The 144179-nt window shown below is 40.6% G+C and overlaps 4 protein-coding genes and 1 long non-coding RNA gene across 10 annotated transcripts in view; 3 read left to right on the top strand and 2 right to left on the bottom strand.

The window, feature by feature from the left end:
- Window positions 1-13364: 13364 nt before the first annotated feature.
- On the bottom strand, window positions 13365-42226 carry atp6v0a2b (ATPase H+ transporting V0 subunit a2b). The gene is made up of 20 exons (XM_062051336.1): window positions 41645-42226; window positions 39680-39758; window positions 39161-39258; window positions 38950-39087; window positions 38702-38799; window positions 33745-33871; window positions 30777-30859; window positions 30586-30679; window positions 28970-29182; window positions 28713-28863; window positions 25433-25572; window positions 25188-25345; window positions 24999-25089; window positions 23538-23656; window positions 23250-23460; window positions 18856-18975; window positions 18656-18775; window positions 18455-18572; window positions 14975-15146; window positions 13365-14892 (listed from the first exon to the last, which is right to left on the bottom strand). Exons 1-20 carry the CDS (start codon window positions 41759-41761, stop codon window positions 14790-14792), a joined length of 2550 nt encoding a protein of 849 aa, XP_061907320.1. The 5' UTR covers window positions 41762-42226; the 3' UTR covers window positions 13365-14789.
- A 319-nt stretch (window positions 42227-42545) lies between these two features.
- Window positions 42546-55739, top strand: tctn2 (tectonic family member 2). The gene is made up of 18 exons (XM_062051340.1): window positions 42546-42987; window positions 43074-43187; window positions 43282-43352; window positions 43467-43662; window positions 43735-43835; window positions 43923-44119; window positions 44192-44312; window positions 47496-47649; window positions 47726-47806; window positions 47884-48006; window positions 48079-48153; window positions 48541-48636; window positions 48737-48854; window positions 51381-51484; window positions 51586-51727; window positions 51816-51959; window positions 52902-52990; window positions 54633-55739. The coding sequence occupies exons 1-18, from the start codon at window positions 42924-42926 to the stop codon at window positions 54752-54754; spliced, it is 2112 nt and encodes a 703-aa protein (XP_061907324.1). The 5' UTR covers window positions 42546-42923; the 3' UTR covers window positions 54755-55739.
- A 273-nt stretch (window positions 55740-56012) lies between these two features.
- Window positions 56013-114755, top strand: LOC133652506 (dynein axonemal heavy chain 10-like). 4 transcript variants are annotated; one of them, XM_062051317.1, is made up of 76 exons: window positions 56013-56199; window positions 56287-56402; window positions 59266-59476; window positions 61262-61650; window positions 61739-61929; window positions 62034-62232; window positions 62324-62518; window positions 63577-63747; window positions 63918-64094; window positions 64177-64329; window positions 64412-64581; window positions 64661-64812; window positions 64893-65057; window positions 65136-65343; window positions 65472-65628; window positions 65728-66204; window positions 66299-66457; window positions 66540-66656; window positions 66741-66843; window positions 66926-67104; window positions 67198-67409; window positions 68501-68657; window positions 68723-68956; window positions 69048-69170; window positions 69244-69477; window positions 69578-69801; window positions 69869-70138; window positions 70224-70407; window positions 70479-70613; window positions 70735-70887; window positions 70987-71175; window positions 71247-71393; window positions 78360-78551; window positions 78665-78783; window positions 78867-79025; window positions 79130-79265; window positions 79364-79486; window positions 79566-79697; window positions 79801-80017; window positions 80261-80380; window positions 84931-85076; window positions 85146-85298; window positions 85369-85629; window positions 85706-85878; window positions 85978-86071; window positions 89856-90023; window positions 90403-90591; window positions 90738-90909; window positions 90984-91187; window positions 91266-91346; window positions 91696-91893; window positions 91971-92132; window positions 92227-92401; window positions 92523-92704; window positions 92785-92921; window positions 93005-93222; window positions 93349-93570; window positions 93672-93819; window positions 93921-94200; window positions 94274-94503; window positions 94577-94850; window positions 94938-95042; window positions 95125-95279; window positions 95357-95511; window positions 97577-97757; window positions 105437-105637; window positions 105731-105940; window positions 106012-106107; window positions 106857-107028; window positions 107111-107242; window positions 107314-107525; window positions 107757-107924; window positions 113268-113448; window positions 113521-113666; window positions 113749-113898; window positions 114000-114755. In XM_062051317.1, the coding sequence occupies exons 1-75, from the start codon at window positions 56103-56105 to the stop codon at window positions 113893-113895; spliced, it is 13374 nt and encodes a 4457-aa protein (XP_061907301.1). In that variant the 5' UTR covers window positions 56013-56102; the 3' UTR covers window positions 113896-113898; window positions 114000-114755. The 4 variants fall into 4 exon arrangements, 2 of the variants coding, with proteins under 2 accessions (XP_061907301.1, XP_061907302.1); XR_009826585.1 differs by lacking the exons at window positions 105731-105940; window positions 106012-106107; window positions 106857-107028; ... (5 more) ...; window positions 113749-113898; window positions 114000-114755 and having other exon boundaries at window positions 97675-97757; window positions 105437-105486; XM_062051318.1 differs by lacking the exons at window positions 97577-97757; window positions 105731-105940; window positions 106012-106107; ... (6 more) ...; window positions 113749-113898; window positions 114000-114755 and having other exon boundaries at window positions 105437-105631.
- Window positions 56769-62986, bottom strand: LOC133652507 (uncharacterized). Its single transcript, XR_009826587.1, has 3 exons — window positions 62845-62986; window positions 56984-57222; window positions 56769-56885 (listed from the first exon to the last, which is right to left on the bottom strand). It is a non-coding gene; the product is annotated as an uncharacterized LOC133652507 (long non-coding RNA).
- An 11209-nt stretch (window positions 114756-125964) lies between the features above and the next one.
- emid1 (EMI domain containing 1) overlaps window positions 125965-144179 on the top strand; it is a 208621-nt gene continuing 190406 nt past the window's right edge. For all 3 annotated transcript variants that reach the window (XM_062051352.1, XM_062051354.1, XM_062051353.1), the window contains exon 1: window positions 125965-126361. In XM_062051352.1, the coding sequence (XP_061907336.1) occupies window positions 126210-126361 (152 nt within the window). In that variant the 5' untranslated portion in view covers window positions 125965-126209. The remainder of the gene's footprint in view (window positions 126362-144179) is intronic.

A 144179-nucleotide genomic window follows, 5' to 3' on the forward strand; every position in this document is an offset into this window, starting at 1 on the left:
TGGGCGGATATCTGGTAGCAACACTGCTGCCGGTCTCCAACCAAGAATACTGCAACTGAACGTTGAAGGGCTCACAGATGCCAAAACATCCGTCATCGAGCACATGGCCCACACCACCCAAGCCATGGTCATCCTCCTTCAGGAAACCCACCGCCCAACAGCGGACAAGCTAGCGATCACCAACTTCACGCTAGCTGGGTCAATCCTGAGCAAGAAGCATGGCCTTGCCACGTTTGTCCACAACGATCTGAGCTGGACCCTCGCCGATCGATCACCGGACAACTCCGAGATCGAGTGGCTGCGAGTGGACGTTGGCGACATCAAAATTGTCAACGTCTACAAACCACCACCCTCACAACTCACGCCAGTGTCACTGCCAGTGCTTGAACCACCGTGTGTATATGCTGGTGATTTCAACTGCCGGCATACACGGTGGGGATACAGTACCACCTCACCGAGCGGGGAAACTCTTTCTGACTGGGCAGAGCGCAACTCGCTCAACCTTCTCTACAACCCGAAGGGCCCAGCCAGCTTTCACTCCGCTCGGCATAACACTGACACGAACCCTGACCTGGCTTTCGTGAGTGTCGGTGTGGACACCCAGCTCCCCGACAGACGTGTTCTAGGAATGTTCCCCAGGTCGCAACACCGACCGTCGCTGATATCGGTGCCCGACCTCGTGACAACAGTTCCGAGCGGACCGATGAAGCGATGGAACTTCCGGAAGGCCAATTGGAAACTCTATCGCCTCCATACCAACAAGTCCACACGGTGTCTCCCACCACCAGACACACCCAACGTGGACGAGGCATACCAGGACTTCTGTAGGGCACTAACATCTGCGGCCAAAAAAGCCATCCCACGCGGCCGGCGTAAGAACTACAAACCATGCTGGGATGGCGAGTGCGAGACCCTCTACAGCGCCTTCCTCCGGGCTCCCTATGGCCCGGAGGCTAACAATTCAGCCACTGCCCTTCTTTCCACTCTTGGAAGGAAGAGGCACCAGCGCTGGAAAGAGGCAGTCCACTCCATCGACTTCTCGCACACTAGCCGTATCGCGTGGAGCACTTTGAACAACTTGACTGGTAGGTCTGAGCGCGCACCCCGAACATGCCCCGTTACCGCAAATGCTATTGCAGCACAGGTTGTGAAAAACGGGGCATATACCGGGATGAATCGAGATTTTTCCCGGGCGGTGCGCCAGGAAACTGCAGACCTCTGGAGGACAACAACATCTAGCGAGTGTAACATCTCCGGTGAGTTTTCACCGGAGGAGTTCACAGCTGCCCTCCAGTATACCAAACCAGGCAAGTCTGCTGGGCCTGACAACATCTGCCCAGAACTCGTGCTCCACGCTGCCCCTGCAATGAAGTCCTGGCTGAGAGTTTTCCTGTCTTCTTGCCTGCGCCAACTCCGGATCCCCAGGATTTGGAGAAGGGCCACTGTTGTCGCTATCCCCAAGCTAACGAGCTACAGACCAATCTCGTTGCTCTGCGTCCCCTTTAAAGTCCTCGAGCGCCTGATTCACGCCCGTGTCGAGCCCATCATAGACCCCCACCTCCCCCGGGAGCAGGCGGGTTTTCGACGTGGGAAGTCCACGGTGGATCAGGTCGCCCTCCTTACCCAGGACATCGAGGACTGCTTTGAGGCGAAAAAGAAGGCCGGTGCCGTCGTCATAGACCTGACTGCTGCCTATGACACAGTCTGGCACCGCGGCCTCACCTGCAAACTTCTCCGCCTTCTTCCAGACAGGCACATGGTCAAAATGATCATGGAGCTTGTCTGGAACCGCAGCTTTACTCTCACCACCAGTAACGGAGATAAAAGCAGGTTGCGGCGCCTGAAAAATGGCGTCCCCCAGGGATCTGTCCTGGCTCCCCTCCTGTATAACATCTATACATACGACCTGCCTGCCACAGTCTCACGGAGGTTCGCATACGCAGACGATCTCGCGCTGCTGCACTCCGACAGGGACTGGCAGGCCTTGGAGGGAATTCTAAGCCAGGACATGGAGACTTTAGTGGCTTACCTCCATAACTGGAGATTGAAGCTCAGCGAATCCAAGACGGTGACACAAGCTTTCCACCTATATAATTGGGAAGCGGATCGTGAGATCAGGTTCGAGGTGCGGAAGCCGGATGGGGCTTCCCTTACCCTATGCCGGCCTCGTCCTACACCTGAAGACCCTCGTCCTGACCCTAAATACCTTGGGGTCACCCTGGACAGGTCGCTCACTTTCCGTAAACACCTCTTGGCAACACGCAAGAAACTCAACACCCGCGTCTCACTGCTGAGACGGTTGGTCGGGTCCGGTTGGGGTGCCGGGGCAAGAACTCTGCGAACAGCAGCACTTGCCCTGGTCTACTCAACTGCTGAGTACTGCGCACCTGTCTGGGCGCGCAGTGCTCACTCTAAACAACTTGATGTCCCGATCAACGAAGCCTTGCGTGTTATCACTGGATGCCTGCGCCCCACCCCTGTGGAGCTACTGCCCATCTTAGCAGGCATCCAACCCGCTGAGCTTCGTCGCCAAGGTGCTGTAGCAACTCTGGCGGGCCGGGCAAACATGGATGAGAACCACCTGCTCCATGAAAGGCTCACACTCTCCTCAGAGCCAACGCCCCGCCTCCCCTCCAGAGACCCACTGGTACCAGCCGCCCTGAAGCTCCTGCAGCAATGCAGTGACAACAACATCAGGGCGGCTCACTGGGCGAATCACAAATGGAGCACGGACCTGGAGCATACCATCTCTTCCAGACTCCGTGACTTCATACCTGACACCGGCTCAATACCAGGCCTCTCACTACCACGAGTGGCCTGGGTGAGGCTTAACCGCCTCCGAACTGGTGTCGGTCGCTTTCGCTCAAACATGTTCCAGTGGGGCTTAGCACCTAACGCGACGTGTGAGTGTGGCGCGGAGGAGCAGACTGCCGACCACGTGATCCTGCGTTGCCCGATTTATCGTGCTCCTAATGGTTTGCGTGGCCTGGCGGACCTGGATGACTGCTCGGTGACCTGGCTCACTTCTGTGTGTCCTGACATATGAACGGGAGGGCCCCCCGGGCCTGGGGTGGTAAAAGGCATAGACCCTCGGCCTCAGGTCCGGGTGCCGGAAAACAGCTGCCCATACGATGAAGAAGAAGCCTATTCAGGCGACCACCTACTCTGAGAAGTCCATCCTCCAGGACTGGATCCAATTTGTACAAATGACTGTTTCTTTTGACCTTTTTCTCAGTCTGTAGAACAGACATTTCCCCTTGAAATCTTTCACCTTGACTGAATGAGATGACTGCATTCTCTGCTTGGATTAGATCTTGGGGAGATAAGCACTGTCCATGAAGTGTGGCTTTAAATACTTGCATCTCCTCTTCAATCTTCTTCTTTAATTTGACAGGATCATTTTCAACACTACTCACAGCAGTTTGAACTTCTTTTCTTTTCCTAGTCAGTTGCAAGAGTGCGGTCTTTACTTTTAAAAGCCAGGCTATTGCAATCTTCAGTCTCATCCAGGATGAGAAGTAGTGGATGAAATAGTTAGTTGGGTTCAACTGACTTTTGACAATGGCATTTACTGTGATGCCAGGTTTGATCTCTGGATCATCAACAGAGAGTTTGGATTTAACTTGCAAGATTGGCCATTCTTGGCTTGCTTTCCAGAGAAAATCTTGTCCTCTTATCCAATTTTTGTAGCCTAGGAAGCGATCTGCTGTCAGCCCTCTTGATGCTGTATCTGCAGGGTTTTCCTTTGTGCTCACGTATCTCCATTGTGATATGTCGGTAGCATCCCTTACAAAAGAGACTCTGTTTGCTACAAATGTTTTAAAGCGTTTGGTTTCGTTGCTTATGTATTTAAGCACGGTTGTGCTATCCGTCCAGAAAAATGATTTCTCCAGTTTTAACTGCAGATCCTTTCGCAGCATTGTGTCAACTTTGACAGCGAGGACAGCTGCAGCCAGCTCCATTCTGGGAATTGTCATTTGTTTTAATGGTGCCACTCTTGATTTTCCTATGATGAATGCAACATGCACTTCTTTGTTTTTGTTTTCCAGTCTTAAATATGAGACGGTTCCGTAGCCACTCTCACTGGCATCCGAAAAGTGATGCAGCTGTGAGTGTGTGATTTGACCAAAGTGTGTAGGCTTCATGCACCGGTCAACTTTAAACTCCTTCATTTTGCTGAGATCTGCTAGCCATCCTGTCCACTGTTGAGAGAAAACGTGTGGTATGGTTTCATCCCATCCAAGCTTTTCCTTGCAGAGCTCCTGCATAATCATTTTGGCTGGCAGAGTAAATGGTCCTAGAAATCCTAAAGGGTCGTATACAGAGCTGACCACAGACAAAACGCCACGTCTAGTGTGTGGTCTTTCTGGTACAACAACTGTGAACTTGAACACATCAGTTTCCACACACCAGTGTAGTCCTAGGGCTCTTTCCATTGGTAGATTGTCCTTGTCCAAATCCAACTCCTTGATTTCTTTAGCCCTGTGCTCTTGTGGAATAGATGATAATACAGCATGGCTGTTGCTGATCCATTTGGACAGAGTAAACCCACCCATTTGGCAGAGAGGAGTCAGATCTTTTACTAATTGTACTGCTTCTTGTTCTGTGGGAATCGAACGTAAACAGTCATCTACATAAAAGTTATGGCGTACTGTGTCTGTCACCTCAGGTGGAAAATGAGCTTGCTTGTCTTCAGCAGTTTTCCTCAAAGCGAAATTTGCACAACTTGGTGATGACACAGCTCCAAATAGATGTACCTTCATCCTATATTCAGTCAGATCTTGCTGCATATCACCGTCAGGCCACCATAAGAATCTCAGGTAGTCGACATGCTTATCAGACACCTTAACCTGATGGAACATGGCTTTAATGTCTGCCATCAAGGCAACCGGTTCTTGTCTGAATCTGATGAGGACTCCGATAAGTGAGTTGGTAAGATCAGGACCCTGAAGTAGTTCACAGTTCAGTGATGTTCCTTTAAAGACTGCACCACAGTCAAAAACAACTCTTAATGTTCCTTTTTTTGAGTGGTGCACACCATGATGTGGAATATACCAGAGTCTTCCATCTTTTCTATTCAGCTGGTCTGCTGGTACCAATTCAGCATAGCCACTGTCAATCATATCTGTGAGGAAAGATGTATATTCTTTATGGAACTTTTCATTTTTGTTGAACTTGCGTTTCAGGCTCTGGATGTGTTGCTCTGCAATACAACGGTTGTTCGGCATGATGGGATCTTCTTCTTTAAAAGGTAAGTTTAAACAGTAATGTTCATCTTTAATCTTTGCAGAGTGACTCACAATATCAATAAACTTTTCCGCTTCTCTTGACATTTCCTCTGTTTCCTTACTGGATCTTTCACTGAAATCTTGGTTGTACTGTTTGACTAATAACTCCTCCAGGTTTAGAATAGATATTCTATTGACATCAGCAACAGGGCAGCCATTATGCCTGCTGGTGTCATCTCCTTTTAAAGGACCATAAATGACCCATCCCAATAGGGTCCTCACTGCGTATGGCCCATCCTCCTGGCTATTGACTACATCCCAGGGTTCCAGTACCTTAGAGGCATTCGTGCCAATGAGGAGGTCGATGTCAGAGTCAATTTCAGGTAATGTGATATGATTTAGATATGGCCAGTGTTTCAAATCCTGCTGTTTTGGAATATTGTGTGGTGAAACTGGCATGGTTTTGTGTGTAAATACATCAGGCAATTGAATAAAGTCATTCGTATTTATCCCGGCTATTTCCAGTCCAGTGATGTGGTAGCTGGTTTCGGGTTTCACTTGATTCATGGTTTTGAGAAGGATGTTTGTTCTTTGTCCTGTAATGTTCAGTCTTTGCATCAGTTTTTCTGTGCAGAATGTGGAGGTGCTTCCATGATCCAAAAATGCATATGTTTGTAACGCTGTGTCTCCCTTGTTGCTTTTAACTTGTACAGGTACAATGGAGTAGATGGAGGGGTGGTCCCCGGCCCCAATATGGCCACAAGTATGCTTGGGAGGTGGGACAACAGCATTGGTTCCAATTGATTTGGTTTGTGTTTGTTCTGTCTGTTCAATGTGGAGTATTTGTGGATGTTGTTGTTTACAGATTTCACATAATAGACGATTTCTGCAGTCTCGACTTAAATGTCCTATTTTCAGACAGCCAAAACAGACTCCTTTTTCCTTTAAGAAGTCTATTTTTTCTTTGTGCTTCTTCCTCTTGAATTGTGGACAGCACTCCAGTGTGGGACCACTCTTCTTACAGAACAGACAACTGTGAGATTTGACAATCACATTCCTTTTTCCTTCATTTGACTCCACAGTTTCTATGGGTATTAATGTTGTTGCAAAGTTGCTTCTTGGACTTGACTTTACTCTTGGCGTAGGGACGGTTGAGGGTTTGACAGTTGATTGCTTATGGTCCTGAATGTTCCCAAACAGTGGATCAGAGAGTATTTTGACTTGTTTTTCAATAAAGTTCACAAGGTCTGGGAAAATGGCACGATGGCCTTGCTTCTCCTGTAGGTCACAGGCCTTGTTCCTCCACTGCTCTCTGAGCTTGTATGGAAGCTTTAGGATGATGGTCCTCATATTAGAAACAACATTCATTTCTTCCATATAGGCCAGATTTTCCATTGCATTGGAACAACTTCTGAAGAATAGAGAGAATGCTCTCAATCCTTTTATACCCTCCAATTTAATTGTTCCCCTGGAAAAAGCCTTTTCCATGTATGCTGTTGCAATATGATATTCATTACCAAAATGTTCCTTGAGTAGCTGTCTTGCCTTCTGGTAGCCCTGGGACTGAGGCATATGTTGGCAACTTTGAACCAGCTCTTTTGGATGCCCTCCAGTATATTGTTCCAAATAATGCAAACAGTCATAGGTGTCACACTTTTTCTCCACTCCATATTCAAATGCCCTTATAAAGGTTTCATACTGAAACGGATCTCCATCAAACACAGGTACGTCTCTTGATGGTAAAGAGGAATGGACATTCTGCTTAACCAATAAGGCATTAAAATCATGTTGTGCTTTTAGTAAATCTAGAATGTGATCTTGTTTGATGGCATTTGTGACAGGGGATGTAGTGTGAACTGTATGACCTTTAACATCCTCTTTTTTCATTTGTACAGTTGATTTTGACAGATTGTCAGTTTGCATTAAAGAGAGAGCAGCCTGTCTTGGAGTCATGTAATGAGCTTCGGTATATTTTTTATATATGAATTGTTTTGGCTTCCCGACCTTTGTGTCAGAGAGGGGCATTGTTTTCTTTGGAGCAGCAGCTCCCTTGTGGGATTCAGAGCTCATTCTTGACACTCTTGATCCTTCCCTAGATCCCATGGTTGCAAAAACTTGCTCCCTTGCATTAGCTGCTGCCAGCTTGGTTTCCATTTCCAACTTTTCCTTTTCCATTCAGAGTTGTTCCTGTTGTTTTGCGAATTGTTCCTGTTGAATTCTTTGTTGTGATTCAATCTGATGTTTTTTCTCCAATGCAGCAGCCTCTGCCATGAGAGCAGCCTTTTCGGCCTGGGCTCGAATGCGAGCAGATGAGGTAGAAGAGGTTGTTGATGTTATGGAACTGTGTGTGATTGAGACATTCGATGCACTGTCCTGGGCTCCAATATCAGAAAGTGTAACACATAAATGTTCATCATGGGCAAGTGGGACATGTATTTCATCTTGGACTTGCATTTCAACTGAGCCATGTGTTTCAGAGACATGCAATTGGGACTCCTCTTCCACAGGGGCAGTGTCATGTGTGGTTAGCTTTTTCACTTCTGATAACCATTCATGCACAAGTTTTATGAAACCTTCGAGTATCTTAATCTTTTCTTGAAACCAGTCATTTTTTCTATCAAGTTTCTCTTCAGGCAATGGTAAGGCAATCAATGAGGAATGATTTCCCTTGCCTCTCCACACAAATGAATCAATTCATCCAAGTAACCCCTTACAGCATTTGCATTTTCATCATTTTCATTTGAATGCATGAGTTGTTTCATTGTGTCCCTTATTTTAGCAGCTTTTTTAACACATGCTCCTATTGCTTTATGATAATTGTCAACTTTCATTTCCAAGCTTTTGGCAGTATACATTATGGCTCTTTTTCCCTTTCCAAAATATTGTACATTTTCCTTTTCAGGATCCACATTTTTGCCACCTTGTGGCTGTACATCATCTTTGCCAGCAGACATAATTGGCCAAGTCCCTTGTGCTGCTTTCAGCTCCACACAACTCACCCTATAGAGCTGGCAGGTGTTTCCAATCACCCTGGCTGATGAGCAGCAGCATGGCCGTGGCACAGTTTGTCCTCTTGCGGCTTTTTGATGTCCTTCGGTGTTCTTCTTGATGTCCTTTTCACTCGAAGAGCATCGTTCTTACTTGATTGTAATGGCAATCTTCACCTTCAAATGTTCCAATTTATTGTCATTACTCAACAGGTTTGAGGGAGTGATCCTACGCAGTAGCAAACATTGTATATGAAGTGAGGTCCAGTCGGAAATCCAGTTAATGCATGTTTAATAATTGTTTATTAACGAATTTGCAGGGTGAATGAAACATACCAGGGATTATTGCAGTGATATTGTGTTATATGTTCTCCTGCCTGTTGCTGTTGTCTGCTGTGGTTTGCTGTTGTCTGCTGCTGGTAAGAACGGTTTGTGCTCCCACACCTGAGTCCTGCCTCGTTTGGTTCACCTGTGCTCTTACATATGCCTTCCCCCCTGCCCTGCTCAACCAAAATGCCCGCCACCTAGTGACAAAAGAAAGTAATGCCAACACAAAAATAAAGATGCCTTAAATGGCTCCTACAGGTGGCACATGTTGCCATATGATCAGTCAGCCAATTCATGTTTTTTTAAAAATTGTTTTGAATTATGCATGTAAGTAATAACCTGTGACTAATCACGATTAATCCAAATTCAATAATGTGATTAATCGGATTTAAAAAAAACAATCATTTGACAACACTCGTACATATATGAAAATACTTGAGAGGGTAGCATCTACTTGAAATGAGAATGCCTCAATTGTATTGATCGATTTAGAACAGAGGTCTGCAAACATTTTTCCTTCCGAGAAAAAACAGATGGAATATGCTTGCTTAACAGAACATGGTTTCCACAACTCAATATTTTGTATGAATAAAAATGTAACAACTTTTTTCATTTTGTCCATTTCTTTCTAATGAAGGTTTTTATTAAGCACTTAGAGCTACAGTACTTCGACAAAAATAAAGGATTCTGTATTTTATATAGGACTAGCAACATTTACTGTAAAATTGTACTTTACTTAGGCGGCAATCTACACTCAAACGGTGCAACCATTGTCTTTATGTTTTTTTGGTGGAAATGTGTCATTAAATAAATGCATAATGTCTGAATTGAACGGTTATACAAATACTGAAGTAAATATTTTACCCTTGGGTGAGCCTGATTTAGAAAAAAAAAGTCTCCAGCTATGTTAAAAGTTGTAGTCCTATAGTACACAATGAGACAAAAATGAGCATTTTCTCACCACAAGTTAATGCCACTCCTCCCTGAGCTGCTACCTTACCGTGGTGGACGATTTTGCGCGTCCCAATAATCCAAGGAGCTATGTTGCTCCTACGCCCTGGTAGGTTCTCCCATGACAAACAGGTCGCAGGTGAGGGACCAGACAAAGAGCAGCTCAAAGACCTCTATGAATACACAAAATCGAGGACCAAGGTTTCCCTCGCCTGGACGCGGGTCACCGCCTGGTGCCAGGCCTGAAGGCGGCACTCTATGGTGAGCGCCTGGTGGCAGGGCAAAGCCCAAAGAGGCAACGTAGGAGGGGCCATAGAAGGCAGGGCCCTTGGTGGTCCGACTCTTCGGCTACAGAAGCCAGCTCTGGGGACGTGGATCGTCACCTCGCTGGCGGGAAAGAAGCCTGAGCTGTTGCACGAGGTAAAGCAGTTCCGGATGGATCTAGTTGGTCTCACTTCCATACATAGCCAGGGCTCTGGAACCAGTCCTCACGAGAGGGGCTGGACTCTCTTCAATTCTGGCGTTCCCATCAGTGAGAGGCAACGGGCGGGGGTGTTAATACTTGGCTCAGAGCCTGTACATTGGATTTTAACCCGGTCGACGAAAGGGTAGCTTCCCTTTGCCTTTGGGTGAGGGGACGGGTCCTGACCGTTGTTCGTGTTTATGCACTTAACAGTTTAGAATATCTGCCCTTTTTGGACTCCCTCGAGGGAGTACTGGAGAGTGCTACCTCTGGTGATTTCCTTGTTCTACTGGGGGACTTAAACGCTCACATTGGCAACGACAGTGAGAGGCGTGATTGGAAGAAACGGTCGCCCTGATCTGAACCAGAGTGGTGTTTTGTTATTGGACTTTTGTGCTCGTCACAGATTGTCCATAACAAACACCATGTTCAAACATAAGGGTGTCCGTATGTGCACTTGGCACCAGCGCACCCCAGGCCGCAGTTCGATGATCGACTTTGTAGTTATATGATCGGATTTGCGGTCCCATGTTTTGGACAGTCGAGTGAAGAGAGGGGCGGAGCTATCAAACGATCACCACTTGGTGGTGAGTGGGCTCCGATGGTGGGGGAGGATGCCGGACAGACCCTGCAGGCCCAAAAGCATAGTGAGGGTCTGTTGGGAACGTCTGGCACAGACTCCCATTAGAGAGAGTTTCAATTCCCTCCATGGGAGAACTTCGAACGTGTTACGAGGGAGGTCCTGAATGTTGAGACTGAGTGGACCATGTTCCGTGCCTCTATTGTTGAGGCAGCCGATCGGAGCTGTGGCCGCAAGGTGGTTGGTGCCTGACGGTGGTTGGTCCCTGCCGTTGATGGACACCAACGGTGACGGATGCCATTAAGCTGAAGGAGGAGTTCTATCGGGTCCTTTTGGCTCATGGGACTCTGAAAGCGGCGGACAGGTACCGACAGGACAAGTAGTGTGAGGCTTTTGCGGTTACTTAGGCAAAAACTTGGATATGGGAGGAGTTCGGGAGAAGCAATAAAGAATGACTTCCGGACGGTTTTGAAGTGATTCTGGATCACCATCCGCCGCTGTGTATAGTGGAGACAGTGTGCTGCCTTATTTGACTGGGGATGTTGTGGATCAGTGGAAGGAATACTTCGAAGACCTCCTCAATCCCCCCTACATGTCTTCCAATGAGGACACAGTGCCTGTGAACTCTGCGGTGGGCTCTCCCATTTCTGGGGAAGGTATTTAGGACGCGTTCGACCAGTAGGAGACCATGAGGAAGACCCAGGACACGGTGGAGAGACTATGTCTCCTTGGCCTTGGAATTCCTCGGGATACCCCGGGAAGAGCTCGTCGAAGTAGCTGGGGAGAGGGCAGTCTGGGCTTCTTTGCTTAATCTGCTACTCCCATGACTCAACTTCGGGTAAGCGGAAGAAGATGGACAGATTAAGTTAATGCCTTAAGTTTAAGGGCATGATCAGACCTGCTATTAATGTACAAACCCCGTTTCCATATGAGTTGGGTAATTGTGTTAGATGTAAATATAAACTGAATACAATGATTTGCAAATCCTTTTCAACCCATATTCAGTTGAATGCACTACAGAGACAAGATATTTGATGTTCAAACTCATAAACTTTTTTTTTTTTCTGCAAATAATAATTAACTTAGAATTTCATGGCTTCAACACGTGCCAAAGTAGTTGGGAAAGGGCATGTTCACCACTGTGTTACATGGCCTTTCCTTTTAACAACACTAAGTAAACGTTTGGGAACTGAGGAGACACATTTTTGAAGCTTCTCAGGTGGAATTCTTTCCCATTCTTGCTTGATGTACAGCTTAAGTTGTTCAACAGTCCGGGGGTCTCCGTTGTGGTATTTTAGGCTTCATAATGCGCCACACATTTTCAATGGGAGACAGGTCTGGACTACAGGCAGGCCAGTCTAGTACCCACACTCTTTTACTAGGAAGCCACGTTGATGTAACACGTGGCTTGGCATTGTCTTGCTGAAATAAGCAGGGGCGTCCATGGTAACGTTGCTTGGATGGCAACATATGTTGCTCCAAAACCTGTATGTACCTTTCAGCATTAATGGCGCCTTCACAGATGTGTAAGTTACCCATGTCTTGGGCACTAATACACCCCCATACCATCACAGATGCTGGCTTTTCAAATTTGCGCCTATAACAATCCGGATGGTTCTTTTCCTCTTTGGTCCGGAGGACACGACGTCCACAGTTTCCAAAAACAATTTGAAATGTGGACTCTTCAGACCACAGAACACTTTTCCACTTTGTATCAGTCGATCTTAGATGAGGTCAGGCCCAGCGAAGCCGACGGAGTTTCTGGGTGTTGTTGATAAACGGTTTTCGCCTTGCATAGGAGAGTTTTAACTTGCACTTACTGATGTAGCGACCAACTGTAGTTACTGACAGTGGGTTTCTGAGGTGTTCCTGAGCCCATGTGGTGATTTCCTTTACACACTGATGTCGCTTGTTGATGCAGTACAGCCTGAGGGATCGAAGGTCACGGGCTTAGCTGCTTACGTGCAGTGATTTCTCCCCTGCACGTAATGTGCTTTATGGACCGTTGGTGGTGAAATCCCTAAATTCCTTGCAATAGCTGGTTGTGAAAGGTTTTTCTTAAACTGTTCAAGAATTTGCTCACGCATTTGTTGACAAAGTGGTGACACTCGCCCCATCCTTGTCTGTGAATGACTGAGCATTTCATGGAATCTACTTTTATACCCAATCATGGCACCCACCTGTTCCCAATTTGCCTGTTCACCTGTGGAATGTTCCAAATAAGTGTTTGATGAGCATTCCTCAACTTTATCAGTATTTATTGCCACCTTTCCCCAACTTCTTTGTCACGTGTTGCTGGCATCAAATTCCAAAGTTAATGATTTGCAAAAAAAAAAAGTTTATCAGTTTGAACATCAAATATGTTGTTTTTGTAGCACATTCAACTGAATATGGGTTGAAAAGGATTTGCAAATCATTGTATTCCGTTTATATTTACATCTAACACAATTTCCCAACTCATATGGAAACGGGGTTTGTATCTACAGTGACAGCATTTCCTTAAACAAGAAGCTATTATACTAGTCTAAAAAAAAAACTAAGTAATTGCTATATGTGGCATTATTTTTGAAAGGTCTATGTTTAATATTCAAAATCATAACCTGAAAAAGTGTGCAGCACTAACAATAACTCATCAGAGAACTTGTGAACCTTGACAACAACCCAACAAGCCGAGACAAGAATATCAACAAGGGTTGGTAAGATTTCAGACTTGGCTGCATAATGACATTTCATACTAGACAAATGCACAGAAAGCTAAATTGTGCTGTGGCACGCAAATGCAAAGGCACCAAAATGAATGTAATGAGGCAAAAATAAAAACATTAACTCTACAATCATTTTTATTCTGAAGATTTTTAAAAATAAATTAAAAAAATAATTCTGTCAAAGTATTTACATGTCATCTCAATCCTTTTTAAGCACTTTAAATTACAAAAAACCTATTACATTTTCTGTTTTGGTATTGGAAATGAAGAACACATTGCTAAATGAGTGTTATTATTCTGTAAGGCAAGCAGTGCAACAAACGACTTTTGTCAGAAACCTAATCTGCCGAAAGTGAAACATGGGAAAAGGCCAAAAGAAATACATGTTTATGGACAACGTAGAATTCAAATAAATACATACAGCTAAGGAGTGTTAGTTAAAAAAAAAAGAATATCTTTTTTTTTAAATATAAATATCAAATCATATGAGCAACCCATTACTTTATCCTTGTGCTCACCTATTCTGCATTCAGCAGATGTGCTTCATCATACACATGACATTAACCAATTAAGAATAATAAGAACATTGATTTTCTAAATTAAATTCTTAACTGAACAAAAAGTGAAGCATACGGATCAAGGTACAAAGAAGACTGTTATATACTGAATAGACTGGGGATATTCAATTAAATTGTTTTAGAGCCACATTTCCAGGAAGCTTAAGGCCAGACTTTTCCCTTCACTATTAGTCTTATTTTGTATATTCCTGAAAACCAGTGTCCTTTACAGTGGACCTTTTGATCCATTAACTTTGTCAATTACAGAAGCGCTCTGCGGTTTCTAACGACCTTTTTTGAAAAAAGAAAAAGCCTGTCAAAGTTCATCTCTATGACTATGTTAAGAATCGGCTGCAAAAATGAGAGTCTCTCACAAGTTTTTTTTAAATGAACTTGTGGGCCAACAGTTGAACAGCCCAAATGATAAAAATGAGAGGGCCTAAAATGGAACACCACTACGAGAGAAGTTGAACAAATGACTACTGACTGCATCTGAAATAAAACAAGCTGAAGTGACACCTTAGTTACATAAATCACATTACGGGGGACAAAAAGGAGCGCATTGAGGAACGCCTCAGTTATGTTAATCGCAAGTTTGGCAAAGTTAAAATGTAAATGCAAGGATCTGCCAATGAGTTTACAGTGCACAGGAGCATTTTCAGGAGCACCCTAGTGTTTTTAGAAATTTGTTGCAAAAATGTTTGTCTCCCAAGTTTTGAACTGAACTGGGAGCTGGAATGGTGTCATTCTCGCGTCGGATTTGGCCCCCAGTTGAATATCCCTGGTATAGACAGTATATCAATAGAATACCATTAAAGGAGCTTGTGCACATTTCATACTGACAATGTTCTTGCAAATACCTGATGGTGTGGTGATCCTTTTACAAGTAGACAACATTTGAAAAAGGGTTAAAACATTCCAAATAAGTTCATGAAATCACTGGACTAATCGATCACATTCAAGACTTGTTAACCAACCAAGAAAAAGTCCTTCACAGTATACCTTCCTGTTCAAAGCTGGAGGGTAGTAGAGAGAAAGAAAAAGGGCAAAACTTGACACCCGTCCCACTGTAGAATTTATTCTGAAACTCCACCCTGAGGGAGTAAAAATATGATTCGTAAATCATGTTGTGAAATAAAACAGAGTTGCTGACATGCATTGTGTGAGGTGTCTTACCAGTGCAGCCGAAGGGCATGGAGGAAAGCAGACAGACCCTCCATCACCAGCAGGATGGAAACAGTGAGAACAGCAAACAGGCCAAAAACTGGCACCAAGAATAAAACCCCCAGAGTTGTTTCCATTCTTAGTCCAACTCTCATCACCATGGCCCACAGCACCTCAGATAGCTCTATAAGCCAAAAAGAGATCCACTATTTTGACAAACTGAAAATATGATGCTGTGTATGCAACCTTTTAAAGTCTTAAAACACTGGAGTTCGATCAAATTTTTTGAGAACAAAAGTGAGTGAGCATCTAAAAAACAAAATGCTTTTTCTTTGGCTTTTTTGGTATGACATCACCACAGAGAGATACAGTACAAGCAATGGTAAAAAGGCGAAATATAATAATGACCATAGAGCCGGGAATGGAACTTGAGTGAAGTGTGATGTTAGAAAGTGGTACACATCTTTATCTTAGCTCCTCAGTACAATATGGCGACAACAACAGTAACATGATAAAATAACTGAAAACACAAGCAAGAATAAAATAAGTCGATCTACAGTGGTACCAGTGGCGTGCAGTTACTAGAGGCAGGGGAGGCACGGCCTCACCTGCCATCATGGAAAGAAAAAAAAAAGTAAAAATAAAAAATAAAGAATTAAATTGTTATATGTATCCAGTGATTATACTAAAGTTATTTTCCATTTAACTTCACCAGTTTTAGATTATTTTTATTTTCACATTTGCCGTTCAAATACTGAGAAGAGACGGTGCGGTGATCAGCAGCCAGTTGAGGCACGTCACTGATTTGTGCCTCAACATGAATTGTGCACAATGACTCGGCTAACTGCTGAGCTGCTGTGCAGTGAAACCGTATTGCTATATGAATTATATTATACATTTCCATAGTTTAGTTAGCTGAGGTATATAATGTACAGTGTATTTTGTCAACAACTGTATGTGTGTAAGTATTTCTTGTGCTGAGCGATCATACAACTCTGCTGCGAAGACACACTGTGTGAGGCTCGTCTCATAACCCCGCCTCCTGGTGCCAAGCACCTCCGCCGCAGAATGTACCGCCCGACGGGAGCGCCACACCAACCAAAGCCCACACCCAAACCCTCCACGTGCAAGACCGAATCCACCCAAAAAAAGTCACTTAACAAGAAGCCAAAAAGTGCAAAAACAACAATGCTCGCGCTGCAGGAGCCGCGAACGACCGCAGGGACACAACATTAGGTACACCTGCACTGCAGGTTCATATGTTTGTAAATCTGACTGTGATGATGCAGTCGTGCCTCACCAGACATTAACCTCACCGCACGCCACTGAGTGGTACTTCATCTTAAAAGTGCCCTTACTTAAAGGGGAACTGCACTTTTTTGGAAATATTGCCTATTGTTTACAATCATGATGAGAGACAAGAACGCACGTCTTTTTTTTTTTTTTTTTAAATTTCAAAGATGATAAAAAACACTTGAAAGATGGGGCTAATGGGAGTCACTGTTTTAGCCTTCAAAGCCCTCCAGCACCGTTTTATATACACACTACAGGTAAATATATAATGTAATAACAGACATGTTCATAACAATATGTAATATGCTCAATATTTACTGTATTTTGATCATTTTAATCATTTCCGGAATTTAATTTTTATGCGCATTGATTTCTGTTTCCATAGAAGCGCACGTCGGACTTCTGGCAAGTGTGATTGATTGTTTTTGGGTAAGCAATCCATTCTTGTCGAAATAGCTTGTTTCACAGTTCCATATTTATAGCGTCAAAATCACTTTCATCCCCTTTCTTGGCTTCCGTCTGCTTCAAGGTCTCACTCTTCCTTCGTGTTCGCTTCTATAAGCAGCATTATATGTACCTTCAAAAGTATAAGGTTGTAAATTCTTATCTGTCCAAAAATAGTTTACCATGATTAGAAAACACACTGGTGTTTGATTCCGAAAGTAAGAACACACATGTTGCCAGAAGTCAAACGTGCGCTGCTATGGAAACAAATCAATCTGCGGAAGAAATCCATCCCAGAAATGATTAAAATATGGTAAATATTGAACATATTGTTATGAACGTGTCTGTTACTACATTATATATAGACTTGCAGTGTGGGCACTGTACGAATCGATTGGTTTCTTGGGGGTAACAATTCAATTCAGAATTTATTCTCGATTTAAAACGATTCTTGAATCAAAATCCATATTACTTTTTAATGACATCTGGTGCCAGTTCTATGATTAACTACATTTCTCTATAAAATAGATACCAGCTGTGACACATTTCTATATTACTTATAAGAAAACTACTTTTGTTTTATAAAATTCTACCCGAACATTTATTAAAGTCAAATACAAATAAGGCAACAATAGAAGTATCCCACACCTCTCTTTTCTAAAGTAAATCTGTACAGCAGATATGGGCATCTACATTAACAATATGATTTGCCTGAGTGGCTGGAAAAAACAGATAAAAAAAAAATTAAAATAGATTTTAGATAATTCTTTTGGTTACAAATCATGATTCACTTGAAAAAAAATTTTTTTACACCCCTAATTAAAGTGCAGTTTGAATTTGAGGTTTTGTAAAATAATGTATAACAGCACATAAAACATGTTTAATGATTATTTCAAGCACAAAATGTTTTTTTTTCACAAACTCAAAAATGATTTTAACAAAAGGTTCCTGCAGAGTTTTTCAGTACATGTTATATTAAAGGAGTTAAATCAGATATAAAAAGTCTGATAAAAAATATTTGGATATAAAAATGTCCCTTTTTCCTAATTAAATTAGGGGGGTTTATTCTCCCAGTCGGTGACCAATGCAATAATTCAGTCAGAAAGACATTCTGTGTCTGCCTGCGAGTCCGCATTCAGGGCAGGATTACCGTGCAACACAGTGTGAACTTAAGCAGTCAGTGAGACTAAAGTCTGTCACTGAAGTTGTTGCTTCTTCTAAATGTTGGGTTTCAACTTATATGCTAGTGTTGGCTAAATTACTTTATTTTGTTCTTCTGGGCTGCACTTCCACATTCACAGACACCCACAGGATCACAGTCTATAAAGGCGGATTGTTCCGTGCAGGAATATACCAAGTACCATTGCTATTTTCATCCCTACTGTTTACTATTGCGATATCTTCTAACAGACATTTCCACCATGTTTGATTGAGGAAATATGCTAACAGCTGATCACATCGATCACGTTCATATAATCGCCCAGCCCTAGCGTAGAGTGGGAAATACTAAACCACATCATCTTTTCCCCGGCAAATGCACTGCTGCACTAACTTGCAACAATAGTGGTATAAACTAGTAAATGTCTCCACTCCAGCTAGAAGCACCTCCAAATCATTGTCAGTAAAATAATTATTTTTTTGCCGTTGCAATGTAACTACAAGCAAACTTTGATTTAATTTATATTATTTTCTACACAAAAATAATATTTAAATTCAAACAAATCAGAGGTTGACTATCGTCCACCATGTACTTACGAGCATGTGCCAGACTCAGAGCCCAGAGCCTGAGGTAAGAGGCTGTATTGGAAACGCACCCCAGGCAGTACTCTATAGTGTGGATGGCTTGATGCAGGAACTCGTCAGCAAAATCAAACTATGACAATGACAAAAGCAAGATTTACAAACACAAATTAACAGCATTTGTTACAGTTGCAGCATAAAAATCGCCATGCTAACCTCCTCTGTGTGCTGCTCTCCGCTAGAGGAGAGCTCGTCATGACTGCTGCCCTCCTCCATGTCATGAGCTCGCAACAAGAACAGTTCCTCTTCACTGCTATGACGCACACGCTCATAGCCCTGAGAACACAGAGAATGCCAAGTCAGATTTGCACGATCATATTGTAAGCCATCATGACTCGGACAAGCACTTTGCTCACCCTGTACATTCTTAATCGATGGCTTCCGTTGTGAAGCCAATAGAGGTAGAGTGGTTTCCCTAGGAGTAAGACAGGTACTGACAACACAGCGATGACCACAAGAAACATCTGAAGGCCGCTCTGGAAACAGAAAAAAAATCAACATTTCACCTTTAATGGACAACATTGCATTAAAATAATCCAACTTACACAATATCTTACACATTATTTTTCAGTTGAGAAAAAAATTGTGTATTCATTTTGCATTCACGGGGACCTTATTACTGTAAATGTACTGTACCTGAACTACTAAAATACCTTAATCAAAATTATCCTGGGTATTGTTAATATTGTGAACCTGTAGGTACTTTTTTGATTAGTTAAAACATTTTATTTGAATACCTCAATGTACTTGGGTTGGCAATAGGTGTGCATCAATGCAAATTAGGATCATCAAATCAAATCAGGATACATTGGAACCTCAATTTACGAACCCCTCATTGAACACACTTTTCATTTATGAACCATAGACTGAATAAAAGTATGCTTTGGTGTACGAATGTTTAATCCACTCATTGTGTGCCTCGCAGTGTAGCCATTTTGTGCCCAGCAGCACATTAAGTTAAAGTTAAAAGTTAAAGTTAAAGTACCAATGACAGTCGCACACACACTACGTGTGGTAAAATTTGTCCTCTGCATTTGACCCATCCCCTTGTTCACTCCCTGGGAGGTGAGGGGAGCAGTGAGCAGCAGCGGTGGCTGCGCCCCGGAATAATTTTTGGTGATTTAACCCCCAATTCCCACCCTTGATGCTGCGTGCCAAGCAGGGAGGCAATGGGTCCCGTTTTTATAGTCTTTGATATGACTCGGCCGGGGTTTGAACTCACAACCTACCGATCTCAGGGCGCACACTAACCACTAGGCCACTGAGTAGGGCGGGCTGATTGCTCTCCGTTGCTCATTTAGTCAGCACAGCAATGCTGTTGTTGTACTAGGTGTGTTTTAGCCCTTTTAACAGCATTTTTCTAGTTTAGGTCACTCAATATGAGTCCAAAGAATTTGCTGGACAAGCGATGTGTGGTTTGAAACATTTAGGAAGTATCCACAGTGTTGTCGACTTTGCACCCTCGCCCTCTCTTCAGCAGCATGCCAAAAAGAAAAAAATGAAGTGTATTTATTATTTTATTTAATCATTTTTAATTATTGTAGCAAATTGTCTTTTAAAGTTTAGGAGTTTTGTTATTCCAAACTGTGAGTGCACCACAGGGCTAGTTACAGTGTGTGCGTGTGTCGGCAGGGCAGCTGCATAGGAGGACAGTTAGCCAGTTAGTTGTTTTGTAATAAAATAGGTTGTATTCACCAGACGTCACGTCCGGCTCATTAACTATGTGAGGCTGGAAGTGGTTGGCCAGTGTAAGTCTGCAGTCATAGCATTCAGGGCGGCATTTTGCCTTTCTCGAAGAAAAATGACGTATGCTTGCGTTTTTTTTAGGCTGTTGGAACTGTTCAAATCGCAAAAATGTTAAATATTTATTCATATTTTCTCGAGAGGTGATGAAGAAGGGCGAAAGATGTCAACATTTTAAGAAAGACGCCGAGAAAAGTGGCACGCCCTCCAGACTAAGGGAGCAGAGGCGAAGAATGCACAAGTTTGCAGTGATCACTTGGTTAAAGGTTTGTTTGATATATTTTTAATGTTCAGTATTTCCAATTTAAGTATTATCTTAAAGGGGAACAGAAGTACTTTATTAATCCTCTGCACTTTTTGGGGGAATTTTGCCTATCATTCACAATCATTATCCATCCATCCATCCATTTTCTACCGCTTATTCCCTTTTGGGGTCGCGGGGGGCGCTGGAGCCTATCTCAGCTACAATCGGGCGGAAGGCGGGGTACACCCTGGACAAGTCGCCACCTCATCGCAGGGCCAACACAGATAGACAGACAACATTCACACTCACATTCACACACTAGGGCCAATTTAGTGTTGCCAATCAACCTATCCCCAGGTGCATGTCTTTGGAAGTGGGAGGAAGCCGGAGTACCCGGAGGAAACCCACGCAGTCACGGGGAGAACATGCAAACTCCACACAGAAAGATCCCGAGCCCGGGATTGAACCCAAGACTACTCAGGACCTTCGTATTGTGAGGCAGATGCACTAACCCCTCTGCCACCGTGCTGCCCCAATCATTATGAGAGACAAAAAGACAAACGTTTTAGTTTTTTGCAGTCTAACATGTAAAAATCGTCTCGTTCTAGGTGGTTAGCAATGAAGCTAATTGGAGCAATCAATTCGACCTCTAAATCAATTTAAAAATGCATTCAAAACCCGCCAACAATACATCATTTACGTTCCGTAACCTGTATAATAACGAAGCTGTAGAGACATTTTTATTGTAAGAGCGAACGCGTAGAAACTCTTTCTAGCGGAGTAACATATCGGCATGCTTTGGTATTAGCTGTAAAAGCTAGCTATGGCAAGCAATAAGCTAGCTTCTACATCAGCACCCGAATCACGTTTGAGTTTATAATGTACAACACAATGCAATAGAACACCAATCTGTACTGACTGAAAACATCATCATATTACAGTACCAGTTTCTGTAAATTATTAGCCCATATTTCATTTGTTTGTACACCGCAAGCTTGACACCGTATGGACTAATAACACGCATGACATGCTGCGCGTTTCATGATCAATATTAAAGTACCGTATTTTTCGGAGTATAAGTAGCACCTGTCAAAAATGCATAATAAAAAAGGAAAAAAACATAAGTCGCACTAACTATGAAAAAAACTGCGACTTATAGTCCGAAAAATACGGTAACTCACTCAATGGAAAGTTGTGCGTTTGGTCGAGCTGGACGGAGATGTTTTTCTAATTTATTTTGGGTAAGCATGCCATTTATGTTGGCATAGCTTGGCTTGAAGTTCCACATCTCCAGCGTCAAAGTCACACAGACATCACTCTCTCCGCTTTCTTCTGCTCCAACGTTTCACCCTCTCTTCGTGCTCGCCTCTATAAGCAGTAGTTCACTCTCTGTATATTCAGCTTCAAAAAGATAAGGTTGTGAATCCTGATTTGTCCAAAAATAATATCTTCGTCATGATTAGAACACACTCGTGTTTTTTTCCGGAAGTAGGAACACACATTTGTTGCCGGAAGTGCACTGCTATAGAAACGGAAATAAATGCGCTGACGAAATAAGTTCCCCCAATGATTAAAATGACCAAAATAGTGGTGTGCTCTTATGTTTCATAATGATTGTGATTCCAAAAAAAAGTGCAGTTCCCCTATAATATTTGAATTTTCTCTTCTTTCTTAAAACACATTTACTACGAGTGTTTCATGAAAGCACCAACTCGGCGAGTCCAAATGTGAGCAAAAACCTGAAAGAGTTAAGCTTTTACCAAAGGCAGCAATCATAAATGAAGCTTTCAGCACATACACAATGTTGACATGTATAGCTATATTTTGATAAAGACGGGGAAAAGCACACATACTCATAAACGGTGCGTGCAACAACAATAACAAACATGGCAGTAGACACAGTTAAATCTAGAAATGCAACCTTAACCGAGCAAAAACGATGCATATTTATACGGGAGAGTCTAGGTACCAATTTCCTTAACCCAGCCACACACAAAAAAAATTGTAGACCTCAATGCTTTCCCAAGTTTTCATCTGTTTTGTTGAGTAGAATGATGTCTAGAGAACCAGATAGTTCAACATATCTGGGAACGCGACCGACGGATAATCCTAGAGCTCACACGATAAATCTTTTTTTGACCACGTACAGTATATGGATCAATGCCATCACATAACTAATTATTTTGATTGTGTGGGCTTGGAAAAATCATTTACAGAATCTTATTGTGTATATAACTAATTTTGCAAAGTATATATCTGTGGCTTATAATCCGGTGCAGCTAATATATGAAAAATATTTTTTTCTTCTAATATTTAGTGGGTGCGGCTTACGGAGTGCTTTATAGTCCGGAAAATAAAGCACATTATTAAAAGTAAAGTGGTCAGATATTTGCTTGAAACAGTGGATGTTTATGCACAATTATTTGCACTTAAAAATACATGTTTGAAAAAATTAATTTGATTAGAACATTTGAACATTGTCTTCAATTATAGCAAGTGTGTTTTATCCTAAACATTCCTGTCACTTCATTTTACACTATGGCATTTTTAAGTTTTTTTTTTGTTTTTTTTTAACAGTTCCACCATAATATGATACCGTGGCCTTAATATAGTGACAATATTGTACTGTGAGATTTCGACGTCGTGACATCCCTATACAAAAAAATTTTGGGCGACGAGGCCTATTGTACTGAATTGTATAATTGTGACATTTACCAACTGTATCCTACTGTTTATTGAAAAATGCTGCTCTTAGTTTCTCACCTGTCCAGGGTAGAGGGGCTGCACGGCATCCCCTTGCATGAGGAACATGTTGATGAAGTGAATGAGGATGCTTGGAGCGTGTCTGGAGTTCTTGGCAGAGAAAAAGAGCCACTTGTAGAGTATCATTAACACCAGGTAGCCAAATAGACAGAGCAGGAAGAGGAGTTCGGGGAGGAAGACCAAGTAGAGGTTGTGCCTCCTTCTAAAGTGCCTGTTTTTGTAAATGAGAATAAAGTGGACAATTAGGTCCAACAGCTTGTGTTCAAGATGGAAGGAATAAATACTTACAAGTGATTAAAAGTGCTAAGGATCACCCCAAAGCTCATGTGAATGATGCCCAATATCACAGACATTTTCATCTTATAGGAGTTGAGAAACGTAAGCCGGTTGGATGCCAAATTCCAGATCTTATTAAAGACAAACAATGTATTATGCACAAGAGAGTAAAGCAGCACAAAACAGCTGCAGCTTCCAAATTAGAGAACATTTTGATTAAAGTATGAAAAGGATGTAAAATGTTTTTTTATTGATAGAGTGATAGACAGATTTTATACTACAATACTCGCATTATGTTCTGACTGTAAATATCTGGAGAGAAGATATGCATATAATTGTTATTAAATAAGTAAGGATAACCACATGATAACAATTTAGTATTATTTGCCCTGCACAATCGAATCCATTATAAAATCTGTATTAAACATTTACTGTGGTTAGTGGTTCTATATTTGCCCCCTTCTTGAAGCCAACTAAAAATACAAAACAAATATTTTTAAAAACGCCTCTCAGTATGATATAATAATATACATTCAGTAATCCTTCGTTTATCGCTGTTAATTGGTTCCGGGCCTCACCATGGTAAATTAATTTCCACAAAGTAGGATCAATTGTAAACCTAAAATTACAAAAGTAGAGCATAACAAACCCCTATCTGCAGTTTTCAACATTATGTAAATAGCAAATAACACCCGCATAGTCACCTTTACAATCTTTTTATTCATCAGGTTGCTGGTATACTCGCTGAGGCTGCCCCAATCAGTGACCAAGATACTGAACAGCATGCTCTGACTGGTTTGCTCCTCATCTTGTGGCCAATACTATTGTACTATTGATATTTTTTAAAATTTCATTTAGCCATTTTTTTTTACTTGAAAGTGCTTAAATTAGGCCACAAATGTGTCAAATACGTTTTAAAAAAAATGCGAAAGAGGGAAGCCGCCAACTTCGAAACACCATGTGGAGAGGGACGGCTGTATTGATCAATTAATAATTCTCTGACAGTGTCAATCAAAATTTACAATTGTAAGTTGGTAAAAACTGAATATACATATAGATCTTAAATAAATAATACTAATATTTACTACATGCTGCACTATATTTACTGTTGCTTTTGGATTTGTTCTTAATGGTAAACAAAAGAATAATTAGGTTGACATTGCAGTCTATATTTCCTAATCAACTGAGCTGAGATGATAGTGCTGTGTAAACAACATTTTCTGCTTATCTTCCTCATAAGGTTATATTGACGCTATTGTCACTTTGTCATTCTTTAGTTTGTGTTTAATTGCAAATTAGAAATGTGTAATACAGGTCTAAGAAAAGATGACAAAAAAAGGGTGAGGTTCTGTGTTTGAAACACGTATGGTGTAGTAACATGGAGTGTGACTTTATACAGTAAATTAAATGGTGTATTACAAGCTTGTGGCGCTAGAACGAAACAAAACACACAAAGATACTGTTAATACTCACAGGGTCGATTCCGAAAGGGTATGGCCCATTGAAAACTCCAGTAACATTTGGATCCAGAGTAAGAAAACTATTCCTGTTGAGATCCTCTGCCCTATTGGGTTAAGAATAAGGTAGACAGAAGGTTTGTCTCTTAAAAACACATCAGACGGTACGTATCTTCCATTTAAAATGCTCTTGTGAAATACTTACGTCCATTGTTTAGCTGTGAACATGGCTTTCACGCTCCATCCAGAACCAAAGATATTAATGGACTTGGAGAAACAGTCATTGTATATGAGGCCAGTGTAAACCGAGAAAAGGCCCATCATGAGGATGATGTAACGACCCTCAAAAAATGTGTTCCAGATCTGCATGTGCACAACAAATTACACGTCAAACCTATCGAGATACATGTCGGCACAATTGTAAATCGGGTGGAAAAAAAAAATCTTTACTTCATTTCTGGTATTCTTAAGCTTGCTATTGTTCTCATATAACACCATCCAGAAAGCAAAAGAAGCCATAAGAAGGCCGTGACCCAGGTCTCCAAACATCACAGCAAACAGGAATGGGAATGTAATTATTGTGAAAGGAGCTAGAATAAAATTGGAGGAAGTCGAGAGAAGTATTAGCAACAGGCAAATACTGTATGCTGTAGTGCATTAATGCCAAACAATACAGTGGTACCTCAAATTACCAGTAATTTGTAGGAATGTAATGGTATCAAAATCTCACGGTACAATATTATTGTGGTATATGTTAAAAATACCATAGTGTGTAAAATGAAGTGGCAGGAATGTTTAGGACAAACAGACTTACTGTAATTAACACAAACATAATGCTAAAATGTTCTAATCATATGTATTACTTCAAACAAAGATTTGTGCAGGGAGATGAAGCAAATGTATAAAAAAAACAACTTGCATGTGTAAAAACAATAATGTTCACATTTTCAACTTTTACTATGAGAAGCAGTGGACATGTTTGTATCAGTCTGGAATATGCTGTTTCTTAACAGTTAATTAACAATATAACTTGTAATAATGTAAATACATTACAAACTGATGTTTGACTTGGATGTCTTCAAATATCTTTTCTGGATGACAGTTTATGAGGTGGCAACTTGTCCAGAGTGTATGCTGCCTTCCGCCTGAGTGCATCTGGGCAGGCTCCAGCCCCCCCAGGACATCAAGAGAAACAAGTGGTTGATAATTTATAAAGTAGTTTTTCAGTTTCCTCACATTTTCCGCGTTGAACATTTTTTTTTGGTGATTACGTCCGTGCAATGCGACGTGACAGGCTGGCTCTGTGTTGCCATTGAAACGCTCAAGACGAAAGTATTGCTTTGCAGAGCGCATAACTTCTTACCTCTGCCAAACAGGTTATGTTTGTCAGTTTGTTAGCAACATAACTCATTTATGGATGGATTTAGATTTTTCAGGAAATGTCCAAAAAAACAATTCCTCTCATCGACTAACAACACACTTACAGCGTTCTGCACTGCACAGAGGATTCTGGGAAATGTGGTTTATTTTCAGACCTGGCCAACGCTAAAGCGCCGGAAAAAACTACACACCAAGTATTTTTTTTATACAGTCAGGCGTCACTGTATTATTGTGAAGACTTTGAAACCATAATACTGCGGTATCTACAATACTATTACTCCCCTAGTAATTTCAGATCTATCTATCACTCAGAGTCCTGCCACCTGCAGAAGTTTTCTGATGACTCTGCGATAGTGGGGTGTATTGAGGATGGTGATGATGAGGAATACAGGGCACTGGTGGAGGACTTTGTCACATGGTGTGGAAAGAACCACCTCCAGCTTAATGTGACGAAGACCAAGGAACTGGTTGTGGACCTGGGAAGGAGGAGGAGTACTCCGGCGACCCCTGTTTCCATACGGGGGGTTGATGTGGACATGGTTGAGGATTATAAATACCTCTGTGTACATATCGACAACAAGCTGAATGGGTCAAAACACGCTGAGGGACTCTACAAGAAGGGACAGAGCCGCCTCTACTTCCTCAGGAGGCTAGGATCCTTCAACGTCTGTACGAAGATGATGAAGATGTTCTACGAGTCGGTGGTGGCGGGCGCCTTCTTTTACACCGTGGCCTGCGGGGGCAGCGGGCTGAGCGAGAGGGACGCAAACAGACTGGACAAGTTGGTAGAGAAGGTCAGTAACGTGGTGGGACTGGAGCTAGACTCTCTGGCGGTGGTGTCAGAGAGGAGAAGTCTAGCAAAGCTCCTAGCCATTATGGACAACCCCTCCCACCCACTACACTCGGACCTTGCAGAGAGAATGAGCACTTTCAGTGGAAGGCTCAGACTCCCAAAATGCAACACGGAACGACACAGGAGGTCCTTCATACCGACAGCCATCAGACTGTATAATGCATATGTTCCTTGACTGCACTTAAATGTAGAGTATATGTAGAATATATTTATATTATTTATATATTATATTTACAATATATTATATATATTATATTATTTATTATTATTATTGTCTATTGTGAGCGAACTGTGGTGCTGAATTTCCCCCAGGTATCAATAAAGTACTTTCTATTCTATTCTATTCTATTCTATAAGAGCTTTCTCTCAGCTTTAAGTTGCGAGCATATTCATCGTCGGTTGAACAAATATATTTGTAACAAGGTTGTGCCGTATGAGCAATATAGAGTTAATATATTGTTACGTGTTGCTGTTCCTGCTTCGTTTACACAAGAAACAAACATAAGTTTTGATTGCACAGTTGATGTGCGCGTTTGAGCGCAGCTCAGAGATCAACACAATCGTGCCCTCCAACCAGCAAAATGGAGTCAACCCTGCCGTAGCATTAGTCAGCATCACACATGCAGCCATAAACATGTATCCATAACATTATTGAGAAGCTGCATATGCTGACTCAACAAACTGCACAGTCAAGCATTACCTTTGGCACGCATACATACTGTCACTTGTTGACTTGTTGTCAACTCTGACTTCTCCGGTCCACCATTCAAACACATTGTGTGGAACATAAACAGCGATTTCCTAGTTCCTATTGTTACACGACAGAGACAATGTTGCCAGATCACTAGAGAACAAGCAACCGGCTCTATTAAAGCAAGTCGCTTTTAATAAGCAGATAAGAAGTGAACTTTGCAACACTGGACGGAGAAGCAGCCCAATGGAGACAGTCGGGTCCCAAATAAATGCTGAACAATATTATTAATTTTTTTCTAGAAACTACTGTAGTTGTTTGTTGAATGTGCATTTTTCAAACAATATTTATTATCTAAAAGTTTGCATTTAATTTTTAAAGGCATTTTACATGTTAAAATTGTTGTGTTTTGGGAGGGATACAGACTGACGGTATAGCTCGGTTGGTAGAGCGGCCGTGCCAGCAACTTGAGGGTTGCAGGTTCGATCCCCGCTTCCGCCATCCTAGTCACTGCCGTTGTGTCCTTGGGCAAGACACTTTACCCACCTGCTCCCAGTGCCACCCACACTGGTTTAAATGTAACTTAGATATTGGGTTTCACAATGTAAAGCGCTTTGAGTCACTTGAGAAAAAGCGCTATATAAATGTAATTCACTTCACTTCACTGATTACATATATATTTCAATTAATTTAAATGGACACAACTGCAAGTTCATAAGTTGAGGTACCACTGTAATTATAATAATAATGAGAAAAAATATTAAGTTAGGAAAATTATTCAAGGTGCAGAAACAAACAAAATTTACCAGGGTTGACTTCTCGGTACGTGCCCACTCCATATGCATCAACAATGTTTTGGAAGCCAGCAGTAAATTTGTTGGACCTCATCAGTGTGGGTGGAGTGTCGCTAGTAGGGATACGATTAACAAAGGAAGGAACTGTGGATCCACTTTTCTTCTGTGACACAAACGACAGAAAATCAGTCAATCAATCAAACATAAAATGTGAACAGTAGAAATTGCTCCAAATTAAAATGGCCTATAACTATAGGAGTTTACTTTACCGAGCCATCTTCCAGTGCTCTTCTCAGGGTTGGAAGCTCGTTGACAGGACACCAGACCTCAGCGATTAGACACTTGTTGGTGACATCAAAACTACACTGGTTGAGTATGTAGTAGATAGCTTTCATCTTCTTGACCTGTATGACCCAGGTGTAGACTGATTCTGAGGCATTCATCAGGACCTGCTTCAGATATTCCTCAGTTCTACGAAGTACCTGCAAACAACAGATGGGTTACATGCAAGCATTATTATTATTAGGGATGTTCCGATACGATCATATATACTGACTGTAAATTTTTCAATTAAAAAAGATGAATGTCATAACTAAAAAAAAACTAAAAAAAGCTTTATTGAGACAATAAAATAGACAAATACTTTGTTGATGCACCACTGGCAGCAATTACAGCCTGAAGTATATTTGAATAGAATGCCACACGCTTGGCACACCTATCTCATTTATACACCCATAGCCTTTAAATAGGTCCATTTTTAGACCAGTTCATCTGCTGTCTCTCTTTTCTGCTCTGCTCCCCTCTCTTGGGAGCAGAGCAGAGGAGGCGCAAGCTGTTCCAAGCTGTGACCAGGGATGAACCACTGCTCTATGCATCAGTAGGTGTATATGTATATTTTTTTATTTTTTAGGTGTAAAAAATGTGTAAAACACAAAAAAAACCAAAATACTTTTCCCATTGTCATTAGGAGGTAATGTCTGTACAATTTTGAAGAAAATAATAAAATATATTCAATTTTGGAATAAGGCTGTAAAAAAGAATGTGGAAAAAGTGAAGAGCTGTGAATAGCTTCCGGAGGCAATGTAACATCTGGCAAAATGTATTATTGGCCTACATGTTCAATATTTACAGTCAGAAGCAAAAAAAAAGAGATAACTAAAATGAATTTTTTGAAGTCCAGAAGAGAGTGGGAGAGAGAGAGAGAGAGAGAGAGAGAGAGAGAGAGAGAGAGAGAGAGAGAGAGAGAGAGAGAGAGTTAAAGAAGGTATGATTGTTAAGAGGGAAAAAAAATATTCTTTGCCAAGGTCTCATGTTGATCATGTGCTACAGGGAATGAGAGCAATTACATTTTTCAGTCACAGAAGCTTAATGCTCGGAAACGCTTCACTGACTAACTACCCGTAAATTGGTTAATCCTTTAAAAAGACACTATTTGGCTGCTTTTCTATTGGTACCAGCGAATAGCAACAAGATTTACAAGCATGTATCGTCTTAAAACACACTTGCGACTATACATTAAATTCCATAACACACTATGTTAACTTGTGCTGGATGATATTCAAATGTATGGTTTGAACTACAGTAACTATACAAAAGTGAACTGTATGGTTTGAACTACAGTAACTATACAAAAGTCTATTTCTAGATTTTTACATGACATGTTCTCATACTAGTTTCAAGCCACTTTTGTATTTGTAACAATTGTTGCTGCCATTACTCATGCATTTTTTTAATCCCAGTGGCAAACACTAAGAGATCCTTTAATCTCTGAAGATTATATTTTAACAAGATGACAGTCAATGCATGTTCAAGTAAAACATTTAAAAACAGACCAAAAAAGGCATTCTGCCGTGCATAACAAAAAAAGAGAAAACTGAAGACATACAGTGTGCAGGTCCTGGATGCGAGTACTTAATCCTTGCACAACGTCAGTCCTCTCCTCGTTGCTACTCGGATATGGATACACGTGACAGTGGTAGCTAAGGACGGAGAGAAAACATATACAGTATTACCCATTTGTGACTCTGGCTTGCAGCTCATTCAGAAGCCTAAATCCATAGTAGGTTGGAATATTACCAGTCACAGATCTTCCTCACTTTCTGCCCAATCTGCTCTCCCCAGTAGGAGATCAAGAACACAACACTTTTAGTGAGTTCACCCTACACACAGAAAACGGAGAACACAGATGCTTCTTTAGAATCTTCCAATCACTGCCACACAAACATTGAGACATTTTAAAGCATGTTATTTTTACACAACTGGATATTTTTATTTATTTACTAAAATGCATATTTCCTTTGCAATAGTTATGCCAAATACTGTAATGTAATACACTGCCACTATGGCATCCTTTATACAATTGTTCCCCTACATGCAAATAATGGCTTTAAAAGGAAGGTGTTGGGGAGGAATCGGGAATAGATGCACGAACCACTGGCTTTACCGGACTGCTCTAAAAATGGAGACGCAACATTGTCACTCTAAGCCTCTTTCAGATGACCAAGCTTCTCATTCCATCTCTAAGATGAAGCTTATATCGGCAAACTTATCCTTTCTGCCATCCCCCACCTCTTATGGTCTGTTGCATTTTTTTATTTTTTTTATGGGATAAAAACCTGCTGTTTTGGCTCCTTATTAATACGACGAAAAACAGCATTTTTAACTGAGCAAGAAGACAAACTTTTAAAAATGGATCTTAAAGTTGTTGGCAAATAGACGTAATTATTACTGTATGAAGACTGAGGATGTGACCTTTCTAAAAAAGGACACGTATCAATGAATACATCATGAATGGTAGAAAGCCGGGCGTGTGTGCTGCGGAAGATAAAGAGCTTGGTAAGGCTGAAAACAGCATCCTCAGTAGTGGACATTTGTCTATTTTATGAGCGTTACTAAATTCGTAGGAAAAAAATATAGCCCTGTCCTGGTAAACTTTATGCAACCAAACAAAACACGCATTTGCAACCAAAAAATACAATTGCAAACAAAACAATATATTTGACATAAGAAAACAATTTTTTTTAAAGGAAATTATCCAGTTTCACTCAGTTGGTTCGCAATGGTTTATTTATTCACTACAAATGTACAAACCCCGTTTCCAAATGAGTTGGGAAATTGTGTTAGATGTAAATATAAACGGAATACAATGATTTGCAAATCATTTTCAACCCATATTCAGTTGAATATGCTTCAAAGACAACATATTTGAGGTTCAAACTGATACTTTTTTTTTTTTGCAAATAATCATTAACATTAGAATTTGATGCCAGCAACACATGACAAAGAAGTTGGGAAAGGTGGCAATTAATACTGATAAAGTTGAGGAATGCTCATCAAACACTTATTTGGAACATCCCACAGGTGAACAGGCAAATTGGGAACAGGTGGGTGCCATGATTGGGTATAAAAGTAGATTCCATGAAATGCTCAGTCATTCACAAACAAGGATGGGGCGAGGGTCACCACTTTGTCAACAAATGCGTGAGCAAATTGTTGAACAGTTTAAGAAAAACCTTTCACAACCAGCTATTGCAAGGAATTTAGGGATTTCACCATCTACGGTCCGTAATATCAAAGGGTTCAGAGAATCTGGAGGAATCACTGCACGTAAGCAGCTAAGCCCGTGACCTTCGATCCCTCAGGCTGTACTGCATCAACAAGTGACATAAGTGTGTAAAGGATATCACCACATGGGCTCAGGAATACTTCAGAAATCCACTGTCAGTAACTACAGTTGGTCGCTACATCTGTAAGTGCAAATTAAAACTCTCCTATGCAAGGCGAAAACCGTTTATCAACAACACCCAGAAACGCAGTCTGCTTCGCTGGGCCTGAGCTCATCAAAGATGGAGTGATACAAAGTGGAAAAGTGTTCTGTGGTCTGAAGAGTCCACATTTCAAATTGTTTTTGGAAACTGTGGACGTCGTGTCCTCCGGACAAAAAGGGAAAAGAACCATCCGGAGGGGAAAAGAACCATCCGGATTGTTATAGGCGCAAAGTTGAAAAGCCAGCATCTGAGATGGTATGGGGGTGTATTAGTGCCCAAGACATGGGTAACTTACAAGTCTGTGAAGGCGCCATTAATGCTGAAAGGTACATACAGGTTTTGGAGTAACATATGTTGCCATCCAAGCAACATTACCATGGACGCCCCTGCTTATTTCAGCAAGACAATGCCAAGCCACGTGTTACATCAACGTGGCTTCATAGTAAAAGAGTGCAGGTACTAGACTGGCCTGCCTGTAGTCCAGACCTGTCTCCCATTGAAAATGTGTGGCGCATTATGAAGCCTAAAATACCACAACGGAGACCCCCGGACTGTTGAACAACTTAAACTGTACATCAAGCAAGAATGGGAAAGAATCCCACCTGAGAAGCTTAAAAAATGTGTCTCCTCAGTCCCCAAACGTTTAGTGAGTGTTGTTAAAAGGAAAGGCCATGTAACAGTTGTGAACATGCCCTTTCCCAACTACTTTGGCACGTGTTTCAGCCATGAAATTCCAAGTTAATTATTATTTGCAAAAATACAAAAATAAAGTTTATGACTTTGAACATCAAATATCTTGTCTTTGTAGTGCATTCAATTGAATATGGGTTGAAAAGGATTTGCAAATCATTGTATTCCGTTTATATTTACATCTAACACAATTTCCCAACTCATATGGAAACGGGGTTTGTATTTTTGTTCATGTATATGCTAGCAACATGTTGTGACAGGCAGAACAATTGAATGCTCTTCAAATATATGGCACAACATACACCTATTTCTAAATTATTGTATGAAGGTGTGCCATGGGGTTTATCTCATGTGTTTCTAAAATGTGTGCCTTGGCTCAGTAAAGCTTGATAAACACTGCATTATGCATTTTACAGCATCTTCAGGCGTAGTTTCTAAAATGAGGACTGTTGCAAAAGTCATATGTAATTGGAACTTTTGTAAAACATGATAAAAAAAACAGCGTATTTGCTGGATGACTCTGGTGGAGACAGGCCCTAAAGCCTACACAGTAATGTAGCTAACAACAGACGTGTCATGTGGCCTACACTGTCAGGATCTTCAAGATACTCCTCCACTTCAGCATAGCTGAGAATCGTGTAGCCTTTGCACACCCGCCACAGCATCCGTTCAAAGGCCTCAATCTTCGCCCTCTGGATGAGTCCAGAAATAAAACTGCAAGAAATTTAAAAAGAACATTCTCAAGCAGTCATACTGTACATTCATATACAAGCATTGTCAATAATGGCTTAGCTCCTTCAGTTGTTAATGTTTGCTTGCAAGTATTAACAACTGTTGTTGAAACATGACAATATAATTTAAATGCAGAATGTATTAAAACACAAAATGTAAAGTGTAATGGTCCATTTTCTCAGTTGTCTGAGGCCTGGGTTTTGTCTAAAGATAACGGACATGTTTGTGACCTTGATGCATTCTCGGAGCGTAAACTCCCAACTTCTGTAAGTCCGAGACAAAGACTGTTGTGTTGTATTCTCTACTAGCTCAATGTTCCCTCCCTACCGGACTTCACTAAACCGCCCACCTCACCTCCGGCATAAGGACCTTACATGTTTTGTCCCTCTCTCTCTCTCTGTCTTGCCCTCCTCTCTCTTCTGTCCGCAGCACAACTGTATTGCTCTGTACTCTCTGTTTTGGGATCCTAAAGTAAATACTTATAAGACCCGTCACTTTCTATGGACATTTCTTTATGGAAAAGGAACATTTACCAAAACACCTAATATTAAACGCAGCATTATATTCAAAAAATCAACTAGATGTATTTTGTTTACGTGTTGTACTTCCTGTCCTCTACCCAATTTGTGTGGAATTGCTGCAGTTGCAAAGCAAACACACTGAGTAAAATATAGGGGGAACGTTCAATCAGCTGGGATGTGTGGTCACCGGTTTAAACCTTGTGTCTGAAGGGCTGCACTGCGCGCAATATACAGTGTTAGACATGTTATACATTACCGTATTTTGGGGACTATAAGGCGCACTTAAAATCCTTACATTTTCGCAAAAATCGACAGTGCGCCTTATAACCCAGTGCACCTAATGTATGTAATAATTCTGGTTGTGCTTACTGACCTTGAACCATGTTTTATTCGATACATGGTGTAATGACAAGTGTGACCGGTACATGGCAGTCACACATAAAAGATATGTATGGACTGCAGGTTGACGCCTGTTCAATGAATGACTCTAGCAAATACCGATAAGCAAGCCACACCAAAATTTTGATGTCTGTCAAAATGTTTTAGTACGACTTCGGTAAGCTACGAAGCCGCACCGCTTGATGGATTGTTGGAGCATTACGGCTACCGTAGCCAGAAGTACTGTGCTTCAGCATATGGGTGTTAATATGGTGTGTGTAGAAGGATCAATCAATCAATCAATCAATCAATCAATCAATCAATCGTTTACTTATATAGCCCTAAATCACGAGTGTCTCAAAGGGCTGCACAAGCCCCAACGACATCCTCGGCTCAGATCCCAACATCGCACCTATTCGGAGGCATTATGTGGTGTTGTGTTTCGCCCCATTATGCAAAACCAACTTTTCTTATCTATTGGTACATGCTGATGTGTATTTGGAATCTGCATAAGTCCCGAAAATGTCGGCGCAACAGTCATTGTATTCCGCGCCATTTTTCTCTATCCTCTCGTTGTGGGGCATTCATCCTCCGCTGTTGCCATTTCTAATAAAAAGTAGCTAATTGTAATTTAATCTATCTGTAGACTCGCTGTGGAAGCATTAAAAACTACACTGTTAAAACTGACCGTAAAAAGTACGGCAGGCAATTGTTAAATAGTAACAGTAAAACACCGTAAAACCTACTATCCCAGCAGTAAATGCAGTGGATTCCTGCAAACTAAGAAACAGAGGATAACTTAATTTGCTATGGTTATAATACGTAGAAAACATGACTTTACTGTGAAAATAATGAAAGATTGTACAATGCATTCGTAAATACTGTAATGTCACAAGCATTCAAATACTCTAAAATTCACGGTATTAATATTATGTCTAACTTTAAGAGGCACCGCACTTTTGGGGGGAATTTTGCCCATCGTTCACTATCATTATGAGAGACAACAACACACGTCTTTTTTTTAACAATTTTAAAGATGATAAAAAACGCTTGAAAGATGCGGCAAATGTAAGTCACCGTTGTAGCCTTCAAAGCCCTCTAAAACAACTTCAAAACCCTCCAGCAACATTTTATATACACACTGCAAGTCTATATATAATGTAGTAACAGACACGTTCATAACAATATGTAATATGTTCAATATTTAACGTATTTTTTATCATTTTTATCATTTCCGGGATGGATTTCTTCCACGGATTGATTTCTGTTACCATAGCAGCGCACATCTGACTTCTGGCAACATGTGTGTTCTTACTTCCGGAATCAAACACTAGTGTGTTTTCTAATCATGGCAGCCTTGGTGACAGAAAACAAAGACGACTATTTTTGGACAAATGAGGATTTACAACCTTATACTTTTGAAGCTAAATATGCTGCTGCTTTTAGAAGCCAGCACGAAGGAAGAGTGAGACGCTGTAGCAGACGAAAGCCGGGAGAGGGGAATGAAAGCGATTTTGACGCTATAAATGTGCAACTTGGAGGTAAGCTATTTCGATAAAAATTGATTGCTTACCCAAAATCAACAGGAAATGTCCCCGGCCAGCTAGACCAGACAAACAACTGTCCATCGAGTGAGTCACTTTAATATCAATCATGATACACGCAGCATGCCGTGCGTGTTAGTACAACTACAGTACATATGCTTTCTGGCTAGCTCATCTGTGTACAAACAAAAGATGAAATGTGGGCCAATACTTTATAGATACTGTAATATGATTGTTAATTTATTCATCATTTGTTTTAGGGGTTTGTGTTAAAGCATTAGCCTAGTTAAATTTTGGCTAACATGTTTTCTTGTATTTTTGTGGCATGTTGTTTCAGACATTGAGGGCTTATGTCTATGTTCTTCATTGCAAACTGCATCGAAATGAACCACGCTGTGTGTTTATGTGTGTTGGAACAGGTTGCAAGCAGCTGATAAGGAGCGTTTAAGGCTCATTTTGAATAGCTTACTTGAAGGAACATGTCGTGGAAAGCCATTTTGTGAGTTTTCTAGTGAAAGCTTGTACAAATACTTTCATTTACCGCGCACATGTCTCGGAAACACTGGTATTTTGCAGAAATACAAGTATTGGTGTAAGGGCAGCATGGTAATGCTGTGGTTAACGCTTGTGCCTCACAGTGACAAAGTCCTGGGTTCAATTCCCGAGCTAAGGATCTTTCTGTGTGGAGTTTGCATGTTCTCCCTGTGACTGGGTTCTCTCCGGATACTCCAGCTTCCTCCCACCTCCAAAGACATGCACCTGGAGATAGGCTGATTGGCAACACTAATATTGGCCCAAATGTGTTTTACGGGAATTCCTGGCAACGCTGCCAGTATTTTACTGTAAATTCTATAGATTTTTTTTGTAAACAGGTTAACAATATACCCATTTTTTTCATACTAATTTACCGTAAGCAAAAACAATTATCAACTGTAAAAGGTCCTAAACATCGTGACTGTATTTTTATACGTTGAATTCCTGGCAACCACAGCTGCCGGTATTTTACCGTAAATTCTGCAGATTTTTTTTTTACAGTGTACAACAAAAGATGATGGGGAGAAGGCGCGATCGAAATGGAGGCACGCAAATAAGACCGCCCACAAATCAGTGCATCCAAAAGAGACAGTCAGCAAGCGGCTTGAAAACGGTCTGTAAAACATAATCTATGCATTTTATGGTCCCAAAAATATGGTAATACATGAAAAGTCATAGTTTGTTTTAAAAACCTTGTTCAAAGTAAAATTTTTGGTTTGAACATAGCAAGCTGCCAAGCACACAGCTTAGTTTACTGCAGAGAAGACGACCATTCTTTCATGAAAGCCTGGGTCAAAAACCTGCTGTCCTCGCGCTCACCCAATCACCAGTCAGAATACAGTATGGATGCATGCACTATCTTATTGAAAGTGTGACAATATACTGTACATCTCTTTAGAAAATATGCACATTTCCTAAAAAAAAAATCTAAAAGGAGCTCAGAAAAGGGAGCCACAAAGGAAGCTGGAAGCTCCAGAGCCACTGGTTACAGACCCCTGACCTAATTAGTGATGCACAAGGATTATAGTCTGAGTGATAATCACGGTTATCATGCATTGATAAATTTCACAACAAAAATTTTATAAAATCACGCATTCCTTAGAGATTTTGATTACTGTTGTGAATAACAGTAATCAAATCATAACATAATAATACAGTACAAAAACAGTACTAACTCAATTCTTCATCAAATAACTTGCCACTATCATAATTTAACTTATTTTGTTTTACATTTACTTTGGCACATAAAGGTGCACCACATAGGCCGTATTAGACCCTTTAGCAACAACTTTCTTTAAGCAGGTTTTGCAAATGGGTGAACAGTCGTCTTCAATGACTCCGTGGTCATTTTTTAAGTAATTGAAATGTTACCACACTGGCTTTAGCTTTTTTTGGGGAGGGAAAAGTTTGCTGATTTGTTTTTGTTGCCATTTTAAGCTAATGTAGCATACTAGCGTTTCTCGCGATAGGTGCGTATACAGTAGTGTGTGCATCGCTGGTCTAACTTTGATTTTGTTTTGTAAAGGTTGTGCCGAAAATACTTTACTAGCATAATGTCCGTTTACAGCGAGTAAGGAGGACTGAAACACACGGTGTAGTGGAGCCTTTGCGATTAAATAATTGTGACTGTTTTTAAATCACGGTTAATAGTAAAACCAGTTAAATCGTTGCATCCCTAGACCTAACCCAAACCTCAAACTTACTTCTATTTCAATCAATCAAAGTTTATTTATATAGCTCTTAGTCACAACTGTCTCAAAGGGCTGCACATTTATTAGCTGTGATATCAAGTATAATTTTAAGTATCATTTCAAGTTTTCTTTTGTTTTATTTACCCCAGTTTAGCGCCAAGCCTCTGCATGCTGTTGTAGTCCATCGTTGTGTCTTTTGCTAGGAAAGGAAACTCTTCATATGTGACTTGCAGCGGCTCTATCTAGGATTCAGACAGTAAAGAAACAAGGGAGAGTACAACGTATTACCAAGCTGTGTATTAAAACAAAAGAAAAAACAGCTTCCAATGTTGTCTAGACAGGAAAAAAGGATGTGTGCACAAGCTTCGGTTGCTACAGTGTGACAAACTAACCTCAGCGGTTCTTTGCCCAAAATTGCGAGTGATGCGCAGCATGTGTGTGTACTCTATGAGCTCCAAAAGATTCTTCTGCAATCGCTCCTTATTCCTCATGACCTCACCTAACTCCACTTCTAGCCTCTGCAGTTGCTCCTGCAAAAGCATGGAGGACCAACGTGATGCTGACCGAGAGTAGACGAGTAAAACATAGAAGCAGCAAACATACCGTTATGCCCATCACATGTTTAGGTAAAGGAGCAACTGGGTTCACGTTTCCTTCTGGCAATGAAATGTCAGCTTTCTTGATTTCCCTCAATAGATAGCCTGTTGATAACACAAAGCCCCCTTTTAATTTGTCTATGGCATCATTGTGTATTATCCAGATGTTATTAACAGCCTTTAAAAAGCATTGTAACACAAACAGCTCCACAAGGGAGTCACTTTCTTCTCTTGATTGAACTAAAACAGAGCTTAGTTTAGCGAAAGGCTGAATGTAACACAAGCTGGCATTTCTCATGACGGCAGTCACTGACTTTCAATTGAGTCCAATGAGAAGAGCTCTGTGGTTTAATGTATTACTGATTTGCATGCGTGCAATTACGTCTTTGTCCAGCTTCTGTCTAGAACAAAATAATTGCATTGTCTTGGCTCAATACTTACAACTCAACTGGTGATTCATCACATGCAGCAAATTGACTATCAATTGAACCCTTTGGTCATTTGTTACAGATCAATAAATGCTCACCAAGGATTCTCTCCATCTCTTCACATCTTTTGATCTCATTGACATATTTTCGCTGAAATGCATTAACGCTGGGATTGAGCTGAAAGAAGAAGAGGACAGTAATTGACATTGATAAATAATAATAATTGAATGAATAATCATTTATTCTGCTTTGCAATATTTATATCAGGCTAGGGTCACGCAATAGAGACAATATAAATGGTATACATTTGAGTCGACCAACAATATAGCTTTTAATACTACGGTCATATGGTGATAATGCTTGTTGACAAGTTTCAGCTGTGTCCCACAAATTTGACAGCGACAAGCTGCAACGGATGAGTCCTCAACGGAATGTAGCTCCCTTGCTAGCGAGCGTGGCTAATGTCCCTCCACAGTGCAAAGCCGCTTCTAAATCATTAATCCTCGTCTCTATGGCGGAAAATAAAGCTAAATTCTTACAGGTACTGTATCATTATTACCGGAGGACAAGGACTAGCTAAACATGCTATAATAAACACCGTAGGAAAATACAAGCTAGAGCTTTTGAATGTAAACAGGGGTGGTTGGATTTATACAAATATAAACGGTAACAATATTAAGTATAATATCCGGATATGTTTGCTACTAGGGTGATTTATCAATATTTTTGTTGTTGTCATTTTCTTTATTCCTTACAATTCTGTGGACACAGGAGGCCATAAAGGGTGAAAACCATATAAACAAAAGCCAATAGTAGTGTTTGCTTACGTTTATTTACTTTGCACTATTGATTTTCTTGTGATATTTTACTATTTTATTAAATGATCCTGAAAATTTAACGTTTCAGTATCCGCGTTGTAGCTAATTGGTATTGGATTGATACCCAAATTTGTAGTATCGCCTAAAACTAATGTAAAGTATCCAAACAATAGAAGAATAAGTGCTTAGTATATTTTATTAGAATTGTAAATAGAACCATGTTATAACAGAATGTAACCAGCTATTAACAGTAAATTAAGTTCATTAATAGTAATTTTTTGAAAACAAACTTGCTCTCCCCGGTTTTAACTCTTTGCTTGCCTAACAGAATTGCTATTGCGACATCCAGTGGACACATTTAGAACAGCAGTTTAAAAATCATTGTATGTGATTGGATAAACCACTTGTCCGTTATCTTGAATGACTACGTGCTACTTCAACCACTCACATCGAAATCAACCCGTGATGCTGGGAAATCCAAAACAGAACAGCCGACATATTGGATAACGACAGAGCGAAAAGTTAGAGAACTTTTACTGAAACAACGCAGCAATGTCAGTAGACGATCAATGTCGCAAAACAGTTACAATAGCAGAACCAATGTCAGCACATGACTCCTCGCTGCGTGCCGCCATTGTTGTTTGAATCGAAGTCGCTTCGGCGCTACGTCACATCTATGAAATCCCGCCCGGCGATCCTGATTGGTTCATGATTTTTTTGCTATCTTGAAGGAGTTTACATTGCCTTTGAGCCCAGATCCTTGTGTGGAGCTCAGCGAACTTCAAGGATCTGGCGAGAGTCAGGTTAACTTTAATGCACTACAAGGGTCATCCTTCAATTTTTCTGTATGCGGTGCTTGCTGGAAAAAGTTTGGACACCCCAGATGAAGTTTAAAATTTGTCATTTTGCACATTATTTTACAAACTTTTTCAGTTTTGTATTATCTCCGCTACAGTAGATAAAATGTTCTAAACTAGGGGTACTTGAATGCACTACTGGTACTTGAGATTAGAAAACAAATACCCAGGCAGGGGAAAATAAGTATTTGATCCCCTGTTGATTCTGTAGTTTTAAAACTTTCCAAAGACATGAACTGTCCATGTTTTTAACACACAAAAAAACGTATCTCTGGTTACTTGGCTGAGTTAGCAGAACTTGATCTCGCCCTTCCATGCAAACTGAACGTTTATCTTCAGCAACTTTTTTTTCCAGAGCAGGCGAGTGTTTAACTGTTGCAGTACTTACGTCTCTGAACTCCACAATGCCCAGTTCTCCAAGTTCAGCGATGCAGTCGTATGCTGATCCGGACTGCAGAAAGAGTTGGGCCAGGCACATCTCCTCACCCCGCAGCATGGAGCCCATCTTGACAGTTGGCAATGCTGATATACCTGGCGTCTCTGAGCGGCTAATGATAACAAGCTAACAAACTAATCGGCGACGGTTTCTATGGATTAAGCATCGACCCCGCCGGTTTCGTTCCGTTCAACCAGTTTCGTACTCTGAATCCTGTGGTAAACAAACATTTGACTTGATCAACTTCCCTGCAGGAGCCATTTACAGGTTGCCCTCGGTACATCAGCTCGGGCTAATCGCAATGTGCCTTTGTATTAGTGGCTACAAAAAAAACGAGTCGACATTAAAAAAAACATTATGTTAGTCATCAGGTCCTCCGGCCACTATTAACCAGGAAGCATTCCAGCCATTAGGCGTGCGACGTCTTCATACTTTATAAAGTTTAGCAGACGTCGCTAGTCATTATCCACGTCACTATACCGTTGACCGTCGGCAGGCTGTTGTACAAGCAGTGTACAACGCCGACCAATCAACACCGTTTTATGGAGTCTGCGCGGTGCGCCCTGAGTTAATGTATTACAAAAACAAATCCGGCATAATATATATATTTGTAATTAAATGTGTATTATTGCATTTCTAAGTAGTTATCAATATTGTTTTGTGAATTTAATTAATCTAAAACAGTTGTATTTGTTTATTTATTCAATAATTTCAAACTGGCTATGAATAATCTCAAAACACAATGTATATATTCCTTTCAAAGTTAAATTATCATCGAAGTATACATTAACCTATAATAATGATTAAGATGATTTTAATTGAGCTCTTTATATAATCGCAAAACCGGAACAAGATTCGTCAAAACCGGATATACGTAATATTCTCAGCGCGGTGACATTTGTTGTAATTTTCCTGAAAAGGCCGTGAGCGAAGCTGATAATTCTCGAATAACGATTATAAAATGGTGTTTTATATACCAGCACAAATAAACGAATAGTCCAAGTAGCTTGCTAACGCAGAGAATGTCGCCTAGTAATGTACGTCATCATCGTACGTCGTCGCTTAGTAACAGCGCCTAGCGTCACTCGGAGCAAGTTACTATAGCCTATAATGTTACTGTTTTTTTAACAACACAGTCTAGTAAATATGCTTTCGATTATTTGGGTTTCGACTCATTTGGCAAAATCTGCTTAAATTCCTTCATAATTCTTCATTATCGACACTGAACAGAATGGCTATTGTGGGTCCACATTTCCTGTTTTTGCTGTTTTCTTTGACTGATGCACAAACTTTTGGTAAGTGATGTTACTGTTGAACTACAGGTTACAACATATATTAATGCACATACAGCATGTGTTAAGTCTGACATCACTATCATCAGTTTTCCAGCCATCCTTTATCGTGGCAACTGGACCAAGAATTACTGCACTTTTACTTGGAAACACAACAGGGATCTCTCTGAATGTGCACACTGTATTACCGTCTGACGTAAACGGTACTTGAAATCTTCCAGAAAACCATAGACGTTACCACAACACTAGAAATATTGTCAATTTGAAAATATTCTGTTTTTGTTGGTTTATTGACAGGAGGCATTGGCCCTCCATCGTGTGCAGCTAGTGAAACACAATGGATCCTCACAAAGGAACTTGTTGGAATGGTAGGAAATGTTCTGGACTTTAATAGTTATGAACAGGTTTTGTAATTTGTTGTGAACACGTTTATTAGAAGCGCAAAAGCCCTCCTAATTTTGTTTTTCTTTGTGATTCCCCAGAATGCACTTCGGGTTCATCTGGGACTAAACAGAAGTCTGCAATTGTGTGGCGAAAATGAAACAGATTGTTGTCCAAAGCCACTATGTGTTCTAGAGAGCCTGCAGGTATCTGCCTGTGTAGGGAACACATTTAAGGCATCGTTGCTGATCCAGGCCAAGCTTTATGCTCTTTTGCTTCCTGCTAATCCTGGATCTGGTACATCTACTCAAGCATATCCCATCGGTTTTGTCACATCACATTTAAATGTCAATCTCCTGTCCTTTGTAGACAATGAATCCGTCATTCCAAATCAAGTGTACCAGCCACTGGGCTCCTGTCCCTGTGACCTCACTGCTCAACAATGCAATATCCGCTGTTGCTGTGACAAGGTACCTGCAAAGAAACATGTTATGATACTGTATCTGCTTCTTTATTTTATTTATCATTGACCTCACATTTGCTGAAACTTTTAACAGGACTGTTCACCTGAAGAGCTGAAGCTCTTTGAGTCTCACTGCCTCCCAGGCCCTTTTGGCGGGCAGCTCTCTCAAGTACCAGATTATCAGTGCTCTGCACAGAAAGACGACTCCCCGGATTGGTTTCCATTTTTATGTGTCATCTCTCAACCAGAAAACAACCCTTATCTTGGGCTTTTCTACCATGGAGACAAAATGTAAGGCAAGATTACATTTATTTGATAAAAAAGAGTGTTATTTATGGTTTTTTAATGATTTTGTTTGTGCAGCGTAGCAAAGCCTCGCCCATCCTTCGAAATGCCTATTTTGTCTGCACCCATACCAGTTATTAGCTACAGCCAAGGAAGTCCCATTTTCACAATAGACAATCAGTTGTTCACTATTCCCCAGGTTAGTCATCTGTAAATAATTAGTTACAAAGATGTGCTCAATGGGCCCTATTCTCCCATGTGCTTAATCAAAAAAAAAAAAAAAACGGAGCAATTTTGCGGATTCCGGCTGTGCAGCATTCTGCCCCTCCACATAAGTCTGTCAAGGCGTACCGTTATTCAAATTGCGCACTTTGGATTGAGCAATCCTTAAATGTGGACGCTCGCATTCAAATCCGGTCTTCTTTGTATTCTCCCACCGACTTAAGTACTTTTATTCCTACACGCTTCTGAGGCCGGAATAAGTGTAGTGCCCCGGAAAGGTGAAACATTATATTACACTTGAAGTTTGGATGCAGTGTATACCACACATGATAAAATAATAAGAGACTCCTAAAACAATATAAAATCTGGAAACATCTATTGATATGGGACTACAAGGACTACAATGCCACCACTGTGAATTAAGCACCAAAGCCATTCACCTGGCTGTGGCTCTGCGTAAGTGGAAAGAAAAAGGCCATGTCAACGGCATAAAACGCAAGGCGACCACGCATATCGGCTGCATTTGGACATCTTGGGATGTTAAATGCATACAATTAGGGCTACAACGTAAGGTCATCATTTAACTTTGCGATTATTTAATTGAAATAGACTTTATCAGACGTGATGAAAAGGCAGAGGAGGTGATCATCAACAATTGCTTTATTGAACACATATGATCAACAAGGCTGTAGCAAGCATAACAACCGAAAAAGTTAATAAATTTTGCTTCGATCAAATTTTTTGACGATTAATGTTAAGCTGTTAGCTGTCACACTTCGACTTGCGCTCAAACACACAATACAGACACAGCTGTCAGTGCAAGTCCCTCTGACGCGTCACAGCTTCAAAAACATTTGTACTCAACAAAACTCTTAACATCACACATCACATCAGGGGCGTTATACTAAGTATGTGAAGACAGGAAGAAGACGCTGCTGTGCATTAACATGACAACACACGTACACATGACAAACACTGCTTGGATTGATGCAGCTTTTTCAAATTTAAAAAGTGTTATATTTTTCATGGATTTCAACGAGGCTGTCTTCGATTAAAGATTTTCATAGTCAAATCTGATTCGTTAGAATGTGCCCATCGTCGACAATCAGTGGAATCTATACAGTTTTTTAAAGAGAAATAAACATTGATTGATTGATTGAGACTTTTATTAGTAGATTGCACAGTACAGTACATATTCCGTACAATTGACCACTAAATAGTAACACCCGAATAAGTTTTTCAACTTGTTTAAGTCTGGGTCCACGTTAATCAATTCATGGTAACATGATATGCAGTAGTGTTTACTGTTTCGCAGTGATGGGCAAGCTACTTGGAAAATGTAGTAAGCTAAGCTGCAAGTTACTCTCGATTAAATGTAGCTAAACTACAGGGGAAGCTATTCCCGGAGAATTGTAGCACGCTACACTACCAGCTACAACGCAAAAGTAGCTTGCTACATTTAACAGCATTTCTATCTATGGGCCCACATGTATATAATCAATCTTAATGTAACTGAGAGTGTACAAATGGACCCAATAAGGTTTCATCACTATTAACTATCTGTCATTTAGCTGGGGACACCCTAGAACTACTGCTAGGGGTCCCCACAACCCACTGTATGTATTTATTTTAGTTTGCCTTTTCTTTGGCCCACCCTTATAATGTTATTAATTTTCTCTACCTTCAGTAAAAAGTGCATGACTCTTATGATTTTTCATACTAGTTTCGATGACCCGCTTCCACTTGCCCCTGATTGGCCTGCCCTAATGTTTCACCGTAACTTTAGCCAATTGTGATTCATCACAAGAACACCAACCTATCATCATGGATTTTCTCCCTATGTATGGATGCTCTCATTTATCCAGGTCATTGCATTTTCTCAAAAAAAATTTTTGGCTTGGATTTGCTGTCCATTTTTTTCTCTCTGTAGCTTGTAGCTTTGATGTAAGCTTCTAGCTACATAGCTCTAAAAGTAATTAAGCTACAGGAAAAGCTACTCGTGAAAAAAGTAGCTAAGCTACCGACAAACTACTGGAAAATGTAGTTAAGCTACGCAGCTTAGCTACATATAGCTTGCTACTGCCCATCACTGCTGACTAGTCACTAGGTTTCAGTAACGTCACATGGATGTGCTCTGGCACATATATGAGTATTCCAAAGTTAACTCAAGGTACTTATGAAAGGAATACAGTCTTTCATTAAAGTTAGTAAAACCAAAGATCTCATTTGCAACATTTTCCATGTCAAAAAGGCTTAAGCACAGTTTGTGAGGACCTTGGCCCTAAATATACATCAAACTTGACTAAATAGAGGAAATATAAGTTATAACAAAGTGTCTGTATGTAAACCAGTGAAAGGATCATTACCCTCTCTAAGAGAAGTGCTACACTTCTGAGGTGAGGCAGTGCGAGTTTCACCGGAGTCGACAGTGGGATTTCAGCCGGCTCGAGGCGCGTAATGGCTCGGTGAGCTCCATGTCTGACAGCAGCGTGTCCCGAGTCCCTCAGCCACCTCTCCCATATAGAAACATCTTCCTATTGCTATAAGTAAATAATTATTGCGTGCAGACAAATATAATTTCTGTAAGAAGTGAAGCGGGAGGTCAAAACACAGCCAGCTGAATTTAGGCCAAAGGCTAAAGTGACAGCCGAAACTAAAATGTATCTCGTAATCCCTAAAAACTTTGTCTGCATACAAGAATATTGTTTTAATATTTAAAGAAGACATGATGAACAAAATCAATGTATCTTTCCAACACACCTGCTGTACTCGTCTCCCTTTCACATGGAGGGATTAATATCAGACGATTCGACTGCGAGGTTGATAGTTGAATCAGACACCTCCGAATCGAATCTTTGACTATTTAAAGACAGCACTAGATTTCGATGACATTTACAAAACTCCATATTACATGGTTTTCATAGAACCATGAAAAAGGCGTGATGGCAAAGTCTGCCTCATTAGTAATGAGCCGGCCTTCACTCATGGCGCACTTATGCCTCACATCCGTGAAATGGGCATGTCCGCAGGCTGGATGGGAGAAGCTGAATAAGAGAAACATGCGTAAAGAAACACTTCAGTGCAAACGGGAGAATAGGGCCCAATGTGTTGTCTGTATGTTGCAAAAGCTTCCAATGATGCACTACATTTCTGCACACAGATGGTGCTTGGACATTGTGTTCACAGTGCGCCGGTTGCTTTTTTGGAGAATTTTAGTTTAAAATGTGTAACCCGGCTGCAGTCTTGTCCAACTGGTTACCCTTTACAAACGCTTCCATCTGATTTGATGACTCAAGTGAACAATGGACAAGGGGGTATGTATTTAATATTTGTTGGAACATTACTTCTATAAACATTTGAATTAAGCAGTTATTTTGTATTCTACTTTAGGTGAAGTCACAGTGGAAGTGATTGATGAATTAATCCAGAATTTGGCTGGATTCATGTCGGAATCAGTTACATTTGGTACACGTACGTACTACAGCATATCACATACCACAGTGATTTTAACTCTGTGAACTTCATACAATTATTGTATCTCCCTTTAGATACGGTCCAGGAGTGTGCAAATGTGAATTTAGCTTTGGATTACAAATTCTACTGGAAAGGAAATGGCATTACAAAAATTATACTGACACGCTCTGTAGGAAATGTCACTTTGAATGGCAAAGGTATGTGCCGATAACACAAGACCACCTTCATTCTTTTTTGGGCTTTGTTTTAGATTTTGTTTCTTTTTTTAGTGGCGTTAACTACGAGGTATTCTGCCGTCTTCCTGTCTGGAGACTTTATGGGCGTGTCAAACTCTGGAAACCCAGGTTAGAGCACTTTGCAGCTCAGAAAATCTGTGAGATTTTTTTTTTCTATGCATTGAAGTATACAGTATCTTGTTAACACACCACTACTGGCATCACAGGTTGTGTCCTTTGGCCAGACACTTTACCCACCTTGCTCCCAGTGCTGTTCACACTGGTGTATGAATGAATGTTTGGTCGGGGTCCGAGAGGCTGTAAGTGCAAATTGGCAGCCACTCTTCCATCAGTTTACCCCAGGGCAACTGTGGCTACACATGTAGCTTACAACCACCATGTGTGAATGTGGAGTGAATGAATAATGGATTCTTAGCTTACTGTGAAGCGCTTTGAGTGTTTAGGAAAGCGCAATATAAATCTAATCCATTATTATTCATACTAATGGGATGACAGGTTATCAGGTGGGAAGACCCATCATTGCAGGAATTGAGGACGCACAAAATGATACTTTCTCTGTGCAAAGGACATCCATCAATCTTTGGAAACCAGGTGATAGTTGTTTTGTTAATCATCAAAAAGTGCAAAATCTTTAATTAAATTCATTCAATAAAACACTAATTTATTAATAACTTATCTCTATATGTGAAAGTGAGTGAAGGACTGTGTTCCACTGCTGGGAAACAACCGATTCTGTTTGCTGAGAATTCAACGTCAGGATGTCAGTTGCCTATCAGCATGGACAACATGACCAAGTGCGATCTCCTGAGGTAAGAGGTTCAGTATGACTTTTAGTAGGGCTGCACAATTAATCAACATCAAAACGACATTGAAGTTTCATTTACTGCAATAATGTAACTGCGCAAGAGGCTGAGTATTTTTTTTTTTTCTCGTTTTCTCTCCTCCGTCTTTGGCATTTTCAGGAAACAGCAAGTGTGCGTGCACTGCAGCTGATGCAGTCAGTACGCTAATAACAAACACTACTGTACAGTAAAGTAAACATATTGCACTTCAAATATTGCTGTTTCACCATATCATTGATTTTTTAAATCATTTTATGCAACATTTTTGCCCTAAATTATGCATTTTAAAGTATAAAAAAGACTAAATTAACTAAAAATATCAACAGTAGTAGTGGCCACTATCTGACACTAAACCAATCAGATCATGCTGTTCAGGATTGTGGCCACTGATTGACTCAGCCTCAGGCAGCATTAATAATATATTGGAATAAAAGAGTGTAAAGGTGACTAAAGAGTGTTATTTCATGTCTAGAGGGCTCTCATAATGTTGAAAATTTTATTTAGAAGGTAGGACACTGCTTTTAATGCTCTTGCTATGAAAATATTCGATTTATAACTAATGATTCCTACTACAGAAATTAATTTATCGCGGTCATGTCTGTTACCAATTAACAGGGATGAAGGAAATATTACTGTGTCTGTAAAAAGTTTTTATGGTGACAGTGTAAAATGGCGAAAGGAACTACTCTGGTGACAGCGATACGAGCCCTGTCAAGTTAGTTCAAAACAGGTGGATGATGATGAGACTACCACAAGCGGCCAATGATAGTGTAAGGAAACATCCATTTCAGCAGCGTGGCCTCAGGTCACTGTATACTTTTTTAGTGGTTATTTATTTGGTCAGACAAAAGCTCTGAGTCTCCACAAAACAGATTTTCAGTAGTCCAGAAGAGGGCGCTGTCCACATAAACCCAAATATTTTCGAAAGTAGATAATGTGAGTGTGAATGTTGTCTGTCTATCTGTGTTGGCCCTGCAATGAGGTGGCGACTTGTCCTCCCGCGACCCCAAAAGGGACAAGCGGTAGAAAATAGATGGATGGATTATTGCATATTGTTGTAATGTGTGGTAGCTTGGGACAATTGTTGAATGACAGTCTAAAAGTAAGACGACTTTCTTAATATTAGCAGTTTTATGTATTTCAAAGTAAAAATGATACCGTTTTTTAATCAGATTACTCACACTTTTGAATTGGGATGAATCAGAATTAATTATAGTAAATTATTTGCTTGTTTAATTAACATTAACTTAAAAAATATATATTTATCTACTGTTTGTGTTACATATTGATTACAAAAAAACGTTTTAGAAATTGCTATGAAACGGAATGGTATAGAATTAAATAAAATATGCCTCTTCCTACTCCTGCTGGAAATATGTGATGTGCCATATTGTAATTGTATGTATGTTCAAAATAAATTAATACCATAACCATGACCATATTTTGACACGAAATGTCATACACATTTTTATACATGCATCCATTTTCTACCGCTTGTCCCTTTCGGGGTCATAGGGGGTGCTTGAGCCTATCTCAGCTGCATTCGGGTGGAAGGCGGGGTACACCCTGGACAAGTCGCTACCTCATCGCAGGGCCAACACACATAGACAGACAACATTCACACTCACATTAAGACACTAGTTCCAATTTAGTGTTGCCAATCAACCTATACATGTAATTTTTTTGCTCTTTGTTTATTCATTTACTACTAGTACTTGTTGAGACTATTATCTACAGTCCCATTGGGTGATTAATCTGCGTTAATACATGATTAATAAGATAATGTTGTGTGATTAATCATATATGTTAACTCGTTAAATTTGACAGCTTTATTATAATCGAATTGCAATTGCTCTTTTTGGTAGAAGAATCACTTTTTTTTTCTTCTCAAAATCGTGCAACCTTGTTTTTGATGTACACTACCGTTTAAAAGTTTGGGGTCACATTGAAATGTCCTTATTTTTGAAGGAAAAGCACTGTACTTTTCAATGAAGATAACTTTAAACTAGTCTTAACTTTAAAGAAATACACTTTATATACGTTGCTAATATGGTAAATGACTATTCTAGCTGCAAATGTCTGGTTTTTGGTGCAATATCTACATAGGTGTATAGAGGCCCATTTCCAGCAACTATCACTCCAGTGTTCTAATGGTACAATGTGTTTGCTCATTGGCTCAGAAGGCTAATTGATGATTAGAAAACCCTTGTGCAATCATGTTCACACATCTGAAAACAGTTTAGCTCGTTACAGAAGCTACAAAACTGACCTTCCTTTGAGCAGATTGAGTTTCTGGAGCATCACATTTGTGGGGTCAAATAAACGCTCAAAATGGCCAGAAAAAGAGAACTTTCATCTGAAACTCGACAGTCTATTCTTGTTCTTAGAAATGAAGGCTATTCCACAAAATTGTTTGGGTGACCCCAAACTTTTGAACGGTAGTGTATGTATTGTCTATAGTTCCCGTGTTAAGTAATCTCTTGTCTCCTCTAGGGAGACTGTTCGCTCCCTCCAAGCAAACTTGATCAGAGCCACATATGTCGCAAAGAGTGGGAACCCAAACTCTCAAACTAAAGCAGATTGGGTGGACATAAATTGTAAGTATGAACGGAGAACAACTAATGAACTTCTTATGAAATGCATTAGAGCACTGTATGAACTAAATTTCTGCGTTCTTGTCATTGGAACTGAATTTTAGTTATGAACTCAAGCAAAACGTCTGCAGATGGAGACGTCTCATGCAGCGAGATTCCGTCCCATATTCATATCCTCATTTGGAGTTTAGTCACTCGAATGATTGACGGAAACGCCCAAAGGAATATCCAAACAATACAAGTTCGGTGTGTATAATGCAATGCATGTTGCACACTAAATAACAGTGAATTATGGCTCTTTTATAATTTAATTTTTTACTTTTGACCATTTTAGCGCCACCTTGTCCACCTGGACATTTGAGTGCGGAGGAGGGGATTTCTCTCCATGTGCAGATCCCACAGAGACCCAGTTGTTTCCTGTCACTGCTTCGGTTACCTTTATAGACATTCCTGTCAATACTGAACCTCCAAAAACCAGGTAAGACACTTAAAACTACATATTATTGTAAAAAGTAATGATTTTTATTGATTATTATCAAGAACTATTCATTCATTATCATACGTCATGTTTAAAGTAGAGCTGTCTAAAATGATGACTTAACTCATGTGATTAATCATAAAAAATGATTGCATTAATCACATATACACAGAGTAATCAAGTAAAACATTCAAAAAATGTTCCTGTATGACATTTTGACAATAAAATTGCATGTTTGTATCCAAATACTGTTTTTTTTAATAGTTAATTTGAATGATTTGAAATGTGATTAATGATGCTTAATCCAAATTCAAACACGTGATTAATCAGTAATCCAAAGAGGTTCACTAAATTTTCTAAAAAATATGCAATTTGTTATTCTTAAAGCCAGACCTGTGTGTTTATTTCTGTACCTGGCGGTTTCGGCTACAACTATTGCCTTCCTCAAAGGTTGTCACGCGATGTCATCACGCGATGTCACCAGGCGATGTCATCCCGTGACAACCTCTGAGAAAGGCAAAAATTGTAGCCGAAACAGTCAGGTGTGGAAATAAACACACAAGTCTGGCTATAAGAATAATAAATTGTGTTACGTAATGAATCTGATTTAAAAAAATATAATTTTACATTACCAGTTTTTTAAAGTTAATTTAAATTATCCAAACATGAAATGTACTGTGATTTTTATGACTAAACACAATTTAAAAGTGTGACTAATCAGATTAATTTTTTTTTTTAAATTTGACTGTACTAGTTAATTTAAATTATGCATGCAAGTGATTTACGGTAATTAATCACGATTAATCACAATTCAAAAGTGTGATTTATCAGATTTTTAAAAAAATATAATTTGATGGCGCTAGTTTCTACTAAACACAGAGCAGATTGTAAATGTATCCTGGGTGCTTTTTTTCCCCCAACCCTGTGCACTTTGATTCTCAGATTCCAGATCAACTTTACAGAATACGATTGCAACAGAAATTATGTGTGTTGGCCTCAGCTTGCCTTTCCCGTCACCAAGTATTACACCGGTGAGAATTTAACCACTCAATGCTTTATTGCTTACTGGGCTGTTTGTGTAGATACTAAATATTAGGGGTGTGGGAAAAAATCGATTCGAATTCGAATCGCGATTCTCACGTTGTGCGATTCAGAATCGATTCTCATTTTTAAAAAATCGATTTTTATTTTTATTTTTTTATAATTATATATATATATATATATATATATATATATATATATATATATATATATATATATATATATATATATATATATATTTTTTTTTTTTAAATTAATCAATCCAACAAAACAATACACAGCAATACCATAACAATGCAATCCAATTCCAAAACCAAACCCGACCCAGCAACACTCAGAACTGCAATAAACAGAGCAATTGAGAGGAGACACAAAACAAAACAAAAGTAGTGAAACAAAAATGAATATTATCAACAACAGTATCAATATTAGTTACAATTTCAACATAGCAGTGATTAAAAATCCCTCATTGATATTATCATTAGACATTTATAAAAAATAAATAAAAAAGAACAATAGTGTCACAGTGGCTTACACTTGCATCACATCTCATAAGCTTGACAACACACTGTGTCCAATATTTTCACAAAGATAAAATAAGTCATATTTTTGGTTCATTTAGTAGTTAAAACAAATGTACATGATTGCAATCAGTTGATAAAACATTGTCCTTTACAATTATAAAAGCTTTTTACAAAAATCTACTACTCTGCTTGCATGTCAGCAGACTGGGGTAGATCCTGCTGAAATCTATGTATTGAATGAATAGAGAATTATTTTGAATCTTGGCAAAAATCTTAGCCACACAATTATCAAATGTAATAGGAAAATTAATTCATACTGACCAAACTGGCTTCATGGAAGGTCGACAATCTTCAGACAATACAAGGAAATTGTTTAATGTTATTTACTATGCTAGAAGTCTCCCTTATCCCACAGCAGTATGTACTGTTGATGCGGAGAAGGCATTCGACCGCATAAACTGCTCATTTATGTTTTGCACATTACGTAAATTTGGATTTGGAGATAATTTTATACAATGGATTAAGATGCTTCATACAAGGCCCATGGCATCAGTCAAAACCAATAATCATATTTCAGAACCTTTTTCGTTAAAAAGAGGAGTAAAACAAGCATGTCCTGCATCTGGATTATTATTTAATTTGGTTATTGAACCCTTAGCTGCAAAAATATGAAGTGAAAATAATATTCATGTTATAAAAATTGGCTCTCAGTATAATAAGCTATCGATGTATTGTGACGACATAATTCTCTACCTGTCACATGTTAACTCCTCTCTACACTAATAAATAATGTCATCACTGAATATGGCTGTTTATCAGGGTATAAAGTCAATTGGGACAAATGTGAAATATTACCACTTAACACTGCAAGAAATCACAAGTTCAGAACTCCAAAATTGGGTTTGGTTTTGAAATTGTATTGCATTATTATGGTATTGTTGTGTATTGTTTTCATTTTTAAAAAAATTAAAAAAATAGAGAATCGTGTTGAATTGAAAAAAAATCGATTTTGAATCGAATCGTGACCCCAAGAATCGATTCTGAATCGAATCGTGGGACACCCAAAGATTCCCAGACCTACTCTCACACAGTGCAATCTTGTTTTTAGGTGAGCCACAATACCAGTCATTGGCTAAAGGCCTTATTTTGGTCTTCTTCTTCATCGCTGCATCAGTTCTTGGCACTCCCTGGAAGCAAATCCGGCAGGCTTGGAATAATTCCGCTCGATAAACGAGTACTACGAGCACTCCCCAAGGAAAATGAGACACTTGTGTAAATAGTTACTAAGAAGAAGAACAAACTGGTAATAGTTCAGAGGATATCTTTGCTTTGTACCTCATCTATCAATCTATCCATCCATTTTCTACCTGTTGTCTCTTTTGGGGTCGCGGGGGGTGCTGGAGCCTATCTCAGCTGCATTTGGGCGGTAGGCGGGGTACACCGTGGACAAGTCGCCCCCTCCTCCAAGGCCAACACAGATAGACAGACAACATTCACTCTCACATTCACACACAATTTAGTGTTGCCACTCAACCTATCCCCAGGTGCATGTCTTTGGAGGTGGGAGGAAGCCAGAGTACCCGGAGGGAGTCACGGGGAGAACACGCGTACTCTACACAGAAAGACTCCGAGCCCGGGGATCGAACCCAGGACCTGTGTATTGTGAGGCACATGCACTAACCCCTGTTCCACGTGCTGCCCTGTACATGATCTATACCACACAAAATGCTGTATACACTAAACACGTAGGCCGCATCCTATGGACATGCACTAAAAGAAGTCACATTGCAGTGGGAATCACACGTATTGCCCTAGTTGCCATTGCTGGTCCATGTACATATAATATATTGTATATAGCGGTTGGTGCACCATGTTGTATTAAAATAACAGATTATTCATGTTGTTTTTTTGGGCTCCATCATTTGACATAAGGTACAGGTACTGACCAATATACTGTTTTATCCTCAGTGGCATGTTGTGTCTTGTTATTGTCAATGGTGCTGTGTTTGTTTTTAATTTTCTACATTATAAAGCAAACTCCTGCAGGACTGCCTTTTATCAAAACAGGATGAATCCCCCAAACGCCATTCATCCATCCATTTAGTTTTGTGTCACTGGTGAGCTGGAGCCTATGCCAGCTGATTAAGTGCAGAGCGGGGTACACCTTGAACTGGTGGCCAATCAATCACAGGGCACATAAAAAACAGCTATACAACTGTATTTGTTTAAAAAAAAACCAAAAAACTTTATATGTATAATCCATATCATTTCCTATTTTTATTTTGTTGTATGTGTTCCCCCAATGAAGTTATTAGTTACAACTAGAAAAGCAATGTGAGAGCGCAGACAGACTAAGGGCAACCTGGCGGAGGTAACACATTTACGTGTAAAATAGAAACGTGAACGTCATTCACGTTCATATATGACGTCATTAGTCGACGCGTATTCACATAAACCCGTTGGTTTATTCTCGCTGTTTTTATTTATCGCTGTTTACAATTGGAGGGAAAAAACCCAGTTAATGGAGTTTTACAAATGATTGTCGAGTTAAAAGTGTAAGCAAGTGAATGTTAAAAAAATGGACAACTCCAACAGTTCAAATGAGGATGGGGCTGGAGAGGCTAATGAGGAAGACCAGACGGGATCCCAAACTATCTTTAACGAAGAGGAAGACGGTGAGCTAATTATCAGCATTGATTTTACAGCGACAAAAAGCTTTTTAGTCATTAGTGGTAAAAAAATGTCCAATTTGTTTACTTTAGGGTTCGATGGTGAGTCACCTGACGCGAATGAGGAAGACGAACGGAGTCCAACTCCCCTCCCAATTGAAAGGAGTAACGATTACATCCTGAAACTCCTGCAGAGAAAACTTGTCCACGTACGTCAACTTTACCATTACATGATAAGCAACACAATTATAAACACTGTGGGCATATTAGTTTTTTGTTGTGTTTTTTTTTTTTTCTTCACTAATGTTATGGGTGTACAGGGGAAAGGAGACGGCACAGACAGGATGTACGTTGTATTAGCTCTATTTAATTATATATATCCACAATATATATAAATCAGGAAATTATATATTAATAAACAAGGAAAATTGAGTGTGACGAATCCAAAAGTGTGTATGGTGTGTGAATTAACTGCTGTGTGTTACCGGGAGTGTTGAGCAAGGGGCGCAAGTCCCGGAGGGAAAAGGCAGGCTCGAAGGTCCGTTAGACAGGTAGGTAATCGGGGGGGGGGGGGGGGGGAGAATCAAAGGTCCGTGTCCAGGTGGGAGGTCGAGATCCAAGAGGCAGCCAGGGAAGCAGAGGGAACGCGGGAAGACAAGACACACAGCTCGTAACGTGGGAACGAAGGCAGGCTGCAGGGAGGACGACAAGGAGGACACGAGACAATTCAACATGACGGGGGAGAACACACAGAGAGAGCAAGAGTGCATACAGCTAGATAATCGCTTACTGTACAGGAACAGATGACTACGTTCTGGCGCGGGATAGCAGGTTGCGCAGGCTTAAGAAGGCAGGTGTCATCAGCCTCAGGTGTGTTGATTGCCGGTGATTGATTGCAGCCGGACTGGCGCGCGCCTTGTGCGCTATCTGAGGTGCGCTCAGCGCAGCACACACATGAATGCGCACTGACGTGCGCCCGGGCCATGACGACAAACGCATTTCAACAGGCACAGTTTTATGGGGCAGGCGCTAAACCCAGAAAAAGGGCACCATCGTGGAAATTATACATCATAATGATAAGAATCACAGCATAATATTTTCAACTTATAGTGTACAAAATACAAACACAAATTGAATTAAAACTATATGTACTCTGCGATGAGGTGGCGACTTGTCCGCCTTCCGCCCGAGTGCAGCTGGGATAGGCTCCAGCACCCCCGCAACCCCGAAAGGGACAAGCGGTAGAAAATGGATGGATACTTGGGTATACACATTTATTCACCCGATGTTTTATGACAAACATAGTCGTCCCTCGCCACATCCCAGCAGGCACAATACACTAAACATTGAGAACTTGTTGAAATAAGTCCTGACGTTGAGCAACTCTTTGTTGTTTTATAGTTCACTTATGTATTTTAAAATGTATGTCTTAACGTATTATTTTTTTTGAAACTGCTCTGTGACATGTGCTGTTGACCTCTTGGCCAGGTCACCCTTGTGAAAGAGATCTTGATCTCAATGGGTTTCTTATCTGGTTAAATAAAGGTTCTAAACTCAAACCTAACATTGAAACGACATGCTTTTTGACAATGTTTAATCAATGTTGGATTCTGACATTGATTTGACCATTGAAATTTGGTCATTTCCCAACAAACAACGTGGATCCAACAGTCGACATCAACATTGTCTCAATTTACAAATACTATTTTGCAATGTTGTTTAGTAGTCAGTTTAAAAAAAAACATATATGAAAAATCAACATTGTATCAATGTCTTGTGCCTGCTGGGATGGCGCTTCATATATTGTTGCTCCACCACATTAGCAGCTTTTGAGTTTTTTTAAGCATATCAATTGTTTTTATCTTACATTAAGCGTTTTCGAGCATAAGGATGGCCAAATAAACTAAAATTGTAAAGACTACAGCAGTATTGACCACCAGAGGAGACTAAACCAATCAGGGCATGCTGTTCAGGATCATGGACACTGATTGGCTCATCCCCAGGCAGCATTACTGCAGTGGAACCTCGATTTACAAAGGTAATTTGGTTCTTGAACATGGTTTGTAAACCGAAAAGTTCATATAGTGAAGCAGACTTCCCCATAAGAATCAATGTAAACATGAATAATTGGTTGTAGCTTCGACAAAAAGTCCTTATTTTCGTAAAAAACTGCACATTTGAAGACACTGTAATGTGTATATTAAGGCTGTCAGCATTAACGCGTTAGCACATGTGATTAATACGAATGAATGAATGAAGATTAATCACAGTGTTTGTTTTGTTTGTTTACTAAGATTTTCGTCTTCGTCATCTATTTTCCCTTGACGAAATTAGGACGATAACAAATGAAAACAAAACCACATTGACTGAAACAATGACGAAATGAATTTACAATTTATTGACAGAGAAATGTTGACAGAGACGAAAACACGATCATATTTAATTTCGTCTTTAAGTGGGTGGGGCAAAATATCCAATCACAGTTGCATGTGAGAGAGGGGCAGGTGGAAAAGCACAAAGAGGATCCTATCAATACTACTGTCTTCGTAAGGCACGGTGTTTTGATATTTTACCCCGAAAAGCAAGAATCAATACAAGACATCAATACAATAGGTCTTCTACACCGGTAAGTAAGAGAAGAGAAGACATATGGACACACTTCACCTTTGCCTCTGTAGACTACAAAACAACTTGTAAACCCCGTGGCTCGATTTTCATCCATGCATCCATTTTCTACCGCTTGTCCCTCTCGGGGTCGCGGGTTGTGTGCTGGAGCCTATACCAGCTGTACTCGGGCGGAAGGCGGGGTACACCCTGGACAAGTCGCCGCCTCATCGCAGGGCCAACACAGATATAAACAGACAACATTCACACTCACATTCACGATTTTCTGACATACTAAACATGAGAAAACTGTGCAGCTGCTTATAGGTTATGCTATATTGTTTAATTCAGAATGGAAACATTTTAAATTCAGTAGATATTTATTATATTTAGAAAAAAACCTTCCAAAGGGTTCATGACTGACAGGGACCCTGGAAAATAGTAAAGCATTATTGTGTCTCTTTTCAGATATACATTCCATTAATTACTACCCATCAGATGAAGAAAAGTAATGTAAGCAGTCAGGCTGAAGAAGGTTCTACTCATGACAAGTCCAGTAGTGGTCAGGAGACTCCTACCAAGCAAAGTGAAAAAGCACCCGTTCGTAATGAGTTACTCAACAGCACGCACAAGTTTTTGGGTGTGGTCAACAGAACTATTCAACAGCTTAAAGCTCAAGGTTTGTCAATCACACTACCAATATATGTCTTTCAGTAATCTTGATTGAGTTTTTTGACACTAATATGCAAGTATACTGATTTTTTTAGAGGTTTACATACATTCAGTTCTATGAACGGTATACACTCATATTAAACTTTCTCAAGTTTGTATATTTTTTGACAAATCAAATATACTAGATGTAAAAGGTCAACATGACCATCATAACCATTTACATTTCGTGACTTGAGTATTAGCCAAGTATTAGTGATATTGTTATTTTAAGCGTTAACACAGACAAACAATTTATAGCGTCACCGTGATCCCCTCCGTGTGTCCCTATGTTTACATCATCGAGTGGTCTGCTGCTTCCCTGCTTCCTTGCTCTCTGTAGTTTTGTTTGTAGTCCGCGCTGTAGTCAATAAGCTCCTCCTTTTTCCCTTACTTCTTGATTTGGGGCAGACTCGCTTGTACATGCACATGCATTCTCAGCTGTTGCCATTTGTAATACAAAGTAGCGTATTGTTGTAACTTATATCTGTCACTAGACTCCATATGGAAACGCCAAAAATTACAATAAAGATGGCGGGGAGAAGACACTGTCAAAGAGGAGCCACGTAAATGGGACCGCCCACAAAACTGCGCAGAGGAGACGGTCAAAAAGTGGCTTGAAGATGGTCTGTAAAACATAATGGATGCTAAATTTTGACCAAAGAACAGCTACTACACTTAATGTAGACCAGTGATTCTCAAACTGTGGTACGCACGTGAGCTTCATCTAGTGGTACGCCAAATAATCACTTGATCGAAGTACAGTTTTGTTTTCCTATATACAAACACTGTGTTTAAAGTGTCTGCAATGTTACAGGGGCCAAAAATATTAAATATACTTGTTAAATAAAACCTCTGCCTTGTTTTAAAAGAATACTTAGGCCTATTACACTACTGTATTTTAATGTTGGTAATTATGGTGATACTTGGAGAGGCAAGTTTTTTCTGAGGTGCTATTTGGTTAAAAAAGTTTGAGAGCCACTGAGAGAACCACTGATGTAAACTACAGGGAAGTGTTTTAAATATAGAAACAAATCCTAATGTGAGCCCTTTAAATGATTATTTACACACCATATAATATATTGCGATGTAGATTTTAGGCCATACTGCCCTTTGCTACTCCAGAGTGCTTTTAAAGTTGATTTGATATTGCACGGTAATAAAATGCCATTGACTAATTCGATTCCGATGGTAAACTGTAGTGATAATATGATTGGAGTAGCACAAAATAGAGTGGTAAACAAAAACATTGCATCCTAATCCTTTCATCTCTCCTCTATCCTGATTCACACTATCCTACTCAGTGGCTTAGTGGTTGGAGTGTCCGCCCTGAGATCGGTAGGTTGTGAGTTCAAACCCTAGCCAAATCATACTAAAGACTATAAAAATGGGACCCGTTACATCCCTGCTTGGCACTCAGCATCAAGGGTTGGAATTGGGGGGGTAAATCACCAAAATGATTCTCGGGCGCGGCCACCGCTGCTGCCCACTGCTCTCCTCACCTCCCAGGGGGTGAACAAGGGGATGGGTTAAATGCAGAGGACAGATTTCACCACACCTAGTGTGTGTGTGACAATCATTGGTACTTTAACTTAAATGCACACACCCACTTAGTCACCATCACTTCCTTAACCCAACGGACACACACACACACACACACTGGTCTTCAAACCCCTTATTCTGTCTCTTTCAAGAATGGTTGGGAAAACATAAACTGACAACTATGTTTAACGACCAAACTTTTTTTTAATTGAAGATGAACTGGCTCTGCACATTCCTGAGTTCGACATGGAGCCAGAAGTCAGTGTCCTGCTAAACGATACAGAGCTGATAGAGAATCTGGAGCAGTCTGTGGTGAACTGGCGAACTCAGATTACTCTTGTTGTCGAGGAGCAAGAAAACAAGAAGCCACAGGCACCAACTCCAATGGCAGAGATTGTTTTTTGGCAGGAGCGTGCTTCCATTCTGAGCGCTCTGACAGCAAAGCTTAATCAGCCAGTGGCAAAAAAGATTTTGCTGTTATTGACCAAAGCTAATGCAGTTGTGATTCCCCCAATGGAGACTATAGTCACTAAACTTGTTAAATATTGTTTGGAGGCAGATGAAAACGTACGCTTCCTCAAAACACTGGAAAGGCATTTCAAGGTGAGCTATGTTTGATTCAAATATCATGTAAAGATCTTCACATTGTTTACGTTACTGACCCACCCTCAACTACTGTTGCCTGATATAGAATCTGGCTACAGGTGCAAACTTTGGTGTGATTCTGGAGACCATCCCACCTCTGATGAACAGCCTACAAGTTGTGTGGTTAATCTCTTGCCACTACAACAATATTGAACGCATGGTTCCTCTGATGGAGCGTATTGTTTGGCAGCTGTGTGAGCGTGTGACTCAAGTCATTGATCTCAATGTGCTCTTCAAGTATGTGGATATCTTATCGAGAAAATACATATTTTGGATTCAATTCAAATAACTATTTTCGTGTCAGTTCCTTGGTCAAAAACACTGCATTGTGTCTTGGACAGAGATGAAAGAGCTGTTGGCAAGTCCAAGGTGGATGATGCTAAAAAAGTTCTGGAATTATGGAAGTCCTCTTACTTTGAAGTGCGTGCTGAAATTGAAGCAGGAGGCACTGGTAAATGTTGGGAGTTTGATAGGAGGAGGCTCTTTGAGAAAACCGATTACATGGCTTCCATCTGCCAGGACTTGTGCTGTGTTTTACAGGTCAGCAGTCTTACTCATGGTACGCATTGTCACCTGTTGTAAAACGCTAAAGCAAGCTCACTGTTAAATGTATGTCTATTGGTATATGCAGAATTTGGAGGAGTTTTACAACATCTTCAGCCCAGAGTTAAAAAGTGTGACCTGGGACCCAAAACGTTTTGACGAAATGCTGACCAACGTAGACAACCTGATTTTACCTTTTGAGTCAGCACATTTTAATCCTTTTGATAGCTGTAAAATGAGCAGCTGGAAAATCATCATGCAGAACTTCAATAGTACTGTTAATGTGAGTTCAGACATCTTATTTCTTGATTTCTGGAACACTTTGATGAATGAGCAGGCTTCCACAAACGAATACAATGCTACTTCAACTTACGAGCACAATTTTCTTCACGACCAAGTTTGTAACTCAAAACACTTTTATCTCAAATCAGCCCCACCCATTCAAATGAATTGAAATCAATGTGCTTAGCCACCCCAAACGCCAAAATTTTTTTAAACATGTAACATGCCTTTTAAAAAGAAAAACTAACTTCTAGATGAGAAATACTGTTTGAAAATCTATACAAACATCTACAGTAGTTTTATGTAATAATAGAGTACAGCATTTACCTTGGGGACCGTAATGATACGGTGTCTCCTTTGTGCTGCTTCTCTATCCAGTGTTGCCAAGTCTGTTTAAAATAAGCAACTTTGGGCTTGTTTTTGTAGAGCTGGTTGTTTATTTCTCTTGTGAGATCTGGCAACAGCGTCCATGTCGTGCAACAATAGGAATGAGGCAATCGTTTATGTTGTACACTGACCTCTTTGTGTGACGGACGAAGGAGGTCAAAGTTGACAGCAGCCAATGTCTGCATAGTGGTGGTTAGAGGACAGGATTGTGTCAATCTCTGGCTGTGGACTGTTTTTCTTATTTGCCTTTTTGGTTGGGATATTGCAAATACATATATTTCCCAGACCAAATATAGCTACGGTACAAGCTACATGTCCCAAAGCAAAGGCAAAAGTACAGCAGGTTAAAAATACATTAGGTGATTCATCCATCCATCCATCCATTTTCTACCGCTTATTCCCTTCGGGGTCGCGGGGGGCGCTGGAGCCTATCTCAGTGATTCAACTTTACAAAAAAATTTATATTGTCCAAAATACAGCTGTGGACAAATTTTACCAGCAAAGGAAATACTCAGAACTCAAACTATGCTCGCAATTTAAAGAATAACAAATGCTGAAAGACATTACTTTTAAGTTGATTTTCTCGTAAGTTGAAGTGCCACTGTCGGAGATATTATCAATATTGCTGTTTATTTTCAATTGGAGTACAGCTTCTATTTGTTCAATGTTTAGGATATTGAGAGAGAGGTCATTGCCTTCATTGACCAGTCCTTCAAAACACTGCGCTCTTCAACTGCTGCTCTCGAAATGCTTGTGAAATACAAAGACATTCGCTCCAGACCAACCATCAATAATCATTTGATGAAAAAGACCAATGATGTTCTGGCTCAGTATTGCAGAGAGGTTTGTGAATGTTTATTGTCCAGCTTCTTATAAAAAGTACAATACTAAAGAGTCTGTAAGATACAAAAAAAAAACATCGATCTGATCTGAACTAGGGTCATAAAATGTACCTGTTCATATTTAAGAATATTAAATACATATTCCGTACATATTTTTTGTCTTTGTCATAGGTGGATAGCATAAATGAAATATTTGAGGAAAAAAGGGATCAACTACAAATAAACAAGAACGAACCTCCCGTAGCTGGAAGCATCAGGTGGACACATTCCCTTTTTCATCGCATAAAAGGTGGCATGCTTTCTCTCCTCACAATGCCTGAGTTACTGGAAACTGAAATGGGCAAAGTGGTGAGATATTTATTCTTTTGTGCAGCTCTGATATGTTTAGTCACAAAGAAGTATCCAAATATATTGTGTGACTGTTGCTTAGGCAAAAAGCAAGTACGTGGAAATGTCAAAGAAAATAGGCGACTATGGGGTTAAGAAGTATAGGTCATGGATAGCTGAAACTGAACGGAATTTACCATTGTTACTGAGAAAACCCATCTTGGTCATTGTTTCAAAGGAACACCAGAAAGAACTGGTATGTATAAGTTTTATTCTGTCACATGGGGGAATATATTTTGTTTTTCTGATTTTAAGGCTATTCTTTTTCTGATATTAAGGTTGTCCCAGCCAAACCTGACGTGAAGGGACAAAGAGATAGGCGATACCGTGTAAACTTTCCGCCAGAGATCGTAACAATTATTAATGAGACAAAAAATTTAATTTCAATGTCCTTCTCTGTGCCTGAGGTTGCTCGAAACGTTACTCTACAGGAGCTCAACTTTTTAAGGTAGTAATACTCACCAAGGACAATACTAAGTTTATATCAACCACAAAACTGTCACCTCGGCATTTCACATTGGATTTAGGTACAGTGAGGATCTCCACAAGCTTGCAAACCGCTACAACTCTTCAGTCAATAGTCTTAGTGATGCAAAGATCACTATGCTGTCACACAATATCAAAAGAGTTGAGACAATGTTGTTCCCTGGATGTAAAAGACTCAACTGGAACTCCTTAGGTATGGTACTAAAATGTTGCTGTGACTTTATAAATGTGTTTTTGGATGGGAGAAAATCATTTCCGTATGTTTTAATTTAGCCATTGGAGATTTCATCAACCATGGCAACCCAGAGCTCTCAAAGTTTGAGTCAACTGTCAGTCAAATACAGAACAACGAGACAGATATTGAAAACAAACTGCAATGTATCCAGGTGGCAGATCTCCTGAAATGCCCAGCTCCAGATAAAACAGACCTTTTACCAAGTACAATTAATATTGTAATTAAATGGCATCAATTGCAAATTACTTTCATATGCATTTTTCAATACTTTTTGTTTTTAGGTGTCAGGGAGTTTTATGAATGTATTGATCGAGAGCGCAACAAGACAGTGAACTTGTTGAAAAGCAAATATGCTGACATTGGACCAGTCATTTCAAAGGTGGAGCATTTGATCATGGAAACAAACACTGGCAAGTGCCACAGTATGTCATGTTATTACACATACTGGGAACACAGGGTGCACGATGCCCTCGTCAACATGTTGTTGAGGTAATATCCTGGGAGCTGTAACTAGTATTGTGCTAGGCATGTAACACACTCTTTTTTGCAATTAAACACAATAGTTTGACATGTAGCTTATCTTTTATAATACACTTTCTGTTTGTTGTCACGTGCAGGAACATCAAAGCCTTCAAAACTGCCTTGATGGGGACAACGCCACTCTTCCGTATTGATGCCATACTTTCGCCCCCCAGGATTTTGTTGCAGCCCAGAATAAATGAGATCAACCGGCTACTAATGCAATGTATCAGAGATTGTGTCGACAGCACTAAGGTAAGATCTTCTGTTAACCACTGCCAAAGTGTACACATTTAACAATGGCTGTATGACCTAATCTGTCCACCTCCTTGTTTGGGTTTGGTTGCGTTCCAGGAGTTTGTACGTTGGATTCATGGGACCTGCGTTGAGTGCCCTCCCCAACATGTTGGTGCTGATGATGTGGTGACCTTTAGCTTCTTCGATGAAATATATAATCACCCTAAAATTAACGACAGTGCCCTTGCCTTGTCTCAGAACATTCAGCAATTGCTGCTCTCTGTAGAGCAGTGTCTTAGCCACTGGAAACAGTATCAGCTTCTGTGGGAAAAAGACAATACCACAGTCAGTGAAAAGTTTGCTGCCAAAAACCCATCATGTGCTATGTATGATCAGAGGCTGCAGCTCTATGCGAGTATAAATCAAAAGGTGTTACTGGAGCCTCTTTCTAAGAATGTACATGTCATCCAACTAAATCTCGAGCCATTGGGCCGCACTGTGCAAGAGATTGCAGAGTCCTGGATTCATTCGCTGGGTAGTTTACTCAACAAATCAGCCAAAGAGGAACTCTTAAACTTAAAAGAGGAGCTCATGGTAATGCAATTTTATGCTTCAGTATATATCACTCATAAACGTTATCGATTCCCTCCTTTTGATAGTTATTTTGATAATGTTGTGTTTTTAATAGCTACTCTTTGAGAAACTCCAACAGAGTCCTGACACTTTTGAGAACTTGAAGAATGTCCTTGGGACCATCTCAGATATTAGAGACATGTCTCTAAATGTAAAATTGAGCATCACAGATATCCAGGAGAAATACAGAACGCTGGCTATGTACAAAGTTCAGGTAGGGTGTTTGATGTTTTTTAAATCTTGCATTTCATTATTTTTCATTTTCAGTTTGGACTTATTGAGTTTTTTATGCCTAGGTTGGAGAGGATGAAAAGGAACTAATGGAAAATATTAATCAGATTTGGAATGACCTGTTTGCCGAATCGAGACGAGTTGATCGGAGTTTGACCAATGTGAAGATATCATTTAAAGCGGTAAGAACCTACAGTTATTGACTGATCATGTTCAACACCCACAATTTTCGGCGCAAAACCATCTTTTCTCTCTACTCCACAAAGACTACCAAAGGGATGACGGAAGAGTTTCAACAGAATTTGTCTGTCTTTGTCGATAGCTTTAATACAGAAGGCCCTGGAGCAGTGGGAGATGATTTAGATAAAGGTTTTTGAAACATAATCATTGCAATAATTCTGGTGAGCATTCCTCATGGACATTAAATTGATTGCTCCCTTTTTCTTTGCAGGACTATCACTAATGGAATCATATGAAGCCGAGCTTGCCAAGATGGTGGAGGGACGTCAGGATCTAGCTAATGCTGAAAGGCTGTTAGACCTACCTGTCACTGTGTACCCTGAGATCGTCAGCATTCAAAAAGACATGAATGGCTTCAGGAAGGTTTATGACATATACCAGGACCAAAAGGTTGAGTTTATTGGCAGCTGAAAACCATTGATATCACACAAATGATCTGTCGCACTTACCGGTAATTTTGTGGATCTTTGTTTTGTTTCTTAGGCTGCAAAGAACAAGTGGTCTCAGACCTTATGGGCGGACTTGGATATTTACTCTCTCCAGGATGGTGTTGAAGGTTTTCTAAAAGATTTTAGAAAGTTGCCCAAAGATGTGCGAACCCTGCCTGTGGCCTATATTCTAGAAGGCAGAATGAAAGAATTCAGAGATTCGCTTCCACTTCTGCTGGACCTGAAAAATGAAGCCCTCAGAGAAAGGTCAGTGAGCAATTCATCTGTTTTTTAAAATGTATTAGGGTGGTGATTGTGATGGCTTTTGCCCCTCACTTGACTTTATCTGTGATTTATGATGTCCTTCACAATACTTTATCCATTGAAAGTAACTGTTTCTTATTTGGAATTCGTAGTAAAAACAGACAGGTTAACCCTGCTTTCATTTTCCTACTGGAGGATGCTTTGGTGTGTTCAGGACAGATTGGATCCCTCCTGTTTTGGGACTCCCCTGGGGTTTCTTTGGGTGTATTCACCTCTATTGGAAGTGTCTAACTGACATTTTTATTGGCCGCATCTATCACTCACATGACTCCTTTCAATGTGAAAGAGCAGTGGCTTCACTCTGACCTCTATCTCAGTGTCTAAATGTATCAGCTCTTTTAAGGCACCAATGGTCAGCCAACCTGCAAACTCATTACAGTTGCTTGTATACATTGCCTTTTTTTTACCGTCATTGGTTAGTGTCAAAGATAAGTTAACTGGCAAAGTGTCAACTCTACATTCCCACCTCCTGAAAACTTGGGGTTGACCAGAACTTATTTGGAGCCAATTAAGCTTTTCCACATGTCTTTCCACTACCAAGTTTGGGCTTCACCAAATCCTTAAGCTACAGTTCATATATCCCTGTGCAAACCAGGTAAAGAAATGTCTCTTTCAAAATTTCACAGTATCCTTCATTGTCATTGGCTACTATCTTGCATTCTTGCATCCTTTCGGGGTTGGATTTAATGACCAGGGAATACCAAAAAACTTTGCGAGTTCACCTGTTTAATGTGTTGTCTGTTTGGTGGGGCCCATTGGTCAGTAATTCCACTCATCACTTGGCAGCAATCCAACCATCTATCCATTTTCTACCGCTTGTACCTTTTAGGGTTGCAGGGAGCATTTACATATTATCTCTCCTCACCCAAGCGTTACGTATGTCTTCAGGTTTTTACCAAAACTGATGAATAAAAGGTTACTCATACTTTCTTTATTGTTCTACATATGCCATGCATATAGAATGCACACAATCTAAGTCCTAGATATAAAATTACAATTGAAAAATACCAAAATGATGATATTTTGTACTACAGACACTGGAAGGAATTGATGGAAAGGACTGGAACTAGTTTTGATATGAACCCCAGCAGCTTCACTCTGGAGAACATGTTTGCAATGGAACTTCATAAGTATGCTGATGTCATAGGTGAAATTGTCACTTCAGGTGTAAAAGAGCTTGGTATTGAGAAGGTAAGCCTTGTATAAGTTTAAAATGACAATTAAGAATCTTAACAATCTCTGTATGTGTCTCTTAGGGTGTGAAGGAGGTGGTTGAAACATGGGGAAGCATGAAATTCATTATACAGCCCTACAGTAAAGGACCCCAGCAACAGTGCTCTGTTTTGGGTGCAGTGGATGAGATCCTGTTAATTGTGGACAATGATGCCATGAATTTGCAGAGCATGGCAGGAAGTCGTTTTGTTGGACCTTTCTTGTGCACCATACAACAATGGGAGAAAGACTTGTCCCTTATTAGTGAAACTATAGAGGTCAATCATACTGATCTAATCTATTATCAACATGTACCAAATGTGAATGTAGAGCAAATCTTTTTTTTTTTACATTTCACATTTTGTGCAGGTTTGGTTGCTGGTACAACGTAAATGGATGTACCTGGAGAGCATCTTCATTGGTGGAGATATTTCCTCACAATTACCAGAGGAAGCCAAAAAATTTGACAACATTGACAAAAGGTTCAAAGATGTGAGTGTTATTCTAACATTCACAGAATTCATAACTGAAATGTAAATTATATAATATCATTCAATTTGTGTAGATAATGAATGATGCTCATAACAACCCAAACATTAAGCGGTGTTGCCTGGTTCCCAACCGGCTGAACGACCTACAGACTTTAAGTGAGAACCTAGAGAGGTGCCAAAAGAGTCTCAATGACTACCTGGATTCTAAGCGGCATGCTTTCCCACGCTTCTTCTTCATCTCTGATGATGAACTACTCAGCATTCTGGGCAGTAGTCACCATGATTGTGTACAGGAGCATATAATAAAGGTAAGAGTAAAAGGATATTGTGTCTCAAAGAAGCATTAAACACGTTTTGCAGTTGTTTGCCAGGTGTGTCAAATAACTAGGTGTGTTCCATTCTTACTAGATGTATGACAACATCGCATCACTGCGGTTTGATGCGGAGAGCAGTGGGGATACATCAGCAGGAGCCATGGTGTCTGCTGAGCGTGAGGTGATGGAGTTTATAAAGGCAGTCCCAGTCAAAGGAAGGGTGGAGGAATGGATGACAGGAGTCTTAAATGAGATGAGGAAAACTAATCGACTCATCACTAAGGAAGCAATATTTCGCTACTGTGAGGACAGAGGAAGGTGTGTGTAGATTATGAACAAGTTTGTGAAGGAAACCATACCCACATCAAGTCTCTTTGTTTTTCAGGGTGGACTGGATGTTGCTATTCCAGGGCATGGTGGTCCTGGCAACGAATCAAGTGTGGTGGACATGGGAGGTGGAGGATGTCTTCAACAACTTGAAAAAAGGAGAAAAATATGCTCTAAAGAACTACGCCACCAAAATGCATAAGCAGATTAATGAGTTGGTAACACGTATAACGCAACCTATGAAGCAAAATGACAGACGGAAGATTAACACTGTCCTTATCATAGACGTCCATGCAAGAGACATTGTAGATAGTTTTGTGTTGAACAGGTACAACTTTCAGTGCTCATATAAACCATTACAACTTGCAACGTGTGTGGAAAGATGAACTTGTTTCTTGTTATTCTCTCCACAGTATAACTAATGCAAAAGAATTTGAGTGGGAAAGCCAACTGAGATTCTATTGGGTGCATGAAGAAGACAATCTAGTTGTTCGTCAGTGCAGTGCATTTTTTTCCTACGGCTATGAATACATGGGCTTGAACGGTCGATTGGTGATAACGCCTCTTACTGACCGCATATACCTCACAATCACACAGGTTTCTGAATACCTACCAATTTGACTCTACAGACAAACAGTTGTTAATGCAGGTATGTATTTGTGTTGAAGGCTCTCTCCATGTTCCTGGGTGGAGCGCCTGCTGGACCAGCTGGTACTGGAAAGACAGAGTCCACCAAAGATCTGGCCAAGGCTTTAGGCCTGCTCTGTGTGGTTACTAATTGTGGTGAAGGCATGGATTACATGGTGAGAAGCTTACAATGTCAAATGATCTATTATATTCCAACTAACCAAATCAACCCACCTGCATATGAAAACCCTTTTTGTCAGTTTTGAGTGTTCCTGAACCCTCTTCCTTCTTGTGCAGGCTGTGGGGAAGATTCTATCTGGCTTAGCCCAGTGTGGAGCCTGGGGCTGCTTTGATGAATTTAACCGTATTGATGCCTCAGTCCTTTCGGTTATCTCCTCTCAAATCCAAACCATCCGCAATGCTCTCATTCTCTACCTTAAAATATTCAATGTAAGTCCCTCAAATGATACAATGGCACACTTAATTCTTATTATACGATATGATTGTTACTTTCTACTTTCGCCAACCACCTTTTCATTTGGACATCAGTTTGAAGGTCATGAGATTACCCTGGATAGCCGAATTGGCATCTTCATCACCATGAACCCAGGCTATGCAGGGCGTACAGAGCTGCCTGAATCAGTCAAAGCTCTGTTTCGGCCTGTGGTAGTGATTGTGCCCGACTTGCAGCAGATATGTGAGATCATGCTCTTCTCCGAGGGCTTCCTAATGGCAAAGGTGACTGCAAATGTGTTTGCGAATATGCTTGCACATTACTAAGGATTTATATCTGGTCTTGATTCATTCAGGTCCTTGCAAAGAAGATGACAGTCCTCTATAAGTTGGCAAGAGAGCAGCTGTCCAAGCAGTCTCATTATGACTTTGGTTTGCGAGCCCTAAAGTCTGTTCTAGTGATGGCAGGAGAACTCAAAAGAGGTTCACCAGACCTCCCTGAGGTAAAGACCTCATTTTTAAATTAAATACACAGTTAACTCTGCATTGAATCGATCACAAGTGGACTGTTAAGATTGTCTTAGAAGACTAGCCTCCCCTTTTGAGCAGGCTTCATCAGTCTTTGCTCACAGACTTAGATATGACAGATCTAGTTGGAGCGCTTGGTGTCTGTTCCAAAGTATTTGAAAGGTTTCCCTCTGTTTTGGTGCAAATTGACAGCTCTTAAGATGCAAAGAAAAGAGACTTCTGCCAGCACAACTGTCGTTAACACGGAATCACCTTCGTTAGTAGTCCATTCAGTTCAAGAAAGCAACGTATGCAAGGATTGAAGGTACTTTACTGTCATACCAGCAAAGTTCCTTGAATCCGTGAACTGAATGAGATGCTAATGAAGGTAATTCAGTACCCCCTTTGTGACTGTTTTGGACTCATGTTGTTTTTTCCTCGTTTGTGTGGTGTTTTAGTTTCTGTCCAGTACTCTTATTTTAGTAGTTTCACTCCCCTTGTCTATCCTCAGTACTGGCTCCTACACCCGACCTTGATTGGCAACCGGGACACACTTGAGCCCGGTCGCCAATCAGTTTCCTATTTAGTCCAACAGCGTCGGCTCATTGTTGTTTTTGTTGTCTATGCTGTATGATCTGCCTTCCGTTTTTTATTCCTTCATATTGTTATGCTAGGGCAGCACGATGGAACAGGGGTTAGTGCAGGGGTGTCAAACTCAAATACAGAGTGGGCCAAAATTTAAAACTGAACAAAGCCGCGGGCCAAGGTTGAACAAATTAACCTTTTTGATAGGGACCCAAACAAGTTTTGCATTAAATATTGAACAAGCAAGGCTTATATAACTTTATAGTGACATGCAAAATCGAGTTTCAAATAATAATAATATAAATAAAAAAATATCAATGGCATATCAAATACAATTTAAATAAAAATGTAATGTACTACTTTTAACGTCCTCTACGAGCTGACGTCACGTCCGCTTTTCATCCCTTCTAACAAGGTGCCCGCCCAGTCACAAGATATGTGTGGCTCCTGTACGCACACACACGTGAATGCAACGCTTACTTCATCAACAGCGATACACATTACACTGAGAGTGGACATATAAGCAACTTTAACATTGTTAAAAATATGCGCCACACTGTGAATCCACACCAAACAAGAATGACAGACACATTTCGGGAGAACATCCGCACAGTAACACAACATAAACACAACAGAACAAATACCCAGAACCCTTTGCAGCAGTAACTCTTCCGGGACGCTACAAAGTGTGTGTGTGTGTGCAAAAGCAATAATGTTCGTGTTGTGAATGAATGAAATATGAAATCCGTACTGCAGTCGCTGCTGGGCCACAACATTAGGTACACCTGCAGACTTCAGCACGGATTTCATATTTCATTCATTCACAACTCCTCCAACACGAACATTATTGTTTTTGCACTTTTGGCTTCTTCTTAAATAACTTTTTCAAATAGATTCAATCTTGCACGTGGAAACTTTAAGTGTGGGCTTTAGTTGATATAACACTCCCGTCAGGGGGGTGCATTCTACGCCGGGGGTGCATTATCCGGCACAACACCTGGACGCTACAATATTACGTTGCTGATCTAGTGACGCACGTCGACAATATAATCATAATGGGGGACTTTAATATCCATATGAATACCCCATCGGACCCTCAGTGCGTGGCGCTCCAAACCATAATTGATAGCTGTGGTCTTACACAAATAATACATGAACCCACGCATCGCAACGGTAATACAATAGATCTAGTGCTTGTCAGGGGTGTCACCACCTCCAAAGTTATGATACTTCCATATACTAAAGTAATGTCCGATCATTACCTTATAAAATTTGAAGTTTTGACTCTTTGTCAACAAGCTAATAATAATAATAACTGCTATAGCGGCCGCAACATTAATGCTGCCACAACGATGACTCTTGCTGACCTACTGCCTTCGGTAATAGCACCATTCCCAAATTATGTCGGCTCTATTGATAAACTCACTAACAACTTTGACGATGCCTTGCGCGAAATTATTGATAGTATAGCACCGCTAAAGCAAAAAAGGGCCCCTAAAAGGCGCACCCCATGGTTTACAGAAGAAATTACAGCTCATAAATTATCATGTAGAAAACTGGAACGCAAATGGCGCGCGACTAAACTTGAGGTTTTCCATCAAGCATGGAGTGATAGTTTAATAACTTATAAACGCATGCTTACCTTAGCTAAAGCTAAATATTACTCAAATCTCATCCGCCTCAATAAAAACGATCCTAAATTTCTGTTTAGTACAGTAGCATCGCTAACCCAACAAGGGACTCCTCCCAGTAGCTCCACCCACTCGGCAGATGATTTTATGAATTTCTTTAATAAGAAAATTGAACTCATTAGAAAGGAGATTAAAGACAACGCATCCCAGCTACAACTGGGCTCTATTAACACAAATACGACTGTATATACGACGGACACTGCCCTCCAAAATAGTCTCTCTATTTTTGATGAAATAACATTAGAGGAATTATTACAGCGTGTAAGTGGGATAAAACAAACAACATGTTTACTTGACCCACTTCCTGGGAAACTTATCAAGGAACTGTTTGTATTATTAGGTCCATCAGTGTTAAATATTATAAACTTATCACTTTCCTCCGGCACTGTTCCCCTAGCATTCGAAAAAGCGGTTATTCACCCTCTGCTCAAAAGACCTAACCTCGATCCTGACCTCATGGTAAACTACCGACCGGTCTCCCACCTTCCGTTTATTTCCAAAATTCTCGAAAAAACTGTTGCACAGCAGCTAAATGAACACTTAGTGACTAACAATCTCTGTGAACCTTTTCAATCCGGTTTCAGGGCAAATCACTCTACGGAGACAGCCCTCGCAAAAATGACTAATGATCTATTGCTAACGATGGATTCTGATGCGTCATCTATGTTGCTGCTTCTTGATCTTAGCGCCGCTTTCGATACCGTCGATCATAATATTTTATTAGAGCGTATCAAAACACGTATTGGTATGTCAGACTTAGCCTTGTCTTGGTTTAACTCTTATCTTACTGACAGGATGCAGTGCGTCTCCCATAACAATGTGACCTCGGACTATGTCAAGGTAACGTGCGGAGTTCCCCAGGGTTCGGTTCTTGGCCCTGCACTCTTTAGTATTTACATGCTGCCGCTAGGTGACATCATACGCAAGTACGGTGTTAGCTTTCACTGTTATGCTGATGACACTCAACTCTACATGCCCCTAAAGCTGACCAACACGCCGGACTGTAGTCAGCTGGAGGCGTGTCTTAATGAAATTAAACAATGGATGTCTGCTAACTTTTTGCAACTCAACGCTAAGAAAACGGAAATGCTGATTATCGGTCCTGCTAGACACCAACATCTATTTAATAATACCACCTTAACATTTGACAACCAAACAATTAAACAAGGAGACTCGGTAAAGAATCTGGGTATTATCTTCGACCCAACTCTCTCGTTTGAGTCACACATTAAGAGTGTTACTAAAACGGCCTTCTTTCATCTCCGTAATATCGCTAAAATTCGTTCCATCTTGTCCACTAGCGACGCTGAGATCATTATTCATGCGTTCGTTACGTCTCGTCTCGATTACTGTAACGTATTATTTTCGGGCCTCCCTATGTCTAGCATTAAAAGATTACAGTTGGTACAAAATGCGGCTGCAAGGCTTTTGACAAAAACAAGAAAGTTTGATCATATTACACCTATACTGGCTCACTTGCACTGGCTTCCTGTGCACTTAAGATGCGACTTTAAGGTTTTACTACTTACGTATAAAATATTACACGGTTTAGCTCCAGCCTATCTCGCCGATTGTATTGTACCATATGTCCCGACAAGAAATCTGCGTTCAAAGAACTCCGGCTTATTAGTGATTCCCAGAGCCAAAAAAAAGTCTGCGGGCTATAGAGCGTTTTCTATTCGGGCTCCAGTACTCTGGAATGCCCTCCCGGTAACAGTTAGAGATGCTACCTCAGTAGAAGCATTTAAGTCCCATCTTAAAACTCATTTGTATAATCTAGCCTTTAAATAGACCCCCCCTTTTTTAGACCAGTTGATCTGCCGTTTCTTTTCTTCTCTCCTCTTCTCCCCTGTCCCTTGCGAGGGGGAGTTGCATAGGTCCGGTGGCCATGGATGAAGTGCTGGCTGTCCAGAGCCGGGACCCCGGGTGGACCACTAGCCTGTGCATCGGTTGGGGACATCTCTGCGCTGCTGACCCGTCTCCGCTCGGGATGGTTTCCTGTTGGCCCCGCTGTGGACCGGACTCCCGCTGATGTGTTGGATCCACTGTGGACTGGACTTTCACAATGTTATGTCAGACCCACTCGACATCCGTTGCTTTCGGTCTCCCCTAGAGGGGGGGGGGTTACCCACATATGCGGTCCTCTCCAAGGTTTCTCATAGTCATTCACCGACGTCCCACTGGGGTGAGTTTTTCCTTGCCCGTATGTGGGCTCTGTACCGAGGATGTCGTTGTGGCTTGTACAGCCCTTTGAGACACTTGTGATTTAGGGCTATATAAATAAACATTGATTGATTGATTGAATATACACCCAGCTACCTCCAAACCCCGCCGCCGCCCCCACAATCCCCCCCACACACACACCTTGTAGCGTCCCGGAAGAGTTACTGCTGCAAAGGGTTCTGGGTATTTGTTCTGTTGTGTTTATGTTGTGTTACTGTGCGGATGTTTTATACTGGCACCCTCAGTGTAACCTGTATCGCTGAAGATCAAGTATGCTTTGCATTCACTTACATATTATGTAACTGGGCCAGCACTTGTTGGACTAGACGAAAAGAGGACGTTACAAATCTCGGGAGGGTCACTGAAATTTGGGAGTCTCCCGGCAGGGATGGGCGATACCACACTTTTAGGATACAATAATGATACTTTTTCTTGCATTTTCACCGATACCAATACTTTCTTATTGGCAATTTTTTGTCAGTCAAAAATATTATTACTATTGTTATTATTTAAGACAAATCACAAGACAAATACAGACCATTTATACCACATTTATTATGGTCAATATATAATAAAAGTAAAATTAAAATAAATAACATAAATATGAAAAATAAATGTAATATTATATATAATAATAATTATATATTATATATAATAATAATTAGATATTAGGGCTTTCCAATTAACAGTCAAATCCGAATTGCAAGAAGCTGCAGTTATTTTTTAAAGTTTGTGATATAATTAGCAATTAATGAAATATGAAATAGGGTAATGTTTTCGAAATGTAAGAAATCATGTTACAGATTAAAACCAAAATGACATTCAATCATATATTTCAAGATTTTCTTGGAAAAAAATAAAACTGTAATGCAAAGATGAAGAATCTCCAAATTGTATCTCTTTCTTATCTTGTTTTAAATACTCAAGCAATTTTCAGCTAACAGTAAATTCCCCTGTGTGGAAATTATTTGAATTTAGGATAATCATTTAAAAAAAAAAATTCAGTAAACATTACTAAAAAAAAAAAAAACAATGCCTGTTTTAAGTCAACAATTGGACAACACTGGATATGCCTGGCTGCATCGCTGTCGGCTGGCTGTGTGTGTGTTGCACGTTGACGACGCTCATTCTCTGTCTCCTGTCACGTGACTGGGCCAGCTCTATACTCTGCCAGGTACAGGGGTGTCCCAGCACATTGTAAGTTAAGTAAGTAATCAAAAATATCTGAAAGTGATGCTTGCACCCCCCACACGCCGTTTTTTGGTTTATATCGATACTTTTTTCAGAAAAGTGATGCCAAATGAGTAGCGTGTGAGTATCGATATATCGATACCACAGGATTGATACGCACATCCCTATCTCCCGGGAGGTTTGGCAAGGTTGAGAATTAGCGGTGTACCGCGGCACCGCCGCTGTATATAATCAGCGGGCCAGCTCTAGTGTTAATTTAATGTCGCCTCACGGGCCAAGTGAAATTACACGGCGGGCCAAATTTGGCCCGCGGGCCAGAGTTTGACACCCGTGGGTTAGTGCATGTGCCTCACAATACGAAGGTCCTGCGTTCGATCCCTGGGCTCGGAGTCTTTCTGTGTGGAGTTTGCATGTTCTCCCCGTGACTGCGTGGGTTCCCTCCGGGTACTCCGGCTTCCTCCCACCTCCAGAGACATGCACCTGGGGATAGGTGGATTGGCAACACTAAATTGGCCCTAGTGAATGAATGTGAGTGTGAATGTTGTGGCGACTTGTCCAGGGTGTACCCCGCCTCCCGCCCGAATGCAGCTGAGATAGGCTCCAGCACCCCCCGCGACCCCGAAAGAGACAAGCGGTAGAAAATGAATGGGTGGATGGATTGTTATGCTGAATATTCCGCAAAGGAAGTTCCGTGTCTTATGCGTTTATTTTAGCATTTGCTTTACCTTTTCTCTTTTTTCCCCACTCCTTTGTAAGTGTGTTCCTTTTGTTCACATTAAATAATATTATTTTACTCACCTCCTGCTGCATCTTGGGGTCACGTTGCAAAGGTGCATCCAACACATGACAGATTCCATCCTAACGACTATCTTTTTTTTTTGCATCTTAACAACTGTCGTTTTGCACCACAGTCGAGCGAACACCCAAAAAATACACCAAATGTCCTGGCGCAAGATAGATAACACTTATTAAAAATGTCTCAGTACATCTTTGCGTTGAGTTATTCATTATCTTGGACAAACACACATTTTCTTTACATTGTAATATAACTAAATGTTATTGAATCAGTTATAGTTAAATAGATTGAACAGATTACATAGACTTCATCCATCATTTACTCAACGGTTTTATCCAATATATTCTAAGGTTCATATACAAAACAAACATTACAGCAAATGGTTTAAACATCAATAGTTACATTTCTGACAACCTTTTCTTGTTAAAGCCATGATTGCATGAAATGAAATGTTTTTCTTATTTTCTTTATTGTAGGATGTGGTGTTGATGCGAGCTTTGAGGGACATGAACCTTCCAAAGTTTGTGTTTGAGGATGTACCTTTGTTCCTCGGACTGATCTCAGACCTGTTTCCCGGGTTGGAATGCCCCCGCGTTCGCTATCCTGACTTCAATGATGCGGTAGAAGGCATTCTGCATGATAATAACTATATCTTGTTGCCTATCCAGGTGTGTTATGTAATTCTCAGTGTCACTTCAATGAGATTGTGCTGTATTCACTAAATGCATCTTAAACATGGTTTTGTATGTACATGCACATTTCATGCTGTCCGTGCTTCCAGGTAGATAAAGTGGTGCAGATGTATGAAACAATGATGACTCGACACACGACAATGATAGTCGGACCAACAGGTGGAGGGAAATCCGTTGTAATCAGCACATTATGTCAGTCTCAAACCAGGTCAGTGTTGGTTTGGATAAACCAGCATCTGGGTCCTTTTTTGCAAATCAAAAACAGTTATTGTAATTGTATCTCATTCCCAGATTGGCAATGCACACTAAATTATATCCACTAAACCCCAAAGCTGTGAGTGTAATCGAACTGTATGGTATTCTGGATCCTGATACTCGAGACTGGACTGATGGGGTCTTATCCAATATCTTTCGTGAAATCAACAAGCCTACTGAAAAAAAAGAAAGGAGGTAAGATTGAAATTTGATGGAGAGTATAACATATGGATAGATCTTGTTTGTGTCAAAGTACATATAAGTTTGTGCACAATGAACATATGAACTCAAACTTGTAGGTACATCCTGTTTGATGGTGATGTGGATGCCTTGTGGGTGGAAAACATGAACTCTGTGATGGATGACAACAAGCTTCTTACTCTGGCTAATGGAGAACGCATCCGTTTGCAAAATCACTGTGCCATGCTGTTTGAGGTTTGTATGACTTCAAAAGTGTTAAATATACCTGCTCAAGATAAGATGCACATTATATATACTACATTCCCTGGACTTTGATGTTTTTGTGAATGCAGGTTGGAGATCTGCAGTATGCTTCCCCTGCTACAGTATCTCGATGTGGAATGGTTTATGTGGATCCCAAAAACCTGCGATACACCCCTTATTGGCAGAAATGGCTGAAAAACAAATCTCCCAAGGTAAGAGGAAGAGCCTGTTCATTGTGTTAGAGCTGAACTTACACTCTGTGATATTTTATAACATTCATTTATTCTATAGGAACAAGAAGTACTTGATACACTGTTTGAAAAATATGTGCACGCCTCAATAGACATGATTGTGGAAGGTATTGTAGATGGGAAACAAGGCCAGAAACTGAAGACTGTTGTCCCTCAAACAGATCTGAACATGGTAGGATCATTGCACCCTGACACCCTTAGTGCAAGAATAGCTAAGTGAATGTATCACCACTGATCCAGCTGACTCTGATTGAAAGTGTTGGCGATATGTTTAGGTGTCCCAGCTTGGCATGATCCTTGATTCCCTCCTTGACGCGGAGAACCAAAGTGATGCAGTCTTGGAGTGTTACTTCCTGGAAGCTTTGTACCTCTCTCTCGGGGCCACGTTGCTGGACGATGGAAGGGAAAAATTTGATGGCTTAATCAAAAGACTTTCTGGTTTAACCATTGTTACTGCTGAAAAAACATTGGCTGGACCCGGTGAAATCCCAGGTAATAGTTGAATTTGGACTACAAGCTGATACATGCATACATTTACTTTACATACACTGTCACTAAGAAATGTGACTTGTTGAATATCGTTAAAGTATTCCCCATTAATAAGACTGCCAAAAATTTGCTGTATTGTTTTTAAGTGTTAATTATTGAATATAATGAAAACAGTTGCACTACTGTAAATTGTTTCTATAAATATCAATTGTGTCCAGTGAGTTCTAATAGGTGCCATTCATACAGAACATCTGCCAACACTGTATGATTTCCATTTTGACGAACTGAAGCAGAAGTGGGTTCCTTGGAGTTCTCTGGTCGCCAAATACATCCACAACCCTGATATGAAGTTTTTTGATATTCTCGGTAAGAGGTTCATTAATGTTAAAGCAGCATACTGTATGTACACGATCTTAAATGAGACCTATGAGGATTCTTATCTACATTTAACACACTACCTTGTGGTCTAGATAATATTGGATATGCTTTTTCGTAACTTTTGATTCCCAGTCACATTTTTAACCCCCCTTTCTAAGTACAGTGCATCCGGAAAGTATTTACAGCACTTCACTTTTTCCACATTTTGTTATGTTACAGTCTTATTCCAAAATGGAATAAATAAATGTTTGTCCTCAAAATTCTACAGACAGTACCCCATATTAACAATGTAAAAATGTGTTTTTTTGATGCATTTTGCACATTTCTTAATCACATGTATGTAAATATTCACAGCCTTTGCTCAATAATTTATTGATGCACCTTTGGCAGCAATTACAGCCTCAAGTGTCTTTGAATATACAAAACCCAAAACCGGTGAAGTTATCACGTTGTGTAATTCGTAAATAAAAACAGAATACAATGATTTGCAAATGATTTTTCAACTTATATTCATTGGAATATACTGCTAAGACAAGATTTTTAATGTTCGAACTGAGAAACTTAATTTTTTTTTGGCAAATAATCATTAATTTAGAATTTAACGCCAGCAATACGTTGCAAAAAAGTTGGCACAGGGGCATTTTTACCACTGTGTTACTTGGCTTTTCCTTTGAACAACACTCAGTAAACGTTTGGGAACTGAGGAGACCAATTTTTGAAGCTTTTCAGGAGTAATTATTTCCCATTCTTGCTTGATGTACAGCTTAAGTTGTTCAACAGTCCGGGGTCTCTGTTGTTGTATTTTATGCTTTATAATATGCCACACATTTCAGGTCTGGACTACAGGCAGGCCAGTCTAGTACCCACACTCTTTTACTATGAAGCCACGCTGTTGTAGCACGTGGCTTGGCATTGTCTTGCTGAAATAAGCAGGGGTGTTCATGATAATGTTGCTTGGATGGAAACATACTGTATGTTGCTCCAAAACCTGTATGTACCTTTCAGCATTAATGGCGCCCTCACAGATGTGTAAGTTACCCATGTCTTGGGCACTAATACACCCCCATACCATCACAGATGCTAGCTTTTGAACTTTGCGGATGGTTCTTTTCCTCTTTGGTCTGGAGGACACAACGTCCACAGTTTCCAAAAGCAATTTGAAATGTGGACTCGTCAGACCACAGAACACTTTTCCACTTTGCATCAGTTCATCTTAGATGAGCTCATGCCCAGCAAAGCCGGCGGCGTTTCCGGTTATTGTTGATAAATGGCTTTTGCTTTGCATAGTAGAGTTTTAACTTGCACTTACAGATGTAGCGACAACCTGTAGTTAGTGACAGTGGTTTTCTGAAGTGTTCCTGAGCCCATGTGGTGATATCCTTTACACACTGATGTCGGTTTTTGACGCAGTACCGCCTGAGGGAGCCAAGGTCACGGGCATTCAGTGTTACGTGCAGTTATTTTTCCAGATTCTCTGAACCTCTTGATGGTATTACAGACCTTAGATAGTGAAATCCCTAAATTCCTTGCAATAGCTCATTGAGAAATGTTGTTCTTAAAGGCCTACTGAAACCCACTACTACCGACCATGCAGTCTGATAGTTTATATATCAATGATGAAATCTTAACATTGCAACACATGCCAGTATGGCCGGGTTAACTTATAAAGTGCAATTTTAAATTTCCCGGGAAATATCCGGCTGAAAACGTCTCGGTATGATGACGTTTGCGCGTGACATCACGGATTGAGCGGAAGTATTGGGACACCTTTGTGTCCCAATACAAACAGCTCTGTTTTAATCGCAAAATTCCACAGTATTCTGGACATCTGTGTTGGTGAATCTTTTGCAATTTGTTTAATGGACAATGAAGACAGCAAAGAAGAAAGCTGTAGGTGGGATCGGTGTATTAGCGGCTGGCTACAGCAACACAACCAGGAGGACTTTGACTTGGATAGCAGGCGCGCTACCGTGAGTACGCAGCTTTCTTCCAAACATTTGATCGCTTGCCCGTCCGTGCGTGCCGCTATGTGCATGTCATGTACGTAACTTTGGGGAAATATATGTGCTATATGAACTTTGCAGAAGTGAATGGTACTTTGGGCTGTGGGATTGAGTGTGTTGTGCGGGTGTTTGAGTTGTATTGGCGGGTTATATGGAAGGGAGGGGGGAGGTGTTTGTTATGCGCGATTAATTTGTGGCATATTAAATATAAGCCTGGTTGTGTTGTGGCTAATAGAGTATATATATATGTCTTGTGTTTATTTACTGTTTTAGTCATTCCCAGCTGAATATCAGGTCCCACCCGCCTCTCACAGCATCTTCCCTATCTGAATCACTTCCACTGCCCTCTAATCCTTCGCGTTCACTTTCCTCATCCACAAATCTTTCATCCTCGCTCAAATTAATGGGGTAATCGTCGCTTTCTCGGTCCGAATCGCTCACGCTGCTGGCGTCCATGATTGAAAACAATGTGCAGATGTGAGGAGCTCTTCAACCTGTGATGTCACGCTACTTCTGGTACAGGCAAGGCTTTTTTATCAGCGACCAAAAGTTGCGAAATTTATCGTCGATGTTCTCTACTAAATCCTTTCAGCAAAAATATGGCAATATTGCGAAATGGTCATGTATGACACATAGAATGGATCTGCTATCCCCGTTTAAATAAGAAAATCTCATTTCAGTAGGCCTTTAAACTGTTAAGAGAATTTGCTCATGCATTTGTTCACAAAGGGGTGACCCTCGCCCCATCCTTGTTTGTGAATGACTGAGCATTTAATGGGAGCTGCTTTTATACCCAAATCATGGCACCCACCTGTTCCCAATTAGCCTTTTCACCTGTGGGATTTTCCAAATAAGTGTTTGATGAGCATTCTTCTACTTTCTCAGTCGTTTTTGCCACTTGTGCCAGCTTTTTTGAAACAGGTTGTAGGCATGGAATTCCAAATGAACTAATATTTGCAAAAAAGAAGAACGTTTTCCTGTTTGAACGTTAAGTATCTTGTCTTTGCAGTGTATTCAATTGAATATAGGTTGAAAAGGATTTGCAAACCATTGTATTCTGTTTTTATTTACGATTTACACAATGTGCCAACTTCACTGGTTTTAGGGTTTGTAATAACACAAGCTTGGCACACCTATCTTGGGGCAGTTAGCCCATTCGTCTTTGCAGCACCTCTTAAGCTCCATCAGGTTGGATGATAAATAAATGATAATAAATAAATGATAAATGGGTTATACTTGTATAGCGCTTTTCTACCTTCAAGGTACTCAAAGCGCTTTGACAGTATTTCCACATTCACCCATTCACACACACATTCACACACTGATGGCCGGAGCTGCCATGCAAGGCGCTAACCAGCAGCCATCAGGAGCAAAGGTGAAGTGTCTTGCCCAAGGACACAACGGACGTGACTAGGATGGTAGAAGGTGGGGATTGAACCCCAGCAACCCTCCGATTGCTGGCATGGTCACTCTACCATCTTTGCCTTGATTTTCATCCAGTATGTCTCTGTACATTGCTGCATTCATCTTTCCCTCTATCCCGACTGGTGCCCCAGTTCCTACTGCTGAAAAAAATCCCCACAGCATGATGCTGCCACCACCATGGGGACGGCGTGGCGAAGTTGGTAGAGTGGCCGTGCCAGCAATCGGAGGGTTTCCTCCAAACATGACGCCTGGCATTCACGCCAAATACTTCAATCTTTGACTCATCAGACCAAATTTTTTTTTTTTCATGGTCTGAGGGTCTTTCAGTTGCATTTTGGCAAACTTTTTACTCAGAAATGGCTTCCGTCTGGCCACTATACCAGACAGGTCCGATTGGTGGATTGCTGGAGAGAGGATTGTCCTTCTGGAAGGTTTTCCTCTTTTCACAGAGGAATTCTGCATCTCTAACAGTGTGACCATCGGGTTCTTGGTTACCTTCCTGACTTGACTAAGATTAATGCAGCAATGCACAGAGACATCCTGGATGAAAATCAATGCTTCCCATCCAACCTGGTGGACGTTGAGAGATGCTGCAAAGAGGAATGGGCAAAACTTCCCAACGATAGGTGTGCTAAGCTTGTGGCATTGTTTAATGCTAGTATCCAACATTGTGATAACATTTGTAAGTCCGACAAGTGGAAATTAATCATAGGTCACATTTATGCCACTTTTACACCAAGCAGTATGGTTCAGTTCACCACGGAACTGTTCAGAGTACTGTAGTATATATATAATACTGTGTAATGACATTATCCTAAAACAACAATTGCTTTGAATTATCTGTCATAATCCACCTGTATTTCATTTTCTCCCGCTTATCCTGTTCAGGTCAGCCTATCCCAGCTGACTTTCGGTGACATGTAGCCTCTTTGGCAGTCAATCACAGAGCACACCTGGAGACACAATCATTCATGCTCACATTCATGCTGATACTGACATCAAAATAACTGTACCTGTTCTGTAAAATTAGCTCAACTGTACTGCTTGGTGGAAACACTGTTTGACAAAGCTTCTTCCTTTTTTGGTTGAAATTGGACTTCTTTGTCTCAGTCCCAACCGTGGACACCACAAGAACTAGCTGGATCCTGGGACAGCTGGTAAAGATAAAGAAGTCTGTGCTATTAGTTGGAGACTCTGGGACCTCCAAAACAGCCACCATTCATAACTTTCTAAAGCACCAAAATGCAGATACAAGTGTGAGTTAACTATTAATTCAAGCTTAAACTACAGTCATTCGTTTATTTTTTATTTTTTTCTACCACCAGATTACTTTGACCATCAACCTTTCATCCAGGACAACCTCAATGGACCTTCAGAGGAACTTGGAGGCCAATGTAGAGAAACGAACCAAAGAGATCTATGGTCCTCCCATGGGCAAAAGACTGCTGGTCTTTATAGATGACATGAATATGCCAAAGGTACCACCATGCTTCTTTTTGACTGTAGAGTGAAAATTTGACATTTGACAGCACTTTGTTCCCTATACAGGTGGATAGCTACGGCACACAGCAGCCTATTGCACTGCTGAAGCTCTTATTGGACCGAGGAGGTATTTATGACCGCGGGAAGGAGCTCATCTACAAAACCCTCAAAGACCTTGGCTTCATTGCTGCCATGGGGAAGGCAGGAGGTGGAAGGAACGAGGTGGACACTCGTTTTGTTTCCCTCTTTAATGTCTTCAGCATCCCTTTCCCTGAAGTTGAGGCTCTCAACCTAATCTATTGTTCCATTATCAAAGGCCACACCAAAGTGAGTAGTATCGTTTCATAAAGGCTGGGGTGGTCGTCTCTTTCTACTGTATAATTTATTTGACTAAACATTTTAGAACTTTGAGGATGTGGTACAGAAGGTTTGTGATAAAGTCACCTTCTGCACACTGGAACTGTACAACAGCCTTGTCAAAGATCTTCCACCTACTCCAGCGAAGTTCCACTACATTTTTAACCTACGAGACCTATCAAGAGTCTACAATGGACTGACCCTTACTGAGTCTGAAAGGTCTGATCAAGCCAATTAACTGATTTGACGGATGTTACCCCTGTATTATGTGTGTTTGTGTTTACAATGTTGACTTTACTTTGCTTTTCAATGTAACAGGTTTTCAACAGTCTCTATGTTTGTGCGAGTCTGGAGAAATGAGTGTCTGAGGATATTCCACGATAGACTCATTGATGAGAAAGACAAGAACTTGGTAAATATTATATCATAATAATACACTCAATTTATATATACCGTGATAATAGGTCAGATATTATCACAAATTTGCAAATAAGGAGATAAAATTCGGATTAGGTGCCCATCCTTCTTCATCTTCAACAGCTTATCCGGAATCGGGTCGCGGGGAAAACAGCTCTAGCAGAGACCCCCAGACTTCCCTCTCCAGAGCAACTTAGCAACTTCCTCCTGGGGAATACCAAAACGTTCCCAGGCCAGAGAGGAGATGTAAACCCCCCATCTAGTCCTTGGCCTGCCACAAGGTTTCCTCCCAGTGAGATGTGCAACAAGGACATCCCTCGGCATCTGCACGAGATGCCCGAACCACCTAAGCTGGCTCCTTTCCAAGCGAAGGAGCAGCGGCTCTACTTCGAGTCTCTCTCGGGTGACTGAACTTCTCACCCTATCTCTAAGGGAGATGCCAGCCATCCTTCTGAAGAAACTCATTTCGGCCGCTTGTATCCGCGATCTTATTCTTTCAGTCATGACCCACACTTCATGACCATAGGTGAGAGTAGGAATGTAGATAGCTCGGTAGGCCGAGAGCTTTGCCTTCTGGCTCAACTCTCTTTTCGTCACAACAGTGCGGCAGAGAGACTGCAATACTGCCCCAGCTGCTCCGATTCTCCAGCTGATTTCCTTCTCCATCTTTCCCTCACTCGTGAACAAGACCCCGAGATACTTAAACTCCTCCACCTGGGACAGAGTCTCGTTCTCTACCTGGACTGTACAAACCATCGGCTTCCTGCTGAGAACCATGGCCTCAGATTTGGAGATGTGCTGATCCTCATTCCAGCCGCTGAACACTCGGCTGCGAACTGATCCAGTGAGAGCTGAAGTGCCATCAGGACCACGTCATCTGCAAACAGCAAGTGACGCAACCTTTAGCCCCCCGAGACGTATACCCTCTCCGCCACGGTCATGACTCTGCCTAGAAATCCTGTTCATCAAAATAAAAAACAGGATAGGTGACAGAGCGCAGAGCGGAGACCGACCCCCACTGGAAACGGATCCGACTTACATCCAAGCACTCGAACACAGCTCTCGCTTTGGTTGTACAGAGATTGAATGGCCATCAGCAGGGTTCCCCTCACCCCGTACTCCCTCAGCACCTCCCACAGGATCTCCCGGGGGACCCGGTCATACGCCTTCTCCAAATCCACAAAGCACATGTAGACTGGATAGGCATACTCCCAGGCCTTCTCCAGGATTCCCGCAAGAGTAAAGAGCTGGTCAGTTGTTCCACGACCAGGACGGAATCCACATTGCTCCTGTTGAATCTGAGGTTCAACTATCGGCCGGACCCTCCTTTCCAGTACCTTGGCGTAAACTTTCCCAGGGAGGCTGAGTAGTGTGATACCCCTTTAGTTAGCACACACCCTCTGGTTCCCCTTTTTGAATAGGGGAACCACCACCCCAGTCTGCCACTCCCTCTGCACTGTCCCAGACTTCCATGCAATGTTGAAAAGGCGTATCAACCAAGACAGCCCCTCAACACCCAGAGCCTTCAGCATTTCTGGACGGATCTCATCAACCCCCGGAGCTTTGCCACTTTGGAGTTGTCTAACTACCTCAGTGACTTCACTCCGAGAGATTGACGTCAACACCCAGAGCCTTCAGCATTTCTGGATGGATCTCGTCAACCCCCGGAGCTTTGCCACTTTGGAGTTGTCTAACTACCTCAGTGACTTCACTCCGAGAGATTGACGTCAACACCCAGAGCCTTCAGCATTTCTGGACGGATCTCGTCAACCCCCGGAGCTTTGCTACTTTGGAGTTGTCTAACTACCTCTGTGACTTCACTCCGAGAGACTGGCGTCGATCCCCCATCATCCTCAGGCTCCGCTCCTGTCAGGGAGGGTGTGTCTGATGTAGTTAGGTTCAGGAGTTCCTCAAAGTGATCTTTCCAACGCCCTACGACTTCCTCACTTGAAGTCAGCATAGTCCCATCCTTGCTGTAAACAGCTTGGATGGCTCCCTGCTTCCCCCTCCTGAGGTGCCGTATGGTCTTCCAGAACAGCTTTGGTGCCGCCCGATAGTCCTTCTCCATGGATTCCTCGAACTGCTCCCACACCCTCTGCTTAGCCTCGTCCACAGCCACGGCTGCTGCCCTTCGGGTCTGTCGGTACCTTGCAACTGCCTCCGGAGTTCCCTCGGATAACATACCCCGGTAGGACTCCTTCTTCAGTCGGACGGCTTCCCTGACCACCGCTGTCCACCAGGATGTTCGAGGGTTACTGCCCCTTGAGGCACCTAAGACCTTCTGGCCACAGCTCGCAGCTGCAGCTTTAGCAATAGAGGCTTTGAACATTGCCCATTCCTGTTCAATGTCCCCAACCTCCACAGGGATAGCAGAGAAATCCTGCCGGAGGCGGGAGTGGAAGTCCTTCCGGACAGAGGACTCCTCCAAACGTTCCCAGTTCAACCGTACTACACGCTTGGGTTTGCCAGGTCTGTCTAGAGGTTTCCCCTGCCATCTGACCCAACTCACCACCAGATGGTGATCAGTTGACAGTTCAGCCCCTCTCTTCACCCGAGTGTCCAAAACATACGGCCTCAGATCAGCTGATACGATTACAAAATCGATCATTGATCTTTGGCCTAGGGTGCTCTGGTACCAGGTACACCTATGAGCATCCTTATGCTTGAACATGGTGTTTGTTATCGCAAGTCCATGACTAGCACAGAAGTCCAATAACAATCCACCACTCAGGTTCAGATCAGGGAGACCGTTACTCCCAATCACGCCAGTCCAAGTATCACTATCATTGCCCACGTGTGCGTTGTAGCCCCCCAGCAAGACTATGGAATCCCCTGCCGGCGCCCCATACAGGACCCCATGCAAGGTATCCAAGAAGGCGAATACTCTGAACTCTTGTTTGGTGCGTACGCACAAACAACAGTCAGAGTTTTCCCCCTCCAACTCTAAGGCAAAGGGAGGCGACCCTCTTGTCCACTTGGGTGAACTCCAACGTACAGGCACTCAGCCGGGGACTCGTGAGTATCCCCACACCCGCCTGGGCCCTCACACCCTGAGCAACTCCAGAAGTGAACAAGGTCCATCCCTTGTCCAGGACTGTGGTTTCAGAGCCCTTGCTATGCGTCGAGGTAAGACCCACCAGATCCAACCGGTAGCGTTCCACCTCCCGCACTAGCTCAGGCTCCTTCCCCACCAGCGTAGAGACGTTCCACGTCCCAAATGTCAGCCTCTGCTGCCCCGAATTGGTCTGTCTGGAGCCTCCACTTTCACTGCCATCCACTTGGCAGTGCACCCGATCCCACTGGTTCCGACCGCGGGTGGTGGGCCCACGTGGCGGAGAGGATGGTGTGTCCACGTAGCTTCTTCGGGCTATGCCCGGCCGGGCTCCATGGACAGCCCGGCCACTAGGCGCTCGCTAACGAGCCCTGCCTCCGGGCCTAGCTCCAGAGGAGGGCCCCGGGCTTCCTCCGGCCCGGGTAACGCATCGTCTCATAGTTTTTTTCATGGGGGGTATCGTAACCCTGATGGGTGGGTGTCTTTCGGGTGCTACACCTTGCACAAGGGTGACCCGGAACTATGTAAGGCAGGGGCGTTCAACTCCCTGAGGCTTTATACAAGCCCACATACCACTGGATTAGGTGCCCCATTCGGGAAATTCACTTAACATATTATTCCCAGTCTGCATTAAACAGTCTACTTACAGTATAGACAGTATTTTAAAACACATTCATGTTGTGGGGTTAATCATGGTACCAATACCATGATTTTGTTTTACTTGCAGGTTCAGGGCCTTATAAAGAATTTAGTTGAAGAGAATTTCAAGGCAAACATGGATGATGTTATGAAAGACCCAGTCCTTTTCGGAGACTACAGGACTGCCCTGAGTGAAACTGAACCAAGAGTCTATGAGGACCTGCAGGACTTTGATACTTCTAAAGCCTTGTTTCAGGTATCACCATGTTATTGTTATGTAATTTTTGCTGTTGGTTTGTCGGTCTGTCTGTCAGTTAGTTATTTAGCAAAATAAGGATTTAAAGGGCAGATTTTTATGCTTTTTTTTTTAGGAAATGTCAGAAATGAGATGAGGAACAAGATATTACATTTTCGGGATTATTCGGATCATTTCTACCTTACTTTTACAATCGGAGCTTCAACTTCTATGTGTGTGCATGCTAGTGGACCTGCCTCCACCCACCTTTGAGAAAATGTCATAAATGTGTTAAGGAACAAGTGATTACATTTTGGGGCTGATTCGGATAACACATGGTTTATTTGTCTGGAAAATAGAAGTTGAAAAAATTTAGAAATTCAATTTCTGCATTCTACAGGAGATTTTAGAGGAATACAACGATAGGAAGTCGAGGATGAACCTTGTCCTTTTCGATGATGCCCTGGAACATCTGACCCGCGTGCACCGTATCATCCGCATCGATCGTGGTCATGCTCTGCTTGTGGGTGTAGGAGGCTCAGGCAAGCAGTCCATCACTAAGCTGGCTGCCTTCACTGCTGACTGTGAGGTATTGAAAACAAAAATATTATTTGAAATTAAATTCTATTGACACCTAGTTTTTAAATGGCTGCCTGATTAGCTATTTGAAATGGTACCCTGTAAGTTCAGAATGTTTAAATGCATTTCAGTAAATTGTCATTCTGGATTTCTCAGGTGTTTGAGATAACATTGAGCAGAGGATATTGCGAATCACACCTTCGTGAAGACTTGAAAACATTATATTTGAAACTGGGCATCGAAAATAAGAAGACTGTATTTCTCTTCACTGATGCTCATGTCGCTGAGGAAGGTTTTTTGGAACTCATCAATAACATGCTTACGTCAGGTTGAACTTCACTTTTAATATCAGTTTAGTTTCCTTAAGCCCAAACTGACTGTTATTGTGGATATTTTGGATAGGCATTGTTCCTGCATTGTTTCCTGATGATGAGAAAGAGTCTGTTCTCAATCAGCTTCGTGACGAGGCCCTCAAAAACGGATCAGGTCCTTCTAAAGACAGTGTGTGGCAATATTTTGTCAATAAAAGTGCGAGCAATCTGCACATTGTTTTAGGCATGTCTCCTGTGGGAGACACCCTGAGGACACGCTGCCGAAACTTTCCAGGTAAACTGGCAAAAAATAAAATTTATCTTGTTGTGAATAAAACTTTGTTGATTAGAACCACTTCTGAATCTTTCACAGGATTGATGAACAACACTGTTATAGACTGGTTCTTGCCTTGGCCTCCACAGGCGCTACTTGCTGTAGCTGAGTCTTTCCTTGGTTTGTATAAAACACATTTAAACCTTCATTTGGTTGATTTAATTGCACCTTATAAATAAATAAAACGTAATACAGTTTACATTATTTATTCTCACACACTCATTCCTAAACCTTGAGCATGAACACAAAACTGTTACGTTAAAGAAGACTGATGTGTTACGAATGACGTCATAGCCGTAATTTTTTTTACTCAATCAGGAGGATTTTATAATGGGACAAAAGAGTTATAATAATGTTTACAGAGTTTTGGTATGTTATGGTGACTGGGTGATTGCCTGCCTTACTGCTTGTTTTGTTGATACTTCTAACTGAATGTCATGTTTTTGCTGTGCTTTTGGCAAATCTACAGGTGAAAGTGAAATGATTCCTCGAGAACACGCTCACTCTGTTATAGAGCATGTCTGCATGGTCCATAAATCTGTGGGAGACTACAGCATACTGTTCCTGCAGAAACTTAGACGTGCTAACTATGTCACTCCAAAGAACTACTTGGACTTTATTAGCACTTATTCGAGCCTCCTGAAAGAAAAAGACGAGTATATTCTGGGTAAAAGGATGGAATATATTTGAATGATCACAATTCCAAACAGTTTCCAAAAGTGACAACATGTTTGCGTGTTCTAGCGCAGTGCAAACGCCTCGAGGGGGGGTTGGATAAGTTGAAGGAAGCCAGTGTGCAGCTGGATGAGCTAAATATCAAACTGGCAGAACAGAAGGTGGTCCTCGCTGAAAAGTCATCAGCTTGTGAGATCATGCTGAAGGAGATTGCCTCCAACACGACTGTAGGTCAGTGAAAGCCTATCTTCAGACCCTAACAGCTTAAAATAATGGTTGAAAAACAAACCAAACACTTGTTATGAACACAAACTCTTCCTTCCAGCTGAGGAGAAGAAAATGCTGGCAGAAGAAAAAGCCAAAGAGATTGAGGAGCAAAACAAAGTGATTGCTGTTGAGAAGTTAGAAGCAGAAACTTCCCTGGCTGAAGCTCTGCCACAATTAGAAGCAGCTCGGATTGCCTTGCAAGACCTCGATAAATCTGATGTCACTGAGATCAGGTCAACTTTCTCTCTGACTCTGAGGATTACATTGTCCAAATAAACACTGACCTACACTCTTTCTGAAGCATTAATGTCAATGGCACTCCAATCTACTTTTTACTTCTGCTCCGTTGTGCAGATCCTTTGCAAAGCCACCCAAGCAAGTGCAGGTGGTGTGTGAGTGTATCCTTGTGCTGTGTAAAAAAAAGGAAATCAACTGGCAAGCCGCTAAGGCGATGATGTCAGATCCTGGCTTCTTGCGTTCACTAATGGAAATGGACTGTGATGCCATTGGTCCCTACCAGGTGAAGACCGTCAGAGGTGGGTAGACTTTATGAGTAATTGGATAGCAATGGTAAATTATCTGCTACAATGATTTATTTGAGAGTTCTGTTTTAAAGGCTTCCTGAAAAACCTTGGGACCTCCCTTGAGGAGATGCAATCCATCAGCAAGGCGGGGTCAGGAATGTTCAAATTTGTGGAAGCTGTCGTGGGTTACTGTGAAGTTGCTCGGGAGATAAAGCCCAAAAGAGACAAAGTAAGTGAAACTACCGAAGACGTTTTCAGTGTCTTTTGAGAGGAAATACAGAATGAACATTCACATGTGACTTATATTTGCAGGTGGCGCGTCTCGAAAGGAACTTCTTTCAGAGTAAGAAGGAGCTGGAGCTCATTCAGACTGAGCTTAATGATATCCAGAGGGAGCTGAAGGCACTGGGAGAAAAATATCAAACTGCTATCGCGGAAAAACAGAAACTCCAAGAGGAGGCTGAGCTCATGGAGAGGAGGCTGATAGCTGCTGACAAACTTATCTCTGGTCTGAGCTCTGAGAACGTGAGGTGAGATGTCAACTAACTAACTTTAGCATATATCTTTCGTTATTTATTAAGTTGCTTTTTTCAGGTGGACACAGGACTTAGAGGAGCTAAAACATATTTTGTTATTTATTTGGTTGCTCTTTCCAGGTGGACACAGGACTTAGAGGAGCTGAAGCAACGCCGTGTGCGTCTCCTGGGCGACTGTCTGATCGCTTCAGCCTTCCTGAGCTACGAGGGAGCCTTCAGCTGGGATTTCAGAAATGAGATGGTGTATGAAACATGGGTTGAGGATGTGCAGGAAAGAGGCATTCCCTTGAGCCAGCCTTTCAAAGTAGACAATCTGTTAACTGATGAGGTGGAAATCAGCAAGTAAGAAAGTAACTTTTCTATACTGTTTTTATCTTAATTTTGGCTGGACATCACTGTGACCATAAGGAAAACTATATTGTGTTATAAACCTTGGGTTACAGGTGGGGGTCAGAGGGTTTGCCTCCAGATGAGCTATCAGTGCAGAATGGGATCCTCACAACAAGAGGCAGCAGATTCCCCATGTGTATCGACCCTCAACAACAAGCCCTTAACTGGATTAAAAAGAAGGAGGCACGCAATAACCTAAAGGTATAGCAAGTACTGAAGACTTATGCAAAGTTTCTGCACATAACCGCCCCAGAATTAGAGTTTCAACAATCGTAGCAATTTATATGACCTTTTGTCCATAGATCTCTTCCTTCAATGATCCAGACTTTCTGAAACAGTTGGAGATGGCCATTAAATATGGCTTCCCCTTCCTTTTTCAAGATGTAGATGAGTACATAGACCCTGTCATTGACAATGTCCTGGAGAAAAATCTCAAAGGAGCAGAAGGCAGGCAGGTCATCTTGCTGGGTGACAAAGAGGTGGACTATGATCCCAACTTTAAGCTTTACCTCAACACAAAACTGGGAAACCCCAGATTTTCTCCATCTGTGTTTGGAAAAGCTATGGTTATCAATTATACTGGTGAGATCATTTGGTTTGACGACCACTTTTTGCGTGCAATGTGTCCAGTGTCTGATCTGTCTGTTACATTTAGTGACCCTTAAGGGTCTGGAGGACCAATTGCTCAGTGTCATAATGGGCTTTGAGAAGAAGGAGCTGGAGGAGCAGCGTGAGTTTTTGATCCAAGAGACCAGTGACAATAAGAAGTTGCTGAAGAACCTTGGTGACACACTGCTCAGGGAACTGGCCACATCCACAGGCAACATGTTGGATAACACTGAGCTGGTCTACACATTGGAAGAAACAAAGTCCAAATCTAGTGAGGTCAGTTCATTAAACGCCAAGAAGAACTTAAGTTGGTCAACCTATTTGATTATTTCCATGGTTTGATTATTAGGTGTTTGAGAAACTGAAGTTGGCTGTTACGACATCAGTGGATATTGATGTGCTCAGAAACGGGTACCGACCAGCTGCCAAGCGTGGTGCTGTTTTGTTCTTTGCACTGACAGAAATGGCTCTGGTAAACAGCATGTACCAGTATTCTCTCGCCTCCTATCTGGAAGTCTTTGACTTTTCCCTGCGTAAATCTCCAGCAAATTCTGCTCTGCCAAAAAGACTGAATAACATTATGAACAGCCTGACATACAATGTTTATAATTATGGTTGCACAGGTAAGGCACTTGTACCATACTGCAAATTTGCAGTATCCATGTCTATTTTGTTACTGAATGAGACAAGAGTCTTCTGTTTATCCTCAGGTCTGTTTGAAAAACACAAGCTACTCTTCTCCTTCAACATGACGATCAAAATTGAGCAGGCGGAAGGTCGTGTACCTCAGGAGGAGTTGGAGTTTTTCATCAAAGGTGAAATAACACATCATGAAACTCTTGAGAGCTTACACTACATCAGTGAACAAGAAGCAAATATTTTTAATTATTTTGTAAGGTAATCTGTCACTGGAAAAGACTTCACGTCAAAAGACTTGTAATTGGCTGCCTGATGCTGGCTGGGAAGATATAGTAAAACTATCAGAGCTTTTTCCTGAGCAGTTTGGTTCTCTACCTGATGAGGTTGGCAGGAATTCCGCAGAATGGCAGTCAGTAAGTAATGGCTACCTAATTATTACTTTGATACATATCATCTGGTTCCTTGTACTGAATTCAGTTTTTCATCACAGTGGTATGACTTGGATGCACCAGAACAGGCTCTTATACCAATGAAGTATGACGAGAAGCTGACTGACTTTCAGAAGCTGCTCCTGCTGCGTTGTTTCCGTGTTGATAGAGTCTACAGAGCTATCACAGATTACGTCACTGTCACTATGGGCGAGAGGTAACAATTTTTGACCATCACTATGGGCGAGAGGTAACAATTTTTCACCTTTATGTCATGTCAACACAAACACAGATGCATTATAACATGCTCTCGGTGCTAAAATGATCTCAATTCACACACGTGCAATTTCAAAACAGTCTATGTCTAGACAAAAACGCATTCACCTAAGTCAGGGGTCGGCAACCTTTACCACTCAAAGAGCCATTTTGACCCGTTTCAAAAATTCAAGAAAACAATGGGAGCCGCAAAACTCTTTTGAAATTTAAAATGAAATAACACTGCATACAAAGGTTTTTTTTGCTTTGTGTTACGTATAAACCAGACACGCGACCCGCTATTTTGCAGCCCCCACCTTAATATGAAAATGTAATGTTAGTGCGGCCCGCGAGTTTTATATGAATGGCGCTTGACAGCGTCATACTTGCCAACCCTCCCAATTTTTCCGATAAACTCCCGAACTTCAGGGCATCTATTCTATCGAATGTCTGCTGATTTTCACCCTATCAACAAAAATAAGGGCGTGCCGTGATGGCACTGTCTTTAGCGCCCTCTACAGCCTGTATAAACAGCGTGCCAGCCCAGTTACATGTTGTATGAGGCTTCTGCAGAAACACATAAGTGACTGCAAGGTATACTTGGTCAACAGCCATACAGTTCACACTGACGGTGACCGTATAAAATAACTTTAACACTGTTACAAATATGCGCCACACTGTGAACCCACACCAAACAAGAATGACAAACACATTTCAGAAGAACATCCGCACTGTAACACAACATAAACACAACTAACCCCCCCCCCACCACACACACACACACACACACACACACACACACACACACACACACACACATCAACACCCCTCCACCCCCTCCGTGCGTCGGTTGAGGTGGGGGGGGGTTTGGTGGTAGCGGGGTTGTATAATGTAGCCCGGAAGAGTTAGGGCTGCATGGGATTCTGGGTATTTGTTCTGTTGTGTTTATGTTGTATGACAGTGCGGATGTTCTCCTAAAATGTGTTTGTCATTCTTGTTCGGTGTGGGTTCACAGTGTGGCGCATATTAGTAACAGTGTTAAAGTTATTTTATACGGGCACCGTCAGTGTGACATGTATGGCTGTTGACCAAGTATGCCTTGCTGTCACTTACGTGTGTAGGGTAGAGCCGGCATACATCATGTGACTGGGCCGGCACGCAGACGCGACGACAGGTTGTAGAGAGCGCTGAATGCACTGCCATCACGGCATGCCCTCAAAATTGTTGCCCGGGTGAAAATCAGAGAATGGTTGTCCCGGGAGATTTTCGGAAGAGGCACTGAAATTCTGAAGTCTCCCGGAAAAATCGGGAGGGTCAGCAAGTATGCAGCTGAGCCGCATCAGCGTGATCAAAGAACCGCATGCGGCTCCGGAGCCGCGGGTTGCCGACCCCTGACCTAAGTCATGCACATTTTGTCCTATCAGAAGCCCTTTGGCCATAAGTATGAGTGAGTGTGAATGGTTGTTGAGGAACTCTGAGAACATTGAGAGGATCCTGTTTAGGTGTCCTCGGAATGTAGTTTGGTTTAATCCCAGATAGATAGATGGATAGTACTTTATTGATTCCTTCAGGAGAGTTCCCTCAGGAAAATTTAAATTCCAGCAGCAGTGTACAAAATTGTAAAAAGTAAAAAATAAAAATAAAAAGCAACAATGAGAATAAAAATATAACAGTAAAATAAGAATATAACAAGAGAAACTAGGCAGTAGTGACCATGTTATGAAAAAGTATTTCACTGTTATTGTGAAGATGCCTTCCTGGTGAGATGTTTTGATTAGTTGGGTACTGCCCTGACACACCGGAGGGACTATGAAGCCTCACAGCTGGCCTGGTAATGCCTCGTAATCTCCCTAATGGAATTGCAGGAGGTGGTTGGACACATGAAAGTCTAACTGAGATTGTGGCTCCTGTGGCCTGGATAAGCGGAAGAAAATGGGTGCATTAAATGTTATAAACGGATAACAAAAATGTTATACTGATAAGTGTCAAAATCATGACTAAAATCCTCCATGTCTTTTTTATCTTAGATATGTGCAACCTCCTGTGATCAGTTTTGACGTAATTCATGAGCAGAGCACCCCGTTCTCCCCTATTGTCTTCATCCTAAGCCCTGGTTCTGATCCAGGTAGTGACCTCATGAAACTGGCAGAAAGGACTGGCTTTGGAAGCAAGTTCAAGTTCCTCGCAATGGGTCAAGGCCAGGAGAAGGTACCAAGAATTTAGTTTCTATATCACACTGACATGTGGAGGGTCTTTTTTGGTTTATGGCAATTCAGGATACAGGATTATTTGATTCTTATAGATTGGTAAAGTATTACAGATACACAGATTGATAGACATCACCTCCCTGTTCCAACCCAGAATGCAGTAGAGACTGAGGCAACATCTGCTAGGTCAGGGGTCGGCAACCCGCGGCTCCGGAGCCGCATGCGGCTCTTTGACCACTCTGATGCGGCTCAGCTGCATACTTGCCGACCCCCCCGATTTTACCAGGAGACTTATGGATCTCAGTGCCTCTCCTAGATAACTCCCAGGGCAAATATAATCCTATTTTCAATCTAATTACTAAATTAAGGGCGTGCCCTAATTGCACTGCAATAATTGTCCCCTATAGCATTTACAAACAGCGTGCCAGCCCGGCCACATGTTGTATGTAGCTTTTATTTGCACACGTAGGAGACAGCAAAGCATACTTAGTCATCAGCCACACAGCTTACACTGACGGTAGCCGTACCGTATAAAACAACTTTAACACTGTTACGTTACAAATATGCGCCACACTGTGAACCCACACCAAAAAAGAATGAAAAACACATTTCTGGAGGACATCCCACTGTAACACAACATAAACACAACACAACCAATACCCAGAATCCCATGCAGCCCTAACTCTTCCGGTCTAGATTATACACCCCCGCTACCACAAACCCCCCCACACATCAACCCCCCCACCCCCCTCCGTGCGTCGGTTAAGCGGAAGAGTTAGTGCTGCATGGGATTCTGGGTATTTATTGTGTTGTGTTTATGTTGTGTTACAGTGCAGATGTTCTCCAGAAATGTGTTTGTCATTCTTTTTTTGTGTGGGTTCAAAGTGTGGCGCATATTTGTAACGTAACAGTGTTAAAGTTGTTTTATACGGTACGGCTACCGTCAGTGTAAGCTGTGTGGCTGCTGAGCTAGTACGCCTTGCTGTCACTTACGTGAGCAAGCTGAAGCTGCACTCTACATGTGGCCGAGTAGATACATTGTTTGGGTAGGCTGTACAGGGCACCAAAGGCAGTGCCATCACTCCCTGATATTCGGGAGTCTCCCGGAAATAATGAGAGGGTTGGCAAGTATGACGCTATCAAGCGCCATTGATTCAAATCTCGCGGGCCGCACTGACATCAAATTTCCATATTAAAGTGCGTTCCGGTGCGTGTGTCTGAGACCCCTGGTCAACATAGCACAAAGCAATTAAAACTTTGTATGCGGTGTTTTTCATTTTAAATTAAATTTTTTCTTTGTGGCTCCCATTATTTTCTTTAATTTGTGAAACTTGCCAAAATGGCTCTTTGAGTGGTAAAGGTTGCCGACCCCTGTGCTAGGTGATTGCACCTTACAGAATAGATCCACACTAAACCCAGAACAGATTTGCCTTTTGATGGAACTTTGCCTTAACACTACATACTTTCAATTCATGGCAACGTTTTACCGACAAAAACATGGTTGTGCCATGGGGATCACCTGTATCCCCAGTAATAGCAAACCTTTACATCATGGGTGTCAATCTCTGGCCCGCGGGCCAAATTTGGCCCGCCATGTAATTTCACTTTGCCTGTGAGGCGACATTAAATTAACACTAGAGCTGGCCCGCCGATTACATACAGCGGCGGTACCGCGGTACACCGCTAATTCTCAAACTTGCCAAACCTCCCGGGAGACTCCCAAATTTCAGTGACCCTCCCGAGATTTGTAACATCCTCTTTTTGTCTAGTCCAACAAGTGCTTGCCCAGTTACATAATATGCGCGGCTGTGGCACATATATTGGGGAAACAAAACAACCACTAAACCGACATATGGCACAACATAGACGGGCAAACTCTTCAGGCCAAGACTCAACTGTCTACCTGCACCTCAGGGAGAAACAACACTCATTTGAGAACAAAAATGTACAGATTCTGGACAGGGAGGACAGATGGTACGAAAGAGGAGTGAGGGAAGCCATCTATGTCAAGGTTGAAAAACCATCCTTGAACAGAGGAGGTGGTCTGTGACACCACCTGTCTCCCACGTAGAACACCTTTCAACTATTCCTAAAAGACTCTGCAATTTAGAATCCAACAAATAACAGGAGTTGGATATTCTGGTCACCTTCTGTGACCAGAATGTCATTTGTGTCATTTGTTTACAACTGAATGGAATGCTTACGCGGGGGATTCCGACTATTTTGGACTGGTAGAAGTCGATCCACAGCAATCGTTCTGCCACACAATACCTCAATGCTAACGAGGGGAATTTATTCTTCAACGACTGTCGTTGGCTTTGACAGTTAGGATTGCTCGTTAGCACTAAAACAGTTGTTTTTCTCACTACGATAAGGTAAAACCATCCTTGCCCAGGCACACTCTCCTGTTTTTTGGAGTATAAATATTTGGGGTTTTGGCACCAGCCGCTGGACTAGATCTGACCAATCTAAGTCAATGAGCACGGACTGATGAAGCCTACCCGAATGAGCGACGAAACATCTTCCAAGACAAACCAAGTAGTCCAGTTGCGATCGATTGAATGACCTGAGATAACCATGACCTGGATGAATGAAAACCTTCAGAGACACAGATTGATAGAGTAACGCATCAAAAACAATTATATCAGTGTTACCCCGCCACTTTGCGAATACTTACTCTGGTAAAATTGTAAATAGTTATTTTTTTATATACATGTATTATAACATCTATTTGATATTACCAGCCATCTACCGCATGCAACAATGAAGCCTTTGCCCACGTGACGTTGTACACAGCATACAATGGCTGATGGCAGACCAATCACAGAGCACTGTGTTCTCTGTCATGGCAGCTGTACACAGCACACAATTGGCAGATGGCAGACCAATCACAGAGCACTGTGTTCTCTGTCCTGGCAACTGATTATCTCAGCCACATCGAGCAACCTCTTTGCTTTGGCTCTGTGTACTGTAGCTTGTGAAAATTTTTGTGAAAACATTTGAACTTATTTGAATCTCTACGATGTCATCCAAACGTTCTGCACCGTCTTAGGCTTCTGGCATGTAACCTACGCCCCAGAGGAAACTGCTTACCATTGGAGAAAAGGTGAACTTCCCCATTGCCAGGCTAAACATTTGGAAACTTTGCTACAAGCTTCTATCTGATAGAGTGGAGGGTTTATAAAGACCTAAAATGCATACGATATTTATATATCGTATTTTCTATACTATAAGCCCCTACTTTTTTCCTCGCTTTACAAACATGTGGCTTATAAAACGGTGCGGTTAATTTATGGATTTTTCTTCGCGAACAGCCATAATGTTTTGTTTTCAACATCCATCCATCCATCCATTTTCTACCGCTTGTCCCTTACATATAGTTTTTGTATTACACCGACAGAGACATGAAAATGTGTGTTATTGTTTGTGCTATGGCTCCGACTTTTGGACAAGTTTGCTCACTGAAAATGATAAGTGTTGAAAATACTTCCTGTTTCGTGCCCTGAACAGAAAGTATAACCGTCCACAGCGTTTCTGCTTGAAATGATTCTTCTTTCATCACTTCAAGCAATGTTTGTAAGTTTTACAGTATAACTAAAACAATTCATACTTAATAAACCGTGCCATGTGTGATGTCTGTAGGAGTGCTATCATAATGTAATCAAGCTAGCGTCGTTAGCATTAGCAAATATGGTAACATGTTTACAAGCATCTGTGTTGGTGTTATTACCTTACAATGGCATTCTTTTTGTATTGTTTCCGTTTTCTTAAATTCACCAAAATGTCAGGTGTGGAGTTATTGAGTTTGTTTAGCTGATTGGAGAGCTAGCCTCCGCAGCTAGTGGGTCCATAACGATGACTTCTCTTTTGTTTGATCAGCCGTTTTACTGCCAGGTTACAGGCACCGTTTGGAAATAAACATTTACAAAATCCTTCATAGAGGGATATATCTGCGGCTTATAGTCTTGTGCGGCTAATATACTGGTATGTAAAAATGTGTATTTCTTCTCAAATTCGGCGGGGGCTCTATTGCCCGGAAAATACGGTAAACTCCCACGTTAATCGAGGGGACACTGTAACTACACAATTGTTTTGCCGTTCCACAGTGTGAAAGGGGAACTGCACTATTTTTTTTAATCGTTCCTATCGTTCACAATCCTGAAATCGCTTTCTAACATATAAAAATCAGCTCGTTGTTGGTGGCTAGTAATGCAGCTAATGGGAGCAATCAATTCTTCCACTACATCACTTTAAAAATGCATTAAAAAACCGTCAACAATACTTAATTTGCGTTTCGTAATCTGTATGATAACCAAACTGTAGCAGCATTGTTATTGTCAGAGCGAACACTGAGGAACTCTTTTTCTAGCGTACTAAAACATCGGCGTGCTACAGTATTAGCCGTGAAAGCTAACTACGGCAAAAGATAAGCTAGCTTCTACGTCAGCATGAAACACGTTTGAGTTTGTAATGAACAACACTGCGATAGGACACCAATCTGTACTGACTGAAAAAAAACGAACAATCATTATTAGCCCACATTTCATATTTTGCTTGTACACAGCTAGCCAGACAGCGCATGCTACATGTATGATACAAGCATGATGTGCTGTGCGTATCATGATTATTATGAAATGTGACTCACTTGATGGACAGTTGTCTGTTTGGTCCAGCTGGCCAGGGACGTTTTTTCCGGTTAATTATAGGTAAGCAATCTACTTATGTCGAAATAGCTTGGTTTAATGTTCCACACTTTGCAGTTTCAATTCACTTTCACCTCGCTCTCTCGACTTTCATCTGCTCCAACGTCTCACTGTTCCTTCGTACCAGCTTCTAGAAGCAGTAGTTCATCCTCCATGAATTCAGATTCAAAAAGATAAGGTTGTGAATCCCTAATTGTCCAAAAATAGTCGTCGTCGTTGTTTGTTACTGAATCTGCCATGATTAGAACACACTTGCGTGTTTGTATCCGGAAGGGGTTGTTGCCATAAGTCAGAAGTGCGCTGCTATGGAAACAGAAATAAATGCGCCAAAGAATTAGTTCTGGCAATGATTAAAATGATCAAAATACGGTAAATATTGCACATATTACAAATTATGTACGTGTCTTTTACTACATTATGTATAGACTTGCAGTGTGTATACAAAATGTTAATGGGGTTTTGAAGTTGTTTTAGAGGGCTTTGAAGGCTACAACGGTGACTCCCATTACCCACATTTTCCAAGTGTTTTTTATCATCTTTAAACCCCTCTCCCAAAAAATAGACATGTGTGTTCTTGTCTTTCATAATGATTGTGCACGATAGGAAAAATTCCAAAAGAAGTGCAGTTCCCCTTTAACATTCGCATGTCAGGAATGAGTGAGATGCAACTGTAACGTCTTATGGAAAGTTCTGGCAGGGGGTTTCATTGACAAGAATTATGTTTGTACTTATTGTTGCATGAACTGAGTTAACACCACAGTACATGCATTATCGGTCCTTCTGTCAAGGGAACGGTCTTTGGTACGGTATGTTTTACTTGAGCTCTAATGCGAATGTGGCATGGACCAAGGACTTGCCTAAAATTACTACAAAAAACATTCAGTACGGTAATTCCAAATATACGATAGTGAGTTGATGCGCCTGTGTGCATTTGTGGACGCCACGTCTCCACAGTTTGGGGAAAAAAAGTATATTTTATGAAGATTTTTGTGACATCTGAGCTGGTAAACAAATGTATCCAACCCATTAGATTTTTATTACAACATATGTGACCCCGAAAGGGACAAGCGGTAGAAAATGGATGGATGGATATGTGAAAAGTTGCCCAATGATGTCCTAATATTGCATACCTCATAAGTTCTTTACTGTACAGGCTTTGGTCTGATTATACAAACTGTGCACTAAGGGCCTGAAATACTAATATCCCAAAAAACAAATGCTAGATAGTGTTAGCAAAGTAAAACATTACACATACCGGTACTATAAGTGGGTGTGTTGCTGATGATCTGGTAAGAGTGCATAGTCAAGAAGTGCAAGAGTGGGGCAGACTGTGTTACTTGAATTACAAACCCCGTTTCCATATGAGTTGGGAAATAGTGTTAGATGTAAATATAAACGGAATACAATGATTTGCAAATCCTTTTCAACCCACATTCAATTGAATGCACTACGAAGACAACATATTTGATGTTCAAACTCATAAACTTTTTTTTTTTTTTTGCAAATAATAATTAACCTAGAATTTCATGGCTGCAACACGTGCCAAAGTAGTTGGGAAAGGGCATGTTCACCACTGTGTTACATGGCCTTTCCTTTTAACAACACTCAGTAAACGTTTGGGAACTGAGGAGACACATTTTTTAAGCTTCTTAGGTGGAATTCTTTCCCATTCTTGCTTGATGTACAGCTTAAGTTGTTCAGCAGTCCGGGGGTCTCCGTTGTGGTATTTTAGGCTTCATAATGCGCCACACATTTTCAATGGGAGACAGGTCTGGACTACAGGCAGGCCAGTCTAGTACCCGCACTCTTTTACTATGAAGCCACATTGATGTAACACGTGGCTTGGCATTGTCTTGCTGAAATAAGCAGGGGCGTCCATGGTAACATTGCTTGGATGGCAACATATGTTGCTCCAAAACCTGTATGTACCTTTCAGCCTTATTGGCGCCTTCACAGATGTGTAAGTTACCCATGTCTTAGGCACTAATACACCCCCTACCATCACAAATTTTATCAGTTTGAACATCAAATATGTTGTCTTTGTAGCATATTCAATTGAATATGGGTTGAAAATAATTTGCAAGTCATTGCATTCCATTTATATTTACATTTAACACAATTTCCCAACTCATATGGAAACGGGGTTTGTAGGATTTTGTGTGTTCTACCAGCTGTCACCATGGAGGTACTCATTTCCCTTCCCTCAACATTTATGGCATCATGCTCCAATCTGCTGTGGTCTGCTATGTTGTGGAATATGCAGCACACAAGTATAATTTGTGTCACCTTTTTTGGCCTATCAAAATCTCTCTTTCAGTGCAATCTGGATAGCAGAACAGACTTTTTACCACTGCCATGATTACATGACACTGTCGTTTTTGTTTGCGAAAGTAGAAACACAGTAGATGCCGGAAGTCGGATGTGCGCTGCTATGGAAACGGAAATAAATGCAACAGAGAAGGAAGTCCCGCTAGTGATTAAAATGACCAAAATACGGTAAACATTGTACATAATACATATTATTATGAACGTGACTGTTTCTACATTATATATAGATTTGCAGCGTGTATATAAAACGTTGATGGAGGGATTTGAAGGCTACAACAGTGGCTCCCATTAGTCGCATCTTGAAAGCGTTTTTTATCATCATTAAAATCCAAAAATAAAAAAGACATGTGTTCTTGTCTTTCATAATGATTGTGAAGGATAGGCAAACTTCCCCAAAAAGTGCAGTTCCCCTTTAAAGGTATCTACTTTTGGAGTACCTTTTGGTCTGATTGTTGTTAACAGTCTGCACCAGCATTATTATAATATGAAAATACATCTCAAATAAACCTCCAATACATTAATTTCAGGGTGAGTAGAAAACATCTAATCAATTACCAAGTTATTCTCACCAATAAATTATACATTACAATACCTAATTTAAAAGGCAGTGGATAAGTGGATGGTATGTTCTTTTTGCCTCCTTCTAAAGGTTGCACTTCACCTTCTGGAGCTCGCAGGGGCCCGTGGTCAGTGGTTGATGCTACAGAACTGCCACCTGCTGGTAAAGTGGCTGAAAGATTTGGAGAAATGCTTGGAGATGATTACCAAGCCCCACCCAAACTTTCGTCTTTGGGTGACAACCAACCCTATTGACAACTTTCCAATAGGCATCCTTCAAAAGTCTCTAAAGGTGAATTGTCAGCCCTTTTTTGGGATAGACACTTTTTAACACCGCTTTTGAAATAGTCACTTTACAATGATGGGTGTACTGTATATGCTGCAGGTGGTGACTGAGCCTCCAAATGGTCTGAAGCTCAACATGAGAGCCACCTACTCTAAAATTTCAGGTGACATCATGACTGGATGCCCGCACTTAGCCTTTCGCAGCCTGGTCTATGTGCTGTCCTTCTTCCACGCCGTGGTGCAAGAGCGACGCAAGTATGGCAAAATTGGCTGGAATGTATCCTACGACTTCAGCGAGTCTGACTTCTTGGTAAGTGGCACAAAGAGCCATTCGGGTGGCTGAATTGAGTCTTACCTCAGTGTTGTAACTGTGCTCAACAGGTGTGTTTAGAGATTTTGAACACCTACCTGACCAAATCTCACTCACAACGAGAGACTAACATTCCCTGGGGGAGTATTAAATACCTTATTGGCGAGGTAAGCTTTGTGTGATTTGAATACAGTGTTCCCTTTTTATTATTTATTACATTACGTGTTAGTGAGATTCCAGAAAGTTTGGACGCATATTAAGATTAATTGTTAATATCATACACTAGGTCTGCAACAGTTAGTTGACATAATCGACAATGTTGATAATTAAAATTAATCGACAAAGATTTATATTGTCGATGAGTCGCTCAATAGAATTTTAACTGATAGATCGCCAGGAATGTTCATGTTTACACTTGCATTCCTTTAAATGGATAATTGCGGCTAACCTACTATAACAAAACTGAATAAAATACATTTTGCACTGAATGCCATGTTTAAAGGACATCTTGCACTTTCAGTCAATTAATTTACATTTCACTGTAGTTATGTACTTTGCAGAATAATGTGATACCATTAGTTTCTCAGAAATTTGTTTTTGTAACAATTGAATTTATGATAAGTTTTAGAAATTAGTTATAATAAAGTCTCAGACTCAACATCAAACTCAAACGTCTACAGCAGATCATAAACAAAAATGGTTTAACTAGTCGACTATTAAAATAATGGTTAGTTGCAGCCCCAATATACACATTTAATGTCTTTATTAGCCCTCCACACATCTTTCACAGGCACTTCTAAACACTTCCTATGCTCTTAAAACACTTTAAAACAGACCTAACTTTAACATGAAACTTCAGTGAGTACTCTAAAATCCGTTCTGGCTGTGTATTTCAAATGTCTACGTTGTTTCACAGGTGATGTACGGTGGACGGGTCATAGACAGCTTTGACCGCAGGATCTTAAATGTCTACATGGATGAGTACTTCGGAGACTTCCTCTTTTACGACTTTTGCCGCTTTCACTTCTTCAAAAGCCACGATGTAGACTACAAGGTTCCTCCGAATGGACCCAGGACAATATATATTGGTCTGGTTTAATTGCGTCACTCAAGATTGCTTTACTTTTAATAGTTTGACAGTCATTATTCACAACATGTTATTGGTTACAGATGAGATCGAGTCCCTGCCGTTGGCAAACACACCTGAGGTGATGGGTCTTCATTCCAATGCAGAGATAGGGTACTACACACAGGCAGCTAAAGACATGTGGTTGCATTTAATTGACCTGCAGCCTCAGACCGGTACGACACTTCTCATCTTCCATTTCTTTCAGTTGTTTTTGTCACTTTTCAGCCACTATACTGTGTTCCAGGTGAGTCTGGTGGAAGCATCAGCAGGGATGAGTACATCACTCAGGTGGCCCAGGACATCCAGAACAAGCTGCCTGCAATATTTGATCTGGATGTTATCCGTAAGAAGTTTGGCACTGAGGTCTCCCCAACGTCAGTGGTTTTGCTTCAAGAACTGGAGCGCTTTAACAAGCTAGTGGCCCGCATGAAGCGATCTCTGGCTGAGCTGCAGAGGGTGAGAGGGTTGTCTCTCACAGGCCTACTTTGGTACTGATTGTGTGTGTGTGTGTGTGTGTGTGTGTGTGTGTGTGTGTGTGTGTGTGTGTGTGTGTGTGTGTGTGTGTGTGTGTGTGTGTGTGTGTGTGTGTGTGTGTGTGTGTGTGTGTGTGTGTGTGTGTGTGTGTGTGTGTGTGTGTGTGTGTGTGTGTGTGTGTGTGTGTGTGTGTGTGTGTTTGTGTGGGTTTAGGCCTTGGCTGGTGAGGTGGGCATGAGCAGTGAGCTGGATGAAGTCGCTCGAGCCCTTTTCAATGGCCAGATCCCTGCTATTTGGAAGAAGTTGGCACCTGACACGCTCAAGTCCCTGGGCAACTGGATGATTCATTTCAAGAGACGTTTTGAGCAGTATCGCTTCTGGGTGAGCAATAACGTTTATACAGTAATTACTAGGGGTGTCTTAGATTAGTCGATGATTCGATTCGAAGAAGTCTGATTAGATGATCAACCTCTCAATCAAATCATCGGACCCCCTCCTCCCTAAGTGAAGAAAGGCGAGTTCAGTACAGTGTAACCTCAATTTACAAAAACTCTCCCTTGAGCAAACTTTTCCATTCACAAAACACCACCAGGGCAAACATCTTCTTCAGTGTACAAACCTTGTTTTAGGATATTCCCTGCAGTATGTCCGGTAGTATTTTTGTGCAGGCTCAAGCTGCGTTTCTATTACCTGTAGAAATGTGCAAAACCTAAATATCGCAATGAGAAACTGTTCATGGAAACACCCATATTTCGAAAAACCTCTCAAATATAGCTAAAACATTTTTACGCCCTCATGAGGTAGTTTTTCAGACGTTTCGATATTGAAGTGTTGCAAAAGCATGATTGAAAACTTGTTTTGCATTGACAGTCACTGCTGACCAGGTTGACATCCATAATGTACAATTCCTCTACCCCATGCACGAAACTGTGGAGGCCCTGAGTAGCTCCTTTAGCATAAGACTTTCTACCCACAGCCATAAGACTTTACAACGCACTTGCGTGATTACTGTGATCTTTTTTCATCAATACAGATGTTTGCATTTTTTATTTTATTTTATATATTTTATTTATCTATACATATTACTGCGCAATATGTAGTTTTTATTACTATTTTTTTTGTCTGTCATTATGTTTCACTTCTGTTACTGTATGTAAAAACCTGCACTGCAACAACGTAATTTCCCCATTGTGAGATAAATAAAAGTCTATCCTATCCAATCCCAAACACCAAACCGGCAGGGCTTCCGATCGGTCAGCGGGTGGGAGCAAGGTGGCATCGGGCCTTCCCAGCAATAGAGGCCACCCGCACGCCCGTACAATGTCGAGGGGGCCCTTGAATCCACAATTTGTCTGTAAATTCCTCATTCACAATTCTCTCCCAAAAATCCTTTATTCGTGGCCGCTGCCAACGTAAGAACGTTGCCTTTGAGCGATCACCTGCTGCCTTCATCTTCTATTGACAATCACAGCAACAAATGTGGCTGCAATTGTAATCACAGCTCCAAAATCATGGAATCACAAAGCGTCCATCTTTCTCAAAGTGGAGTCTCGCGGGACAAGTTTTTACGGGAATTACAGTTCATAATTCATAACACCCTTTCATGGAAACACCTACAAGTCACAAAATGATTTTGTCGAAATTTTTGAAATATTGCTTTTATTTTGTGGAGAATTGCAACGGAAACACAGCTTCAGTCATCCTCACTCCGCGAGAGAAGCTCTTTTTTTAGGGGCGGTAGAGGAGGCCGAGTCTGATTCTCCTTTTAAACTTTATTGGCAATCTTAACACGGCAACAGCGGGTACTGAGCTCCAACTTCATATATTTAACACGTTTTCACTCTGAAGAGAGACACCAACGCTGTCATTATCCGCCACACGCACAGCAAGGTGCGTTCATGAGCATCAGAATTTTGATTAACATTCATTCATTAAAGAAGGAAATGTGTGGTTGATGGGAGAATATTAAGAAAACTATATCCAAATAGCACGCACAAAACATCATGTGCAAACTATAACATTGCGTGTACTATTAGTGGGCTGGTTACGTGTGATTTTACTAAGACTCTGTGTACAATTATAAAGTAATACCGACTGCCCTGTTTAAATTAGGTTTTTGCTTGTACTACTCGCATTACATGTGCCCCTCCACATTCATGTTATTGTGATCTCCAACCTGTTAACAGCACACATCTATAATCTGTCGCACTTTTTCTGCAAAATAGAATCGCAATCTATAGACCGCAGAAAAATATTTTAGCGCGCTGACACTCTGCAGGAAAGCGGTGTACCATCACAGCTGCAGCGCATTCATGTGTTTGTATTGATCCAAACGCAAGAAAATGCTTGTTGAAAGACGTCTTTTCATGTAGGAGATATATTATAGTAATATATTTCCTAAATGAAAAAACAAACGGCATTAAAAAAAAACACCAGCAGACCACAAAACGCATCAATTGAATTTGTTTTAATCAGCATCTTAAGTCATCTAAAAAAATCATAAAATTATATTCCTTAATAGACGATAGAGGATGGAGGATTCTCTGTCCATTGTCTGTCTTTGCAGCACGAACACCTCTTTTTCCACAGCTGTGTGTGTAATTATGTCACTTTGCACATACGTTTCAGACGTGCTAAATAAAGACACAAATTAGCGCCAGCAGAACAGTAATCAGCCTTGATAAATCACATTTCCCGTGCTCAATGATTATATTTCCATCTCCTCCTCTCAGTATTGTGGGCGTTCTGAGGATCAGCATATATTCTGCATATTCATCATGAAAGACATTAAATGGATTGCGCTCCTTATTCCGCTCACTTAAGAGAGAGACAGTCCTCTGCACCTAAATTTAGTAGATTAGCTTTGCGTGTGATATTACGTTTGCACATGCTTTAGTACACGAAAACCTTTCGTAGATCAGGCCCTTAGAGTTTTGTGATGAGACTTTCCCATATAAAGCAGTGTTCTGTAGTTTTACAAACAAAGTGTAATGTACATTTTCCTAATTAACACAATTTGCAGGGGCATTTGTTTAAGTGTCATAACATAAAACATGTCAAGCCAATGTGCAATGGTTGTACCTTCTGATAAAGTTTCAATAAAGTTAACAAGTTAACCTGTCCACTATTTAAAGATAACTTTGTAATGCATGAGAGTGAAACACATTAGACTTACCAACATTGTAGTGGATTTTATTAGTGGATGGTATTATTATTTTTAAATTTTATACTCACATTTATGCCTAATTATTATATTTGTCTTTGTTGTAAAATACAAAAACTTAGAAAAGGTCACTACCATTGAGTTTTTATATTTTTTCTTCCCTTTTGCAGCAACTTAATGTGCATCCATGTGACGTCCATGTGACATCTAGTGACCAGTCAGTGTACTATATATGATCACAATCTGTTTTCTCTTAAACAAACACAAAAGAACAACAACATAGATTCGATTGATAGTTGACTACGGGCAAAATGTAACAAATCAGCAGAGGTGGGACCAAGTCATTGCTTTGCAAGTCACAAGTAAGTCTCAAGTCTTTGCCCTCAAGTCTCGAGTCAAGTCCCGAGTCAAGACAGGCAAGTCCCGAGTCAAGTCCAAAGTCAAGACTGGAAAGTCTCAAGTCAAGTCACAAGTCCTGCATTTTGAGTTTCGAGTCCTTTCAAGTCCTTTTAACCACAGACTAATATTTTTACACAGATTGTGTATGCTTTTAAAACACTGTATTTATTTATTAAAACAAGTGCATTTGAAATTGCAAGAAAAAAAATAGTGCTGACATTGCAATTCATAACAGCACTATTAACAGTAATTTTAATAGTTTAAACAATTTTAAACATTTAACTCATTCCTTTACAGAATAAACACATTTGCAAAAACAAACATTAACATACTATTGGTTGTATTTTATGAAAATAATATTACCACAGAGTTGAGAAGGAGCAAAGATCTTCAATATTTGTATGTGAAAATCACAAATAAATCTTCTGGGGGAGGATGACGCCCCTACAGGGGTTTGGTTTACAAACTTTCAGCCCCACCTAAAACAAAATTCACCAGCCGCCACTGATTATGATGCATTCTCATTTTAGGCAAAATATAAGACAATACTTTCTTAACAGTATAATTGTAACCAGGAATAAGTCTTCAAGTAACAATATTCAAATACTAACATTGTTGGGTAAAACAGCATTTGGTTTTATTCTGAATGTAGTGAAACAAATTGGTGGTTTTAGCTGATATAAAGACTTTCAGGTGTTTATATATGTTTAAGTATTTGGCAGACGCTTTTATCCAAAGCGACATACATAAAAAATACATACATAACAATCACTGTAAACATTATCATTTAAGGGAAGAATGTAATACAAAATATCAATACAAAGTGTCAAGACCGAATAAACTCTCTGCTGCTGCAGCAACAGAGATACAGTCTATAGGTCCCTAGGATATATAGATATCTAATGTATTCATACATTGTTTATGTAGGATATACGCATGTATATATAACCTAATCATATTGTTTCTTCAATTTAAAAATAGCTTACCGTTTTTTCCCCCTTCTCTGGGATTATATTCCCAGTTTTGATCTCGGACGTCTGGTCACTTATAGCGTATAAGAATATTATATTACTGTTAAGCAAACTATGAATAATAAAACATGTGTCCGTTATCATAGCTACATGTATGACAAAAAAGCGCGTGAAAATCAGTGGTATTCAGTGAGGTAAGATGAATTAAATTTGCTGACAGTTCATTGCTCCTGACAAATGAATTGCACTGAGTGGAGCGGATCACCACTCCAAGATGGCGGCCCCGCGTCTCGTCTGCGCCAGTAGGCAGTAGCGCTCAATGCTGCGTACCCTTAAAACATGTCTATGGTTATAACGTTAGCAGTGAGTTTACAGCCTCACTGATTTAACTACACAGCAAATAAAAGTCATGTTACTTAGCCAATAAACGTTATCTTACATTCAAAACTTACCCTTCTTTGGGCAACTTCAAATGTCGAACGAAGTTGGAAGTTGTTGCGTCTCCGTCTGTAATATTCGAACCGCGTGATTTGCATACGCAATTCGTTTTTTGTTGACCAAGTCGTAGTTTTTATACCCGAACGAAACCAACTTTGGCATAATTGTTTCTCTCTGCCGCATTGTTTGACAACTCTTGTTCGGTGGTTGTCCTGCAATTTGATTGGATGAATGCTGTGTGATGAAAACAACGTATAACTAATTTGATTGGCTGTTGTACTGACAGCACACCAGCTGACAGGCAGCACACACGCTGATAGACAGACAGACACGTATAAAATGAAAGATACGGAGCGCTCCCAAATAACTTTTTAAGCTTTGGGTTTTGGGGAAAGTAGCAAGTCATGTCAAGTCAAAAGGCTCAAGTCCAAGTGAAGTCACAAGTCATTGATGTTAAAGTCTAAGTCGAGTTGCAAGTCTCTTTACATTTTGTCAAGTCGAGTCTAAAGTCATCAAATTCATGACTCGAGTCTGACTCGAGTCCAAGTCATGTGACTCGAGTCCACACCTCTGCAAATCAGATTCTATTCATCCATTTTCGACCGCTTGTCCCTTTTGAGAGGTTGGAGGGGGCCTTAAGCATATCCCAATTGCACCCTGAACAAGTCGAGTGACTATGAACATCCTTAGTCAAAGACATCCTTAGTAATTACAATACAAAGAAGAATTATTTACAATCTTGTTCATCAAAAGGTGGACGATACAGAGCCAAAGGTCATGTGGCTATCAGGACTACAAATCCCAGAATCCTACCTGACGGCTCTGGTCCAGGCGGCATGCAGACAAAATGGCTGGCCTCTAGATCTTTCCACACTTTACACTGAGGTGACTCGGTTATGTGATGAGAACGAAGTCAATGAAAGACCTTTACAGGGTAATGAACCGACATGTTTTGGATTGAGGTGAAATGATATATTGTTGGGTCAATATGAGCCATTTCTTGCAGGCTGTTTTGTGTCTGGTTTGTACCTGGAGGGAGCAGACTGGGACATGGAGATGGACTGCCTGGTGAAGAGTAAACCTAAAGTACTTGAAGTTCAGCTGCCCATTCTCAGAGTCATCCCCACAGAGACACGCCGTCTCAGGTTACAGGTAAGGACCACACTTATTACTGCGTGTCTATACAATTTCAATGTTTTTTGGTGCCATTTCTTGTATGTGTTGTCATCTTTAGAAAACACTGCGGACCCCAGTCTACACCACTTCTTTACGGAGGAACGCAATGGGGGTTGGTTTGGTTTTTGAGGCAGACCTGTACACCACAGAGCACCTCTCCCACTGGGTACTCCAGGGTGTCTGTTTATCCCTTAACAGCGACTAAGTGGTTAGTGGAACACATTTTAAATGACAATAATAATAGATTTCCTGCAGTTTTAACTGTGTGAGAAATGTAACTAATATTCAATTTTGTTCTTTGCCCACTAGATGACAGCACTTTACTCAGCTGCAGGACTGGCAGTGTGTAAACAAACTCCAGACTCAATCACTACAGTCTTAGTTACTGCCTACACACTTAATATTTTCAAAGTTGTCAAACTGAAATGTATTTTTCTGTTACATTCAATTCCAATTTTTAATAATAGCATTTAGACAATGCAGGCAAATTATGTGTGGAGTGCTTCACTCTTATTTCCATCAGATTGATTAATAAAATCAAGTCATTTACTAGAAGATATTTATGTATCTATTATGAGTCTGTCCTCAATTTGTGTGGAGGAATGTGCAACAATTCTAAACGGACGTCCTGTATATATACTGTATCAAAACATGTTTAGGATTTCAAAACTGCACACTGAGCAGAAAAAAAGATAGAAATTAGTGTTTTGTCATTAAAAAACCTATTATCTAATAGAAGGCAGATCATTAGTCCTTGCACACCTACACAGACAATAGGTAATGTGTTTGTGTAGTCGACTTGGAAGGAAATGAAAGAAGCAGGGAAGCTAGACAGACCAAAAAAAATCCTCTCAATGCAACCGACCCCCATCTCCCTCTCTTGAGGACAAAATTATTTTCAGCTGGAGGAATTTTCTTTACCCAGAAACTGTTTAACTTCCTGCTTGTCAATACCACTTCCAAGGATGCCTAGAAATAAAAAAAAAAACAGACAAAACTTTATACATAGCCCCTCTTTCCACATTCTGTTTGTGGTGCGTACGAGCAGGTGTGCCCACTTACTCCCTCATCCTCATCCATCTCACAGTGAATGATTAGTGCCTTGGTAAATACCCTTTAAGTGTCAACGCATTCAGGGGCACCACTCATTAACAATAACCAAACTGTACTAATTAGATGTAGTTAATGCAACTATCAGCATGTTTTGCAGCCACTAAAGCTCTACTCGAGACACCCGAGAAGTGTATTTTCCCCCAACCACAATTTCACAATCCGTACAAGGTGTTTAGTTTGGATCAGGAGTGCAGCTCTGTGGTAAGCAGCTGCTTGATTTGTAACTTGACATGTCCCGCATGCACGGGCAGGGAGCACTTTTCCTTCCACCTTCTGTCAGTCGGCATGGGCACTGATGTCTCTGGCAGACTGACACTAAATGTACATGTCACAATCGTGCTGAGTCAGCACAATTGGACTACCTTTTGAAGGAGGCGCAGCCAAGGATTCAGTCAGAAGCAACACACACGCTCATGTCTAAGGTGTTTACAAACACAGTAATGCTTTGTTTTGTTGGACAATGCCCGGGAGAAGTTAATTTAAAGGTGCTATACACTAGTTCCCAGAGTTTATTTTAAGATGTGTAGTGAAGCCTGCTTTAAAAAAAATCCGCTGTGTGGGATCACCTAGGAGGAGCCAGGTCAGGTGGTATCATGTCCATGAGCAAGGAGGTTTTGTGTTTCAAATGTCATCAAAACCTAGAACTTGAAAAGCTACTTGAGGTTCTACCTGTTGCGACCCTCTGTTCCATATGGGTACACATATTACACATAGTAAAAAATCATAGCATGGTTATCTTTGATAATCATAGCATTATCAGGAATCTCTGATAATATATTTGATTCTGTTGGTGTGTTTTTCTCCACTTTATTGTTCTTTATTTAACTTTTATAGGGGTACTCCTGACTTGGCACTGGGTGATATGTTACCACATGCTTTTTTTGTAGTCAAGAACCATAGCTGGAAAGTAAAGTTACAGTGCAACCAGAAAGTATTCACAGCGCTTCACTTTTTGTTATGCCTTACTACAAAATGTTACCTCAAAATTCTACACACAATACCCCATAGTCTTTTTGAATATGATGCTACAAGCTTGACACATATATATTTGGGCAGTTTTGCCCATTCCTCTTTGCAGCGCCTCTCAAACTCCATCAGGTTGGATGAGAAGCATTGGTTTTCATCCAGGATGTCTCTGTACATTGCTGCATTCGTATTTCCTTATTTCTATATTTTCCCAGTTCCTGTTGCTGAAAAACATCCTCGCAGCATGATGCTGCCACCGCCATGCTTCACTGTAGGGAGGGTATTGGCCTGGTGATAAGAGGTGCCTGGTTCCCTCCAAACATGACGCCTGGCATTCACGCCAAAGAGTTCAATCTTTGCCTCATCAGACCAGATAATTTTGTTTCTCATGGTCTGAGAGTCTTTCCAGTGCATGTTGGCAAACTTTTTAAGAACACAAGGCTTCCTTCTGGCCACTATACCATATAGGCTGGATTGGTGGATTGCTGCAGAATTGGTTGTCTTTCTGGAAGGTTCTCCTCTCTCCAAAGAGGAATTCTGTAGCTCTGACGGAGTAACCATCGGGTTCTTGGTCACCTCCCTCACTACACTAAGATGAATGCAGCAATGTACAGAGACATTTTGGATGAAAACCAACACTTCCCGTCCAACCTGATGGAGCTTGAGAGGTGCCGCAAAGAGGAATGGGCAAAACTGTAGCATCGTATTCAAAAAGACTTGAGGCTGTAATTGCTGCCAAAGGTGCACCAACAAAATATTGGCAAAGGATGTGAATACTTACGTATATTTATTTTTTTAAAGTTTTAATACATTTGCTAAATAAAAAAAATACAAATCTTTTCACATTGTTATTATGGGATTTTGTGTAGAGAATTTTGAAGACAAAAAGTAATTTGTTCCATTTTGGAATATTGCCGTAACATAACATGCGGAAAAGCAAAGTCTGTGAGCACATTATGTACATGTGATTTTTTTACATTTTAATTCGAAAAAAATATGCAAATTTAAATAAATAAAAATAACACATTGTTATTATGCGGTATTGTGTAGAGAATTTTGAGGACAAAATTCATTTATTCCATTTTGGAATACGGCTGGAACATAACAAAATGTGGAAAAGCAAAGTCTGTAAATACATATGTACAAGTGGTATTTTTTGTTTTGTAATTTTTTTTAAATGTGTAAAATTAAATAAAAAACAACAAACACGTTGTTATTATGGGGTATTGTGCAGGGAATTTTAAGGACAAAAAAATATTTACTTCATTTTGGAATAGAAAAAGCTGTGGAAAAGTGAAGCGCTGGTAATACTTTCCGGATGCACTGTACCTTGAGTAATCCATCCAGTATTTATCCATACAGCTATAAGCTGCAGCACGGTGGAACAGGGGTTAGTGCATGTGCCTCACAATACGAAGGTCCTGAGTAGTCCTGGGTTCAATCCCGGGCTTGGGATCTTTCTTTGTGGAGTTTGCATGTTCTCCCCGTGACTGCATGGGTTCCTCCGGGTACTCTGGCTTCCTCCCACCGCCAAAAACATGCACCTGGGGATAGGTTGATTGGCAACACTAAATTTGCCCTAGTGTGTGAATGTGAGTGTGAATGTTGTCTATCCCTGCGATGAGGTGGCGACTTGTCCAGGATGTACCCCGCCTTCCACCCAAATGCAGCTGAGATAGGCTCCAGCGACCCCAAAAGGAACCCTCTAAACCTCACCCTCTTACAAAGTATCAGAATTTATATATTGAAAATGTATACACTATCTTGAATACGAACATCAAGGCTATAATTTTTTTCCAGACACAATAAACTTCCTAACTGGTTACAACATTAAGTACACCTGCCCACTCGGAGCAATACAAAGCTGCATTAAAAAAAGCTTTTATTTATTTCACTGCTTGTTGCATGCCAATGTTACTGTGCGCATGCCACGATGAGATGAAAATAATAATGTATCCCACCTTATGTTTCCTCAAACCAAGTATAGTAACATCACGATGGCAGCTAAAACATAAAACATCTACAACTTAATGTGTTTTCTTGAGTTGGAAGTGGAAATATTGTAGGCTTAAATGTGAACTTTTTTACTGACTCATGATATAAATGTTCTTTTTTCAAGTTTGTAATGGAAACAGTTGTGCTGCCTCGTCTGACATCATGTCACTTTTTACAGTGTGTGTAATTGGAGTTTAACGTCACTCGTGCTTATGTTGAATTGGTGAAACAGAGTCATGTGACAGTGTCCTTAAAAGAATGCTTCTTTTGCAAGCAATAATGTGTACAATATTAATATATTTGTGCTGTCAAATTTGTATTTTTTTTGACAGCCCTAAAATTAAATACTAATGATATAAATAAATGTAGTATGTATGTAATGTAATCAAATGTAATCACAAAGGTTATTATTAAGGCTTGGGTAAGGCTGATTACAAAAATAATTACTGATCAAATATACTACAAAAGAAGGGACTCATAAAAACTTAAATAAATTCTAACTAAATGAATAATAAATAATACATGTTTTTTTTTTAAATAAACTAGCATAAAATTAAAGCGCAAATGAAAATACTGCTTCACCATTTTAGTCATATTTTTTGCACTTAAGAAACTTCTCTATTTCTTTAGCTCCAGACTTGTTCTGTTTGTTTGACATTGTCATTACTGCCACAACTGGTGGAAAAGTACCGCTGCGGCCCATATTATATTTTTTGGCGGCCCCTCAATGGGCCCAGGCCCTATGGTTAAGAAACACAGATCTAGACCATTTATGTTTTTTGTTTGTTTTTTTAAAAAGAAGGAGAAAATCCACTTTGCTTCCCTTCTGCACACATAAAATGTTTAAAACTTTATGATGTGACGACGATTCACCATTATCCAAATATTTATGCTCTCAGGATATGTGTGTGTGTGTGTGTGTGTGTGTGTGTGTGCACCAATATTTGTGCTGTCAAATGTTTTTGAAATAAGTCAGATTAATCACACTTTTGAATTTAGATAATCATGATTAATCACAAATTACTACACACTTACATGATTTAAAAAACCTTAAAAAAAGACCTCAATATTTGGACACAAATGCAGTTTTATTGTCTAAATTTCATCCGTGAGGAACAATTTTAAAAATATTTTACTCGAATAGACATAATTAATTTGCTCAAAACTTAATAACAGTTTTATCTTAAGTCGAGTCAGGGTTTATTCTTGAGTGAAATTCACCAGTCAGCACACCAGTCACTCATCTTTGCACTAACGTATGTGTTGATCTGGGGCCGTACTTATCAAGCTTCTTAGAGTGCCATTTTACACTTAAGTCCTGAGAATTTGCGAAATGTAGTCCTACTCTCAAACTTAAGAATAAAAGCTTTTTATCAACGTTCTTAAGTCTAAGAATCACTCCTACTCTCCACGATATTTAAGAGACCTTCAGAGGTGTCTTAAGTGGTTAGGAGTTGCCAGCAGGGGATGGCACTGAGGCGAGAGAGACGTGCGCGAATGTTCAGGGAACGGAACAATGTTTTTTTTTTTTTTGATGACGAGCAGCTGATCAAACGGTATCGTTTAGACAGAGCGGATATTATTTTTGTCACAGATTTAATACTTTTCGATTCCTTGTTGATTTCTGCATGTGTCTGCAGTGGGCTAGTATATATAGAGCCACCCACACCAGTTTCAAATTAGTTGCCTAATTAATGAATTGGAAAGAAAATGTTATGACAGTAGCGTATGTGTGTGGCCGTGAGGTGAGTGACGTCAGTGAGTGTGTGGGCGATAGAAGAGAGGGAGCGGTAGCGTGAGTGCCGGCGGGGACTAGTTTGTTTTGTATTATTTTGTAGTTTATTGTCAAAATATACACTCCCATTGTCCACTTAAATATTTCCAAGATATTTCTTTATTCTTAGACAACGGATTCCCTTCCGTGATTGGTCATTTCTATGGACACAGAAATTACGTCACCTAAAATTCCGTTTACGGCACATAGTAATGTCGTAATTCAGCTCTGAGTGTGACACTTAAGATTCAGTCCTACACTTCGCTGAAAGTGTGAGTAAGACGCTTGATAACTAACTTTTAAGTGCAGCTTTCAGCGAAGAATTTATTTACTCTTAAGTCAACTCTTAGCAGACTTCTTAGGAGTAATTCTAAGAAGCTTGATAACTTAGTACGGCCCCTGATCACTGACCACGCATAAAGCAACCTTCTCTGCCTTTCAGGTAAGCTAAAAGAGCATGTACAGTCAAAGTACATTGTGTGACATACAGCATATATTATTAATGTAACATTTTTATGTGATGAATCACTGACAGCCCTAAAATTAAATACTAATGATAAAAATAAATGTAGCAATCAGATTGAAACTCAGCATAACAGAGTAAATGTAGTGTTTCTCCTTCACGAACGTATTGCATAAAGGGGACCTATTATGCAAAACCAACTTTTTTTACCTATTGGTACCTGTTTTTGTATATTTGGGATCTGCATAAGTCCCAAAAATGTGAAATGAAACAATAGAGGCATGGCGGAGATATTTATTAAACTTCATACTTCCTCCAAACTAGCTGTTAAGAATTTGCACAACTTATGTTTTTCCTCAATGGTGACGTCAGCGGATACCTCTGTATATGTCAGAAATGTTCCCAAAGTGCTTTGCGCAAATCTACGACATTGTAGTCAATAAGCTCTTTATTTATCTCTGTCCTCTTGTTGTGGGGCAGACTGGCTCGTACATGCACATGCAACCTCCGCTGGTGCCATTTCTAATACAAAGTAGTTTGAAGTTATATCTGTCAGTAGACTCGCTATGGAAGCGCTAAAAACTACAACAAGGATGGCGGAGGGAAGACGCTGTCGAAGTGGAGGCATGTAAATAGGCTTAAAAACAGCGCATCCTGAAGAGACGGTCAGAAAGCCGCTTTAAAACGTTCTTTTAAACAATCTATGCGACATTTTGACCAAATAACCACCATTACATGTTAGACCACAAGGAAGTGTTTTAAATGTAGGGAAAATTGGTTTTGTGTGGTTTTTTTCCTTTAGTGTTTCTTCCTGTACTTTTGTTCTACTTCTGCACTGACTTTATTCCTGCTTTTGAGAGCAATTCTCCTCACCTATCCCTGATTGCCAATTAGGAGGGTTTGTATCCCAGTGTATTTTTACTTTTGCATGTGTTACCAAACTGCTGCCATGTGCCTTGCACTTTTTTCTATTAAACTTTTTCACCTGCATGCCACTGTCTGTCTTTGCCTCCTGGGGTCACGCCAAAAAGCACCGTGCCACTTCTGGACTAAATATACCCCTGATGATTAAACACAAATTACTTACCTCTCCTTTATTTTGTCAAAGGTGTCTTTTTTAAAGACAAATAACCTAAAATTAGTGTTATTTGCAGAAAAACCCACTGCATTTTGTTCAGGAGAGAACACACAGAAGCTAATACAAATAATAACGTAAGAAATGAATAAATTAAAGAGATGTTTTTTACAAAAATCTCAGTAAAACTAAAATAATGCTATCCAGCAACAGTAGAAAAGAAAGTAAAACACAAATACAAATAGAATAAATCCATAAATTAAATTTTAGGGTGTATTTATAGTTAATAAAATGAACTGGAAATCTCATGTAAAAATATACAACAAAGTGGCAAGAACTATGTCAATAATAGATAAAGCAAAGGATGTATTGGACCTAAAAAAAAAAAATCACTTCATATTCTCTACTGCTCGCTAGTGTTACCATATATGTGTTATTGTGCAGAAATATGGGGAAACAACTACAAAAATACAATTCCTTCACTAACTGTTACAAAAGAGGTCAGTTAGAAAAACACTTCATGTAGGTTATTGAGAACATACACACCCTTCATTTATTGAATCAATTAATTTGTTGAATTTGGTGTATTTGTAAAATTATGTACAAAGCAAACTATAACCTGCTTTCCAAGAATGTACACCATTCTTTCTCAAAAAAGGAGGAAAAATATAACTTCAGAGGAAAATTGTATTCAAAACATTTGTATCATCATCATCGGCGGTCACTCGAACGAGTATGACAATCCTCCTGGTAGGGCTGTATCCCTTTCTGGAGGATGCCTGTGTGTGACTTTGTTTTACGTGGAGAGACTGGTCCACAGACAGTCACCACACGATCCTTGATAGAATCGGGTCAGGGTCCAGTGGCATGGAGTCCAAGACGACTGGGGACCCTTTTCTCCTGCAGCCTTCTTCTGCCATCGCAGTCGTTGGGGTAGTTCTTAAATCTACCGTCTTCCGCCTGCTCCGCCGTTGAGGTCTTCACCGTATCCCTGGCTAGGGGGCAGTCAGGTACTAGGCCTTTGCCAAGGGCCACCTGGGGTAACAGTAGTAAAGGGGTTAACCTCTTGTAAGTGTTGTACGTGTAAGCACGTACAACACCATCAAAGTACTAATATGATCCATCAAAGTACTAATATGATCCACTTTAAGAAACTATTCAAACTTAAAGTGTTTACAAAGTACAAAGAAGAACCCTCATGAACGTCTTAAACCTTATTCAAAATGAAATCATCTTATTCATCGCATTATGTTAATTACAACTTATTTAACTATTTATTCTTGATATCTTTATTATTTATGGTGTTATGATCCGTTGCCCGGATCATGTTTGGTTCTGTTAGTTTGACTACCTCAGTTCTGTTTTCAGCCCCCCTGGGTTTGTGTTTAGTTGCCATGACTGCAGATTAGTTTCACCTGCCTCTGATTAGTGTTTGGGACGCTCACCTGCTCCTGGGCACTAATCAGAGAGCTACTTATTCCAGTTTTTCACCACAATCAGTCTGGCTTCCTTGTTTGCACTACGCAACAGTGACGACGTCTTCTATTTGCCTCCATGCAACCCGTCACGATCTTTGATTCCTGTGCTGAGCTTCACCATAGCTCCCACGCTATCGGCGCGCTTTTCGGTCTTTTTGTATTTTTGCATGATTTCATGGACAACAAATCAATGTCTCACCTGCACCTCCCCTCCGGAGTTCCTGCTGCATCTTGGGAGAACGATCCGCGCAGTAAAATGCGACCCAAGCGTTACATATGGAGTTAAGTTGTGTACAAATTGGGAACAGGAAGTGCACAAATTGTTACATGCTGGGTAGGATTAAATAAGCTCTGCTTCTTCCTACTCCTTTTCGGACCTATATAGAGAAACTGGAAATTGTGACGTATTATATTGTAACCAGAAACCATAATAGTGATGACATTTCACAGTATGAAAAAACATTTAAAAATGAATTTTACCTTTGCAACCTAATTTTACTATTGGCTAAGTTTTATATTCATAAATGTAAGGTTCTCTATACCTAACCTGTTTTTTGTGCCTTCAAAAAAGAATTACAACTTTACTTTAAAACGCTTTCTACCTCTAACAACCGAAATGCTGTGAAAACTACGATGCTGTGCTCCAAATTTGGACTATTTACGGAACATGTGTGAGCCTATGGCTTTACACTTTGTTACATATATAGCTACATATATATATATATTTTGCATTCTGCTGTAGTTGCTTTGAGTTTACAACCCACTGGCGCTGTATTGTACTGTTTTTGTACTTGTTTTGTTTGTTTGTAAATGTTGAACTTTATAAATAAAGGTGTATATATAAAATATATATATATATATATATACAGTACAGGCCAAAAGTTTGGACATACCTCATTCAATGCGTTTTCTTCATTTTCATGACTATTTACATTGTAGATTGTCCCTGAAGGCATCAAAACTATGAATGAACATGTGGAGTTATGTTGATATAACTGAAAACATGTTTTATATTCTAGTTTCTTCAAAATAGCCACCCTTTTCTCTGATTACTGCTTTGCACACTCTTGGCATTCTCCTGATGAGCTTCAAGAGGTAGTCACCTGAAATGGTTTTCACTTCTCAGGTGTCATAGTTTTGATGCCTTCAGTGACAATCTACGATGTAAATAGTCATGAAAATAAAGAAAACACACTTTAATGAGAAGGTATGTTCAAACTTTTGGCCTGTACTGTGTGTATATATACATATATATATATATATATATATATATATATATATATATATATATATATATATATATATATATATATATATATATATATATATATATATATATATTTATACTATATTGCCAAAAGTATTTGGCCACCCATCCAAATGATCAGAATCAGGTGTCCTAATCACTTGGCTAGGCCACAGGTGTATAACATCAAGCACTTAGGCATGGAGACTGTTTCTACAAACATTTGTGAAAGAATGGGCCGCTCTCAGGAGCTCAGTGATTTCCAGTGTGGAACTGTCATAGGATGCCACCTGTGCAACATAGCCACTTGTGAAATTTCCTCACTCCTAAATATTCCAAAGTCAACTGTCGGCTTTATAAGAAAATGGAAAAGTTTGGGAACAACAGCAACTCAGCCACAAAGTGGTAGGTCACGTAAACTGACAGAGACGGGTCAGCGGATGCTGAAGCGCATAGTGCAAAGACTTTCTGCACAGTCAGTTGCTACAGCGCTCCAAACTTTATGTGCCGCGCTTTATGGAATAGTTTTCCATGGCTGAGCAAGTGCATCTAAGCCATACTGTCAGGCTTGTCCCTGACAGTTTGGTCATGTTTTAGTTTTTCCTCTGTGTCTCTCTTTATTTCCTGTTAGCGCTCTTGTTTTGTCTTTATTTCCTGCTTGTATCCTTGAGTGTTTTTTCCCCTCAGCTGTGGCTGATTGGCACCGGGCCACACCTGGTGTCAATCAGCCAGCTGCTATTTAGATCTGCTTTGTCCTCCAGTCAGGGCTGGATTATTGTAGCTTCTACCTGTCGCTGTCATTATGATTGTCAATGTCATTAATACTTGTCGTTGTAGCTGTGTCTACTTCTGTTCACTCTGCTCATGTCATAGTTCCTTCGTGTCACAGTAAGTGCTTTTGTTTCTTGTCCACAGTTAGCCTTTGTGCTAGCTTTTGTTCATAGCCAAGTTTGTTCTACGCCTTGTGCGCGCCTTTTGTTTGTACCCTTTTGTTTGTTCTTGTTTTAGTGTTAAATTTAAATCATGTTTTCCTGCTCGATGCCTGCCGCCATCTCTGCATCTTGGGGTTCGTCACCTACACACTCTGACACATACATCACCAAGTACAATGCAAGGCGTCGGATGCAGTGGTGTAAAGCACGTTGCCACTGGACTCTAGAGAAGTGAAGACACGTTCTCTGAAGTGATGAATCACGCTTTTTCATCTGGCGATCTGATGGACGAGTCTGGGTTTGGAGGTTGCCAGGAGAAATGTACATTTCGGATTGCATTGTGCCGAGTGTGAAATTTGGTGGAGGAGGAATTATGGTGTGGGGTTGTTTTTCCGGACTTGGGCTTGCCCCCTTAATTCCAGTGAAAGGAACTTTGAATGCTCCAGGATACCAAAACATTTTGGACAGTTCCATGCTCCCAACCTTGTGGGAACAGTTTGGAGCGGGCCCCTTCCTCTTCTAACATGACTGTGCACCAGTGCACAAAGCAAGGTCCATGAAGACAATCTGGTGTGGATGCAATTGACTGGCCTGCACGGAGTCCTGACCTGAACCCGATAGAACACCTTTGGGATGAATTAGAACGGAGACTGAGAGCCAACATCAGTGTGTGACCTCACCAATGCGCTCTTGGAAGAATGGTCGAACATTTCTATAAACAGACTCCGCAACCTTGTGGACAGCCTTCCCAGAAGAGTTGAAGCTGTAATAGCTGCAAAAGGTGGACCCACATCATATTGAACCCTATGGGTTAGGAATGGGATGGCACTTTAAGTTCATATGTGGGTCAAGGCAGGTGGCCAAATACATTTGGCAATATAGTGTATGTATATATTGTTGATATTTGCGGCACCGTTACTTAAATCGTGCCTCTGAGACAGAGATGGACTTTTTCTGCGAGCACATAATCCCAAAGCAGTTCAACAACATTGTCAAATAAAACACATTATGAATAGTGGAAATCAAAATGTATGCTTTTAAGATGTTGGAAGGACTTTTTGGACGCAGCCCTTGTATTGGATGTCATTGAATGAAGTGGAGCGAGGTTTTTAATGCTCTTGACTTGAGCATGCATTGTCCTCTGGTGGGGGTGGAGGGGGGGGGGGTCTATAACGGGGCAGGGTAAAACAGCAGCAAGTAGGCTGTGCTTTTAAAAGAGCAGCGGAGCGCTATAAAAGTGCTTCCATGCCCGCTCCATGTGCGCACGACAGTTACGCACGCAACATGCCCACTTGTGGTGATTCACTCGTCTTTTCGTAAAGATTCCGCAGGATAAAGAGCAATAAGAGACAATACGCGCTTTTTTCCCCCACTGGATGGGATGCGCGTTTTATTTGGTTAACTGCCTTTTTTTTCTTTCTTTGTGCCTTCTGCCCCCACGAACCGAGCCGGATCGCTGGATTGTGAGCAGGGCAGAATGGGACCTTGCCCACGGAAGAGCGTGTCGGCGCTTTGCAGGAGAAGTTTGCTGTGGACCTGGCTGGTCCTCTGCCTGTGCGCTGTCGCTGACGGGACCTGGAAGACTGGACTCTACAAAACTGCCTCACACACCTCCGTCTACCAAAAAAAGTAAGAATTAATGCTCACTTTTATTTTGTTGAACTATTCTGTCTCTGTGCGCAGTGAATTATGCGCACTTTAGTCCTGTTTTTTTTTTTTTTTTACAACATTACCTCCCATTGTGTTGATGCTTCTTTGCCCTCCATCAATCTCAGGCTCTTATTGTATTCTTGACACTTAACTTCCCCTTTCCTGACAATGCAGCCATCCTTCAATATCCTTATATACATTTCTATTTAAAATTCTAAATCTATCACTAAACAAAAAAAATGTCATAAACCAGGGGTTATTACCCTTTTTGATCTTGTGGCCCAACTTTTCCACTACAGAGGGGCCCGACCGAGGCCCACTCAAATATCAACACTGAATCAGTAATATCACTCTTGATTTTAATCATATTCAATAATTATATTTAACCTACTTACAGTTCAACAGGACACACTTTGTCAAATGATATGAAAAGCATGTGTTAATCACAAAGGTTATTATTAAGGCTTAGGTCAGGCTGATTACAAAAATAATTACTGATCAAATATAAAAGAAGGCACTCATGAAAACTAAAATACATTCTAACTAAATGAATAATAAATAATACATGTTTTGTTTTTTTAAATAAACTGGCTTAAAATTAAAGTGCAAATGAAAATACAGCTTCACCACTTTAGTCATAATTTTTGCCCTTAAATGCCTACTGAAATGAAATGTTCTTATTTAAACGGGGATAGCAGGTCCATTCTATGAGTCATACTTGATCATTTCGCGATATTGCCATATTTTTGCTGAAAGGATTTAGTAGAGAACATCGACAATAAAGTTCGCAATTTTTGGTCGCTGATAAAAAAGCCTTGCCTGTACCGGAAGTAGCGTGACGTCACAGGTTGCGGAGCACCTCACATTTGCACATTGTTTACAATCATGGCCAGCAGCAGCGAGTGTGATTCAGACCGAGAAAGCGACGATTACCCCATTAATTTGAGCGAGGATGAAAGATTCGTGGATGAGAAAAGTGAGAGTGAAGGATTAGAGGGCAATGGAAGCGATTCAGATGCTGTGAGAGGCGGGTGGGACCTGATATTTAGCTGAGAATGACTAAAACAGTAATTTAACACAAGACATATATATACTCTATTAGCCACAACACAACCAGGCTTATATTTAATATGCCACAAATTAATCCGCATAACAAACACCTCCCCCCTCCCGTCCATATAACCCACCAATACAACTCAAACACCTGCACAACACACTCAATCCCACAGCCCAAAGTATCGTTCACCTCCGTAAAGTTCATACAGCACATATATTTCCCCAAAGTTACGTACGTGACATGCACATAGCGGCAAGCACGTACGGGCAAGCGATCAAATGTTTGGAAGCCAAAGCTGTACTCACAGTAGCGCGTCTGCTATCCAACTCAAAGTCCTCCTGGTTGTGTTGCTGCAGCCAGCCGCTAATACACCGATCCCACCTACAGCTTTCTTCTTTGCTGTCTTCATTGTTCATTAAACAAATTGCAAAATATTCACTCACCAACACAGATGTCCAGAATACTGTGGAATTTTGCGATGAAAACAGACGACTTAATAGCTGGCCACAATGGTGTCCCAATATGTCCGCACAATCCGTGACATCACGCGCAAACGTCATCATACCGAGACGTTTTCAGCAGAATATTTTGCGAGAAATTTAAAATTGCACTTTACTAATCTAACCCGGCCGTATTGGCATGTGTTGCAATGTTAAGATTTCATCATTGATATATAAACTATCAGACTGCGTGGTCGGTAGTAGTGGGTTTCAGTAGGCCTTTAAGAAACTTCTCTATGACTTTAGCTCCAGACTTCTTCTGTTTGTTTGATATTGTCATTACTGCCACAACTGGTGGAAAAGTGTATTACCACTGAGTGCCGCTGCGGCCTATACGGACCACAGCTTGAGAAACAGATATTTTTTGGCGGCCCCTCAATGGGCCCAGACCCTATGATTAAGAAACACTGATCCAAACCTTTTTTCTTTATTTTTTTAAAGGGAAGGAGAAAATCCGCTTTGCTCGCCCTCTTGCACACATTAAATGTTTAAAACATTGTGATGTGAGGACATTTCTCCATGATCCAAATATTTATGCTCTCTCTCTCTCTCTCTCTCTCTGTGTGTGTGTGTGTGTGTGTGTGTGTGTGTGTGTGTGTGTGTGTGTGTGTGTGTGTGTGTGTGTGTGTGTGTGTGTGTGTGTGTGTGTGTGTGTGTGTGTGTGTGTGTGTGTGTGTGTGTGTGTGTGTGTGTGTGTGTGTGTGTGTGTGTGTGTGTACCAATATGACCACACAGGAATTCCAGGGAAACATTTTGATTACATTTTAAACAAGGGTTTTTTTGCCTGTTAATATCATTTTAGAGTCAAATGCCTGATTTTTAATAGTTTAGAATTATTATACATTAATGCCAAAGGCAGATCCAGCCTGAAAATTTTGTTATGCCTGAAATTATTATGCGTCAATAATGCACTTTTGTCTTTTTTGCTAAATGTAATGCGACAGAAAAACTGAACTGGATGCAATTGCCTACATTTTCTAAAGCAGTGGTTCTCAAACTTTTTTCACCAAGTACCACCTCAGACAACACTTGGCTCTTCAAGTATCACCATTATGACCAACATTAAAGTATAGTAGTGTAGTAGGCCTATGTATTCATTAAAACAGGGCAGAGGTTTTATTTAAACAAGTATATTTATTACTTTTGGCCACTGTAACATTATACACAGTTTGAACAGTAACATTGTGTGTGAATTTAGGAAAATAAAACACTGTACTTTAATGAAAAAATTCTATGACGTAGCACTCAATGGAGCCTGCATGCCACTAGTGGTAAACGTAACACAATTTAAGAATCACTGTTCTACACTTGAATGCTATCTGAACATTACAAGATATTCCAATTTTTTTTGTTATCAAAAATCACTCAATATCAGATTGTTTACTTGACTCATGGCTTTAAAACAAATTATTTATCAATTTGTTATTAAGAAAAATATGTGTATTATTTTTTATTTTGTATGCTCTTTTTGTACAACAAATACAAAAACATTTCTTATGATGGGAAAAACACAAAATATGCATAATTTAAAAAAACGACTAGCAAAGTGGAATACTTTCGAAATTTCGATTAGGTAATAACAGCCTTTAATACGTCAATAATTTATAACAACACTGATTTTAATGCCTTACTGTTTTTGTAACAATAATATTTTTCCCCAAAACTCACACTATCCTCCTTTGCCGCAAAACGAATGCAAGCAAAAGTGTTGTAAGTAATTAATTAATAATTAATTTTTTTTATTTCAAGGATTTAAATTTGTTCAATAGATTCATACCTATCCTTAGATATAATGTTTTTTATATATTTCTCATGTTTTTTTATGTGTTATGCTACTTTTGTAAAAACACACAAAAAAAAAAAGTTCATGGTTTAACGTTAAAAATAGCTTAAAAAGTTTATAAAATGGACAAACATACATAGAGAATGTCTGCAAATTGTGGACAACAGACCGACAACAGACAATAAGGAAGCCTTTGGTGCTGTTTCTTTAGAAAATTATAAATAATTTAAACAGTACTGTAATTTGACAAAGATCTTTGACTATGTGCTTTTACTGCCATCTAGTGTTTACTTTTAATTACGTGCAGTATAAAACAAATACAACATCAATAGAATATAGGTTTTCCATTTTTTGTTGAAATCCTGTGCTTTCTGAGGTTAATATTAGAACGGACGCTTAAAACATTGACAACAAATTCATAAAATCACAAGCTGATTCAGTGTTTTGGGGGGAAAAAAGCCTCAAAACATTGCAGCTTTTGCCACAACTTTCTAAAAGAGCTGGGTTTTGGGCCGCAACTATCACAGGAAAAGCTCTCAATTTTGGAAGGACTTTCAAGTACATTCATGTAACGACCACATAAAGACGTGACGTCGGTGCAAGATGGCCACCACGCCCAATTGTATTTTTTTTATATAGATTTTTATGGCCGTCTTAACTATTCGGGGGTAGCCTCATAAGATAAACCCTGCCAATGGCAGGGAACTACATGGAGGGATAGTCAACTAAATTGTTTTGGGGGCCACATTTCCAGAAAGCTAAGGACCGAGGCCAGACTTTTCCCTACACTGCACACCAAATCTGAGATTTTTTTGCCCTCAAGTAACACAAATCAGATTTTTTGGTATCAGATTAAGGCCACATCAGGAGTTAGTCCGAATCAAATTGGAATCTGATCTTTTTAAATGTGACCTCAGTCTAAATGGCAATGCGTCCTAAATGCGACCTGAATGCGACTTGTATGTCATCTTTAAGCGAGCTACTGTACGTCATTCGCCATCCGCAGCCAGCCAGCAGAAGTGGATACGTCAACACAACATCCGGTTTCGGTAAGCAAAATATGTTTTTGGCGGCCAAATTTTCGGTGCCTCACTAGGCAATAGTGTGCAACTAATAGGCTATATATAATATAAGAAAATATAATTATATATTATATACAAAGAAATAGCTATTGTTGAAGGACCGGAATTGACGTGTACGCTGTCCCGTATTTGATTACATGTTACGTACATCTCCTAACTTGTTTACGTAAGTAAGTTGAAAACTAAAGCTAACGTAGATCCATGATGTGTCGCCTGTACTTAACAGCCATAACAAGATTAGAGCCCTCCCAGATATATTAAAAAAAAAAAATATATATATATATATATATATATATATATATATATATATATATATATATATATATATATATATATATATATATATATATATACATACATACATACAGTGGGGCAAAAAAGTATTTAGTCAGCCACCCATTGATTGTCAATGGGTGGCTGACTAAATACTTTTTTGCCCTACTGTATATATATATATATATATATATATAATCCATTTTCTACCGCTTGTCCCTTGTCCCTCTTGCGGTCGCGGGGGTGACTGTAGCCTATCCCAGCTGCACTCAGGCGGAAAGCGGGGTAATATATATATATATATATATATATATATATATATATATATATATATATATATATATAATTCAATTATATTAAACATACTTTTTTCACATCAAAAAACACTAATTTTTAAGGTGTGGCAACTTTTATTTTATTTTATAATAGCAGCGACTTCCTTGTTCACTTGTGGAATCTAATTTGCTTTCGCTTTATTGAAATGCGCATGCAAGTGACCTTGGGGCCACATTGGGGCCACATTTGGGCCTGTGCGCGTTTACACTGGAGTCTGATAAAGATTACATTTTACTTGCTGTGTAAACAGTCCGCCAGAAAAAAACAAGTTTTTAAAAAATCAGATTTGGGCCACTATGGCCTGCAGTTTAAACATAGACTTGTCTTATTTTGTATTTTTTCCTGAGAACCAGTGTTCTCTGCAGTAGACATTTTGTATTTTAGTCTATTTTGACAGAGTTACAGGTGCACTCTGCTTTTTCTTTTTTTTTCTTTTTCTTTTTTTCTTTAGAACATTTGTTTATTGAACTTTTTGACATATACAGTTGCCAGAAATACAATCACATACATATCAAATGCCCCCCAACAAATAACCAACATTTTTTTAAATAAACAAAAAAACAGACAAAAAAACCATCAGTGGAATAAGTACAGGCAAATATTAACAGAAAGCCACAGAGAACCACACTCCTAAATGGCCAAAGTCTGGTGCAACAATAGACAAAAGCAAGCAAAACGCTCATTAATTATCTACATTTCAATTATGTTTAATTTAAGGTTAAATTAGAGATCAGTCTCTTTTACATATGTTAGGAAAGCACCCCATACTTCTTAAAAGTTTGCAGAACCATTCAATGTCAGCCTTAATCTCCAATTTAAGGAAATGAAGACTATCTCTAATCCTACGGGTGTAGCCTTCCAATTTAGCACAACGAGTCTTCACGCTCTGCAGTTTTTAAGGACCTTCTGCAGAAAAGCTAGTCAAAGATCATCTCTATGACAGCCCTCGAGAGTTTTGAAGAATCTGCTGCAAAAATGTGAGTCTCCCACAAGTGTTTTGAACTGATCTCACCAGTTGAAAAGCCCAAATAAAGTAAAAGAGAGGACCTAAAATAGAACCTTGAAGAACACCACCGGTATAACTAAAAACGTTGAACAAATGACTACTGACTGCATCTGAACCTAGCTACATAAATCACATTAAAAAAGGAAAAAAGGAGAGGACTTGAAGCGGTGCCTTGAGGAACGCCTCTGTTATAAAAATCATAAGTTTGGACCCCAGTGTTCTATGTTTGCAAGGTTAAAATGTCAATGCAAGGATCTGCCGATGTGTTTACAGTGGTCCAAGTTCCTCTATACAACAGGAGCACTCTAGTGTTTTTAGGAAATTGCTGCAAAAATGTTATGTCTCCCAAGTTCTGAGCTGAACTGGAGTCATTCCCGGGGCCGGATTTGGTTCTCAGGTCGCCAGTTGAATAGCCCTAATCTACTGCATACTACTACCAAGATGTATTTTAGTATGTTTGGGTCCTGTAGAAGAGTGGTCCCCAACTTTTTTTGCACCACGGGCCGTTTTAATGTAGGTATTATTTTCAGGGACCGGCTTTCCATTTGTGTCAGATAAATACAGCAAAAAAAAGTGCATGAAAAATACAACTCACTATAACACTGAATTTGTGGGAACCCTATTTCTTTTGAGATGCAGATGGAAATTAGCCTTTGGCTACAATCTGTCACATTTATATTTTATATGATCATTAATGTGCGTTGTATCATGTCACAAAGTTATAACAAATATAACAAATGGCAACTTCCTATCAAGACTTTTATTGTACATCTATAAACAAGCTTATTGGTGTGTCTAGTGCAGGGGCGTCCAAAGTGCGACCCGGGGGCCATTTGCGGCCCGCAGCTAATTGTTTATTGGCCCGCCACACATTCCGGAAATGCTATTGCAAAAATAAAAAAAATAAAAAAGTGGAATGAGGTGAAATCTAACTAGAAAAAGTTGCAATGTTGACACAAAGCTGCCATGCAGGCTGTTTTTTTTTGTCTTTTGTCTATCTTTCTTTTTCTTTTTTTGCAATTGCTCAAAAAAAAAAAAAAAAAAAAATCAATGTTATAATCAATCAATCAATCAATGTTTATTTATATAGCCCTAAATCACAAGTGTCTCAAAGGGAATAATGAATTATTGACCAATTCAAGGTTCCGATTATTTCAAATATTTAACTTTAAAATGTTTTGTGTGGAAAATATTGCATATATTGTGTGGTTTCCATATAAAAACGTCAACGTTTTCTTTGAAAAAGAGCATAAAACAAACAAAATAATAGTTCGAACGTAAAATCAACAGATACATCTGAAGTTGATCTCGTAACTTAAGTGTTGAAAGTAAAAAAAAAAAAACAATACAAATTTATCACTTTACGAGTGGGGGACCTTTTGGATACAAAATATATTTTCTGGGATTTTATTGATCTTTTAACTGTGATTACTCAAAAATATTAAAATAACAAATCAATGGTGTCCTGCATTATTGATCTTTTAGGGCTCTAATTACTAAATACTGCATATTTCAGTTTTACTATAAAAAAACCAAGGTTGTCTTTGACAGAAAAGGCATAAAACCTTTTTTTTATTATTATTACTTTATATCAACCTGAAATTGATATAGAGATTTACTGTAAGCGTTAAATAAATTAAAAAATATATAATTTGACTTGTTTTTTTTACATTTTAATAACTGAGACCCTTTATGGTCCCCGGGAGCCCTAAAGTTAAAAACAAAAAAAAACAAAAAAAACAAAAAACCATATATTTTGTTATGTTTGAAAATGAAAAATATCAAAATGGCCCCCGCATGCTTTCATTTTTCCGTTTGCGGCCCTCAGTGGAAAAAGTTTGGACACCCCTGGTCTAGTGGGACGGGTGAAAGTTAAGTCGGAGAAAATGCAGTCGTTTATAAATTATTTAATGTTTCTCTGCGGCCCGGTAGCAAATGCGTCGCGGGCCAGTACCGGTCCCCGGACCGGTGGTTGGGGATCACTGCTGTAGAACACTTAACCTTAAAAAAATGGATCGTGAAACCCTGCTCCAGACCTCTCTGACAGTGTGCATCCTCTTATCCGAGGGCACCCACCATAGGCAAAACATTTATGTGTGTGGTCCCTGAGGCCACAACTCGGGTGACAATGAGGCCCCCCCCCCACCTTCTCCTGGGCATGTGCAGGTGGCTTTCATGGCTCCCAGCCTTCAGCTCCCTCTGAGCTTTGTGGACATGTTTACTAAACATAAGCAGCTGGAATTCTATCGCCTCTGGTTTGCCTTTTTTTTCCTCTCCTCCAGGAAGGTGAGATAAGTTTACAGTGAGTGGTAGACATCCTCATCGGGATGAGAGCTGCTGTTGCTGCTGTGCCGGGTCCACAGGGGTCAGTGGGTTTAAGGGGTCACGAGTCCATCCACCTGCCGTCTGTGCGGATCTAGTAAATCATGCACAATATGAGAAACACTTACAGTTGTTTGCACCTCGGCAAACTACAACCACGGCAACAAAGTGACGGAACTGGATGACATTCTATTGGCTCTTATTAGATTATGTTTTGGCCTGGTGAGTTTATTGCCTCCAAGTGAGAGAAAAAGAAAGTTCAGACATTCCCATATTAGCAGAGGGAGGAAAAAAAAAAAGGCATTACTCAAATGAAAGGGGATTAACACTACTTGAGTAATTTTCTCGACTGGCGAAGTCACTCTGGAGCAGAGCTGATAAAGCGTCCATTCACCCTTGTCCTTCTTTAAAACTATGTACTGGGGGGCGAGCCACGTCTTTATTTGGTGCCTCGTCCATTTTCTTTATCTTCCCCCTGATGACTTGTCATGGTCTGACAGGCAGTCTGAGCCCGGTGGGCCGCCTCATTCCTCATCCATCTTAACCACGTCTCTTTCAGCATGGGAATAGAGATGACTGGGATTCCACAGGCTCTGTGTGTCTTAAAGCACAATGGCTTAGGAGTTGCTACTCAATGGACTTCAGTTAATTACATTTGAGTTATAATTTTGCTAGCTGATGGGAGTTTTAGTCTTCTTAAAGGTCATATCCTCACCGACCACAACATTGGGCACACTTTGACATAGGAAATTTGGTACTTTTAGAGACACAAACCAAATTTTGTCAAGAATACCGGGTATCGATTCACGTAAAATCAAACCGTGATATATTTCAAAACCTTTGTTGCACAAGACGTAACGTACGGTTGCAGGCTTGGCCGGCTCTAACACTTAGCGAGGAAACAAGCACTCAAGCAGCTCTAAGAGCAGACTCAGCCAAATTGCCTTCAGGGGTCTGCAACCCGCGGCTCTTTCACGCATCCGCCCTGGCTCCCTTTGGCTTTAAAATAAAATATCAATAAATATTAGCTTTTTATGTCAATTTAATTTAGTTACCGTATTTTTCAAGCTATAAGGCGCACTTAAAATCATTTCATTTTCTCAAAACTCGACAGTGCGCCTTATAACCCGGTGCACCTAATGTACGGAATAATTTTGGTTGTGCTTACCGACCTCGAAGCTATTTTATTTGGTACATGATGTAATAAGTGTGACCAGTAAATGGCAGTCACACATAAGAGATATGCGTAGAATGCAATATGATGGCAGTCAGTATGAGTTGGACTATCAACATCTATCCATTTTTTTTTATATTTCCGTTTTTGTTATGATGCATTTTGAAAGAAATGCATTTTTACTCTTTGATGACATGTTACTAAATTGATGCAGATCACCAAGAATACACGTTTGCAGTGTCAGTGGGATGTTTATATTTACGAATGTGATTGCTTCTTTTGTTGTTTTCAACCATAACTCTTTCATTCTCTGACATTCCCACAATAAATGAACAAGAGTTCATACATAACTTGCTATCTACTGGACCAATTTTATACAGCTGAGAAGATGTAAAATACAATCTATTCAACATTTTAAATTGACTCAGCTTATTTTGAATGCTTGTAAAGGGCTTTTTGGCATTTCTCCAAATATTATTCCATGACATGTCTCTTTCATCTAAAATGTTTAAGTCTATCATCCATTTCCGAACACATGCATCATTTGCATTTCTAGTATGATGTTAATTTATTATTCCATCAAATCTTTTAATAATTTCTTAATTGCATGTTTTTGTGTTGGTTTAATGTTAATTTTAAGCGTTATGGCTCTTTACAACTGAACATTTGTAGTTTTAAAGGCCTACTGAAATGAAATTGTTTTATTTAAACGGGAATAGCAGATCTATTCTATGTGTCATACTTGATCATTTCGCGATATTGCCATATTTTTGCTGAAAGGATTTAGTATAGAACAACGACGATAAAGATCGCAACTTTTGGTATCTGATAAAAAAAAGGCTTTCTCCTACCGGAAGTAGCGTGACGTAGTCAACTGAACATATACGCAAAGTTCCCTATTGTTTACAATGATGGCCGCATGAAGTGAGAGAGATTCGGACCGAGAAAGCGACAATTTCCCCATTAATTTGAGCGAGGATGAAAGATTTGTGGATGAGTAAAGTGCAAGTGAAGGACTAGTGGGGAGTGGATGCGATTCAGATAGGGAAGATGCTGTGAGAGCCGGGGGTGACCTGATATTCAGCTGGGAATGACTACAACAGTAAATAAACACAAGACATATATATACTCTATTAGCCACAACACAACCAGGCTTATATTTAATATGCCACAAATTAATCCTGCATAAAAACACCTCAGTGTTTGTTATGCTAGCTCCTAGCTCCTATGCTAGCTCCTAGCTCCTAGCTCCATATAAGCCGCCAATCCAATTTAAACACCTACACAACACACACAATCACTCAGCCCAAAAGACTGTTCACCTAACCCAAGGTTCATAAAGCTTATATATTTAAACAAAGTAACGTACGTGACGCGCACGTACTGGCAAGCGATCAAATGTTTGGAAGCGCAGCTGCTACTCACGGTACCTGCATATTCAGCTGGGAATGACTAAAACAGTAAATAAACACAAGACATATATATACTCTATTAGCCACAACACAACCAGGCTTATATTTAATGTGCCACAAATTAATCCTGCATAAAAACATCTACGTGTTTGTTATGCTAGCTCCTAGCTCCTCTGCTAGCTCCTAGCTCCTCTGCTAGCTCCTAGCTCCATAGAACATGCCAATACAATTCAAACACCTGATCAACACACACAATCACTCAGCCCAAAAGACTGTTCACCTAACCCAAGGTTCATAAAGCTTATATATTTAAACAAAGTTACGTACGTGACGCGCACGTACGGTCAAGCGATCAAATGTTTGGAAGCCAAAGCTGCATACTCACGGTAGCACGTCTGCGTCTTTGTCATCCAAATCAAAGTAATCCTGGTAAGAGTCTGTGTTGTCCCAGTTCTCTACAGGCGTCTGTATATCGAAGTCAAAAGTCCTCCTGGTTAGAGTCTCTGTTAACCGAGTTCTTCGATCTTGACTGCATCTTTCGGGAATGTAAACAATGAAACACCGCCGGCTGTGTTATGTTGCTGCTGACTTCCTTCGCAAAATACATCCGCTTTGCACCGAGAACTTTCTTCTTTGCTTGCTCAGCTTCTTTCTCCATAATGCAATGAACATAATTGCAACAGATTCACCAACACAGATGTCCAGAATACATCCAGAATGAGATGAAAACAGCTATTTCGTATTGGCTTCAATGTGGAAGCCATACCCGTGTTCCCCGGGCTACGTCACGCACATACGTCCTCCTCAGAGACGTTTCGAACCGGAAGTTTAGCGGCAAATTTAAAATTGCACTTTATAAGTTAACCCGGCCGTATTGGCATGTGTTGCAATGTTAAGATTTCATCATTGATATATAAACTATCAGACTGCGTGGTCGGTAGTAGTGGGTTTCAGTAGGCCTTTAAAGGGAAGAGTTTTGATACAGCTTTTGAATGTACCTGATGTACCAGGTGTGCCTAATATTCTGCCCAGTAAGTGTTTTTGTAACCTCTAACCCAGTGTTTTTCAACCTTTTTTGAGCCGAGGCACAATTTTTTTATTGAAAAAATGCGGATGCACACCACCAGCAGAAAACATTAAAAATGAAACTCAGCAGTTGATATTGACAGTAAAAAGTCATTCTCGCAGTTGTTGGATGTGAATTCAAACCATACCCAACCATGCATCACTATAGCTCTTGTCTCAAAGTAGGTGTACTGTCACGACCTCTCACATCACGCCATGACTTATTTTGAGTTTTTTGCTGTTTTCCTGTGTGGAGTGTTTTAGTTCTTGTCTTGCACTCCTATTTTGGTGTTTCCTGTTTAGTTGGTATTTTCCTGTAGCAGTTTCATGTCTTCCTTTGAGCGCTATTCCCCGCACCTGCTTTGTTTTAGCAATAACGACTATTTCAGTTGTCTTTATCCTTCTTTGTGGGGACATTGATGATTGTCATGTCATGTTCAGATGTACTTTGTGGACGCCGTCTGCTCCACACAGTCTTTGCTGTTGTCCAGCATTCTGTATTTGTTTACTTTGCAACCAGTTCAGTTTTAGTTTCGTTTTGCATAGCCTTCCCTAAGCTTCAATGCTTTTTCTGAGCAGCACTCGCCTTTTGTTTATTTTTGGTTTAAGCATTAGATACCTTTTTACCTGCACACTGTCATCTGCATATTGTGACCACGACAAACCATGTTCCCGACATCTACCAAGAAATTAGCTACTTGCTGCCACCTGCTGATATAGAAGAGTATAACATGGTTACTCTTCCGAGCTCCAGACAGCACCGACACATTTGCAGATTATTATTACTGGTTTGCAAAAATATTTTTAACCCAAATAGGTAAAATTACATATTCTCCCACGGCACACCAGACTGTATCTCACGGCCGCAGCACAGTGGTTTGAAAACACTGCTCTAACCCACATACTGTATGATGCGCTTGACAACACTCTCAGTGCATCCATCTCTTCACTTGCCGGCACTTAAAGATGCACGCAGCCGCGACTCGCTCGAGGCCAGCAGGTGTCCACACCTGACAGACCCAAACAGACAAAGACAAATGAGGGCTTTTTCTTTTTTCTCTACTGCTGTGAAGAGACACTTGGCTGTGACCTTTGACCTTCTGTGTTGTGTGCACGGTGTGTGCACTCATGCACTTGCTTTTGAACTTGTAGCATAAAGAGCTGCCATTCCTTGTGGTCCTTATCATATAATAGTCTTTTAAAGCTCCCTTTGTGTCCCCCTTGTGTGCCTTACCGTCTATCGCTCATTTCATGTGGGCCAATTGGCTTTCGAAGCTGCTGCAGATCCTCTTGCTTTATTAATGGCTTTGCAATATTTGTGTCCTCAGCACATTTGTCTTTTGTGCCGCTTTGCTGTCTTGTGGGATTAAGTTAGTCCCGTAATTGTCTTTCCCTCTGCCACCATGTTCCTGTTCCCTCATGTGACCCTCATGACAAAACTCTTCCAGGCTGCCACATCTGTGCTTTGTCTCTCACGAGTATTTTCCCCTCAGACAAAAATCGAGAGAAATTAAAGCGTCAAGCAACTCGGGGTTCATGCGAGCCAAACGAACGCTCGTCCTTCCCAATGCCCATCAATTCAGGAAGATTGCGGGGGATTGGTGTCGATAAATGATAAATGGGTTATACTTGTATAGCGCTTTTCTACCTTCAAGGTACTCAAAGCGCTTTGACAGTATTTCCACATTCACCCATTCACACACACATTCACACACTGATGGCGGGAGCTGCCATGCAAGGCGCTAACCAGCACCCATCAGGAGCAAGGGTGAAGTGTCTTGCCCAAGGACACAACAGACGTGACTAGGATGGTAGAAGGTGGGGATTGAACCCCAGTAACCAGCAACCCTCCGATTGCTGGCACGGCCACTCTACCAACTTCGCCACGCCGTCCCCGATATCGATGTCTAGTCATGATCAGTTTCCAACATTGAAGCCTCATATCAGTTTGGAAGGAGAAGAGATCGTTTATTGTCAAGTGATGACAGTTTGATGCTTGATGGCGAGGAGCAGTTTTTTCCGCCAGGTTTCACCCAACCACAAATGGGTACGAATAGGTGCTGCCCCATCTCCAACTTCAAAGTGTCATCATCATCATTTGAACCAATTCTTATCGAGATCTGATTTTGTGGCGCCAAGTTACAAATGTTAAAAGCGAACCATCAGATCTAAGTTTGGCGCCTTGCCACGGCCACATCTTATCCATCCATCCATCTTCAACCGCTTATCCGGAAGGAATCATGTCGTGGGGACAACAGCTCTAGCAGAGACCCCCAGACTTCCCTCTCCAGAGCAACATTAGTAACTTGCTCCTGGGGGACCCCGAAGCGTTCCCAGGCCAGAGAGGAGATGTAATCCCCCCATCTGGTCCTTGGCCTGCCCCGGGGTCTCCTCCCAGTGGGACGTGCAACGAGGACCTCCCTAAGGAGACGCTGGTGAGGCGAGATGCCCGAACCACCTAAGCTGGCTCCTTTCCAAGCGAAGGAGCAGCGCCTCTACTCCGAGTCTCTCTCGGGGGACTGAACTTCTCACCCTATCTCTAAGGGAGATGCCAGCCACCCTTCTGAGGAAACTCATTTTTTCCGCTTGTATCCACGATCTTATTCTTTCAGTCATGACCCACACTTCATGACCATAGATGAGAGTAGGAATGTAGATAGCTCGGTAGGCCGAGAGCTTTGCCTTCTGGTTCATCTTTCGTTTCGTCACAACAGTGCGGCAGAGAGACTGAAATACTGCCCCAGCTGCTTCGATTCTCCAGCTGATTTCCTTCTCCATCTTTCCCTCACTCGTGATTCGTGAACAAGACCCCAAGATACATAAACTCGTCCACCTGGGACAGAGTCTTATGGCACAGACAAAATTCCTTCGCAATTTATCAACGGCCGTCTGTCTGATATCTGTCATTTCACCCACGGTTCATTTGGTCAAAGTAGGGCTGGGCGATATGGCCTTTTTTAAATATCTCAATATTTTTAGGCCATATCGCGATACACGATATATATCTCGATATTTTGCCTTAGCCTTGAATTAACACTTGATGCATATAGTCACAGCAGTATGATGATTCTATGTGTCTACATTAAAACATTCTTGTTTGTACTGCATTAATATATGCTCATTTTAAACTTTCATGCAGAGAGGGAAATCACAACTAAGTAAATTGACCAAAACTGTATTTGTTAAACAGTTATTAAGCAGTGGCACAAACATTCATGTCATTTCCAAAACAGAAAGTGCAAAATTGTCAGTCATTTTAAAACAAGCTATTAGTGCACTTTTGTGCATGATGTCACTAAGATGACATATCAAAACAACAATAAATTAAAGTGCACTTTTTGTACAGAACGCCACTACAATAGTTTAAAACAAATATAGTGCACTTTTGTGCATGATGTCAGACAAGATATTTCAATAAGTGTCACATAAAAATGAGCTGCATATCAAATAGTGTATGTCCTACGGTGTTGATGTAGAAATAGTTGCTTCGGCATTTAGTTGGTGTGGCACCGAACGGAGATGTTGACATGTAAAGACATATTCCCGCTTGAAGCCAAACCACCGCCAGACGATGGACCCCGTGCTGTTTTTCTTAGGAATGAATTATTCCTCCATTTGTTACCAGATTCGCACCTTCTTTCTCTCGTATTACCACTCAAACCACACCGTTAGCTGTTAGCATCACAGCTAACGTTACCATGTCGCTACCTGTCTGCTCCGCGGGAGCGTGTCACGTTGCTCACGTGACAGTATGTGACGTATGTAAGAAGGTGCGCTTGTTTTAAGTCTCTGTGAGAAGGAGAGACAGGAAAGAGTGAGAAACGCATGTAGTGTAATGCCCCGCAGCTAAAAGCAACTGCGTGAGAACGTATACTCGAATACCACGATATAGTCATATTCTATATCGCACAGAGACAAACCCGCGATATATCGAGTATATCGATATATTGCCCAGCCCTAGGTCAAAGTCCCTAGGATGTCCCTAGAAGGTCTTTCTCACTGGGACTTATCAAGGGCGGACGCCCCCCTTCCCTCTCCCTTATCTCTCCTGCTTGCTTCTTTGTCTTGTCTTGTCTTAACTTTCTTGTTGCCTCTTTTTGCACTGCTCTCCAAATCCAAACATTGGAACTAATTAACTGGCCTCTCAACGATATTGACAAGATCTTGGGTTTGGGGGAACCTGCCCATCTTGACGGAGCGGTTGTTGCTGGACACACGACGGACTCTTGGGAGGAGTAGGAGTGCCGCGTGCCTGGCGAGCCTTCCAGTCGAGGACGTTAAAGATATCTACCTATTCGGAAGTACAGCGTTTACCTTTTTCCCACCTTTTGAAGGGGCGCCATAAGTTGGCTGACCTGTCAACGTTCCTGTTCTGTCTCCCTGTAATGTATGTCTGCTCTTGAATGGGATTGTGCTGAAAATCAGAATTTCCCGTCCGGGACTAATAAAGTAAACGATTGAACGGCCATTGAACGGTTAAAGTACAACCTTTGTTTTTGGCGGAAATCAAGATGGCTGACTTTCTGTTTGTTTTTAAGTATGGGTTCTGGAGACAATCATGACAAGTTTGTCTTGTCATGATTGACATCTTCAGCGATTTTGGTAGAGGCAAATTAAATGTTTTCAACTTAGCGTAAGAGAGTAAATTTTGAGGTTTGGACCCTAAATATCTAAAAAAAAATTGCACGTCCAGGCGCGCTTGCAAATATTGGTGAGTTTTTGTGCATGTTAAGTGTCTCCAAAATATAATCGAAACGCAACAATTCCAATAGGGCCATTGCTGCTCGGGCCCTAATTACCTTCAGTTTTTTTTTATCAGGCGTATTATGCAAACTTCTTATGCCTCCACCAGCTTTAGTGTTTTAATTACCTTTTTTTCACAGTAGACATGGTAAAACAGTAAATAGTAGGACAGATAAGTGTCGGCAATGACATTATTTAGAGTTCTGTGCCTATTTTGTGAATATTCGTATTAATCCAGGTCATTGAATCGATCGCAACTGGACTGTTCAGATTGTCTTAGAAGACGTTTTGCCTCTCATCCAAACAGGCTTCATCAGTTCATGCTCACAGACTTAGTCTGAGGGCATGGTGCAAGATCCAAAGTATTTGACTCTTGTTGAAGTAAGTGCACCTCTGACAAATTAGCAACCAATGTCTTGTGTCTTTTTCATTATTGTTATAGAAATAAATGTTGAGTTTACTGTAATTTAGAGTCAGTGTTTAGAAAAGAGTTAAGATGTATTTACCACTGACAACAAAATGATTGTGTAAATAGTGAACATGTCCAAATGGTGTTCAAAGTATGAATATTTAGTGTGATCACCATTGTTTTTCATCACGGCCTGAAATGGCCCCTTTAATGCTGACAACATTGGCCCTTGTTATGTAGTTCTGAAACTAAAAATGGTGTCTCCGGGTAAATTGAATTGGCGTTTGCCTTTTAAAAAGAAAAACTAACTTTTAGATAAGACATATTGTATCAAAAATACAGTGGAATGTATTGCTAACAAATACAGTAGTTTTATGAAATAATGAAATAGTTAGACTCATTCTGCTTCAGTATGGTGCAGACAGGCACTAATATGCTCAAATCGCTTCACCAAGTTGGCAACACAATTGGTCATGTTTTTGATGATTTACTTCTTTAATTCAATTAATATCATCCACTTCTTCTTCTCAGCACTTTCCTTCAAACTCACTTTCTTCCTTCCCATGGGTGGAAAAACAATGTCGGTCTATAGCTATGAGCTAATGCTAGCGAGTAAGATCCGATGTTTTGGTCGG

The sequence above is a fragment of the Entelurus aequoreus genome, linkage group LG06, assembly GCF_033978785.1.
Source record: "Entelurus aequoreus isolate RoL-2023_Sb linkage group LG06, RoL_Eaeq_v1.1, whole genome shotgun sequence".
Classification (NCBI taxonomy): domain Eukaryota; kingdom Metazoa; phylum Chordata; class Actinopteri; order Syngnathiformes; family Syngnathidae; genus Entelurus; species Entelurus aequoreus.

What these genes read in the sequence shown, in the direction of transcription:
- atp6v0a2b (XM_062051336.1), bottom strand. Translation starts at nt 41,761, where the DNA reads ATGGGCTCCATGCTGCGGGGTGAGGAGATGTGCCTGGCCCAACTCTTT. An exon ending in ATCGATTAAGAATGTACAGG is followed by an intron (nt 18,776 to 18,855) that starts GTGAGCAAAGTG and finishes CTGTGTTCTCAG; the next exon opens with GGCTATGAGCGTGTGCGTCA. An exon ending in GAGAGCAGCACACAGAGGAG is followed by an intron (nt 18,573 to 18,655) that starts GTTAGCATGGCG and finishes TCATTGTCATAG; the next exon opens with TTTGATTTTGCTGACGAGTT.
- tctn2 (XM_062051340.1), top strand. Translation starts at nt 42,924, where the DNA reads ATGGCTATTGTGGGTCCACATTTCCTGTTTTTGCTGTTTTCTTTGACT. An exon ending in AGTGAACAATGGACAAGGGG is followed by an intron (nt 47,650 to 47,725) that starts GTATGTATTTAA and finishes ATTCTACTTTAG; the next exon opens with GTGAAGTCACAGTGGAAGTG. An exon ending in ACTGAACCTCCAAAAACCAG is followed by an intron (nt 51,960 to 52,901) that starts GTAAGACACTTA and finishes TTTGATTCTCAG; the next exon opens with ATTCCAGATCAACTTTACAG.
- LOC133652506 (XM_062051317.1), top strand. Translation starts at nt 56,103, where the DNA reads ATGGACAACTCCAACAGTTCAAATGAGGATGGGGCTGGAGAGGCTAAT. An exon ending in CTGAGCTCTGAGAACGTGAG is followed by an intron (nt 93,223 to 93,348) that starts GTGAGATGTCAA and finishes TGCTCTTTCCAG; the next exon opens with GTGGACACAGGACTTAGAGG. An exon ending in TTAAATACCTTATTGGCGAG is followed by an intron (nt 106,108 to 106,856) that starts GTAAGCTTTGTG and finishes GTTGTTTCACAG; the next exon opens with GTGATGTACGGTGGACGGGT.